We start from the raw sequence: 141,384 nt of genomic DNA, 5'->3' as shown, positions 1-141,384 counted from the left end.
ACTGATTTATTTTTATAATAATAATAATAATTATTATTATTATAAATCTGTGAACACCCCTAAAAGTATGTTTTGGCATCTTTAGAAAAAAATTAAACCTGAGCATGTGAACAAAAATAATAGAGGAACGTTACAAGCATAAATCAGCCTTCCTTTTTTTATTGTTGCTGCTATTTTCTGCCAATGCCTGGATGACAAGTCAGAGCTATTACAGGTTATGCTCTGCCGCACACCATTAATATGATTAAGTTTTCCTTTGATGCTTCAAGACCATTTCCTCTCAAAACAATCAATCGAATCTTTACCCTGAAAATCCATTAAAATCTCAATTGCATCACTCCAGGTGTATTTATGAGGCTTCTCAATTTAAGAGATCAATACTTGGACAGAGAAAGGATGACTAATCTTCCTCTTTCCACAAGGTTAAAAAGCATCTTCTGCAGAACAAACTAGTGAATGAGTAACTAAAAGTGACACACTTTTAGGCTTGGCGAGGGGTGTTTACCAGAGGGGTTACTTCAGGTCTGCCACCGTCTCTGTGAACCTAATGTGTCTATTAGACATTGTTTTTACAAAATTAAAAGCAAAATAAATTTAGCACATACATTATTTCCAGACATTGCAAAGAAATCGTTACTGATGATCTTCACAGCTCAAGAGGTCACGTATAAGGGGCACTTGAAACTTGAGTACACGTATAAGGCCCGTCCCCCAGGAAGCACTGCATGTTCCTGATAATGAGCAGGGAAAGCACACATGTGTTTATGTGATGAGAGATATGGCGCTTTACACAGCCAACGGTTGTATATGTATAAGCATATGCAATGTAAAACTATCATTTGTGACAAAAAATGACAACTTTAATACATATATATGTCGATGTCCTACAGTGTGTGTGTGTGTGTGTGTGTGTGTATATATATATATATATATTTTTTTTTTTTTTTTTTTTTTTCCTATGAAATATTTTATTTAAACTATATATTCTAGAATAGATCCCATTTTGCTAGCTTTTTTTGCAGCACATGTGCTATCAGTGTTTAGTCCTTATCGGTCATTATCACTTTGCACTGATAAGATGCTAAGTCAAACTGACTTCTGTAGACTCTTTACAGTAGTAAGTCTGATTACTGAAACTGATTACTGTGACTCGTATAGATCAGTTTAAATATGAAAACACCACAAGGCTGTACATTAAACAATCTTTTAATGCCCACAGAACGTAATTAAATTCAGTGTAACACTTGATCAATATTACATTTTGGAAAGCAAGGCATGACACTATACAGACACTTATAAGACAGATCTTAATAATGTATGTCAGTTGATGCTACTGAAGTGCCAGAATGAATGAATAAAAAATGATTAACTTGTGCACATGTATAAAAACCAAAACAACAACAATAACAACTCACTGTCTATACCTAGTATCAAAACCTTCCTTAAACTAAAACACGTTCATAATTGCAGCAGTCTATTTGATGATAAGAACCCACTGGAATATTAAAATGACCTTTATATGCAACTGGAGTCATACATCATAGACTTAAATATTCACATATTTATGAAATAAATGGCACAATGAGTGTATATCTTGATTCATTGAGAAATGATTTGCAAAAGTAATTGCAGAAAGCACCTCCAGTCTAGATGAACATGCTCAAGTCATTCATGGAGAACTGGAGGGAATGAAGTGCTTTTGTTCACAACGGAAATTGTAATGATCCCAGTGGGCTTTATTTTTAGATGTTCCCAAACAACAGCTTTGTGTATCCTAATAAAGATCTTCATATTCACACACACACAAAAAAAGGTTCTAAAGGTTGTGGATGGAGATTTATGACACATTTTGATTCACAATATCTCTAAAACAAATCTGTCTTTTTAAACAAAATGCTATATATTATTACTCAATACAAATATGTATATTACCCGTGCACAGAAGATCTTACATTTGTAAAGCAAACAGTGCCACTTTTGGCAATCTCTTATTCATGTGGCCAGAGTTATGGATCATGTAAGACTATGTAAACCACCAGTGTTATATTGAAATGATATTTTCAGCATCTCATAGTCAGTCTCTAATTCTTTCCCTTTCAAAACAGCTGTTTTATAGCTACATTGTCTATTGCACTTTGTGACAAATGACTAAAAATGAAAAATGGCACATCAGCAGTCCCTTTGCTTTTGAGAACGTGTAAACCACAGCACCCAATTTGCAATATCTAGGGAAATGAGATATAATAACCAGCTAATCAGTTCAAAGTGTTTACATTGAACAAGCAATAATAAGGACGAGTGCGGCATAGTGTTTAAGGAAGAAAACTACAATGATATACTAATATAGCATCAGATCTAGTGGCCATAGAGTAGAATCCATTGGAGACCAGTGAAATATGTTAATGTGAATAAAGTTGAGCAGTGGAATCATAAGGAAAGAGTACGGTCAGAGGGAGGAGTGTAGATACATGTGTGTAGGACTTATTTCATTCTGTTGATGTCTTACGGTGTCTGCAGCGGGCTGTCCTCCGTCTCCAGCTGGGCCAGCTGTCTCCGCAGACTGTTCACTTTGTTCTGCAGCTCCTTGTTGTACTCAATAATATGGACCATCTCCTGATAGGCCTCATCCAAACACTTTGTGGAGCGATTCCAGCGAAGGAATATCCCTATAAGGAAACCAGACCAAAGTAAATCTGTCACAATGTGCCTGAAATGTGATTATATATTCTTCGGTTGCTGATCAATGAACTTTTCTGGCATTTAAAAAAAAAAAAAGGTAGGTCTGATGCTGCATGAGAGATTTAATTCCCCACTGACTATAAAACCTGGCTGCCTATGCAGTGGATAGGCATGTTGCTGTCCAAGGGGAAAATGGAAAATCTGCGATGGAAAATCTGAAATACCTCCGTGTTTGTAATAACTAGTTACATTTATATAGCGCTTTTCTAGGTACTCAAAGTGCTTTACATGGAAGGGGGGAATCTCCTCAACCACCACCAATGTGCAGCATCCACCTGGATGATGCAACAGCAGCTATATTACGCCAGAACGCCCACCACACACCAGCTTAATGGTGGAGAGGAGACAGTGATGAAGCCAATCAGTATATGGGGATGATTAGGAGGCCATGATGGACAGAGGCCAAGGGGCAAATTTGGCCAGGATGCCGGAGTTACACCCCTACTCTTTTCGAAGGACATCCTGGGATTTTTAATGACCACAGAGAGTTAGGACCTCGGTTTAACGTCTCATCCGAAGGACGGTGCTCATTGACAGTATAGTGTCCCCATCACTACACTGGGGTGTTAGGACCTTTTATTCACGCTGCTAGGCAGCCTGGACACCATGGACCAGATTTTCCCCTCAAAAAGGGAACCAATCACAGAACGGGGAGGGAGCAGCAAGACGATGACGACGTCTATGCGACACTCCGAAGCAGTTTGTTTATATCTATGGATCCACCATGGCATCAGACGCGAAGTTACCTTTCAATGCAGCCTTAGATAGTGTTCTAAGTAGTTTAGAACACAAGTTTATTTCGTCTTCTTCCTCGTCGAATTTCTGTCGCTCTACATATTTCATCTGGTATAATTGAAACGATTGGCTATGAGCTAGGTACAGGCGCATTTGATAGACATTCGTAGCGCCCAATAAACGGCTCTGGGCATTCGTAAACTTCGCTTCAAATACGAGAAAATGAACATGTGGTTCCCAGACCACGTCTCAATGAGACGAGGTCTGACATTAGCCAGGCTAGTTAAACGGAGGGGAAAAACTGAAAGGAACTGCCATTCCGTCAGTTAAATTAAGGGACGGGGAGCGCAACACCATAGAAAGCTGCGTTATTTGACGTCAGATTCCGTTCCCCCCATGTTTCTTACACAATGAGTTTCTAATATTTATCAAACTACTGCCATAGTGTTCCATTTTTCCCATAATGCTGTTTATGTGAATTTCTCGGCCCAGGTAAAGAGTAAACATTTATTTGCAGTAGTGCTGCACGATTAATCATATCGCAATCGCGATGTCTAGCCTATGCGATTATATGATGCATACCGACACTGAGGAGAGAGAGCAGGGCTGCCAACTCTCACCCATTCAACGTGAGACTCACGCAATTGACACTTTTCACACGCTCTCATGCCACACATCCATTTTCTCACGCAGAGAAAAAACGAGAAGTAAAGAGGACACTGACACCGACAGAGCAGGTTACTTCTGATAGGAAACAAATTCTCAGCTCTCAGATTCTGTCAATTTTATTCAAATTCAAACAGCGTTTTGGCGCTTGTAAATGTGACGTGACAAATCGTGGTCGTGAACCGAACATCTCTTACTCTTTACTAGTTAATAGTAAATAAACACGAATGAAGTGTTTGTTGAAAGATACAGTACAACTTGCAGAAATGTTTATGCCTCATACATAATATCGATCAATCAGTGTTTTTCAACCGCAGAAAGAGGTCAATAAAACAGCTGGAGAACAATGTCACATAACGTTACATTTACCTCAGGAAAGCCATTTGATAGTTGGCAAGACAAATTATATAGAGGAGTATTTTGCTAAATATGTGCACTATTTCAAATATTTATTATATTTTTACTTATATCATTAAAATATTGTAACATTGTTATTATAGCCTAGTAAAAACCACATTATATTTAATTTGAGTTGTTATTTTTAAGCTTTAATAATAATACCAGCTGACAGGGCTCTCTGTATGTTTACATCATTAGTTGAGATTTTTTTTCTTGAGAAAAATTAACATACTATACCTTAAATTTTTATCCAAATTAATCAATATTGAATCAAGATCACAAGATTTGACTTGAAATCGTGAAATTTGTGTTAAGCAATAATAAAAACAGTAGCCTACCAGTCAATGTACTATGTAAACATTGTAACGTTGTCACCAAACTTAACAAACTTAAAAATAGTTACCAAATGTTTTTACAATCACAATAATCTTACACCAAAAATAATCCACTGACTGAGTTTATTTTTACAAAGCATATGTTACATCCTGCTTAAATGTCCCTGCTTGTCTGGACAGAATGTTCAAAATATCTTATTTTCATGAGCATTCAAAAGGTCTTATTTATGGTTCTATTTATTGTACTATTGAGACAATAACAAGTTTGCAGTAATGCAAAGATGTCATTATTTAATTTTGTAAAAAATATTATTTTAATTCGAAAACACTGTGCATTTAGTTGTTGTTGCTAGTTTGAGTTGAGAAATACACATTTCAGCATTACCACTAATCTGTGTGTAATTTCCTTGAGAACCAAGCAAGTTGACTCATGAAACCATTTGTTTATTATATCGCAATCCCATATTGCAATCGCAATATCGACCTCAATAATCGCAATATGACATTTTCTCCAAATCGTGCAGCCCTAATTAATACATATAATAACAACACAGTGAGGTTACATTTTAAATATAATGCTTTGGAAGAAATGCCAAAAGCTGAAAAAACATGTAAACTGGTCACATTAAGTTTCCAGGCACTAAGCATAATCAATTGCACCAAGTGTCTCAGCATATGTTTACGCGTGCATATGTAATTAAGCTACAGTGGGTTTTTTGAGTAGTTGAGCTACAGTCTTCATCTGTCTTCATCTGCATAATCAAATAAACATTGCACAATACACAAGAGCCTAACGCAGAGGTTAGATTAACATACATGCACATGCTGGATAAAGACAAGCTACAACCACATTTTATAGATCTGTTAGTCTGAATAAAAATTAGAACAATTTCAGTCAGACTAAAGCATTTATATGACATTTTATATAATTAAATAAAATGTATTATAGTTTAAATTCATATTAAATGCAATTAGCCAAATTTTAGAGTGCTTTTTTGACCCACCTAAGAAGGACTTTTAGTAAATCTGTATTTGTAATGTATACTTAAAAGTCAATTGTACTGATACTTGTATGTCATGTTTTGTGCGCACGGCTAAAGTAGCTCCTGGCAGGTCTTGCCCGCATTACAGTTCCGTATAACTTCACCAAATGATTTAAGTTATTTGAAAGGTCTTTACAGACTACAGAACCAAAACAATAGGATAAAAATGACACATTAAATGACACATTATTTCCATGTTTTTGCCACAAAATTACATCTTATGTACGGACAGCACATACTCTCTTTCTCTCTTCCTCTCAAACGCACACATACAGTACGGACACACACTCTCTGTGCTGCTCTAACGATTTTATCAGTAAACTGGTTTTGCGAATTAAAAGCTACATGACATTTCTCACTAGCGAGGCAATGACAGCGCTGTTCTTGGAGCAGATAAACTTACAGTTTCGCTATAAGTAGAGTCTCTATTGCCGAACACTGTTGAGAGACGCACAGACTCAGGTAATTCACACACGCTTCATCTCTCTCTCTCTATTTACTGCATTAGTCTGCTAGTGCTATCAGTGGCTGAAGCCTCCGTTACTAGCTCTAAAATTACGTTTTGGAATTAGCAATGGAGGGATGAGAAGAGATGTGTAAGAAATTAGTCCTACACACAAGAACGTTTTAAGGACAAAAACCTGACAAATGTTTTGGAATACATCATCTGAACAATGACTTGAGGTGTGGTTCCTGTAGTATAAGTGAAATAATTGACTCCTGGCATTTGAATTACTATAAAGTAATGCACACCGAGGTGTAAGGGTGTGCATTCTTTTCTAATTATTTAATGGGCCGTCTTCATTTATCCCTTACTTTGCAACTTCAGCATTACAAATGTGTAATTGCAAAACTTAAAATATATAAACTTTAAATGCATTATCAAATAACACTGCAGTTAAAATGATAATAAAATGCTTCATGTGTGCTTTAGTATGTTATCAAAATAAGTGTACATGGGATACAAATAAGTACACTTTTTAAATGAACTTTTAGTAAAGTCATGCCATACCTCAAGGTTTTACATAAGGAAACATACAGAATTACTGGAATCTTTGTCGCCACACCCATGTTTCTGAGCACACGTACAGCTGACAGTCTTTAATGATGTCAGCAGCAGAGCAAACTGGTCAATACCCACCCGACTGTGAAATTAACACTAGATTAGTTGTTCCTCAAAGGACCTTGAAGCTTAAATTCGTTGGGCACACTGTCCTCCCATTCTTTCACTTATTGCTCAATGCAAAGGCTTTTCAGATCCCATATTTTAATATCACCTACCTTTAAAATTAATAGTTTAAACTAACTCTTTTGGTGACTACATAATCGGTTAGTTTCATTTCATAGTTTAGATGAAATGTGGAAAATACTATTAATAAAGAACGAGTCGGTGTGTCCAAACGTTTGCCTGATAGTGTATATGAAAGGTCTAAACATATCTGTGAGTTGTTTGAGAACTGCTCATGTGACTGAAAGTGAACCCCATGGCACTAAACTCCGTGTCTGCTTGGCTGATTTTCCTGAAAGAGTCCCTTTCACTGCACCTTTGAAATAGAGGCATGACAGGTTCCAGAGGTGAGGACTAAAAAAAATGACAGGCACAGAGGTCATCGGGGTTGAATCATTGTCACACTTGTGAATTACACGTGACGTAATATGCATCCACTGAGAGGTTTAAAACAAGCATTACTGAAGCAGAAGGTGCTTCTTTAATATCTTAAACATGATATTTTTGAGGGGCGAGTTTTCCTGAAAGTAATTAAAATTTCATCAGATCTAAATGGATCATTAAATTCAAAATTAAATTAACTGGGAAGTTTAGCACATTTTATCTTTGTCTAATCTGTCAAGAAAACCACCATCTTTGCCTTAACACACGAAACACACACACATTTTTTTTTTTTTGCAGCAGACAACAGGTGTGTTCTTTACAATTTTATTTATTGTATTTAAATTATTTACATTTTTTAAATGCCATACAGTTTATAGTTTAAAATAACAAATAGCTTAGAAAGGATAGATGGCTTTCATTTTCATAACACCAGGAACATTATAATAATTCAGATGGAAAGTTTGTTAAACATGGTTTTGAAGTGTCACTAATTCACAAGATATCTATAGGTTCGTCTACATCATGGAAGAATGGTGACATACTGTTACGGTCATTTCCAAACACGCAAGGATCTCAAAATCCACACGTTGCACATCTAAAGTGCCAAGGCAGAAATATAGCTAAAGCACCAAACAACACGTGACTGCCACCTACAGGTTAACTGGGTAAACGCATAGTGTCATGATATAATATTTCCTGTCACTCACCCTCCCACAGCAGCAGGCTCTGAGGTGCCACAGACGGCCAGATGACCAGGTTATTGGGCTCATACAGTGGGTTGAGAAATCGCTCCAGCTCCTGAGGACGGTTCACCCATGACCACAGAGACACGGTTTTCTGAGACAGCTGCAGCTTCACCCTGAAACATTACACAGAAAGTACTAAGTTTACATTTACACCCAAAGTTTACAGTAAAGTTTATGTTATGAGGAGCCAGACACGTCCAGCCACTGCCATACGTTATCTCAAATAAGCAAACAAAAAGCCTTTCACCAATTCTACTCTTCAAGCTTAACCCTAACATTCATAAACATTTTGAGCTATTGAATAAAGAACCTTTCAGTGAAAAGCCCTTTTTTCTTTGTGTAAAGACTTTACAAATCTAAACAATCTGTATTCACTTGTGGAATAAAAAGGTTCTATGGATGTTAAATCTTCTTTGTGGAACTAAACCCAAACCGAACCAAAACGAAACCTGTCCTCTGGAGTCTAAAGGCCAGATTTACTGTATGTCATCACACACATTACACAATATTTATTGTCAGTAAATGACTGTACCAAATCTGGACATTTTGAAATGCGATACACATTTTAGCAATAAGTGGAAAAACATTGCACATCTACCAAAACATCCTGCTCAGAATAAGAAACAAACACAAAAGGGTCACGGCCAGCTACAAGCTGACCTCTGCTGACGTAGGAGTGTTGACAGAAGAGGTCATGACCTCTGCTCCTGAACATATCTTTCCATACGGATAGAATTACAACCTGCCAACCAAAATGTTTAACACACGAGTGTACTTGGAAACGTCAAGTGCAAAATACAGCCCTCTTCTGAATGCCAACCCTCCTCTGAATCCACACTTTGGAGATGCAATTGCCTCACAGGCTGTTGGGTTAACTTCAGAATAATGGGACAGGGTCTGTGTTGGCTAGTTAGAAATTAAGGGTGATGTATCTGGGATTGTAGAAACAAAGCTTTTACAAGAAGGTTGTATGTGATGTAATAGAGGAAATGAGAGAATCTGTAAATGAATGTGAGAATCTGTAAATGGAGGGGAACACTAACCTTTCGGCCACTCTGTTTCCAAGGAAAGTGCCAAACTGTGAGGCATAGGTGTGCTCGAAAAGCATGATCAGGAAATTCTCATTGAACTGGAAGGAGCAGGGGAACTGCCGCAGGATCTGCCACACACAGTCCAGGAAGAGCAGGAACACGGGCGCTTCACTTCGAGGCTTCCCGTTTGAGTATGCAGACTGCGCACAGCGCTGCTGGAACGGGTGACCGGCCTGGAGGTAAAGGATTTCATACATCACAGATAATAATCATTTTATAAAACAAAACCACAAAATTCCGCTCCCTAGTTCCCTATTGTTAATCGAATTCAGCAGTAGCAAAGGTGTTGATTCTCTTAACACTGACACTGATATGCCACTATATAAGACGTTGCATACAGTCACATTATGAAATACACACTTGTCCTACAATTTTTTATTAAGAAAACATAAATGTACATGCATATTAGCATTCAGACATGAAACAAATATAATAGAAAGTTTTTTTACTATCTCTTATATTCACCAAGGCTGCATTTCTCTGATAAAAAAATACAGTAAAATCAGTAATATTGTGAAATAATACTACTACAATTTAAAACAACTGTTTTCTATATTTTATTTCTAAAATGTAATTTATTCCTGTGATGGCGAGTTTTCAGCATCATTACTCCAGTCTCATCCATCAGAAATCATTCTAAAATGGTGATTTGCTGCTCAAGAAATATTTCTTATTATTCTTATTATCATTATATCAATGTTAAAAACGGTTGTGCTGCATTTTTTGTGGAAACCATGATATACTTTTTAAAGATTCTTTAAACAAAAATTTCAAAAGAACAAATTATTTAAAAATATAGATCTTCTGTAACATTATTATCGTATTTACTGTTCAATTTTCAAATAAATGCATCCTAGCTAAAATAAAAACCTTACGGACCTCAAATTTTGCACGATAAAATCCATAAATTAAAAAGTAAAAATTAAAAAGCTTTTTTTTTAAACATCTAAGAACTAAAATTCCTTTGTCACACACACACACACACACACATTACAAAGGCTACTTTTATGGAAAGAATATTGTTAAACAAAACTAAATTCTTAAAGCAACATGAGTTCTTTCAGCTTGATATTTATTTCCTGTATAATATTTTGCAGGATTTTTAATTTTTATCCCCCCCCAAAAAAATTTTTAACGACAGAATATACATTTACACTTGTGCTCATCCTGCTGTCCTATGACAATATTTCTAGTGTGTAAATATAGTGCGCAGCCAGTAGTCGACTGTATTTTTTTCACTGCGTTCTGGAAATTTCTAAGGAGTGAGCTGGAATGATTTTGACAGTGCCTTAGAAATGGCCGACCCCTAGGGAACTAGGGAGCAGAGTTGAAACAAATCAGGCATATATGAGTTAAAAGAGTTTTCCTTGTAACCTCCCTCACCTGTAACCACTCTCGCTCGATCAGTGCCTCAAAGCCACGGATGGTTCTGCATGCCGGATCGAGGATGATCTGGGCGAGAGACGTCACCTGCAGTGTCGAATCAGTGCCCTCCGTGCCATGAACCAGAACTGACGCCCCTTCCCTGCAAAACACCACAAATAACGCACATTACACATTATGAAAATGACTTAAGAGAGAAAAGAAAAACATTTTAGCTGTGATTTTTGGGATGTTAAGAACTTCCTCCGATCCCAGTTTGAAATTGCACTCAGTTTAAGATTATTTAGCACACACATAGTACTAAAAACCTGATAATGAACTGCATGCCAAAAAAGTGTTTAAAACAGCAGTACTGGTGGTATAAACATAATGATGATTACAGCATGACAATTGCAGTAATTAACACCACAACAAGCTTTGCAACAAATGTGCTGAGAAACAGGGCGGCAGCAGCTTTTGTAATTAACTTAGAATAGAGCTAAAACAGTAATTAACACAGTATGCGCAGTATGGCATAAGCAGATCTGTCTGTGGTGTAATGGGTCTGTGACAGGAACAGACAGACGTATCAACAGATGTACCTGTCAATGCACTGTGCAGCCAGGCAGGCCGTGGTGAGGATTTCTTTAACATGACTCTGCCAGTTGGAGGCTTCAAGTTTACTGAGCCAGCGGTCCATGCTGTGAGACTGATCATTGCACGCCTCCACCAGCTTTATCAGACTCTCCTGCAGAACATTAGACCTGTGGGAGAACAGCTGTCAGATTATAGTCCCAGTTACAGAACTCATTTGTGCAGCTGTGTTTGCCTGCTCACAAACGATATGCTTCAGCTCTGAATTGGCATTTTAGCTGCAATAGATGTGTATTTTCAGGCTTATGCCTAAAAGTTTTTAGCTAACAAGTCCCCTGATAAATGTACAGTCTCAGATGGTCCAAAGTTTGTTCATTGACTGTCTGACTCTGATGCATATTAGTCACATAATTGAGAAGTACTTTGGCAAGGTCTAATCTGACTTATGCAACTTTATCAGTACCTGGAAACCAAGCTGAGCGCTTATGAAATGGTCACTGGACTTGCCAAAGTTTGTCATCAAAGTTAAAATTGTGATGAAACAGGAGAGAAGATTGAGTTATGTTTTAGATTATGCATAATTTACAACGTCAATTCAAAACAAGAAGGATAGATCTTATTGTGGATGATTCATCCATGTACAACATACATTAACAAAATAGCTGTAGAAATTTTCATTTTGTGAGGACTTAAACAATTTGTGCCATCACATTTTTGAAAGATACTCAGTGTTTGTTTAAAGGGGTCATCTGATGCTATTTTAAAAGTTCATTATTTTAATTCTTTTATTCATTAAAAGTTCATTATTTTAACTTTTTTTTTCGCAAAAAAAAAAAAAAAAAAAAAAGACTTCATTTTTTTCTGTGTGGGCCTCTGAGTGAGTTGACGTAGTGTAACAGCGCAGCGCTTCTGGGTTGTACGTCAGAACGTAGGCTCACGTAGAAAATGAATAGTTGAATTAAAGGTATAGCGGGGGATCTTTCCGAATTTTTGAAAAGTTTGATTGATTCACCAGAATGATTGACAATTAGGAGGACCAATAGTATAGGTGATCCACCCGGAAGTAAAAAATCCTCCGCTATACCTTTAACTATTTTGAATAAACGTAATTCTTGTTTTTTTTTTGCGCACAAAAAGTATTCTCGTCACTTGATAAACTTAAGGTTGAGCCACTTTAGTCACTTGGACTATTTTAACAATGTCTTTACAAAATTTTCTGTGATGGCAAGATATCGCCTATGAAGGAGTGAGGCAGCTCTCAGATTTCATCAAAAATATCTTCATTTGTGTTCCGAAGATGAACGAAAGTCTTACGGGGTTGGGACAACATGAGGGTGAGTAATTACTGACAGAATTTTCATTTTTGGCTGAACTATCCCTTTAAAAACTTGATTTTTACCACAGGGGGTCTTTTAGCAAATCTCAAAATAAATATACATTTTTTATACTGTACATTATAATGTTGTGATGTCTAAATTTGCTTCTAACATTTTAAACTATGATTTTTTTTTTTTTTTTACATTTATTTGGATAAAATAGTATTACATTTTATCATAACATGAAAATGATTATCAGCCAGAATATTAATATTATGCATCTCTACTATGCAGTTAGGATGGCTCTGCAAGAATAATTGGATACACACCTCTCAATGGCTTTATGGATCCTCCTCCACTGCGGGTAGTTGGCTTCCTGTTCAAATCCTCCTCCGCGAGCTTTAGCCTGCTGCGCTATCGCTATAGTCCGTGTGTCGATGATATAACCACGCTTCCCAGCGCAAAGCGTGGCATTGATCAGTTTCTCGTCTTCTTTGCAGCGGCGCCCATTGGTTCCTGTTAGTGGCTGCGCTGCTCGCATCATCACCTGTGGACAGCGAGATCAGGGTCTGTATTAAATAGATCAATATTTGGAAACAACATTTTCAAAGTGCATTTCTAACCATGCCGTTTTTCTTGTGGTAGTAACTGAGCATAGGGAAACGGCCACCGTGGCGGAAGGAAGCAGCTTTGCAGAGACTTTCATCATCGATGTCTTTGGGCACGGTCAGTAGGGACGGGTACGAGGGGCACACGCTGAAGTCTTTATTGACCTCACTCAGTCTCCATTCATCTGTCTGAGAGAGGACCACAGAGCAGTTTTTAGACAGTTCCTTTTTAAATCCAAATAACACAAATCAAAAACAGAAAACCTAATTCTAACATTCTAATTGTAAACTAATAGGGGTTTAGAATAAGCTGACATACACTACTGTACCCTTCAATAGTTTAAACTCACTAAGATTCCGCAAGAATACATTTAATTGATCAAAAGTGACAAACTTATATAGTGTTACAATGATTTATATTTCAAATAAAGTTCTTTTGATAAAAGAATCCTTAAAACGATTTCAAAGTTTCCACTAAAATATTAAACAGAAGGGTCATGTGACACTGAAGACTGAGGTCATGATGCTGAAAATTCAGCTTTGCCATCACAGGAATATTACATTTTGCAATCTTTTAAAACAGATAATTTAAATTGTAATATTATTTCACAACGTTTGGAGCTGTATGAGTTTCTTTCTTCTGCTGAACACAAAAGAGGATATTTTGAAGAATGTTGTTATCAAACAGTTGACGTAGCCATTGACTTCCATAGTATGGAAAAAATATCATGGAAGTCAATGGATGCCGTCAACTGTTTGATTACAACATTCTTCAAAATATCTTCTTTTGTGTTCAGCAGAAGAAACTCATACAGGTTTGGAACAACTTGAGGGTGAGTAAATGATGACAGAACTTTCATTTTAGGGTGAACTATTCCTTTAATATTCAACAATATTATTGATTTGACTGCACTGCCACTATTTGATGCGAACTGAACTGAGCTGGACGACGCCATCAATGTTTTTCTCTATAGATGTAAATGAACTAATTTAATAACTGATGATCTTTACAGCGGATCTGAATCAACACTGAACTGACTACAGATGAACAATGACACTATTTTCTTTTAGAGCTGCTTTAGAGCCGAAATAAGCTGATCATTGAATCATTTTCCTGTTATCATTGTATAGCTGCTTTGAAACAATCTGCATTGTATTTCATATATAAATAAAGGTGACTTGAATTGACAATATTCCTGTTTCACTCTGTCTTGATAAATACAGCCATAAGAGTCTTCTTTCAAAAAAACTTACCGACCCCAAACTTTTGAACGGTAGTGTATGAAATACTAGCTCTAGCTATATTAAAATTGGATCTCAGAACATGTAATCATGAGCATTTGTTCCCTGGCTTCCCATAGAGAACAATCTGAAAAAACGAACAATGATACACTGAGAAAATGTATCACAATTTTTTTCTGATGACCTCAGTGTCAAGGCTTCCAGGGATAAAACAATACCATAGACTCCAGATCTTTGAAAGCCTCCTCTGGTATGAACAACTGCCATCCATCCTCAATGACCTCAAACAGAGGACGGTAGAAGAAGGGATACATCAGGGACACAGAGTCCAGCGTGGACAGAGCCTGAAAGATGAACCATCATAACCTGAACACTAACAGCATAAACTGATGAGTAGAAATTAGTAGATCCTCTTGTCTATTATTATTCTGCTGTGAGTGAGTACTAATGCAGTCTTACCTCAATTGAGCTGGCAATATTAAGACACTCCTCCATGCCAGGTATGTCCAGCTGAATCACCCGCAGGTCTTTACACTTTACAATAATAGTTCCCAAGGATCCAACAAACCTGCACACATTAGGTCAGTAAGATTTGCTCTAGAGTCTCTTATGCTCACCGTTGCTGCATTTATTTGATCAAAAATAGTGTAAAAACAGTAATATTGTGAAATAGGATTACAATTAAAGGGATGGTTCACCCAAAAAAAAAAAATTCTGTCATCATTTACTCACCCTTACATTGTTCCAAACCTGTATGAGTTTATATCTTCTGCTGAACTAAAAAGAATATATTTTTTGAAGAATGCTGGTAACCAGACAGTTGACTTCCATAATAGGAAAAAAATACTATGAAAGTCAATGGCTACCATTAACTGTCTGGTTATCAACATTGTTTAAAATATCTTCTTTTGTGTTCAACAGAAGAATACTGGTTTGGAACAACATGAGGGTGAGTAAATGAAGACAGAATTTTCATTTTTGGGTGAACTGTCCCTTTAAAATAGCCTTTCGGTATGTCAATGGTACCTTTTCTCAATAGAGTCAATGTTGGTATGAAGCAGCCAGAGCTCCTCGGTGTTATCCTGGCGAGAGGACAAAATGAGGTGATGTCCCGTCAGACACAGAGTTCCCTCCACAGTGGGCATGAAGGGTCGGTGGAGGACCACCCCATCCGCACGAGGGGTTTTGATCAGCTCAGCAAACTCCATGATGTTTTGAGAGGCACAAGAAACCTGGGAGAGTCAATGAGACATGAAACAGTTATGAATACTGTAATGCATTCGAAATATATTCAATATGTCTTAAGATTATTATTCTTTTTTTAATGTTTGTTATTGTGTGATTAGCATATATTTAGTTAGTTATATGTATATAGCATTCTTTTTTTATTTAGCTAAGAAATGTCTTTGTACTGTTGATAAGAGGTTTGTTATTATTAATGTATTGCAGATGTGGATTTTGTATCTGCTGTAGACTGCAAAACAAGACAAGCAAAGAGACAGCAGTAAGAAAAATACCACATTCGTCCATTTTACTTGAAGGAGCATAAATCAGACATATATGTTTCTTTATAAACAATTATTGTAACATATACAATGTGTCTGTGCAAATTTCTCTCGGCTCGCTGTGTCATCACACTGAAATTATGACAACACACGGGATTTGCAGCTTTGAGTCGCTCGTACTAAAAACTGTTCAAAGGCACTCGACAGAAAACCGTACATGCAATGTACCTTGTCAAGAACAAAATGTGCATTATTAACATGTACTTAGATTAGATGACAGCGGTAACAACAACATTCCTCTCACCAACACTTCCTTGTCTTCCACTCCTTTGTTGGATCTGACAACAGACCGCAAGCAAATATGAAGCAATATCGCCACTTACTGGTTTGGGTGAACGCGAGGGAGAATGAGAACATAAAAAAAAGATATGAGAGCTGAATAATCCTATTCTCACTAAAAGTGAAAGCCATTGAGTGATTATTTTAATAAATACAACTATTTTTAAGTAGTTATATAAAATACAAAATAATTATATAAATATAATTTTAGTGTTCTCTTCAGGTTTATATTGACTTCACCAGAAAGACATGATCACAAAACATTAGTGACGAACAACACCATGACAATTACAACATGCAAAAGTTTTGCTTGCAAATAGGTTCTTCTAAATTACTAGGCTTAATAAATAAATAAACAAATAAATAAATGAATGCCTAATTAATAGCAGGATCTATATCTGAATTTTGTAAATATGCTTGACAGGGATGCATTTATGTAGACTTCACAATCAGGACTGTTATTTTCATCAGTTGAACTGTGGACTAATTTGTGGAACTGAACAAACTGTTCTGGAATGTATTCCAGGGAATACACAGTACTTGCTTCTTGATGTTATCCATTCAACCTTACAGGTGTTACTGGCAGTGCTGAGAGTTTAGAACACTGCTGACGTGACCATTTTTGGCAATGAGTACAAAACAAACTAAAAATCATTAATTTCATGGCACAGGAATTTAAAAAACAGTGAAATTCTCCAGTGTACAAAGTCTTCTCAATTACTTTATTTTTTAATGAAAATATGTACTATAATTTCCACAAAATTAAATTAAATATAAAAAAATAAAAAATATATATTCTCATAATCTTCATGAACTGTTTTTCTTTCTGTGATTTCTTGGAACTGTATTATAAAATTGTACTATACTATAATTTCACAAAGGTTTAATGGGGTTATTCTAAAAAAAATAAAATCAAATAAAAAATATAAAATAACAATTAAATTAAATTAAATTAAAAATGTTTCTGCACGACTGCACGGGATAAGTGGTTTGGAGAATGGATGGATTGAAAAGTCTAATATCTTGGCTCCATTATTTTACTGCATAATAATATTTCAAGCATCTTTGACAGATTTGCAGCATTTACTGTTGACTTAGAGAATTCAGTGAAGTGTGTGTGTGTGTGTGTGTGTGTGTGTGTGTGTGTGTGTGTGTGTGTGCGCACGCATGTGTGTGTGTGTGTGTGTGTGTGTGTGTGTGCGCGTGTGTTGTACACCTGTATGAATCTACAACATATCCTGCTGTAGTCATAGCAGAATCCTGCTGGGAGCAGAGTGGCCTCCTGTTGAGGAGGAAGATGAGTGTTTCTTGAGCGCTGTGAGCGATTACAGTCACTGCATTATTTAGCTTGAGTTACATGTGTGCCATGAAGACCTACACTCCCCCCAAAAATATGCGGCTCCATTTGCTCTCATTAAAAATGCATGCTGTTTGTGTGTGTGAAAGAAAGAAAAAAACTCCCCTGACTGAGAGCTGATATTTTTGCAGATGTAACTTGAGCGTTGTATATGGAGCCAGTCACACATAAGCATACATTTTCATCTCATGTCAAATCAAACCTCAAACTAACAGCTGCATGGCAGCACAAGGGTTTTAAAAATAACTGTGAAGACCTGCTTATTGTCATATGGCATATGATATGGAATGATTGTCTGTTTGTTACCACTGCAAAAAATAGCGGGGGGGAAAAAAGTCTCAAATCCTGATTATACTGGTTCCAGTTCCACTATTGCTAAACTGCATTATAACATTTCAAGATATAGCATATCAATCCTTACACAGCTGCATGAAAACAGAAAGCTTTAAAAATGAAGACCTGCATTTGTCATTTGCCATATGATATGAAATAATTGTCTTTTGTGTGTGACACCAAAGGCCACGAAATGCAATGACAATCTAAAAGAGACGGTTTCTCTTTTCTTCAGGCCACTTTGATATAGTGCCTTCTTACATTTAGTAGCTGAGCTATGCAGCTTATGCCATCATCAAACACTTCTGTGAAGTTCCATCGGCTCTAAAACCCAGAGGAGACACTGACGCCGCTCTAATTTAAAGAACTTCACACCAGACCTGCAGCACTGTGCAAACTCAAAGTCAATGCATTTATGAATGATTTCCAAACATTTGGGTACAGGAATCATTTGTGCGTGAGGCAGCAGTGCACACACTGTCTGAACATTCAAATACTCACATCAAATGACCATTGCAGACTGAAACCAAATGGGTTGGCACAGGAATGTCATTCTCTTCCATGGATCGCTGTCATAAAAATGATGATTACTGTAATGCCGCCATGACAGTGCCTTAAGCCTGTTGGCAATAGTGTGAGATCATCTTATTAATGTAACAGTGACTCTCTGTGTTAATCCTGGTATGCTTCCCTGCTGCTTCCACAGGTGTTGAGGATTTACAAAGGCTTGTGGGAGGGTGAGATGTAGTGGTGGCATCGGGCAACAGTTGGGCGCTGCTTTGCTGGCAGACAAAGCACGCTTCGTTTTGTAATCAGAGCTCAAGTGCTATGCGGTAAGGTTTATTTCTTAGGATAACAGAAATGCTTTGGCAAAGTTTTGTTTCTCTATCGTTTGCTCCATCTCACTTGAGTTTGATTGATACCTGGAAGAAACGTGATGCAAGGCATTGAGAAATAGCCGATCTCAGCGTTCAGATCGGCTGCTGATGCCATGGGTTTTCAAAGAATAAAAGGCTGAAGTTAGGAGTCAAACAAATAGTATACATCCTGTGCGGTTTTCAGCTGTTGGGGAATACGAGACCAACGTGGAGAAAAGTCACAGTTGCAATAAATTGTAAAATACTGAAAAGCATCTTACAGTTTTTCTCAGTCGCTTTGGTGCATTTCTCACATCACTATTTACATTTGCACAACAGTTACTTCAAACTCCACAACATTTAGTCATTTGTGCGCATCATACTAGCAGTTTCTCATTCCTTTTGGACATGCATCAATTACTTTCATACAACTCTCTGCTGTTTTATAACATTATCATTTGCTTATGTCATGTCAGTCAAAATTAACTATACTTGTGAATGCTGAATAGTCATTCCATATAAAACTAATAATCCTCATTTCATTGCTTGAGTCATTACATACAAAAATGTTGAACTAGTTGTCAAAATCTGTCAAGCAAATTGCTATGATATTTGAAATATCATTATATTTTATGTAAAATTATATAAAAGCAATGATATTCACTGTGATGTAGATGAAATTATGTGGCCAGACAGAGAGGAACGTCTGGATGTGCATGAATGATTACAGTACTACATGTTGTATGTTCAGTTCCAGTATGTACTGCAATATTGTTTACAGTTGTGCACAGCTCTACCCAAAGGGAGTTGGGAGTTTATGTTTGTTGTAAATAAGGGTGTATTTTTTCTGTTGCACAATGCTGTGAACAAATTACAGTAGAATTGCAAAGAGCATATGCAGTAAAAATGTGAAACATACATATTCAGTGTCTTGTACTCAGTTCCCTGACTAAATACAGTAATGTGTAATTTTACTGTATTTTTCAAATGGCTGCAAATAGTATATAGTGCTGTCTTGATCATTTTCAGGTAGTGTCACCAAGATCTGACTTTTTTGCATTGGAAAACATTTACAGAGTAAACTGTCATAAAGAAAACATGACAAAGCCATTTGACTATCTTGTTCATAAACAATGGTGTTAGGACTTTTCATTTTGATGACACTGACACTTTCATTGACATGAATACTTGCTTTTGAGGAATGAACTATCCATTTTGAGCATGTGACACGCTTTTGCAGGTTGCAGTTTGTACTAATTTTTCTGAGAACTGCATTAACTGTTGTGCAAATGTAAATAGTGATGTGAGAAATGCACCAAAGCGACTGAGAAAAACTGTAAACCAGAAAATAGACCAAAAAAAATGTAGGGTGGAACTTGATCTTGTCCATCGGGAATTAATTAGATGTTGAATGGTTGTGGTTTGATAAAAGGTTGTCAATTTTGAATTCTTCTTGCTTTTTTCAGCAGCTTTGACAGTAGTCAAGTTTACAAGTGTGACTAATTGAAAACAATGAAACGCTAACACAAAATCAATTTTATATCAATAATAAAATATAAAAATAATATTTAGTTATCTTGTCAAGATTGCAGAGAGACAGAACATGAGAAAATGAGACAATCTGCAGAGTTGCCCATAATCATAAATATCGGAATATGAATGCCTCGACAGACCAATCAGAAGTAGCTGAATAATACAACAGGATAGATAGATAGATAGATAGATAGATAGATAGACAGACAGACAGACAGACAAATAGATAGATAGACAGACAGACAGACAGACAGACAGACAGACAGACAAATAGATAGATAGATAGACAGACAGACAGACAGACAGACAGACAGACAGACAGACAGACAGACAGACAGATAGATAGATAGATAGATAGACAGACATACAGACAAATAGATAGATAGATAGACAGACAGACAGACAGACAGACAGATAGATAGATAGATAGACAGACAGACAGACAGACAGACAGACAGACAGACAGACAGACAGACAAATAGACAGACAGACAGACAGACAGACATATAGATAGATAGATAGATAGATAGATAGATAGATAGATAGATAGATAGATATAGACAGACAGACAGACAGATAGATAGACATAGATAGACAGACAGACAGACAGACAGACAGACAGACAGACAGACAGACAGACAGACATATAGATAGATAGATAGACAGACAGACAGACAGACAGACAGACAGACAGACAGACAGACAGACAAATAGATAGATAGATAGATAGACAGACAGACAGACAGACAGACAGACAGACATATAGATAGATAGATAGACAGACAGACAGACAGACAGACAGACAGATAGATAGATAGACAGACAGACAGACAGACAGACAGACAGACAGACAGACAGACAGACAGACAGACAGACAGATAGATAGATAGATAGATAGATAGATAGATAGATAGATAGATAGATAGATAGATAGATAGATAGATAGATATAGACAGACAGACAGATAGATAGACATAGATAGACAGACAGACAGACAGACAGACAGACAAATAGATAGATAGACAGACAGACAGACAGACAGACAGACAGACAGACAGACAGACAGATAGATAGATAGATAGATAGATAGATAGATAGATAGATAGATAGATAGATAGATAGATAGATAGATAGATAGATAGATAGATAGATAGATAGATAGATAGATAGATAGATAGATAGATCTGCAGAGTTGCCCATAATCATAAATATCGGAATATGAATGCCTCGACAGACCAATCAGAAGTAGCTGAATAATACAACAGGATAGATAGATAGATAGATAGATAGATAGATAGATAGATAGACAGACAGACAGACAGACAGACAGACAGACAGACAGACAGACAAATAGATAGATAGACAGACAGACAGACAGACAGACAGACAGACAGACAGACAGACAGACAGACAGACAAATAGATAGATAGATAGACAGACAGACAGACAGACAGACAGACAGACAGACAGACAGACAGATAGATAGATAGATAGATAGACAGACATACAGACAAATAGATAGATAGATAGACAGACAGACAGACAGACAGACAGATAGATAGATAGATAGATAGACAGACAGACAGACAGACAGACAGACAGACAGACAGACAGACAGACAGACAGACAGACAAATAGACAGACAGACAGACAGACAGACAGACATATAGATAGATAGATAGATAGATAGATAGATAGATAGATAGATAGATAGATAGATAGATAGATAGATAGATAGATAGATAGATAGATAGATAGATAGATAGATAGATAGATATAGACAGACAGACAGACAGATAGATAGAAATAGATAGACAGACAGACAGACAGACAGACATATAGATAGATAGACAGACAGACAGACAGACAGACAGACAGACAGACAGACAGACAGACAGACAAATAGATAGATAGACAGACAGACAGACAGACAGACAGACAGACAGATAGATAGATAGATAGATAGATAGATAGATAGATAGATAGATAGATAGATAGATAGATAGATAGATAGATAGATAGATAGATAGATAGATAGATAGATAGATAGATAGATAGATAGATAGATAGAAGATAGATAGAGTATAAATGGAATCGTAAATCCTCCCCTTCACAATAGAGTCATAAAGGAATAAGGAAGAGGAGACCGCTGGGTATAGTACCGACTGCTTCAGCACGCGCGCGATCTCATAAGGACAGATTTCTTGTCACAACAGTATTTCTCGCGCTTCATTTTACAAATGAATGTACTCTACCTTTATTGCTACTTGAGGGAGAGGCTGTTACGTTTACACGTGTAGGCTACTAAGCTTTTCTTGTTTTCAGCGAAAAGGGATGTTTGTCACAAACAGGACAGCAGATGTGAGCGGGTATCTGCCTGCAGACACGTCGCCCTCTGCGCTTTCACCTAGGCCTATTTGAAGTTAAATTCATTTAGTGAGTGGATTAAAATGTGTTATGATGATCAAGCCAAAAAAAATGAAACATGGGTCTTGTAATTTTCATTAAAAAATTAAGGTGATAATTAAAAATAGTGTTTATATTTTATTAATAAAATGTCAGTGTTGTAGGAAGACAAGGCAAGTTTATTTAGCACATTTCATAAACTATGGCAATTCAAAGTGCTTTACACGGAAAGGAATTAAAAATAAAATAATCACAAATTAAAAGCAAGGAAAATTAAAACAGTAAAAGGAATTAAAAGAGATATGATACAGCTATAAAAGTTGTATAGAAAACATCAAGAACATTTTACTTATAAAACCAAGAGATAACTTTGTTATTGCCAGTGCAGCAAGTTCGTTTCTTGTGAGATAGCAGCATACAGTCTTTAAAATTGTACAACATAACTTAAAGTCAAATTCATTTCCATGCACTCTAAATCACACACTTTTGAGAGTTAACTTTAAATAAAAAAAAGCACATTTCACTAAAAATATTAAATTCATTGTGTCCTAGACTAAATAATTTATGAGATTTTACATATTCAGGTAGCCTAGATTATATCAAGAATCAAGCCTTAAAAACTATACTCAAAAATACAATGTGTAAAATTGTTAGTGCAAGTGCATAACAAATAAGCATGACGCTCATAGTCGGGAACAGGAACAATTGAACAAGAATTGTGAATATGACAAGCAAAATCATTGGAAAACCTCAGAGACAGACAGATATCAGACATAGTTGATGCATGGCCATTCACACGGTGAACATTTATAGAAACGTATAAAGAATGTTGTTTTTGGTGTAACTTTTTTTGCTTGGTCCTGTGCGCTAAATAAATATAAAAAATAATATGACTGATTATAAGCTATATAATATAGGCAGGTTATAGACTTATAATTGAGATAATATTTATATTTGTAATAATAAGTAGGCTATAATACTAAAGAAAATAATTTGAAATAGTTTTAGAATAGCACTTCACACCGGGCAATGACTTACCAAAATATTGAATGTCTCATACACAACACAGACCAAAAGGAAAGTCACACAAATGATCCATGCCCTATTTGATGATTTTTAAAAATGTAATCCTTCGGGAAGATTTAAAATTTCATTTATTCATTAATAAATATATATATATTTTATATTATCTTATCGATTGTATTTAGTTATTATTCAATGCGTATAGCCATCCTTTTAAAAAACAAAAAATTTAAATCAATATTTATTTCATTAGGGTTGAATCTTGATCATCTCGGAAGTCATGATGGCAGATAGGAGGAGGATGTGAATGGCAGCAAAGCCTATGTGATTGTGTTCTTCCAACTGATGATGAGGAGCAAATTTCCACATGAGCGTGGATCTCTTCTGATAGCCTTTTTGAAAGGGTTAAACAACATGAGCGGCGAGCTCACTACTGCATTACATCATTCAGCAACCTCAGTCCTGGACTGTTGAATCAAGCACTAGGTGGCATCCTCGATGAGTAAGCATCCGCGTCTCTCTCTCTCTCTCTCTCTCTCTCTCTCTCTCTCTCTCTCTCTCTCTCTCTCTCTCTCGCTCTCTCTCTTCAGTCCAGACATCCAGTCAGTGGCGTCGGGTGTCTCAGGGAAGAGTCCCTCGCTCGCTCGCTCCCTGCGCGGGGATGCTGCGAGCACAATGTGCAGGTGACAAGAACCCGATTCCTGGAGTTCGTCTCTGACCTGTGCCGGTTCGAGGACTAGTTCAGCGCTGACTTCACCGTCCGGAGCGCCGCAGGAGGAGGATGCTCTGCCTCTCTGGCGTCACCGTCACCCCACAACTCCATGGCTACCTCATTAGGGGTACTCTGGAGAAACAGGTGTCGGGGAAGTGACGTCAAGAGCCTCGGAAACCGGAGGTGTGCGCTTTGGAGAGCAAGATGGCAGCGAAATCCGACGGTCGGGGGGTCGTCACCGGTTTCGCCCAGCTGCACAACCTGGACGAGACGGTGGGAAGCTGCGAGGACGACCCGCGGCAGAACAGCTCCTTCCACATCTGCCACTGCTGCAACACCTCGTCGTGCTACTGGGGCTGCCGGAGCGCCTGTCTGCATTACCTCCTGGGCAAGGGGAGAGACGTCAGGCGGCCACCTCACGAGAAGGAGCGCCTGTGGTTGGACTGCCTGTGGATCGTTCTCGCGCTGCTCGTCTTCTTCTGGGACGTGGGCACTGACTTATGGCTCGCGCTCGACTACTACGCCAAGCAGGACTACCTCTGGTGCGGACTCACACTGTTCTTCGTGCTGGTGCCGTCGGTGCTGGTCCAGATCCTGAGCTTCAGGTGGTTCGTGCAGGATTACACGGGGGGCGGCTTGGGCTCCGTGGAGGGTCTCAGCAGCAGCCGAAGGGCCACGTCGGGCACGAGCGCAGGGGTGTACGGCAGGGCCAGATGCTGTCGCGTCTCCGTGTGGGTCTGGCAGACGCTCATACACATCCTTCAGATGGGACAAGTGTGGAGGTAAGCGTCCCGCGTTCACCTGGTATAACCCGCGCAGACAGAGTGGATCACTCGAAGCATGTGCTTTTCTGTGAATGAACATCATGCTCGGGTAAAATATGTGGCATTAGTATGTGCGAAAGTGCAGTGCGTTACTGAGGTGAGTCTCGGTGCATCTGAGGATGCATTCTCCCTCCCTGAGTGCTCAACTCTCTCAGACCACTTGGCGAGACGGCCATCGGGGTTTTACAGGTTCCCTCAGGAACGACATCCCTCCTTCCTACGCTCGATACCATCGACACAATTTGCGTTCCTTGATCCTTAATAGTGCATCTCACTGAATCATCATCATCATAGGTGCAGTGCATTATAATGCCAGTCAGTAGCCTACAGTGTGTGTGTGTCTCGAGTGAGGACTAGTTCTGGCGCGTGCGGGGAATATCGCCCGTGACATATTGTACTTAATGTCTGATCCACTATAAAATGATGCGACAGTTTTCCCGCAGCAGACAGACGCAGTGGCCGCACTCACGCGTATGTGGAGGCGTTCAGTTTAGCCAGGCGATTTAGCTTGATTTCGATGCCATTCATTATTCATGTTTGCTCGTGTTCGTGCTTTCTGCTCTTTACGACGTGATTATTGCTGAAAGACGAAGTCCTGTGATCAGTGTCTGACAATTGTCATGATGTCATCGCTTTAAAGGTGCTACAGCATCTCACGCGCGCTCTCTCTCCCTCTGCGTGTGTACAAAATAAATTCCTTCTCATCTTTCATATAGGCCTAGTCACATTTCTAAGGTAAATGTAGTTAAATCTTGATTGAAAGCCTTATGAAACGCTCATTTTGTACAGTACAAGTTCAAAAAAATACTCTGCTCCCAATGTAAGTTTTTATGTGGATTTATATTTTATATATAGCCTATGTTTATATATATGTTGTTTTATGCGATCATTCGTGTTACACTGGGATCTAGAACTGACCCCGTAGAATTCCGCCTGCTCACGTTGATTTTCTGAGGTTGCTATGCAACCAGATGTACATAATAGGCTACCAGAAAAGCGTTTTTCCTTTTCCTTCCTTTCTATAGTTTATATAGCCCTATTATTTATATAGATGTAGTGGGATATGTAAAAAACTGTATTTTAATAATGTCAGATGTTAGAATAGCCTACTCAGTGTCGAACAACACCGGAGTGATTTGCTGAGATTGTGAAGTATAGACCCTGAACTATCCCATAATGCCACAGGTGCAAGCGTCATTTTCATAAAGTTGAAAAATAAAAAAGGAAGAGAACAGTGAGCTGTGTAGTTCTTTTTTGAAGAGGTGCTAATGCAGTTGTCGAACAGATAGCATTAACTTGGATGCACTGATGTGAAAATTTTGACCGATAATACTTTATATTTAAAAGCCGATAACCGATATATTGGCCAATAAATCTAAATCCAATTTTTGATATAATTTGTGTGAGCCTGATTACAAAAACGAAAGTCTCTCCATTAAAAGCCATGTCCCAAAGCACACAATAATGTTCTCAATCTCATTATATTTTGACAGACTTGCACATGTTGCACTTAACTGCATTTTCCTTTTTTTATTTTTTTAGTGATTCTAATCATATTTCAAGCAATTCAAAACCATTATAGTGAACAGTGCACATCTTAAGTGTCTCAGCTGTCTCAGATGTTTTTAATAACATTAAAAATGAACATATATCAGCCGATACTGATATGGTGGCATCCCTAACTTTTAGGCCAAATGTGGAAGATAGCTGTCACATCTGGCCTGGATATGGCTTGGCTAAGCACACATGGGCCAACTTTTCACCATATATGTTTTGCTATGCTTAAGAATTAGAGGGAGTTTTCTTTTGGATCACCATTTGTATTTAGGTATATGGCCCAGATGACAGAACGCAACTGAGGATCATAAGTGGCTTGGCTGTTAACATATGGTTAACATATGGTTTATACTTGGAAAAAACGTATAACCTGCTAAAGTCATGTACATTTTTAGGTTTATGACAGTCCACACCTCAACCATTCAACAGCGCTTTTGGTTGCTTTGCGTCTTACATTGAAGTCCTATTGGTGGATTACAAATGTGACTTGCAGCTATTTAAATAAAGTTATTTCCGTTATTTCCTTTTCTGCTCTCTCTTCACATCAACAGCCTTTGCCCAAAACAATCTCTTATTAGCTTCAGGTAAGTGCTGTTTTTGGTGTTTTAAACGTATTTTTTATTATTATTAATATTAAGTAGATAGTATTAAGTAGCTATTATGTCTAAAAATAGCCAGTTACTAGAGTAGCCTTAGTTTTGAATGGTATGAAAGCAATTTATCTAATGTTTTCTTCATTAAAAATGGCTGCACAGCAGCACTCATGCTACTGTATAGTTGCGTCCCAATTCATATACTTATTTTATGACATTTTTACACCAAAAAATAACTTTCACTGTTGTTAGTTTAACTCAAATCATCCTTGTTCACATTACTTAAAAACTCATGTAACTACATGAACTTAATTTAACTGAGTTGTTTCTGCTAAAAATGAATATTGTCAGCTTTACTTGATAAGTGTTTGTTCAGTCAATTTAACATAGCAAATTAATGAAACAATATTGCACACGTAGCCGCCTACGCTGAAGTAGTGTGTTCACACTGAAAAGTCCACATAGAAAAAGTACATTTTAAATACCTGGATGATGCACTTAATTAACGGAAAAGTAAGTGTGGACTGTTGGACACTTCTTGCACTCAACTGTCACAGCTTTAATTACATAGTGGAGGGGGGAGGGGCATCAGACTCCAATGGTGAAAGACAAAATAACTATAAAATTCATGCACTACATGGATGAGCACATTGAAGTGCAGAGGGTATAGTGCATCATTTGGGACACAACTTATGTCTTGGGTGGTAGAAACACAGAATGTGTGTAGTGTTGATTTACAATGATTAGTAATAGGCCTCTGCTATGTGCTTGTTTTACAATTAAAAAAACTATATGTATGATAGAAATGATATGTTATACTAATGTAATTATTTTTTATCTTCCTTTTCCTGACAGATGGTGAGTGAGAAAGATTGGTGAAACATACTAAAAGAAGCAATTATTGTAAATGTATTCACACATTCGACACTTCCAACATTACTACCAACATTAGCACACTTCTGTTATGTTTAAGATGCTATATTTAATAAAAATAAAAATGTGTAAGTCAATTTTTGTGTTTAAGATTATTTGTTTTACTGTGGGTTTTAAATAAACAAAAAAAAGGTGTGGTAAATATGATTAAACAATGGCTTTTGGTCTGTCAGCCACATGTGGGCCACGTGAGGGCCGTCAGCCCTTTACAGAACCCAACCATATAAGAATGTCAGGTTCACAAAATTGGGCCACATTTGGTTTTATTATTTGGCTCACTGTGGGTGGAATTATGGCACTGTTTTGGTTTAGCTCTGGCTAAAAAAAAAGTGGACCAGATTTGGCTAGTAAACACAATCTAATCTGGGCCATACCGCAGCTTTATCAATGCCAAAGTATATTTGCTGACGGCTAAAGTGTACTTGTTTGGTTTATCATAGGTCAAAGTATGTAGTATGGAAGGTAGGCCTATTACACACCTGCATACCTCCTTCAATGGTGAAGAATTTAGATATTCATTGAATTCTGTACTAAAAGTATGAGAATTTGGATAGCCTACAGCTAAAGTAAGGAAATGTTTAGCTATGTCTTGCTAGCTACCTCAATGAAAGACTTGCTGTATCTTTTGGCTGTTCAAATATCTTTAGCCTGTTTTAAAGATGTGACTCAAGCACTCATGGTAATACAAAACAGTTACTGCTTCATTGTGCAATAAACGCAAAACCCAAATAAAGGCAGTCTGAGGTAGAATGCTCAGCGGTGTCAACATCAAAGAAGTGTCTTTTTCTCCTTTTAAGACTGTGAATAAGGTGTCCATATTTAGATTCATATAGAGACATATAAACCAAATAAGTAAGAAGATACTGCTTCTTGCTTCACTGTTCTTATGTTTGTCGATCTTGAACTGTGTTGTGTTTATGGAATTGCATTGCAACTGTGTGCATTTTCATATTTTCAATGCTCATATTATTGCTTTCAAAATATTTCAAATATTATTACTTTCAAATATATTGCAAATATTATTACTTTCTACCAATAAACTTCTGAGGCCACACTGTCATCACCTTTTTACTTTTAACAAACTGAACCGATAATGTTCTCAGGTCACAGCAAACATTAGCAAGCAAAAAAAAAAAAAAAAAAATCTATAAAGTGGAATTACACAAATCTGTCTTTGCTAAAGCCCCTGACTACTAGACAAATCTTTCTGCCAAAGACTTTAGAAAATGTGCATTTTAAGAAAGAGCATGAGAAAAAAATTCAATTGGATGTTTTTTTATTCATGCTTGGCATGACAGCCTGGCAATGTCTTTGTTAGCTTCGGTAACTAGTCTGATGCAGCAGCTCCGCTGCCAAGACCTCAAGCCTTTCCAAATCGTCTTGACTTGAGAGTCAGTCAGCGCAAGTGTCTTGAGAGATAAATGGGAAATAATGCTCAATTAAGCAGCCTGGGCACTGGTTGTATAATTTGTTAGCCCTTGGCATAAAAATTGCTGTATGTCTAGTTCAGGCAACTTTTTGAAAACGACTACAGCTCAGGATTCTCATACCCAGCATGTCTGATATGCCCTGTGTAACACTAATATATATATATACACTAATGTTCAAAAGTGTTGGGTCAGTTAAAAAAAAAACTGAAGAGAGGAACATTTAAATAAGTATATGCATGAGATTACATATTCATTATTTTTACTTAACCTGTTCATTATAATTTTACTTAATAATTTCTTCATTATTTAAATGAGGTTATTTTTAAATAGGCCTAAATCTGTCATGAAAATAAGTTAGGCTATTACTGTCGTTGTTTAAATTTCACCAACGAATTGTAGAAACATAATAACAATTCTGTTGGCTTAAGTGGCTTAAGTGTAATTTAAATGTTTATAAAACTCGGTATTATTTGAGTGTTAATTATTAAATACATTTGATGTATTAATTGATTATTAAATAAACTTTCATTTTCATTTCTGGTGTCGGTTTTCGGCCGTATGCATCCTGAATTCTCCTTTCGGTGAATCACTCCTACAATTGTATTTACACAGGAATTACAATCGCAGGAAACATTTTTTTTTTAGTTCATTCAACAATGTACGCACATTGTTGAATGAACAACAATGTGCGTACATTGTGTGCATAAAACTATTTTTATGAATGTAATTCAAAAATGTAATTCTATCTGCATATCAACTTGACAAATAAAAGAAATGAAAGGAGTATTGAAGAAGAAATAGATATTGAAATTAATGCAGATTATCACTTTTTCCAGTGTATGTTTTAGTGTGCCATCCTATAGGATTTTTACTGTCCCCCTTTTGCCACCCCATTAAAAATTCCTTGGAGGCACTGAGTGCAATGAATGCGGAATGATTTTGAGTATAATACTGTATGAGTTAAGATGAACATATATTGCTGGTTTGCTGTTGATGAAGGGGTAGTTCTTACTGATGGTGCTGTTGGAGTATCTAAGACAAAAATGGTTGGGAAGCACTTCTGTAATCCACACCTTCCCTACTGTTTTAAGGCTCTTCCTCTGCCTCATTCCTTTTCAGTGCTGTCTGGGTAAAATCATTGCTTTGCTGCTCTGTCCTCCCCATCCACTAGTTAAAGTCATAATATGCACTTTCCTCTTCTCTCCCTCGCTACCTGTTTTCCCTTTTACATAAATCTCCACTTGACCTCCATTCCTGTCGAGGAAACTGGAGCATCTGTCAGCCTTCCCATTATTAGAGACTTTTCCCCCATATGCGTGAAGTTTAGAGCACACTGTCCTGTTTGCCCTCTCGGTGTCACACCTCTCACAGGGGCTCAGCTATGGCTGTTTGAGAGTTATATAGTGTTTGTTTGAGAGCGAGTGCTTGGAATGGCAGTTTATATTGGGTAAAGTGCACATACAATTTGTATATGTACTCATGTCATAAACGCAAAAATGTCAGGGTGGTACAACTGTAAAAATACTTTGTATGTGGAAAAGAATATTTCAAAACGTTTAAAGATGTGTACATTTACATTTATTCAAAAATAGGTTGCACTTTATTTTACAGTACATGGATTTTCAATGTACAATGGGGGGTGGAGGAGAGAGAAGCATGAATAGGGAAGTTAGCTAGAGGAGAGATGTCCTAGACAACGACTAACGTTAAAAATTGACATTCTTGAGAATTTTGATATGGCCGACACACGACCAAAGAGACGACGTTCCGATGAACAAATAACAAAAAGAAGAGGGAAAAGGAGAAGGAACACGCTAAGTCCTGAATTTACATCGGAAAAGCGTTCAAAAGGCGGTGAGAACTCCGCCGGCAGAAGGGCTTCCAATCCGAAATTCAGGTGGCTCTGTTTTTGCTGGACAGGTGGGTAAATCCAGTGTGTTTTTCCTAAATGGTTCATGACTGTTTCAGGTAGCACGGAAGGCAGGGGGAGGGGACGGGATGAGGAGGAGGGAGGGTCGAACTAGCCTTTAAATATTTTCTAATTTCACTAAACATTTAATTAAGTTTCGTGAACATTTTTATAAAACATGGACCTTAAAAAGGCTTATTATGCCATTGTATGCTCATTTTGTAAATGTAAGCAACTAATTTAGACGTGCAAACTGGGTGCCGGTGTGATGAGACATACGTGCTCGGCTAGATTCGCCTTGAAGTCATTCATCTTTGGATACGCAGCCTAACCCTGTTACAAAATCTGCCATGCACACCAGCAAGCGAAATGGAGCCTTGCGCGAGATGGTCCTCACTGCAGAACACGAAATCCAGGGGGAGAACTCCTCCCACCTTACATATACCTAGACCTACCCATCTATAGAGCTGGTAAGTCCCATCCCTTCCGCTAACCCCACTGGACCTCTAGGTTGAAAAATCGTCAATGCAAGTGAATGGGAGAAAATAATTATTTTCTGGTCCCGTTTGAATTGTGCCATGAATGTGAACATATGTTGTCTGTGAATTTTTTATTTAATTTTTCATGTAAAGAATGCTACAATTTAGCGGTTAGAAGTTTGATACGGTTAGTGTATGGTTATACACTATACGGTTTGTGTGAGAGCACTTTGTGGACTACAACTCTTCGCTGCTTTCGACGCGTTTGAAACGTCACCACCACTAGCACACGGACACTAGCTCACGGATCCCGCTAAACATGGCTGTGTCTTTGGTGCACTTCACCGCCTTCTTTCAGGGAGAGGACAAAATCGTTGAGGTTGGCGAAAACCACGGGTAAGTCAACTTTATGGGGTGACGTCACATAGGCGACATGTAGTCTTTCTCGTTATGTCTTTATGACAACATATGTTCACATTCATGGCACAATTCAAACGGGACCAGAAAATAATTATTTTCTCTCATTCACTTGCATTGACGATTTTTCAACCTAGAGGTCCACTTTGGGTTTTACGGATGGGCGGGAGTTACCAGCTCTCTACCCCCTGATCCCTAAACCCACCCCTAAACCTACCCATCTCCACCCCCTGATCCCTAAACCCACCCCTAAACCTACCAATCTCCACCCCTTAGATCTGGATCCAACTCCGCCCCCTGGATCTCGTGTACTGCAGTGAGGTGCTACTACAACGTGCACGACCACCCACACTGCGATGACGTCATTTTTGCTGCGCACCTTCGCGCTCGTGCGGACGCGGCGAGTATAAACTACATGGGTTAAGTTAAGGTTTATGAATGTAACGTTAACACAAGACAATGAACTGAGGAGAGCCGAAAGCTTAAATACACTGGAGGAAGACAATAAATGAAACAGGGAACAGGTGAGAACTAACGAGAAACCATGACAACTAATGATTCAGTGTCAAGTCAAGTCAAGTCAAGTCAAGTTTATTTATATAGCGCTTTTCACAACACAGGTTGTATCAAAGCAGCTTCACAGTAATAAATTAGAACAATACATCAATGTTTGTTTCTAGTGGAACGTCTACGTTCGGTAATGCTGATCAATAGTATCGTTGATTGATTAATTTAATTAAATATCCCCAAATATCCCCAACTGAGCAAGCCAAAGGCAACAGTGGCAAGGAACCGAAAAACTCCATCAGGTGACCTAATGGAGAAAAAAAAAACCTTGGGAGAACCCGGGCTCAGTCGGGGGCCAGTTCTCCTCTGGCGTGTCCCAATGTGTCCCCCAGTGTCCCAATGTGTAGTGAGCCAGGGTCCTTTCTGTCCTTACCAGTGCCCAAATTCATGTACGATATACTGATTCACGACCTAGGAAGCTAGTGAACAGATTGAGACGAATCCATGAACTCGGACAAATGGTCACAATGAAAACTATGACTAGAAACTAAACACGACAGAGAAGCTAAACATGACCATGACAAATATTTTTTATTTTCTCTCTTTTTTTATCCTGGGCACTCACACTGTCGTTGACCCACAAATACTAAAACAGATACAAATAACTTGGGTCTCTAGAGCTTTTTAAGCACCTCTTAAGGTGCTACTTTATTGTTCATCTGCCTCCTCAAGAGTTTTATATGAGTAAACAGCCTTCCTTACAGTTTAGTAAGTACTGAAGACCCAGCAGTGAGTGGGCTAATCAATGCGTTACACTGCTGACATGTCCTCAGATGAGCTTACAGTAAATACTACTTGCCTGTTATTCACAGCGACCTTGCAAGCATTGTAGAACGGTCTCAGTGAGAGTCTGGGCCTCCTCAAAGACCAGCCACACTCCATGAATTCATTTACACACATAAAGGGTTTCAACACAGGCTTGCCAGAATAAACGATCACATCATAGAGATCTGCTGTGGAGAATGCATACATATGTGTGTAATATATGTTGTGTAAGCCATGTGAATATGATCAATTGTCACACCGTGTGTGCTAAAGGACATGGGGGGTGGAGAGATTGATGCAGACATGCTGAAATCAGACCAGCTGACAAAAGCCAAATGCACAATGTAATGTTATGACTAATTGGTGAGTGTTTTCGTTTGTTAGCGTGTTGGTGTGAAGACCAAACTGGGTAATTCATGTGTGCTTCTATCATCTTGGCAGTAAACTATACTGACTAATTTGTGAGTGTGTTTACAGATTGGACCACAGAGCGCTGTGAATAATCTAAATGTGTTTGATCAAACCAGCTGGGTTTACAAATACGATTATGACCGTATGTAGAATGGAGTAGCCTATTTATATGTGTGTTTCTTTAAAAATGTACATCACTGTCCCTCAGGTTTATTAACCAGTGCTTTGTCTTGTTGTGTTTAGCTCGTTTTAGGTAAGCTACAGTAAATATACTGCTGATTTCTTCTAGGACTGGTAAAGACCCCTCAAAGTAGTACGTGCATAGGCTAAGTTTCTGTGTTAAATTAGAATGTATTTTATATTACGTGATAAATAAGATGAATATTGCAGGGATGCACGATATATTGGGGTAGAGACTGGTTTAATGGTATGGTTATGGGTGGGTTGGGCAGTAATCTGTAGGCTCAAACCTCACGTTTGACGTGCGAAAAAGAGTTAATGGGAGATGGAAACACATTTGCCGAATAAATTCTGACGTAGCAAACATTAAACCCTCAGACTAATCGGCTGTTTCCGCTGATGGTGTTTTATGTACTGTTGGTTACTAGGTTACCAATACCACCGTCATCCGATCGAATAACTTGATGGAAACGCACCTAATTCGCATTTGTTTTTTTATTTTGAACTTTGAAAAGATTCGCTTCACGTTTGGATGGAAACCCAGCTATTGGTAGCTTGTCTCTCTTATCTTATCACTCAGTGCATGTGATGACAGACGAATGAGTCCCCTGAGGCCCGAGAGAGAGACAACCATCAGCTTGCACACCCACTAGTCAGCCATTAACCATTAGACATCACACCATGACCCAGAGTTGCCCCTTCTCTCTCTCTCTCTCTCTCTCTCACACACACACACACACACACACACACACACACACACACACACACACACACACACACACACACACACACACACACACAGACAGGTGTACATGTACAGGTATGTAGACAGATTTGTTCACTGTACCATTTTTTCAGGAATCCGTAATCCAGGAATAAAACCTCAAGGTTCCAACAGCAGAGATCATCAGAGATTCTATTTCTTCAACGCAGCCCTCATGCCCTTACATAAATTATTTGCCCCATGTCTGTAAGAATCAGTGGGACAGATGACATCCTCGTGGAGCTAAAAGAGAATCCCTCCATCTCTATCCTCAGCTTATAAACATAAATCGCTTGTTTGCTATGAGACTGTTAAAATTAGAACAAAAAAAACAAGATTTGAACTGTGAGGGGCTTACAGAATATTAAATCTTATACAGGCGGCTGAGAGTGAGCAGTTTTACGTGTCTAATATGAGCATCTGGCATTGAATCATAAAGGAAAAATATTACATATTTTTATAGCAATCCTGTTATTCAGAGAATCATATCAATGACTGCTGGACTTTCTTTATGCAAAGAACAAAGAAAAGACCTCACTCTCTTTGTGACCTGACTGAGATGAGGATCTGTTTGTAAAATGCACTTGATGAAGTGTGTTAAAAATCTGATTTGTTTAGCCATGATGAAAGTGTGCTATTTATACAGTCATGACAAAAGAATCTCTGATTATAATTCAGAGGATAAGAAGTTGGCTGCAGGCTGTCAGGATAAAGCGAGCATCTCTATTGCTGTGGTGTTAATGCAGGCTTTGTAACACTGTTCTGTTTTGGTCTGGAACTTAAATAGACATGGTGAAGAACTAAATAATGAACAGCTGTGATGATTAAATAAATATCCATTGTGACTGTTTGGAAAAGGAGAACAAATGAACACAGGAAAACAGGCAACTAAACAGACTGATAGAAAACGAAATCAAAACTGAGCACAACTTTGACAGCCAAGTAGTGGCGTTTCATTCCTAATCTGAATCTGAATCTTTTATCAGATGTGCCTTTCGTTTAGACGGCTCGTCTAAACGCAGAATAAAAAGTGATCACTTTTGCGTTTTCTCTTCAGATCGTTTCCGTGTAAACATAGCCTTATCCATGCTCAATAATTTATCCATATATATATATATATATTAGGGGTGGAACGGTACACAGAAGTCACGGTTCGGTTCATACCTCGGTTCAGACATCACGGTTCGGTACGAGTTCGGTACAATGGAGGGAAAAGCAAAACAAAAATGCAGAAGGCTTGTGCATGTCTCAGGCTGTACCACCAAAGGAAAATAAATTACTTAAGCCTTGTATTTTTTAAATAAGTTTTATTAATAAAGTAAAGGCATAGAACCAGTTTATTTGTAGTGCACTGACAATAGTTTTATATAATTAGTTTATTAATTAAATTAATAAAAAGACAAAAAGACCTTGAGATATGTTTGGTAATTGAATGAATTGAAAATTAATTTGCTACATTTCAGATTAATATATTTGTTTTCCTTAAAATTTTAATTAACAGTAACTTAAACACTTTGCAGTTTGAATGATGTTTTTATGTTTCCACTGTTCAATCACGCCCGCGCCTCACACACACAGGCACACAAATATAAGTAAACACTTTGCGACTCTCTCTCTCTCTCTCTCTCTCTCTCTCTCTATATATATATGTATTTATTTATTATTCATGTGCACTCACAATCTTTAAATCAAAAACATTAACCTCCCCTCCCCCTCCAAATGATGTCTGTTCTCTCACGTGTCTCGGCAGAGGGCTAAATATACACCAAAACTGACTGCAAACTGGCATTTAGATCTGCCTCCATTTACTTAGCAATGCTCAACAATCAATTCCGGATGGACAAAATTCAGTCCTGCCCTACATTTTTCTTTTATTCCACAAAACTTTTCACTTGGACATGCGTCACAATAAGGACGTTAAAGTTAGCATGAAATGAAAATTCACATTATTTTCTAAACGCATGTTACCGATCTTATTGTAAACGATTCATCCATGTGTATTTTTCATTTTTTTTTAGTGTTTTGAAAAATGTTAAAGGGGGGGGGGTGTAATGCTATTTCATGCATACTGAGTTTTCTACACTGTTAAAGAGTTGGATTCCCATGCTAAACATGGACAAAGTTTCAAAAATTAAATTGTACGTATTTCTGTGCCAAAAATTCTCCTTCCGGTTTGTCACAAGTTTCGGAAAGTTTTTTTCGAGTATGGGCCTGTGTGACGTCAGATGGGGCGGAATTTCCTTATATGGGTCCTAAGGGCACTTCTCCCGGAAGGGCGCGGGCGCGCGCGCAACCATAGACCAGAGCAAGAGAGCGAAAGCAGTACGCCCATCAAAGCGCTGTGCTCGGCTTTAGGGAAGTCAATGTCACCAAAGAAGTGGGTTTTTAGTTGCCAGGGCAAGACAACCCTGCACAGATTCCCAAAGAACCCGGCGTTAAGAGACCAGTGGATGGAGTTTGTTTTTTTGCGAGTTGTGCAAGACTGTTTGTTCCCTGCATTTCGACGATGATTGTTTTATAAACAAAGCCCAGTTCGAAGCTGGATTTGCAGATCGTCTAATGCTTAAGGATTATCACAACGATAAAGGTTCACGGTCGTGCGTTGGAACCGCAGGCGGTGAGTAAAACTGCTTCAAATGTCTGAGTGTTGTTAGCTATCCGCGCATAAGCACAGCTTTAGCACCGCCCGCACGGCACGCCTCCAGCCGCTCGTTTTTTTCCGGAAAGACTCGGTACAGCCTATCTTTCTTTTATAAATATAATAAAACTAAAGACTTTTTGGAGATATGAAGGATGCAGTACTACTCTATATGTACTCAAGATTAACATGAGATTGACTGAAACTGAGTGTTTCACCCCCCCTTTAAATTTTTTAACAAAATGTCAACTGTATCTTCCAGGGAAATGGCAGACTTCTCTCTGGTGACATATGCTGGACTTCTCCAATCATTTAATCATTTAAACCCCATCCCTTTGTTCAGATCCGCTACCATCCAATATACAATTGATGGACAAAACCAATTCCCACATTATATATATATATAATCTGTTTCTCTCGGATGTACGTCACAATATGGAAGAAAATATCTGTTAGAATACTCATTTATAATAAACGCTGCAATATTCCAAAATAAATAAATAAATAATTATTCATTTTGATTTCATGGTGACTTTAAGAGAAATGACTTCTGTGTGGCCTCATCTATGTTCGAAACACTTTCCTTCCCTCTGCAATGGGGAAGAGGACAAACCCTTTTTCGATAGCGCATTAAGTCTGGACGGATCGCCTCACAAGCAATGCCCCAATGCTAAAACTGACCTAGTTTTAATGGAGAGCATTGCAGTGACTATTCAAGCTGATAGTGCTTAAATGTAATGCCCTACAACCATACTCACTGCTCTCCACTCATGTGTGTTAACTCATGCCAGGAGCATCCACTTCCTCTCTTTCTTTTCTTGCCCAGCTCTCACTGGATCACACTTTCTTTTTCGATGCATCTCTTTTGCGGCTTCTTTTTCCGTCTCTCTCTTCCACTCTGTGAAAGTGTTGACTCTGTTGAGGGACTCAAGGCTTTCCCACAGTTTTTTTATTTATTTATTTGAAGTTGAATGTAATCCCATGCATCCCCAGATGTTGAGACAATGCTGACTCTTGCAGTCAAGGCTGCAGGAGGAAAGACTTCCTCACATACCAATGTGTCAGGGTTTGGTTCCATGCTAAATCCGTATGCACTGTAAAGCTTTAAAGGGATAGTTTACCCAAAATGACAGTTCTGTTATCATTTACTTTATCTCATGTTTTTCCAAACCTGTATGACCTTTTATCTCCTGTGAAACAAAAAAGTAGAAGATTTGCAGAATGAATGAGCTTAATTTTCCTTAAAATGCAAGTGGATGGGGTTCTCATGCTTCAAAAAGGACAAAAAACAAACAAACATAAAGGCATTATCTTCCAAGTCTTATGAAGCTGTTATTCATTTGTTTGACAGCTGACAAAAAGCAGCTTGAAAATCTACTATGAATAATTTGTTTTTGTTCCAGTGAAGAAAGAAAATCATTTAGTAACAAACTTACAAAAACTTACAAATAAATTAAAGCTAAAGAGAATAAACTACAACTAAATAATAAATAAAAACTAATAAAAATTACCAAAGCACATAACAAAACTACTAAAACTTAAAATATAAAAAATAAAAGCTAATTAAAAATATGAATAAATACTTGAATAATATCTAAATAATACAAAAATAACATTGTAGAGGTTTCAAAAGGCTAAATATTGACAGAATGTTTTTTTTTTGTGTGTGCGTGTGTGCGTGTGTGTGTGTGTGGGGGGGGGGGGGGTAAATTGTACCGTTAAGTAATTCTCTTCATAAAATCTCATTTATACTCCACTTTTCACACACACTGTAAAAAATGATTTTTTGGTTAAGTAAATACTACTGAAAAAAACCAATGTAATTTACATGAAAAAGTTAGTCCAGGCAATAATTAAAAAAACTAAGTAAATTCCATATCAGTACTTAATTCAAGCGAGTAGAAATGAAAGCGTACATATCTACTCAATAAAATTAAGTAAAAATTACTCAACTTTTCTGATACTGGGGTTCCCATCATGCACTGGACCTTGAATAATTAATGAGGTTCATTTTTCACTGTTTTCCAGCTGTATTTACACTGTTTTATCATTGCTTTTGTTTTCAGGATTAGTAATTTGCCATTTTGTGACATTTCAAGTAAATTTTCTGCTCAAAATGACACATTCAAACACAAAAATGATCCATCAAATGTTACCGTCATTGTGTATTGTCTACCAAGTATTGAGGTACTGTATTTGCATTTACATGAGACTTAACATCTGACATGATGTAGTATAAATTACTTAGATAATCTAAGTAAAGCACATACTATAAATGATTGGTATAATTCAATATTATTGTTTGAGTGAAATGTAATGCAAAGGAAATTTCAACTGAATTGATGTTAATCGACCTTTTACTAGCCAAGTTAAATGACTTATTATCTTTGTTACTTTCACTTAACTAGGTTAAGTAAAGTTTACTTAATTACATATTCCAAGTAAATTTAACTTAAAGATTTCTAATTAAAGCTACTGATAAATATGTTTAGGTTTTACTTGGCAAACGTTGTAAATTTACTAGCATTTTCTGAGTGAAAAAAATTAGCAAGCTTTTTTCAAGTAATTCCTACTCCAAATTTTTTACAGTGCAGTACAGATTAGAAACAACCTATGAGAACCAAGATTACCATTAGAAGACTACTTAACCTTAATGCTTGCTGCTATGGCACCTCTTCCACTTGTCTTTCTTTCTTTCTTTCTCCTTTTTTCATTTCCCGTCAGAGGAACATGTAGACGCTTACACATACAAACTCTCATCGCGTGCTTTATCCCTCACTGCCTTCACTTTCTCTCTCTCTATCTCTCCCCCCTCCCTGTGCTTGTTTCTAGTGGGTGCTGTGAGCCGATGACAGTTGTATTAGCAGTCGATTGCGAGGTCACTCTCGCTCAGCTCCTCTGAGACAAAGCAGTACAGCAGAGGAGCAAAGCAGAAACAAGAGCAACAAATAGAAAGAATGAGATATCCAGTCACAGATAGCTGAATTTTCTCATTGAATTTTAAACATCTCTAACATTGTTTTTCCTTTACACGTGATATGAGGGAACGTTACTTCTTGATGACCAATCCAAGTAAGATTTAGTTAGACAATTGGGTCAGTGACAACAATTATTATTTTTTTATCCCAGTGATTAATTTATTTAAAAATAAAATGAAAATGAAAATCACACATGCAATGCCTGGAATATACTTATTCCATGATTAGTATTACATTTTTGAATAAAAAATAATTTGGTTATTTTTTGGAGTGAAGTAAAGTCAAAAGTGTCTGGCTGTTCTGATATCATAATGATATCATAATGAATAAAAAAAAAAACATCATTAAATGAATAAAATTCTTGGCATAATCTTCTTTTATTATTTCCTATGGGGAAAAATATTCAAAAAAACATAAAACAGGAAATTATGTCATAGAGGGGACCCCCTCAGACCCTCATGACTGTGTGCGATTGTCAGTAAATCTCTTAAAATATCAGGGAAATTTGACCTCTTTATGACAAATCAAGGTTAGTTTAGGTTGTAAAATGTCATGTGGTACAACTCCACAACAAAACGTTTATGAATTAATAATTCATGATATTTGTAAGAAAAAACAAAACAACAACAACAACAACAACATGATATTGATATTGATTGACTTGAATACATGATATTTGCAAATAAATTATTATTAACATATTTTTGGTAAAACTGGTTAAGATAATGTGTAAACACACATGTGTTAAAGGAAAATATGCGATTACTTTTTACTTTATGGTTATGTCACATGACATTTTTCATTAAACTTAAACTTTTTATTAAAAAGTTTTTCAAAGCCATAAACTAACATAAATGCAATGTGCATTTACAGTACAAAAGAGTACATTTCTAAAACTTGACGTGTTTTAAACAACATTTTCCTAATTCCTTTTAAAGGATTTTTTCTTATTTGCTTACATCATTGGCTCAACTTTATTCTCACATCTGCTGCTATCTGACCTGCTGCTATTTGTAGGTCAGTGGATAGATCAGGAATACTGAACCTAAGATGTTTGTGTAGTGGAGAGATTTTGTTGGTTCGAAGTACAACTTTTATTTTAATAAACTAAACTGCAGATGGAGATGCACAGTATAAAATTCCCTTGCTGCAAGCTATTTCATAAAATGATGGGGACAAAATCAGATGTGAGGAAGTCCCTACCATACAGTAAATGACAGTTATGGCAGCTGAACATCTGGGAGGTCTCTTGCCATATATTTTGGGAATCCTGTATCTTTGGCTGAAGAAACGACATGTTATATGGCATTTTAAGAAGACTGACCTATCTGTGATGGCCCATATAAGGAAAGCCATGTTAGGGATTCCCCTCATCACTAATGCAGATCTCTGTTCAATGTGACTCGCATCGAGGTGCCAATCACGGCATCAGAGACAGCGAGGCACCCAGAGCTGGCTGTGCGTCTCCCGGCAGAGAAGGACACAGTCTGTTACTCCTACACTATGAATAGACTGATGAGAAGCCTCCTTTGGGAACGCTGGATTCTTTGGGGAAAAAATATGAGCCTGAGTTTATGGGCTGTTGAATGTTTGCTATACAGATTCGACAGATGGTGCAGTTGGGTTGACAGTGGGGCACCTCGTCCTAGTTGAAAATTTAAAATCCCTCAAGAACGGTAAAAACTGCTGTTCTAATTCACAATGGCTCTTTTACGGGTGTATTCACATCCTTATTACCTTTATACTATGTTTTCCTCCTTGACAGGACATTATTTATGCACACATGTATTCTACGAGAGGCAGGGCATCATACAGCAGTTGTACTGAGGCAAATCTGGATTACTTGGTGCTCCAGTTTAGATAAGACACGACTAAAGGGGAAAAAGTATTTTAAACTCATTTTTTAACTCATTATAAATAATCTTTTAATGTATAAGATTAGTTAGTTAGTCTAGTGTTAAAGTTTTTGTTTACATGCAAGGCAACCTGGCTCATGTCCTGACAATAATTAAATTTAAATATAATTTTAATTAAATGTAATTAAAATATAGATATTATATTACATAATACATTTTTTCCTGTGAACACTGGTGCAATGAATACAATTGTGCTTGGTTCGTTAAAATGTGCTGTGAACTATGTGTATATGGAATATATATCTGCAACTCCTTCGGCACCTGTGGAAGTGTCTGAGGGTGATCTGGCGCAGGGGAAGAGTTGCCAAGCAGTTGAGATAAGCAGAAGGTGTATGGATCCCTAAGGAAGAGAATTCAAAGAACATCAGTCAGTTCAGAGTCATCTCACTGCTAAGTGTCGAAAGCAAGATATTCTTCATTATCCGACAACTAACTGAGTTAGGACAACTAACTCCTGTCCTGAAGAACAACTATATTGACACCTCTGATCAGAAGGGTGGAATCCCGGGAGTTCCATACCTCACAATCTCATTGTGCTTTCCCTCCAGCGACATCATGCTCCCAGCAAAATCACAAACCTTATCCTGGACTATTACAGCAAGTTTAGACAAAGAGCCACCATTGGGTCAAGTAATCAGACTGGTATCGGCTAGAGAAAGGCATAATTACAGATTGCACCATCTCAGTCCTTCTCTTCGCCCTTGCCATAAACATGATTGCGAAGTTGGCAGAGGTAGAGTGCAGAGGCCCTTTGATGAGATCTGGAGTGCAATAGCCCCCAACAAGTTCATGGGAATTACCTGACTGTCACAACCACATTCGTCCCACGCAGCAGGTGGATTCTCCAATGGCTAGATCAACTGGGCAACTGGGCAAGGATGAGCTTTAAACCAGCAAAATCAAGGTCACTAGTGCTCAAGAGGGGAAAAGTAGTGGACAGGTTCAAATTTTCACTGGATGGGGTCATCATTCTGTCCATTACTGTACAGCCAGTCAAGAGCCTCTGTAATGTCTTTGACTGCAGTCTCAACGATTCTGCCTCCATCCAGAAAACCAGCAAGACCTTGAGTTGTGGCTTAGCAAGGTAGACAAATCAGGTATTCTTGGGAAATGTAAGGCCTGGATTTATCAGCATTCTATACCGCCCTGAATCTTGTGGTCCCTGCTGGTGTACAAAGTGCCCATAACAACTGTCCAGGCCCTGGAGAGAAAGATCAGCAGCTATCTGCGAAGATGGCTTGGTTTACCTCGCAGTCTGAGCAGTGCTGCTTTGTGCGGCACCAACAATGACATGCAACTCCCAATCAGCAGCCTTGCTGATGAGTTTATGGTGTCAATAACACGGGAAGCATGGTAGTATAGAGAATCCAGGGATCCAAAGGTGGCCGCAGCGGGCATAATTACAAACAGGCAAGAAAGGGAGTGCAGAAAATATTGTTGGAGGTGGCTAAGTCACGGCTGAGGTACAGGGCGCTGGTGGGGCCCATAGCAACAGGGCGTGCAGGCTTTGGCTACTTCCTGGTAACTAGAGTTGACAATGTTCACGTTAAAGAGCAACAACATCGTGTTCAGGAGGAAGTGCAGGCAAGCGTGGTGGAAGTAAGAGCTAGCAGGATGGTGGGAATGGGTCAGCAATTAGGTTTCCATGAGTTTTCAGCCAACATGGCCACCACACCAGAGTCCACACCTGCCCATAAGCCCACTCCAGAGTCCACTCCTGCCCATGAACCCACTCCAGCTCCAGAGTTCAGTCATGAGCTCCAGCAACCTGCAGGAACATGCTCCAGCGGAATGTGTTTCCCTGGTTTTGTGTGAACTTGTGTTATTTCCTGTTTTGCACCATGTTTTGTAGTCCATTGCAGTTTTTCTTGTTGATTAGTTCCTGATTGTTCCCAGGTGTGTCTTGTTTGCCTATCACCCCTTGTGTATAAATACCTCATTGTTTCTCATGTTCTTTGCCTGGTGTTGTCAAGTCACGTCACGTCACGTCACGTCACGTCACCTCACGTCACGTCACGTCACGTCACCTTACCTTCATTTATATAGTGCTTTTAACAATATGGATTGTTTCAAAGCAGCTTTACAGAGATAATAGGAAATTACCGTAACAGATTGTTTAGGCTTTACCACAGCTCTAGGACAATGTTATTGTCCAGCTAAAGTTAGTTTTGATTCACTTTCGTTGTGAAGATCATTAGTTATTAACTTAGGGGCCGCTAACACAACACCGTTCTAACAGGAAAATCCTTAAAGGGGTCATGATATGAGAAACCAAATTTGCCTTGATCTTTTGTCATATAAGAGGTCTTTGTACCATTAAAACGTCCTGCAAGTTTCATAGCTTAAGACGTCCTCCCCATTATAAACGAATCATTTATTTAATCAAGCTCTAAATACAGCTCGTTCTGGATCCATGGTATGAAGTGACGTCACGGTACGAAGTGACGTAGCAGTCGTTTGCATATGACCGCTTCCAGCGTAGACAACTACGCTTCAAGTGCAAGATAACTAGCCTCATTTCATCATCGCATCTGTCACTCGCTTCACATGTGTTCAGTCGACGTGCAGCGAGTGGGTCTATTTACAAGAAGATTGCAATGTCACGACACGCAGATGTGCTGTTCCTGGCTGTGGACAAACAACATGTTTGAATAATATACGCTGCTGAAAGATCCCGACGTCAGGGGAAGATGGATGCAATTTATTTTTCGCGGACGTCCTAGTCACGGCAGTGTTAATTTAAGCGTGTGTTCTCCACATTTCAAGCATGAGTGACAGTTGAGAACAATCGCAGTTTGATGCTGGCTTTGCCAGAAAACTTTTGTACAAGATAAGGCCGTGTTCACTATTCTGGGCTACACAACGATGACGCAAACTGTAAGTAATGTAGGCTATTTAAAACTTAAAACTTTTTTAAAACGTTGATTGCAGTTTAATTCATTATGAATAATCACCGTGTTTTTTAGCCTACTTATTGTTTTATAACCGTCATGTTCATGCCCCGTAGGCTATTAAAAGATGTAGGCTGTTGAACTGACAAAATAGTTTCACACTTTCTATGTGGACGGGCAGATGCATTCTTAGTTGTGTTGATGGTTCATTTCCTCTGATTCCGACTCAAACATCAATGCAATCGCCATCGCCTCGCACGCATCACCCGTTACTGTGGTAACGGTAAACACAGCTCCGCAAAATCCGCACGTTTTGAAAAGGGGGCGTTAACAATTGATGCATAGGCACTGACGTTATCCAATCATAACAGTGGGTGTTAACACTGAACTCTTAAAGGGGAAACACCCCCAAAACAGACTGTTTGAATCAGAGCATGAGAAACAGGGTGGGAAAAGGTCATAAATCAATACATTTTAAACGTTTTTTGTCCATAAAAACTATAGTAATACTATAATTGCACCTAAGGGAACACAATAAAAGAAAAGAAAAAACCATGTCATGACCCCTTTAACGCACTCCGGCCACTCGGCCGCCCGGCCGCCCATTCGCACAAAACAGTGCCTAGTGTCTCGATAACGCACTCCCTGAAATAGGTTTGAAGGTGCAAACGTGGAAGTTATGTACCCTCTGTTTATTTCTGTTAATCTCGTGGTTGGAATCTTCTGTTTGTTGCCCGTATTTACTTTTGTTGTTTTGTTTTAATAAAAAAGTCACTGCATTTGGATCCTACTCTCTGTCATTTCTTAACTGCCTCATAACGGGTATAAATGTTTTTTTTGTGTTTTTTTTTTAATCAAATGTTATTTTTGTATTTTGTGTTTTCACTTCAGTTTTAGTTAAAAATAATAATCCATATTACCTATCAGACATACAGTACAAATCATTGCATTGTATCTGTCGATAATATTACAAAAATATTATAGAAATAAAATCTCTACTAAAAATTTGACTTATAGGACTGACCAAATTTAGACAATTGACAACTCTCAGGAGACACATGCGTTGTAAATGCTCCACCTCTGCACTGAGAAGAGAGAAAAAGGCATGAAATCAGCATCTCCCAGTGGGAATACTCTGGAACTGTGCTCATCATGGTTACTATACTTTGACACCAGGCCCCGTGAGGCTGTCGCAGGCTGTTTGTATGGCCCCAGGCTGTGCAGGGAGCTGCTATATCTCTAAAAACATCACACTCTGCTCTCTGATGTAGACATACAGGGAGACAGAGAGGGAGAGGGAGAGAATCGGGGAGTCTACTGTAATGGAATTGAATTAAATTGAGGGCAATACCAAATTAAATTGAGATACAATAAACTCAATCAAGGCATAAACATGCACAAACATGAAAGAAACCAAAAAAAAAGAAGAAACTGCTTGTTTTCCTCTCTGATTCATCTTTTGTTGAATGTTCTTTTTTGCTGTTATTCTGTCATCAAATGTTTGTTCAAAAGTTACTCACCAGTTTATTACAAATCTACATGATGTATAATATGCTAAATCACTCATTATAAAGCTGAATAAAATCAGTGCAACAGCATGCCATCTGCTCAAACAAACAGACTAACCAACCTTAGTCATCTGTCAAAACTGTCTTGTAATTAATAAAAAGGTTTAACAATTTTCCAGTTCAATTATATATTCATTTATTTATTATGACCGCCGCTAGCGTAGCTAGCGAAAGCGGTCATATAGGGATTGTCAAAGTTTTTTTTTTTTTTTTCCCGTCACCTTACTGAATTTTTCGTCAACGATACCAGGGACACCGAAGCACCGGGGAACATAAAAATTTGGTGGGCATGTAGCCCCACTAGACTTCTAAGGAAAAATTTCGTTTGGTCCCCGGGGGCCACTCCCCCCCCGCGCTGGGCCCCCCCAAACCCCAAAAAATGCAGTTTTTCCTAAATAACTACCTGAACCGTGGCACCGAGGATGAAGACATTTTTATGGTATGTTGGTCTACTAGACTTTTACGGAAAAATTTCGTTTGGTCCCCGGGGGCCACTTCCCCCCCCGCGCTGGGGCCCCCTTAAATTTTTCGTCAACGATACCAGGGACACCGAAACACCGGGGAACATGAAATTTGGTGGGCATGTAGCCCCACTAGACTTCTAAGGAAAAATTTTGTTTGGTCCCCGGGGGCCACTTCCCCCCCCGCGCTGGGGCCCCCGTAAATTTTTCGTCAACGATACCAGGGACACCGAAGCACCGGGGAACATGAAATTTGGTGGGCATGTAGCCCCACTAGACTTCTAAGGAAAAATTTCGTTTGGTCCCCGGGGGCCACTCCCCCCCCGCGCTGGGCCCCCCCAAACCCCAAAAAATGCAGTTTTTCCTAAATAACTACCTGAACCGTGGCACCGAGGATGAAGACATTTTTATGGTATGTTGGTCTACTAGACTTTTACGGAAAAATTTCGTTTGGTCCCCGGGGGCCACTTCCCCCCCCGCGCTGGGGCCCCCTTAAATTTTTCGTCAACGATACCAGGGACACCGAAACACCGGGGAACATGAAATTTGGTGGGCATGTAGCCCCACTAGACTTCTAAGGAAAAATTTCGTTTGGTCCCCGGGGGCCACTCCCCCCCCGCGCTGGGCCCCCCCAAACCCCAAAAAATGCAGTTTTTCCTAAATAACTACCTGAACCGTGGCACCGAGGATGAAGACATTTTTATGGTATGTTGGTCTACTAGACTTTTACGGAAAAATTTCGTTTGGTCCCCGGGGGCCACTTCCCCCCCCGCGCTGGGGCCCCCTTAAATTTTTCGTCAACGATACCAGGGACACCGAAACACCGGGGAACATGAAATTTGGTGGGCATGTAGCCCCACTAGACTTCTAAGGAAAAATTTTGTTTGGTCCCCGGGGGCCACTTCCCCCCCCGCGCTGGGGCCCCCGTAAATTTTTCGTCAACGATACCAGGGACACCGAAGCACCGGGGAACATGAAATTTGGTGGGCATGTAGCCCCACTAGACTTCTAAGGAAAAATTTCGTTTGGTCCCCGGGGGCCACTCCCCCCCCCGCGCTGGGCCCCCCCAAACCCCAAAAAATGCAGTTTTTCCTAAATAACTACCTGAACCGTGGCACCGAGGATGAAGACATTTTTATGGTATGTTGGTCTACTAGACTTTTACGGAAAAAATTCGTTTGGTCCCCGGGGGCCACTTCCCCCCCCGCGCTGGGGCCCCCTTAAATTTTTCGTCAACGATACCAGGGACACCGAAACACCGGGGAACATGAAATTTGGTGGGCATGTAGCCCCACTAGACTTCTAAGGAAAAATTTCGTTTGGTCTCCGGGGGCCACTCCCCCCCCCGCGCTGGGCCTCCCCAAACCCCAAAAAAAGCAGTTTTTCCTAAATAACTACCTGAACCGTGGCACCAAGGATGAAGAAATTTTTATGGTATGTTGGTCTACTAGACTTTTACGGAAAAATTTCGTTTGGTCCCCGGGGGCCACTTCCCCCCCCGCGCTGGGGCCCCCGTAAATTTTTTGTCAACGATACCAGGGACACCGAAACACCGGGGAACATGAAATTTGGTGGGCATGTAGCCCCACTAGACTTCTAAGGAAAAATTTCGTTTGGTCCCCGGGGGCCACTCCCCCCCCGCGCTGGGCCCCCCCAAACCCAAAAAAATGCAGTTTTTCCTAAATAACTACCTGAACCGTGGCACCGAGGATGAAGAAATTTTTATGGTATGTTGGTCTACTAGACTTTTACGGAAAAATTTTGTTTGGTCCCCGGGGGCCACTTCTCCCCCCGCGCTGGGGCCCCCGTAAATTTTTCGTCAACGATACCAGGGACACCGAAACACCGGGGAACATGAAATTTGGTTGGCATGTAGCCCCACTAGACTTCTAAGGAAAAATTTCGTTTGGTCCCCGGGGGCCACTCCCCCCCCGCGCTGGGCCCCCCCAAACCCCAAAAAATGCAGTTTTTCCTAAATAACTACCTGAACCGTGGCACCGAGGATGAAGACATTTTTATGGTATGTTGGTCTACTAGACTTTTACGGAAAAATTTCGTTTGGTCCCCGGGGGCCACTTCCCCCCCCCCGCGCTGGGGCCCCCTTAAATTTTTCGTCAACGATACCAGGGACACCGAAACACCGGGGAACATGAAATTTGGTGGGCATGTAGCCCCACTAGACTTCTAAGGAAAAATTTCGTTTGGTCCCCGGGGGCCACTCCCCCCCCGCGCTGGGCCCCCCCAAACCCCAAAAAATGCAGTTTTTCCTAAATAACTACCTGAACCGTGGCACCGAGGATGAAGACATTTTTATGGTATGTTGGTCTACTAGACTTTTACGGAAAAATTTCGTTTGGTCCCCGGGGGCCACTTCCCCCCCCGCGCTGGGGCCCCCTTAAATTTTTCGTCAACGATACCAGGGACACCGAAACACCGGGGAACATGAAATTTGGTGGGCATGTAGCCCCACTAGACTTCTAAGGAAAAATTTCGTTTGGTCCCCGGGGGCCACTCCCCCCCCGCGCTGGGCCCCCCCAAACCCAAAAAAATGCAGTTTTTCCTAAATAACTACCTGAACCGTGGCACCGAGGATGAAGACATTTTTATGGTATGTTGATCTACTAGACTTTTACGGAAAAATTTCGTTTGGTCCCCGGGGGCCACTTCCCCCCCCCCGCGCTGGGGCCCCCGCAAATTTTTCGTCAACGATACCAGGGACACCGAAACACCGGGGAACATGAAATTTGGTGGGCATGTAGCCCCACTAGACTTCTACGGAAAAATTTCTTTGGCCCCCGGGGGCCACTTCCCCCCCGTCCCCCCCCCCCCCCGCGCTGGGCCCCCCCAAACCCGAAAAAATGCAGTTTTTCCTAAATAACTACCTGAACCGTGGCACCGAGGATGAAGACATTTTTATGGTATGTTGCTCTTAAGGGCCCACATCAACCTAGCCCATAATCACTCATTTGTGATTTGCGCCCCTCCCATAAAAAATGAAAATGCAATATTATTCTGCTTTAATCGCCCCTATCTTCAGTGGAGATGTTCAGAACTGCACCATATTTCATGTGTATGATTAACTTGACATCCTCTGGGGGTATCCTCTGCTAAGTTTTGTAGAATTTCATCCATGGGGGGGGTATAAAATAAATTCATTTATGTGCACATTTAGTGACTGTACACTCATCGGCCTGTAGATGGTGCTGTTGAGCGAAGGGTTGCTGGTTTAGGATGATACTGTCACACACACACATGCAGGAATACAAACAAACGCAAGCATGCACACACACTGACATCCACACGCACAGACACACACCCATACACACACATACAAATCCACATGCACAGACACACAAACACACACGCGCACCCATGTACGCACAGACACACACCGTCACACACAGACACACACATACACAAACACACACACATACACACACACACACACACAGACAGGCATGCACATACTATTACTTTTTTTAGGTATATACATAAACACGCAATACAGCCAAATTACTCCACGTCATTTATTTTTGTGGAAAGCCAGTGCAGGCCTGAGCGGCGGTCATATTTTGTACCGCGATGCGGTACATCTAGTTTACTTACTTATCATATTGGTTAATATTGTAAATGTAAGTGTGCATGCTCATTGTCTTTATTTTTACATTTAAATTGTCTTTAACTAATCTCAAAATGAATATACATTTTTTATACTGTAAAATGTTGTGATGAATACACTTGTAGCATTTAAAATGAGTTTTAAAAGTTTTTTGTGTTTTCGTTTATTTTGATTAAATAGTGTATAATTTTAATATTGACCATTTATCAGCCATAATGTGAAAATTATTGTTGGCTTATTGTATTGGGCGGAATTTTAAAATCAGTGCATCCCTAATCTAGTTCCATGAGTGTTGCATTTTTAAGACAGCTTGTCACGTTACAAAGAGTCCGTTCTGTTTTTGCCATTTTCTAGCCATTCTTTCGTACTTAGGCTTAATAGTTGAGCAAGCATACTTGTGTCCATCTGTTTCACAGCTAACAATGTAATACTGAGCATTGTCAGTTTCTGCAAGCATCTGTGATGAAGATCTCTCTCTCTCTCTCTCTCTCTCTCTCTCTCTCTCTCCCATTGTTTTTTCTCTCTCTCCTCATCTTGAATGGTTTGTGAATCTTATACTGATTGAGATGGAGGGCTTCAGTTCACATAGAGGGTCACTGCACAACATCTCAGGCCTTCTGCTAATGACTTATTGACTGTGCATGCTTCATGGATGTGTTGTGATGCTTTCATCAGTGAAGGGAAAATGGGCACTTTAAAACCCTGCACATCATATGGGAACATGTGCATGCAAATTCACTGACATACACACCATATACAGAATGGGAACAGAAAAACTAGTGAGACTGAAGGTACGTTTACACGACAACGATATGCTTAAAACTGAAAGGTTTTTCCTTCGAGTTTTCCGTGTACAGACAACACCATTGTCAAAACGATCCCCATTCACACGGATCCGCGAAAACAAATAGAAATGCTATTCTGCTGCCAGGCCATTAGATAGCGATGTAACGCTATAGACTGAACACATAATACGCATGTGCATGAAGTCATCGTCTTCAGAGATTCACGTTTTTGTTGTTTATACGGAGACACTTTGAAACCTGTTTTCAAAAGTTTGCGTTTTCCGCCAGCCAAAACACTGTTTAAAAGTTAAGGAATCTCACACATGGTTCAAACTATAGGCTACTGTATTGTATATGTTTGATTTATGTTGAAGTGTTTGTGACAATGTTCTGCTGTGTGTTTGTGTAATGGCGAGCCTTTTGTTTATGTATACAGGCTATCAAAAAGTATATCAAAATTTAGATTTATCGGCCAATATATCGCTTATCGGCCTTCACATGTCTTTATAAAGAATTATCGGTTATCGGTATCAGCCAAAATATTCATATCGGTGCATCCCTAATATAAATATTATATAATAATTACATATAGATAATCATAAATATATTCATTTCTTTCTGCTTAGGCCTTGTCCACACGGACACGGGTATTTTTATAACCATGACTTTTTTTACGCTTCTGATTCAGGCTTCTGATTGGCCAACGTGGCTTTACGATTAGGGTTATATTGCTGCCTGCTGGTGTGGCATGCTCTTGACAGTGCTTGATAGCGTTTTTGCATTTCATGTAGATGGAGATTTCTTTTAAACCGAGCATGTGTGGACGGGATTTTTTTTAAATGCAGGAGGAAAACCTCCGGTTATAAAAATACCCGTGTCCGTGTGGACTAGGCCTTAGTGTAAGACTTTTGGACTGTACATTCCCACAGTTTGGAGGATTTCATGGTTTGCGATCATGACTGACCATGTCCTTCTATGTTTTAAACGGTGAGATAAAATCATCTATGATGATAGCTAAGCAGCTATTTTTGATAATTTACAGTAAGCAGACTTATTAAAGCAGTTGTTTCCTGTAGCTTACAGCGTTCAAGAAATGTGGAATGTTTTATCCACGTTCTGTGTTCTGTGCATTTCATTCACCCCGCCAGCTGCCTGCTGTGGAGGTGACACTTAAACTTTGATCAGGGAAAAATTTCTGTTTCTCACATGCACTGCAAGCTATGGAACTTCGAGTTCTTTCCCCCTCTCCCCTGCCCCAGAAAGGTCTCAATCCAGGTGTCCAGCAGAGATACCCCTCAGAAAGTGTTTGAGGGTGATTGTCAGGGATGAGTGCTTAAGCCTGTGTGGAGGGGTGGAAGAGAAAAGCGTGAACTGTATTTTCTGCCCACTGTTGGCGTCAGCGACTTTGTCCTGCTCAAAGCTGAGGCGCTGATTTTCCAGGACTTGTCTTCTTCAATTTGTTCTCAATGTGTCACTCTGACATGTTTTTTTTTTCTCCTTTTTTCTGAAGTAGAATGCGTCAGGGGCTCGCCTGTTTGCCGGAATGTGGAGTGCTTGAAGCCGGTTAAGAACGATAGCAGTCTAAAGCTTCCATCGAGGATATCTTTGTTTGAGAAAAGGGAGGAAATCTTCCAGTGAAGACTGTGACTCATTCAGTGTTCCTGGAGTGATAACACCTCCCGATTTAATTAAAAAAACACGGATAATTGTATTTTCTGATCAATCTAGGCTTTCCGGAAGAGGATCTGTGTGTGAGAGGCAGTTTGCCTGATTTGATTGACATTTGAGGTTTTAGTATTGAGTTTTGTACTTTTCCACAGATATCTGTCCTAGTTTCCCTCTTTGTTTATCTCTTCCACCATTCTCTTCTCCATTCCAGTGTCGTCTCTATAAAAATTAGGGCTGTCAATCGATTGAAGATTGTAATCGAATTAATTATGTGAAATGCCAATTAATTAGTCAAATGAATCACACATAGGAATATTTGCAGAGAAAAGCTCTCAAATGAAGATAAAGACGTTTCATTATTGTTAATAGACAAAAAGTAGCTCAATATCTAAAAAAAATGTCTATATCATTGAACATATGTTTATCACTGGCCTACAGCGTACATAATTTTAGTCAATGTGTCTGATTTTGACTTCATGCATCTGTCGACTTCACTCTTTCATTATTGGACATGTTTTATTCAATCTAATGTTTTTCAGTGTCTCATGCCATGAGGGCATTGTTTTTTATTAAGGCTATGTGTCAAGTTTAATGCTGGTTAAACTTTTACAAATGTTTTGTAAGACCCAATCTTCTGTTGCATTCTGTCCAGCTGTTTTTGAACATAAGAACACGTCCAGTGTAAATACGTCCAGTGTGAACACATCCAGTGTGAACAAGTCCAGTGTAAATACGTCCAGTGTGAACACATCCAGTGTGAACAAGTCCAGTGTAAATACGTCCAGTGTGAACACATCCAGTGTGAACAAGTCCAGTGTAAATACGTCCAGTGTGAATACGTCCAGTGTAAATACGTCAAGTGTGAACACGTCCAGTGTAAATACGTCAAGTGTGAACACGTCCAGTGTAAATACGTCAAGTGTGAACACGTCCAGTGTAAATACGTCCAGGGTGAACACGTCCAGTTTAAATACGTCCAGTGTAAATACGTCCAGTGTGAACACATCCAGTGTAAACACGTCCAGTGTAAATACGTCCAGTGTGAACACGTCCAGTGTAAACACGTCCAGTGTAAATACGTCCAGTGTGAACACGTCCAGTGTAAATACGTCCAGGGTGAACACATCCAGTGTAAATGCGTCCAGTGTAAATACGTCCAGTGTGAACACATCCCGTGTAAATACGTCCAGTGTAAATACGTCCAGTGTGAACACGTCCAGTGTAAATACGGCCAGTGTGAACACATCCAGTGTAAATACGTCCAGTGTGAACACGTCCAGTGTAAATACGGCCAGTGTGAACACATCCATAGTAAATGCGTCCAGTGTAAATACGTCCAGTGTGAACACGTCCAGTGTAAATAAGTCCAGGGTGAACACGTCCAGTGTAAATACGTCCAGGGTGAACACGTCCAGTGTAAATACGTCCAGTGTGAACACATCCAGTGTAAATGCGTCCAGTGTGAACAAGTCCAGTGTAAATACGTCCAGTGTGAACACGTCCAGTGTAAATACGGCCAGTGTGAACACATCCAGTGTAAATGCGTCCAGTGTAAATACGTCCAGTGTGAACACATCCAGTGTAAATACGTCCAGTATGAACACATCTAGTGTAAATACGTCTAGTGTGAACACGTCCAGTGTAAATACGTCCAGGGTGAACACATCCAGTGTAAATATGTCCAGTGTGAACACGTCCAGTGTAAATACGTCCAGGGTGAACACATCCAGTGTAAATACGTCCAGGGTGAACACGTCCAGTGTAAATACGTCCAGTGTGAACACATCCAGTGTAAATGCGTCCAGTGTGAACAAGTCCAGTGTAAATACGTCCAGTGTGAACACGTCCAGTGTAAATACGGCCAGTGTGAACACATCCAGTGTAAATGCGTCCAGTGTAAATACGTCCAGTGTGAACACATCCAGTGTAAATACGTCCAGTATGAACACATCTAGTGTAAATACGTCTAGTGTGAACACGTCCAGTGTAAATACGTCCAGGGTGAACACATCCAGTGTAAATATGTCCAGTGTGAACACGTCCAGTGTAAATACGTCCAGGGTGAACACATCCAGTGTAAATACGTCCAGGGTGAACACGTCCAGTGTAAATACGTTCAGTGTGAACACGTCCAGTGTAAATACGTCTAGTGTGAACACGTCCAGTGTAAATACGTCCAAGGTGAACACGTCCAGTGTAAATAAGTCTAGTGTGAACACGTCCAGTGTAAATACGTCCAGTGTGAACACGTCCAGGGTAAATACGTCCAGTGTAAATACGTCCAGTGTGAACACGTCCAGTGTAAATACGGCCAGTGTGAACACATCCAGTGTAAATACGTCCAGTGTGAACACGTCCAGTGTAAATACGGCCAGTGTGAACACATCCATAGTAAATGCGTCCAGTGTAAATACGTCCAGTGTGAACACGTCCAGTGTAAATAAGTCCAGGGTGAACACGTCCAGTGTAAATACGTCCAGGGTGAACACGTCCAGTGTAAATACGTCCAGTGTGAACACATCCAGTGTAAATGCGTCCAGTGTGAACACGTCCAGTGTAAATACGGCCAGTGTGAACACATCCAGTGTAAATGCGTCCAGTGTAAATACGTCCAGTGTGAACACATCCAGTGTAAATACGTCCAGTATGAACACATCTAGTGTAAATACGTCTAGTGTGAACACGTCCAGTGTAAATACGTCCAGGGTGAACACATCCAGTGTAAATATGTCCACTGTGAACACGTCCAGTGTAAATACGTCCAGGGTGAACACATCCAGTGTAAATACGTCCAGGGTGAACACGTCCAGTGTAAATACGTCCAGTGTGAACACATCCAGTGTAAATGCGTCCAGTGTGAACAAGTCCAGTGTAAATACGTCCAGTGTGAACACGTCCAGTGTAAATACGGCCAGTGTGAACACATCCAGTGTAAATGCGTCCAGTGTAAATACGTCCAGTGTGAACACATCCAGTGTAAATACGTCCAGTATGAACACATCTAGTGTAAATACGTCTAGTGTGAACACGTCCAGTGTAAATACGTCCAGGGTGAACACATCCAGTGTAAATATGTCCAGTGTGAACACGTCCAGTGTAAATACGTCCAGGGTGAACACATCCAGTGTAAATACGTCCAGGGTGAACACGTCCAGTGTAAATACGTTCAGTGTGAACACGTCCAGTGTAAATACGTCTAGTGTGAACACGTCCAGTGTAAATACGTCCAAGGTGAACACGTCCAGTGTAAATAAGTCTAGTGTGAACACGTCCAGTGTAAATACGTCCAGTGTGAACACGTCCAGGGTAAATACGTCCAGTGTAAATACGTCCAGTGTGAACACGTCCAGTGTAAATACGGCCAGTGTGAACACATCCAGTGTAAATACGTCCAGTGTGAACACGTCCAGTGTAAATACGGCCAGTGTGAACACATCCATAGTAAATGCGTCCAGTGTAAATACGTCCAGTGTGAACACGTCCAGTGTAAATAAGTCCAGGGTGAACACGTCCAGTGTAAATACGTCCAGGGTGAACACGTCCAGTGTAAATACGTCCAGTGTGAACACATCCAGTGTAAATGCGTCCAGTGTGAACAAGTCCAGTGTAAATACGTCCAGTGTGAACACGTCCAGTGTAAATACGGCCAGTGTGAACACATCCAGTGTAAATGCGTCCAGTGTAAATACGTCCAGTGTGAACACATCCAGTGTAAATACGTCCAGTATGAACACATCTAGTGTAAATACGTCTAGTGTGAACACGTCCAGTGTAAATACGTCCAGGGTGAACACATCCAGTGTAAATATGTCCAGTGTGAACACGTCCAGTGTAAATACGTCCAGGGTGAACACATCCAGTGTAAATACGTCCAGGGTGAACACGTCCAGTGTAAATACGTCCAGTGTGAACACATCCAGTGTAAATGCGTCCAGTGTGAACAAGTCCAGTGTAAATACGTCCAGTGTGAACACGTCCAGTGTAAATACGGCCAGTGTGAACACATCCAGTGTAAATGCGTCCAGTGTAAATACGTCCAGTGTGAACACATCCAGTGTAAATACGTCCAGTATGAACACATCTAGTGTAAATACGTCTAGTGTGAACACGTCCAGTGTAAATACGTCCAGGGTGAACACATCCAGTGTAAATATGTCCAGTGTGAACACGTCCAGTGTAAATACGTCCAGGGTGAACACATCCAGTGTAAATACGTCCAGGGTGAACACGTCCAGTGTAAATACGTTCAGTGTGAACACGTCCAGTGTAAATACGTCTAGTGTGAACACGTCCAGTGTAAATACGTCCAAGGTGAACACGTCCAGTGTAAATAAGTCTAGTGTGAACACGTCCAGTGTAAATACGTCCAGTGTGAACACGTCCAGGGTAAATACGTCCAGGGTGAACACGTCTAGTGTGAACACATCCAGTGTGAACACGTCCAGGGTAAATACGTCCAGGGTGAACACGTCCAGTGTAAATACGTTCAGTGTGAACACGTCCAGTGTAAATACGTCCAGGGTGAACACGTCCAGTGTAAATACGTCCAGGGTGAACACGTCCAGTATAAATACGTCTAGTGTGAACACGTCCAGGGTAAATACGTCTAGTGTGAACACGTCCAGTGTAAATACGTCCAGTGTGAACACGTCCAGGGTAAATACGTCCAGGGTGAACACGTCTAGTGTGAACACATCCAGTGTGAACACGTCCAGGGTGAACACGTCCAGTGTAAATACGTTCAGTGTGAACACGTCCAGTGTAAATACGTCCAGGGTGAACACGTCCAGTGTAAATACGTCCAGGGTGAACACGTCCAGTGTAAATACGTCTACTGTGAACACGTCCAGGGTAAATACGTCCAGGGTGAACATGTCCAGTGTAAATACGTCCAGGGTGAACACGTCCAGTGTAAATATGTCCAGGGTGAACACGTCCAGTGTAAATACGTCCAGGGTGAACACGTCCAGTGTAAATACGTCCAGGGTGAACACGTCCAGTGTAAATACGTCCAGGGTGAACACGTCCAGTGTAAATACGTCTAGTGTGAACACGTCCAGGGTAAATACGTCCAGTGTGAACACGTCCAGTGTAAATACATCCAGTGTGAACACGTCCAGGGTGAACACATCCAGTGTAAATACGTCCAGTGTGAACACGTCCAGGGTGAACACGTCCAGGGTGAACACATTCAGTGTAAATACGTCCAGGGTGAACACATCCAGTGTAAATACGTCCAGTGTGAACACATCCAGTGTAAATACGTCCAGTGTGAACACGTCCAGTGTAAATACGTCCAGGGTGAACACGTCCAGTGTAAATACGTCCAGTGTGAACATGTCTCGACTCTCGACACAATGCGAACCAGCATTGTGAACCTTACAGCTGTGCCGCTGCTTTGCTTCCATGCTGCTTATGTGTGTGGTGTGAAACGGGGCTTATTGAGCATTTAGTGCCTCGCTGTAGCAGAAGGAAAGAAAAGAATAATGTGTTTCATACCTTGTGCCTGTCTTTCCATCTTCGGCGTTGATTCTATTAGTCCTCACGGATGGCTCGCGTAAGGCAGCGGTCTGCAGATTGAGGAGTTAATCATCTAAATATTCGCTCTTTAAGTGACGGTGTCACAGGCGTGTGCAGACAGGAAGACGAAGACAGGTAAATATAGTTAAAAAATAAATAAAAAATAACCCCGACTTAGACCCCTTTGACGTGTAGTTTTTGCCCCATTTTGAAATTGCCTTTTATATTTAAGATGCTGTAAAAAATTGTGTATGCACAGCTATAATTATAATGAGGAATACAATTTTAGATAAATTCCAATCAGGTTTTAGAGTGTGCCATAGTACAGAGTCTGCTCTTCTGAAGGTCTCTAATGACATGCTATGAGGCATTGATTCTGGAAGCTGTTATTCTACTTTTATTAGATCTTACCATGGCATTTGATACAGTTGATCATAATATTCTCATTGATCGTCTTAGGGATCACGTTGGTATTCAGGGCTTAGCCCTGAAATGGTTCTCTTCCTATTTGAAAGATAGGACTTTTTCAGTCAGTTTAGGGTATTATTTTCTACTGTTGCCCCTCTTGTGTGTGGGGTTCCACAGGGTTCTATCCTGGGACCAATTTTATTTCTCGTTAGATCTCGTTTAAAAATGTAAAGGTGATCGGGCATTCTCTGTTGCAGCTCCTAGGCTCTGGAATGACCTTTCTCTGTCTGTTAACACTGTCCTTAGCATTTAAAAATGCTTTGTAAGCTGTGTATGTCTCATGTTTGCATTGTTTAATTTTCTCAAATATCTTAGATTATATAGATTATCTTTTTCTGTCCAGCACTTTGGTTCCACTTGTGGAGTTGAAAGTGCTCTATAGATCAAGTAGAGTTGAGTTGATAGTTCTTATGAACATATGCCAATATTTATATATTATACCCACTTGAGTTAGTCTGACCCCAGCATGAGAAAACTTATTTCCAAACCACACACACAATGGTGTAAACACCAGGCTGATCAACAGATAAACTGTGTTAAACGGAGTTAACGTACTCGGACAGATATGTATTTGTTTGTGTAGTGAGCTGAAATTGGCTATCAGTACATGTTCAGATAGGCACACGCACACACACCGACGCAAAGCTGCTGATGTGACTCACTGTGAATCATAGGCCACCATGTAGGTGGATGAGCCAGCAGGAAATTATAATGTAATCCACCTTAAAATACTGGGAGGTGGCCCACAACCTGCAGTATATATGATGTGATGACCTGTTATAGACCTTCATGCTGCCATTGCTATCCTTTCTCTAGGGAAAACTCGAAAATCCTCTGCAAATCTTTGTATGAACACCTGGTCTGTGTTCCAGTATTAGTAAGTGTAGCTGATATAATACATATGTCTGCGTGACTCACAGTAAACACTTAGATGGCAAGTCTGTGAGAGTGGCATCATAATGTTTTGACAGGGGGCATGTTTGGCGCACGCTTGCTTATTTTATCCGGGAACAGAACGTGGTTGACTAACGCAATTGGACGTGGGTGATTGATGATCCAGCAGGCTTTGTCACCGGTATTCACTTGACCTTTTCCTCCTTCTCTCTTTACTACTTTACTTTATTTTCTCTTTCTTCTCCTATCTGCATTTATGTTCATTAAACTGTGTTTTCTAGTCACTAGCCCTTCAGCCTATGACCTCTCTTTTTTCGTTTTATGTCTTCTTCCTCCCTCTCATTATTTATTCCTTTCTGCCTGTCTCACTTGCTTTATCTTTGTAGTGACTCCAGAGCCTGTTTATAGCTGTGTTAAAGGTAACATGAAATCAAAACTGTTTTGATTTTGTGGCATTCAGCTGCATGTGTGTTAGCTTTAAGCTCAATGCCAATCTACTCCTAAAAGTTGTCATCCAATATACCAATTAAGTTACTGACCGAAATTATTGATAGCTCATCCTTAAACAACCTAGGTTTTAAACAACCAAGGCTCATTGGAAAAACATGCCTATGGTGACATTTCCACAAAATTATATTATAGTACGTTGCTTCGATCTTGCACGTTTTGTGACACTTTCAAAGTAAATATCCAGTGAGTGATGCTAAAAGCGTGTTCAGTTTTATCGAAGCAGATGAACGTGAATCTGGCAATGTTTTATTGCGGTATTTGTTTTCCGAAGTTTTTTTTTTTTTGCTGAAGTTGAAGAAACATATGAAGTTTATTACATCAGAAAAGCCATACATATGTGGTGGTTATGTGATGCAAACATCAAAATGTGTTAGTTTACAAATCATACATCATGGCAAAAGTGTTATTGTGATAAAATACATCTTGATTAATTGTAATCTTCCCCTGTAGTTGTTGGTGTTTTACTGGCACTAGTGCTCATTTTAGCTGACAACTGCAGTGAATAGTATGTATGTTTTTGCAAAAATGCAGATAAAGGCACTTTTCTTTTTCAATATTTTCATTTTAAAATCGGCTCATTAAAAAGTCCAGGCACATACAATACACACACTTCGTGTAAGTATTTGCATTTCTGACATAAAGATAAAAACACTTATTTTATTTTTCCTAACCTTTATAAATATTCAGTATTATGAATATATTGATTTTAAAACCGGGTGTAAACAGGACCTAAAAGAACAACAAAAGATCAGGTTAGTGCTGGCAGAAGTAGAGTAAAAGGGAATCCAATTTATTCATGTCTATTTCTTTAAGTATCTATTTCTGTCTGTCTCTGTAAGTATCTATAAATATCTATTATAAGTATCTCGGTCTGCATGAGTGTTGAAGGACTAAGATCTTTTTTTTTGTGAATGAAATGAAAACTCTGAGGCACATTCATTCTAAAGTCCTTGAATCACAGTCATTCAGATGTGTGTGTGAGAGAGAGCTTGTATGTGTGAATGTGTCACATTTACAGTGAGATGTTGTCAGATTATTTGTTTTTCGCGGGATGCAACATTGCAGGGGGTTTGTTTTACTTTCCAAATGGCTCAAAACACTATGTAGCCCCATCCACTGTGAATCAAATTTTCATTTGGCCAGAGATGTGTAGCCGAACAACAGTTTATGAGTTTAGCTAATGAATAAGCTAGATGCCAACTCTTACATGTAAACGCAAATGAAACATCCAGCTTAGACTGTTTGGTGTATTTTAGCCTACAACATGCTATATGGTTTATAACTGGTCCAAAACACAGCTACCAGCTAAATAGTTTTATTGTTTGTGTATGTGTTTGCATAGATCTACATTCTTAAAACTCATTATTACCTCACTTTTAGGTTCATATAAACTAAACAGCTGCTAAAGTCTGCTAAATTGGAACAACTAATTTTGTACACAAAAATGCAAAATGCACTTTAGTTATCCAGAAATTGTGCTGAGATCCAACTAAAGATATACTTAAGTATATTTGATTGTGCCAAAGTGGAACTATTGAGTATACTTTAGGTACACTTTAACACTTTTTATCTTGCATTTAAAGACTGATATTATACAGAGATCATACTATCCTTACTAATAGTGGTATTAAAACACATTTTAAGCATAATATTAAGATGCCTTTTACTTTCTGAACCTTAACTTTACACCTCTGGTAAAAATGTTAATTGTTTTGTAGTGTACTTAGTATGAAATAAATATATTTTAAATACATTTGGTATACGTTATTTTCACTAGGGACAGCAAACACACTTTTATACAACTCAGGCATATAGAGTGCTGCAGTGATGAGGTATTTTTGTAGGCCAAACCGGAAGTTAGCATCACTCTGCTTCTCTCAACAAAAATCCAATATTTTCCCACATATTTTATGAATAATTGAAGATAATAAGCTCAAACAGAGGTTAACGATTCTTACACGTTTTGTTCATCATGATTATCTTCACAAATGAACACAACTCTTATGAATTTATCATTTATGTGTTAACCTTGACTATAAATACAACGTCTGTTAAAGCAGACTAACGATATGAGTTTTCTGTGTTTTCGACAAACTCTATAGTCCCATTTAACCACTTGTTAGCAATCACCTTTTTCAAGACACATAAAAGCTTTAAAAATTCATGAGTGGGCATTGTGATGTATCTTGAGCTTGTGTTACAGACCTTATTTCAGGCATTTAACCAAAAACCCATTCAAAAAACCCATTGACTTGTAGTACAAGTACAAGTACAAAACTTGTTTATGGGTTTATTATGCAGCACTCTATTATATTCCCATACTAATTTCAACTGACTACATTATTTGAGATCCTAAGCTTTGATACTTGAATAATACGCAAATTATGAAGCAAGCTTTTTATTCTTAGTACAGCTCTGAAAATGGCGTGACACAAGGTCCTGGTATCCAGCAGCACTGCAAGCTGATGAGTTGTCTGTCACCGTCTGTCGTCATGATAAGACTGACTCATAAGACATACGCTCAGTGTCAGGAGACACCTTGCGGTGGGTCAGCCACCTCTGAGTTTGCGGTGTGACAGCACTAACCCAACCAAGTAAAAGCATCTACCCCGCACCCAACAACAGGGCCAGGAAAGTGTGTATTTTGATAGATGATTTGAGACGTGGTGATGGCGGGAAACCCCTCTCAAAGGCTCAGGAAATCAAACATTCACACGAACAACTGCAGCGTCTTTATTTGCAAGCAATATTTTGGTGAGGCGTAACTGATTCATGCTTCCCCAGGCGTCCTCCCCATGGGAAGCAATTCAAAACAGCACATTTGTTCCCCTTATTATCTCCCAGCTAAGCATTTCGGAATTGGGACACGAGGCATTTCCATCCTGATTTGTGTGTTTTTGACAGAATAAACCTTTGAACGTTTGCATGAAAGCACTGTAGATGTTCTTGACGCAAACATCTGTCATCATCATAAAGGCAGCGCTAAGCTGTGAGGTGTCGGGGGAGAGAGGAACATGATCAACGCGCCCTCAAACGCTACAGATGCACTATCAAACACTCTTTACGCACTCCCTCCTGAGAGACCTGCGCAGAGCAAAGCAGCTGCCGTTCTTTTTTTGCGCAATGCCTTTTTTGCTGCTTAAACAAAGTCTACAATTATCCCCATAGCACACAAATCTTCTTGTGTTCCTCCCAGCATCCTGTTCTCCTTCTGATTTACCTCTCCCATTTCTCCACTCCCAAACTCCCCTATGCGGGAAGGCGGAGTGGATGTGTCCCGGGGTTTGTCAGGGGGAGAGGGTGGTTGTGAAATGGTATAGTCTGATAGATGGAGTGGGCATGAGACTGCGTGTGTGAGCGGAATAGTAAAGGAGCCCTGGAGACGGGGAGGATGGAGGCACAGAGCCAGAAAATTGCATTGCATATTTGGTGATTAGTTTACCTCATGGGTTTCTTTCTTCCCATCGCTCTCTTTAGTCTTCCTCGTCTTCTTTTTCCTCATATGCATCCTGGTCATTAGTCTATTGTGTATACTGTATCATCCATGTTGCTCACATTGCCTGTATCACAAGCAATTTCTGTATTGCCCATATCACCTTTTTCCATGACTTTTCTAAGACCTGTTTGTGATGTACTGGCTAAGGATTAAAAAAATCATCCACATTCAGTTGTTAAAATCATGAGAATTCAGGCTGATTTTGATAATCATTTGGACACATTTTGTGAACTCTCTTAAGAACAATTATCTATATTTGATGAATCTCTATCTTCTAAATTTCATGTAAATCAATTAAGGACTAAACTCAAGATAGGGTTTTATTTTAGAAACAAAGCCTGTTTGTCATTTGAGGCAAAAGAGAGATAGTTTCTGTCACCTTCATGCCAGTTCTTTTGATTGATATGTAGATGTTTTGTTGAGATGTTCCTTAGACACTCTTTATCACGCTCTGAAAACAAATTGTAATTTCAGAACTCATCATTCTGAGCTATATATGTTGGTCTCACTATCAATACGCAGACTTAAAGGAACACTCCGACTGTAACGGGGTTCAGATGTTACGGGAAGAAGGAGGCGGGAACCGGCGGACATTCAAACATATTTAATAAATAAATGCACAAATACAAAAATGAAAGTAAAAGCCAGCAGCCCCTCACGGACGACTGCTGGCAACACAAACCAAAAACAAAACATCAACTAAAACACAGGCCTGTCCTCTCTCGCTCTTCACTGTCGTCGCTCCTCCTTTATGCCTCCGCTCCTCCGTGAGAGATGCGAGACCGGTGCGTCTCACAGGTGTAGCTCATCATAATTACGCCACCGGCCTCGCGCCGTCCTCCCACGGCCCTCGGCCTCGTCCTGCTCGCCACATACCCCCATCGCCCCTCGCAGGCCGGGGGGTACCACCGAGGCTGCGCCTACTCCCCCCCCCCCCTCCCCGGGGGGGACCGATCACGGCGGCTGCGGTACCTGGGGGTATGGACAGACGAGGCGAGAGTACAGGAGACGGAAGCATGAGGAGCGACAGAGACGAGAGAGGGGAGAGAGAAAAAAAAAAAAAAAAAAACCTTGATCCGGTTCCCACAACGCGCTGCCATCCGGCCCGCCACCCGCTGGGCGATCTTCTCCGCGGTGCCTGGCGGTGACGCTGGATAGACCTCGGTGGACGGCACGACACTCCTCCGCCGCCTGGTGGACGGCGACGGCTCCTCCAGGTTCGGGCAGTCGGCAGGAGTCCCCCGTTCCCTGCTCCTCCCCGTCATGGCGGATGGCAGCAGGCTCCGGCCCACGGCGAACGGCGACGACTCCTCCGCTCCCTACCGGACGGCAGCCGCCCCTCCAGCACCCAGGCGGCCAGCAGCGAGCTCGTCCGTCCCCCCGGCAACTCACTCCAGCGCACCGCCTCGAGCGTCCATGGCGACGGAAACTGCCCGCCATGCTCGATGGCACCGCGGATTCCCAACAGCGGCAAGGGCTCTTTGACAGCGCGTTCCTCCTCCTTCCCGGGTTTCGGCACCAATGTAACGGGGTTCAGATGTTACGGGAAGAAGGAGGCGGGAACCGGCGGACATTCAAACATATTTAATAAATAAATACACAAATACAAAAATGAAAGTAAAAGCCAGCAGCCCCTCACGGACGACTGCTGGCAACACAAACCAAAAACAAAACATCAACTAAAACACAGGCCTGTCCTCTCTCGCTCTTCACTGTCGTCGCTCCTCCTTTATGCCTCCGCTCCTCCGTGAGAGATGCGAGACCGGTGCGTCTCACAGGTGTAGCTCATCATAATTACGCCACCGGCCTCGCGCCGTCCTCCCACGGCCCTCGGCCTCGTCCTGCTCGCCACACCGACTTTTTGGTACTTTAGCTTATTCACAGTATCCCCCAGAGTCAGATAAGTCCATACATACCTTTTTCATTTCTGTGCGTTCTGTAAGTGTTATTTGACGCACCCACGCTAGCCTAGCTTAGCACAAAGACTGGATGTAATGGATAAGGTAGCATACTAATCCCAATAAGTGACAAAATAATGCAAACATTTTCCTATTTACATGTTGTGATCTGTATAGTCACAGTGTGTACAAATAACAAGGCTATATGAGACAGAGACCATTTTTAATCGTATACTGGGAACTAGGGCTGTGAAACGATTAATCGCGATTAATCGCATCCAAAATAAAAGTTTGTGTTTACATAATATATGTGTGTGTACTGTGCATAATTATTTTGTATATATAAATACACACACGTGCATGTATATATTTAAAGGGGGGGTACAATGGTGTTTCATGTATTCAGAGTTGTTTACACTGTTAAAGAGATGGATTCTCATGCTAAACATGGGCAAAGTTTAAAAAAAATATTTTGGACGAATAACGGAGAATTTCTGTGCCGAAAATCTTACTTCCGGGTTGGTGCAAGTTTCGGCTGGGTTTTTTTCGATCGTGGATCTAATGACGTAGATCAGAGTGGAACTCCTTATATGAGCATTTTTCTCGGAATAGCACGCCCGCGCACACGTCGACTAGAGGAGAGCGAGACCGCGCACATCAACGCGCTTCAACAGGAAATCATCGGCGCCAGCGCTGCATAGGATTTGTTCAAGAATGTCTCCAAAAAAGTGTGTATTTGGATGTGAGGGAAAGCTTACCGTGTTCAGCTTTCCAAAGAACCCAGTGTTACAGGAACAGTGGATGCAGTTTGTTTTTCCGGGGCAGCAAAGGAGTGTGTGCGGTTGTGTGTTCTGGTCATTTCAGTGACTAATGTTTTATTAACAAGGCCCAGGTCGACGCTGGATTTGCAAATCGTTTGCTATTAAAACGTGGAGCGGTCCCAGTGATAAAAGACCCTAGTCATGTAAGTACAACTGGATCAGATTTCTGTCTTTTGCTGGAAATCAAGCACTACCGCTTGACTCTATAGCTCCGCCTCCAGGACCTCGGCTTTTCCCGGAGAGAATCGGAAAGCTGTTTTTTCTTTTAAAATTATAATAAAACTAAACACTTTTTGGAGATATTAAGGATGCACTACTACTCTATAGGTACTCAAGATTAACATGAGATTAGGTGAAACTGTGCATGTTATGTACCCTTTAAGAAAAAATTGTTATTTATATAAAAAATATTTATATTCATTTATAATACAAATTATATATATATATATATATATATATATATATATATATATATATATATATATATATATATAAGCATCTATTTCTTAAATATATGCATGTGTGTATACTTATATATACAAAATAATTATGCACAGTACACACACATATATTATGTAAATACAAACTTTTATTTAATCGTTTCACAGCCCTACTGGGAACTATATTCTCACTATAGGCGTAGGAGCACAGCTACTTGGGCGGAGTGGCTACTTGGGCGGAGTGATTAGCGCAGCACACGAGACGCCCTGTTGATGGTTCCGTAAACAAAGTAGCCACTCCGTCCAAGTAGCTGTGCTCCTACGCCTAGTGAGAATATAGTTCCCAGTATTTATACGATTAAAAATGGTCTCTGTCTCATATAGCCTTGTTATTTGTACACGCTGTGACTATACAAATAAACCCACCCTACGGTGGCCGAGAGAGCTCAACGCGCTGCAACTGAAGAAAACACATGCGAATAGAAAAACACCCGCAAATTAAGAAAACATCTTCATCAGTTTTGCAACACATGTGTGCTCCAAATACTCACAACCAAATACAGAAACGCGCTGCAAATAGCACAGAACACAACGGAAATGTTTCCAGGGGACCCCAATAAGTGACAAACCCGGCTGGGACGTGCTTATAGATCAAAGTCAACTTTTTTTTTTTTTGCAAAACACACAGAGATGACATGTTTATGACATATAACTTTGTATAGCCTACAATATGTCATCAGAATACAAATGAGAAAAGAAGAGTTAACAATGAGCTGAAAAAAAAAAGAACAGAGAAAAAGAACATGAAGGTAAGATTTTAATCTATAGCCTACATCAGTTACACAAATTTTGTCATGTTATGTTTAAATAAGTTTCATAAGAAATGTTAGGTAATGCAGGGTCCAAAGATGAGAGGATCAGTTTTAAAGTTGATACACTGATATATAACGCATATTTTTTATTGTATATTTATTTGCAACAGTTATGTTAACAGTAATAATGCGAAATTTCTGTCGTAAAAACAGCTATTCAGCTGATGGACACCGTGCTGCGTTTTCATGGGAACATGAAAACGGAAATTACGTTGTCTTTCGTTGCTCCCTTCACCACATGCGTTCCAAGCGGCTACATAATGGCACACAAGTGCCCTGCTCACTCCAAAGTCCCCACTTCAAGGGCTCTAACCTTCGAAGGGAGTATATTAGGGATGCTCACGAGCAGGGACGTGCACAGGAATTTTGAGGGGCAGTTGCTCTGACCTGAAAAAAGCCCCCCCCCCCCCCCATGGGCTATATGAAGGACTGAGAATAACAGGGTCTTTATTAAAATATATATACACAAAGAAGTAAAACACTGAAATACAGCACTCAATCACCTTAACTACTACTAATAATAACACAGATTTTATCAATAATAATGCCACTGACGATTCTGATTATCGATCCGATTCTTTAACGGTTCTTCTTGATAGCACTGTGTGGAAAAAATGTAGTATGCTTTTCAAAAAAACAAGTGGTTTTATTTATTTTAAAGCTTAAGCTTGAGTAAGCAAACTGTACTTTTTATGTAATTTATGTAATAAATAGAACCTTATTGTAAAGTGTTACTGATTAGTTATACACCGATTCAGACGTCTCCTGAGTTCACTGTTGGAAAGATCAGTTGTTTTAGCCATTCATTAAAATGAATCGGTTCAAATGAGTCATTAGTTCGCGAATTGGACGTGTCATGCGCCTTGTGTGATTATCCCAGCAGTTAGGACATGGACATCCAAGATTTCTGTCAACACAGAAAACATTTCATCACTGGATAGTTTTTTTCGTTTAATTAAAGTGTTGTTTTATGTCAGCTGAATGTCCGGAACACTTTTCAGAGAAGTTAAGGAAACTTATTTAGCACAATTCACACCCAGCGGTAATTCAGGAAAACAAATCTCCGAATGCTCCACATGAAACTTTTGGTCTTCCGACCTTTTACCACCGTATCGATTAATTTTGATTAATATGTGTGAGGGAGAGAGAGCAAGACAGCGCTTAGTTTGGAGACGGTGAAGTCTTGTTTACACTTTCGCCTGGCTCCGAAGAGAGAGAGTGCGCGCGCGCAATCGGGTCTCTCTCTCTGCTTGTTCTTTCAGTTAAACATGCGCCGTCACAGGCGCAGCAGTTCATCTACATTACTCACCGATCAAATAAGACTTTGGCGGGACAAAAATTCACTTTGGCGGGCGCTAAAACAAGTTCAATGCAGGAAAATTCTTGCGTGAATTTAACTGAGTAGTACATGACCATGCACTCGCACAAATGTGACCACATAAAACTCGCACATTCTCAAAAAATGGTCGCAGTCTGGAACCCTGATGATGATCGTTCGTTTGTTATACATCACAAACTCACCTTTTCCGACAACGTTGAGTCGTCTCACCCGACAACCGCGACAATCTCCTTCTAGGGCCGCTCATGCAGGCTCAGCTCAGGTGCCGGTCGCGTGCAGCGCTGCAGCCACGTAAACAGAGTTTGCCCTTCCCCTAGTGACTTTCACTTTCGGTGCCCGAATGGAATTGAATGAGGCTTTGCGATTTTTTTTAATCTAGGCCTACGTGAAATTCTGCATCCATTGTACTTTTTATTTATTTTTTTCCCCCTCGGAAGGGCAACGTGAGTCAAGAAGGGCATATGGGCAGTTGCCCGGGCAACCTGAGCAACCCCCCTGTGCACGTCCCTGCTCACGAGCAATAATCGTGCCCCAGCCGGGTTCGTCACTTATTAGGGTCTATTATTATTTATAAATTATAAATATATATATTAATTATCTTATATTTTTGACAGTTTTTTGTTTTTACCCGTATTTTTTTTTTTTAATTCAGCTTATAATTTTGTCTTGATGTATAAGAATATTCTGTTTTGTGGATTATAAGTAAACTTATTAGTTACTTAGTTATTAGTTACTTATTATTATAAGTAATCTGTTATGTAAAATATCTTATTTAGGGCAGTACTACATTTTTACTCTTATTTTCTAATAATATTTAGAAGATTCTGCAAGGTGTTTATAAAAATTACCACAACTATATATAGATAATTTATTATAGGAAGCACCTTGTTCACTGCTCTTTTAACAAACATATGAGTTCTTACCACAGTCCTCAAAACTCTTTTAAAGATAAGTATAGGCAAATTTCAGTATTCCCACTGCTGTGAACAAATTTCAGTACACAGCTCCCAAGTCAGCAATTCTTTGAGGGAAAAATGTCCTTTTTGAGACTTTTTTTGCTCAGCCTTTGTGCAAAACAACACACTGAGACCATACTATTAAGAATGACAAATTGCCTGCTTATAAATGCAGACACTAGCAAATGCGTGTAAGTTAGTGTGCTCAGCTAGTGTGCTTCCACAGACTGCAAACTAGTAGGCAGAAATCTAAGACCTTCAGGAAATTATATTGATAATTGATTTATATTGCTTTGCTGTCGCGAGGGTTCTCCGAAACGGTAAGCCACTTGCCGTAATTACAGTCTCAAACAGGATAAACCTGCACGACGTGCTTTTCAATGACCGAAAGGGAAAGACAGGCAGCCGCAGCGTTCTCATAAAAAGCAAGTAGGTCAAGCGCTTTCTTTTAATCCTGGCTTAGTCAGGGCCCATGTCTGGTTGATGGGAGCTCTCAAAGCTCCAAAGAAGGCAGAGAAAATCCCATTCTCTTCTATACTGCCAAAAATGTTCCATATTCCCTTTGTTTAGATTCAAAGGATGCTCAGCTGTCAGTAACTCCTGCATTCTCTTTGGACTCGGATCTCTTTGAAACTCAGATGTTGTTTTTGTTGTATTTGCACACGCCTGATGTTTGTTTAGTTATGAAACTACACAGGAAAGCATCAGAGATGAAATCGATGAAAGTCTCAGCATGAAATCATTTACAGCTTACATAAGGCCTAATAATCATCCAATAAGCCAGCCAACAAAAATTAACTAAAAACTGCTCTGATTAGCTCACCGTTATTGCTTATTCGCAGCGATGGAGATGCATCGCCGTGGGCAGGAAAATACATTTATATTCGAGTGAAGAATCAGAACATCCCTGGCAAAGCCACGGTGGCCTCTGATTGGCTGGGAAGCCGACTCAAAAGGCCACACTTTCTACACATTTAGCTGCTCTCTGGGGCTCCAGAGCAGAAACAAGCAACGCGTGTATACTCTGACTGACATGACGGACCAGTATGCACTTTTGTAACAGGATTTCTGCTGTGAAAGTGGAACACAGTGGCACAGTGTGCATAGACAAGAGGCATGAGATGTGTAAAACAGCAGCGGTGGATAAAGGTCTGGTCTGTTAACATGCACATGCACTTTCTGGATTATAATTAAAAATACTGTATGTGCTTTCAATTTGTGAAAATGCATAATTGACATGAAATCAGATCTCATTTAGGATCTTCTTTGCGTGCTGCTTGTTTTTTACACTGCCATCATTTTCGCCTTCGCTTCGTTTTCCAATGAAAATATCTAAACAAATAAATAAACATACATTTACTCGAGAAGCAAAATTGTGTAACATACTAAGCTTTGTTTTCAGAGATAATATGTGACCCTGGATCACAAAACCAGTCACATGTAGCACGGGTATATTTGTGGCAATAGCCAACAAAACATTGTATGGGTCAAAATTATTATTTTGTGCCAAAAATCATTAGGATATTAAGTAAATATCATTTTCCATCATGATATTTTGTAAATTTCCTACCGTAAATATATAACACATTTAGTTTTGTGAGTGAATGCAGCACAATCGCGAACTTAAATGGACAACTTTAAAGGCGATTCTCTCAATGTTTAGATTTTTTTGCACCCTCAGATTCCAGATTTTCAGTTAGTTGTATCTCGCCCAAATCCTATCCTAACAAACCATACATCAATGGAAAGCTTTTTTTATTCAGCTTTCATATGATGTATAAATCTCAATTTCGAAAAATTGACCTGGTTTGTTGGTCCAGGGTCACATATTTACAATATATACACACTCTGCCATTCAAAGTCTGACTTTCTAACCATTAGGCCATGAGTGCCCCCAGTCGGACTTCCTTCAAAAACATTAAAAAATCGTACCAATCCCAAACTTTTGAATGGTATATATATTGAACTGTGTATAAAAAAAATAATTGATTGGATAATTGAATAGTTGATTTGAATATTTATCAACATTCTGTTGTAGCCTGCATATAAGCTCACTCATTGATTTCTGCCCGCTTCCGATTTCATCATGATCCCCAGACACTGTACGTAAATATCACAAATTGACTATTTACCACAGACAGTAGATGATGATTTCCTCAGCCCCTCGTTTTGACAGACTGAGGTACGAATCTCTTTTTGCAGTGACCACATCCTCTTCCTCCTCCCTCTCCTCAACATGGACTCATGTGATCCAGACTCTCGCTGTGATATGAGCAGGCAGTTGCTAATAGTGACAAAAGAGCGTGAAGAGAATCAGAGCGTGAGGGACTCACAGCTCCATTGACTATGAGCCGTGAGGCAGTGGGAGACAAACACACATAAACACACTAAACAAATAAAAAAAATGTTCTTTTTTTTGCTCTCTCTAAAGGTAGTTTCTATTCATGAATGCTACTGAAGTTGTAATTTAGTGCCAAATGATTAGAACTGACAGCCAAATCAGCAGTGAAATTATTTTCGTTGTGACACTGAAGACTGGAGTAATAGCTGCTGAAAATTCAGCTTTGCCATCAAAGGAATAAAAAAAATAAAAAAAAAATTAAACAGAAAGCAGTTATTTTCATAAATTTCTGTTTTAATCAAATAATTGCAGATAAATAAATAAAGACGACAATACAACAAGACGAAGGTACACGACATTAAAAAGGTACAAAAGTAAAAGTAAAAACATTTAAGGTGCAGTGTGTAATTTTGACAGCAAGTGGTTGAAATGGGTACTGCAGTCCGATTTCAAAATGTTCAATATTATATTCCTGCAATACGGAGGGTAGAGTTTCAGTGGACGGGATCACACAGACCAAAACAAAAACAGACATTCTGACATGTAACACACACATTTAAAACAAAAAACTGTCTGTATTGTTTTTAGAGAAACAAGTATGTAAACTTAGCCTAAAAATTTCCTAAAAATCAGCAAACATATAGTATTTTAAGCTTTAGTACAGTCAAAAAATGACATACACCACCATGAAATAGTAGTTTAAACCTGTAATATTGAATTATTGTATATAAAAACACAAAGTAACACATTCTCACCTGTGAAAGGATATCTCATTTCTCAGGGATAAATCTTAGCGATTTCAAAACCAAAAGCTGCCCAGTGTTGTGGCCTAACCCTTTCTGTGTGTTACAACACGCTGACCGTTCCAATATGGCGGGACGACATGTCTGGAGTGGTCGAATGCAGAATGCTAATCAGACATTGGCTTTTGCAGTCTTTTTGGACTTATAGTGACACCTAGTGGCATGGATGCAGCATTACTCAAATGTTTTCCATTACTGACCTTGCATCCTCCTGGTGTGCATACCATCCATCCTTAATAATATGTGATATTAGAATAAGCATGTCCCAAAGCATAGTCTGTTGAAAAGTCAAAAAAAAAGTCACATGAAAGCACGGCAATAGCAAACCACACCAAACCAATCAATTTTCGATTGACTAAATCAAGTCCCGCCCTACATTTTTTCCTGTTTCAGAAGCTATTTCACTCAGATATACATCAAAATAGGGAAGAAAAGACAACTTCCGTTTCATGCCAACTTAAAGCCTTCTCTGGGTCTGTGATATACTTTGTCTTAAAAGTGTTGTGTACTACTTTGATAAATGGAAATGTTTCTGTACCCACTGGGAAGCATTTATGCCCTCACTGTTGCCATCATAGTGATGTAATGGAAGGTACTTTCTTGCTTTTCTCCAGAGACAACCAGTCAGCTCTAAATCTGGCCCTGTCACACTTTCATAAAAGCCAAATTTAATTTGTAGCCATTTGTGTGTTTCTCCCTCACAGTGAACAGGACTGTGGCTATAAATACCTGAGTTGCACATGGGGACAGAGATGCTGCGCATAATCAAACAGAACCTCAGCAGAGACAAATAATCAGGAGAGAGGGAGAGCAAAAGAGCGAGCGGAGAGCGGTAAATAATGATTAGAACCAGGAATAGAGGGAAAATGGAAGCATACATAAATAGGGAACAGATAGTAAAGGGAAGAAAGGGATGCTGGGAAACTGGAGGAGCGTTCAGCAAGGTGATATGGAGGACCTGAAGAAAGTGTTTCCTCTCTCACCTCAGCTCAATGACTCATTTAGTGAGTCATCGCTGTCCTGTCACACACACATCTGCTGCCCACACACACCTCTGCAACCAATTAGGCGTATGTACTTCAATAGACTACAGAAATATGCAAAACAGCCAAAATGGTGGCCATCTTAGCACAGAGTAAAATTTAAAAGTAACGACAGTGCTTTGTTAATACTTGAAAGGCATGAAATGGGTCATTTCCAAGGACGTCTATAATAGTGAGGTGTGACGTGCAAGGCAGCAGGCAAGGAAAATATAAGCTTTATGCTTCTCCAACAAATTGGTCACTTCTACTATATTGAAATATTTGCTACTTTAGGGTGTTTCTCCAAGTTTTAGCTCGGTGGTTCTCAACCTTTTTGACTTCATGGACCCCATTTGTCCAAGACAATATTCAACGGCCCTCCTATCTAACTACCTCTACTTCTGTTGTAAAAAAATAAACTAAAATGCCACTTTAATGATGTACATTTTTATTTTAGGGTTTTGGCATTTTAATTATGTTAATATGACTAAATTGAAATCATTTTAAGACTTCCCCCGGGAAGTTTGGTTGAGAACCACGAGATTAATATTAATAGATTTAGTTTATTTTTGTTATGTGAAGGTCACATTAAAATATGGTAATGTCTGGGAAACTTTTTTACTATGCCTTTTATGTATACATTTAATTGTTTTGCCCTTGCCCCAGACCCATACATGTGATGTATGGTGAAAACTAAGAGAAATCAATGTAAATATGACATCTTTTCCCCCCCAAAATATCAGAATATTTCATTGTGCATAATTTCCAATTAATCTGTAATTTTGTCAAATTATGTAAACATGTAAAAAATAGTGATGTATAAATATAGTGTATAATATAGGCCTACATATAATGTTAACAATTAAATTATTCAAGACATTAAATAATTTTAAAGCCATTTTATTAAAAACATGTTAGATGTGTAATTTCCACTGTCATTCCTATCACAGAATGTTATTAAATGGCCAGTTCATTTCTTCAAAATATCTTGTGTTTAACAGAAGAAATAAAGTCATACAAGTTTGCCTGATTTGTCATTTATGGTAGAATTATTCCTTAAACAATTTATTTCAGATTTGGTAAAATGACACTGGTGGAAATGTTCATGACTTAAAAAATTACATAAAAAAAGAAAGACAGAAATTAGAAAAAAAATGTAAATGTTCACTTTTGGATATTGTTAGTACAAAGAGCTAAGTGTAGTTGTCTCTACATTTGAACTACATGAGTAGGCTATAGATTGTTTGGTGGAGACAAGCCTGCATCCCCTGAAAACTCTTTGTTTCTATCAAAATAATATGTGCTCATGTCTGTTTCTAGGTTGGTCTTCAGTCTGTTAAAGGGATAGTTCACTTTGAAATTAAATTTTGGTGTGTTTTAGCTTACCTGAAGGGCATCCAAGATGTAGGTGTCTTTTTTTCCGCAGTAGTTTCAATTTTGATATTTTTAGGTCAAACCGTTCTTGTCTGTCAGTCATATAATGCAGGTCTATGGTCACTGTCTCAAAGAGCATGCACAGAGTCCAAATTAAAACAATTCCCCATCGTCCAAATTAAACAATTCCCCATCGTAAGTACACACTGATGGCCTAAGACACGAAACGAACGGTTTGTGTGAGAAAAAACGAACAGTATTTATATCGTTTTTACCTCTTATACACAGCCACGTCCAAGTGATCTGAGGGCGCGCGCGCTTCCTGCTGTGTGACGTGTGCGCAGACTGGTGCATAGATACACTAGATGTCGCCTTGTCTACGGCAGTTCATTGGAACGAATGTCTTTAAGGTGACATCTAGTGTATATATCTATGCACCAGTCTGCGTACACGTCACACACCAGGATGCACGCGCGCCCTCAGATCACTTGGACGTGGCTGTGCGTGCTCTTTGAGACAGTGACCATAGACCTGCATTATATGACTGACAGACAAGAACGGTTTGACCTAAAAATATCAAAATTGAAACTACTGCGGAAACAAAGACACCTACATCTTGGATGCCCTTGAGGTAAGCTAAAACATACCAAAATTTTATTTCAAAGTGAACTATCCCTTTAATTGGTTCAGTTCTCTCCCTGTTTATCACTATGGTTTCTAATTGATTGTTAGTTCTGTTCAGGTGTTTCTTCTTAATTAGCTCCTCCGTTGCTGTCTATTTAAGCCCTGTGTTTGCATCAGTTCTTTTCTTTGTCAGTTCTATGTCATTTTAGGTTGGTTGTTCTGTCTATTCCTGTTCTTGAGTGTGATTTGAGTTTGTTTCTGAATAAAGACTGCTGCACCTAGATCCTGCTTCCTCTCTGCTGCAACCAACCGTGACAATATAAGATAAATAAAATGCAACACGTGTGCAGCAGGAAATGGTCTGTATCTTTGGTGTGGATGAACAGATGGCTTGGACATGACCTGGAACAGGAGGCCAAGTGCAGGCTAACTAACGAGGCGTGAGCAAGCTCAATGATCTCAGGCCGAATAATTCAAAGGGAGCCAGGTTTCAGATAACAGGTCTAAAAGGTCTCAGCGTGAGGGGCTTCAAATGCAGCATATGCTGAAATTGTGTAAAAGGAAAAGACTATGATTGAAGAGGATTTCTGTGTGAATGAAAGTCAAAGTGTATGTAAACTCTTAAATAAGTCAGTTGAAAAGTGCAGCTTTCTTTTATATATAAAGGGCCCTTTGATGTGTCCCACCCCAGCTTCCCGTTTCAATAAGAAATACTTCAACTCAGGAAAGAAAGCTGCACTTTTCAAGTGATTAATTTGAGTTTACGTAAACCTTTGCTTGACTTTAACTCACACAGAAATCCTCTTCAGTCGTAGTCTTTTCCTTTTGCACAATTTCAGCATATGCTGCATTTCATTGGACAATAGTTTTATGAGTGCAAACGATATTAAGACTTACATAAAGTTGGTTCATTCTTTCAGACGAGAAAGAATATACGTTTTAAACGTATCTGCTAGATGAATTCATAAAATTTGGGAGTACATTCAGGGTGGATTTTTGTTGTCACACCTGGCAATGGGAGTGAAATGAGAAAAATCATGTATATTTCTCTCCAGCACGAGACCGTATTTTGAATAATTATTATAGAAATTGTTTTTTGATATTGTCAATTTGGATGCTTACTGTGAAGAGGAAGTTTGAAGACTGTTGTTCTTACAGGTTGACTTGAACTATAGCTGATTTTGGAAGCACATAGTAGCATTCTACTCGGTGTGTCAGAAATCGCATACTGTCTGAGTAGGTACTACATTTGAATTTACTTCAGGACCATTAAAAAATGAATGTTCTATCTATATAGTATGAATGTGTGTAGTATGAATAAATTTCGGACGTATACATCCACCATGTTGTTAGTCATGTGACCTACCAGCGTCAGTTACGTCACCTTACTGCCATTCATCAATTCTCTCCCGTGGCCTTATGGGACAGTAAAGTGTGCATCATATATATATATATATATATATATATATATATATATATATATATATATATATATATATATATATATATATATATATATATATATATATATATATATATATATGCTCATCAAGCCTGCAGTAAAAAAAAAAAAACAACAACAAAAAAAACCCAGTAATATTATGAAATATTATTACAATTTAAAATAATGGTTCTCTTTTTTAATATACTTTAAAATGTAATTTATTTTTGTGATGCAAAGCTGAATTTTCATCAGCAAGTACTCCAGTCTTTGGTGTCTTATGATCCTTCAGAAATCATTCTAATTTGATGATTTATGATCAATGTTGGAAACAGTTGTGCTGCTTAATATTTTTTTTATAACCTGAGATACTTTTTTCAGGATTATTTGATGAATAAAAAGTTAAAAAGAACTGTATTTATTTAGAATATAAATCTTTTGTAACAATATACACTACCGTTCAAAAGTTAGGGAACAATAACTCTTTTTTTTTTAAGAAATTAGTACTTTAATTCAACAAGGATGCATTAAATTGATAAAAGGTGATGGTAACGATTTATATTGTTAAATGTTTTTATTTTGAATAAATGCTGTTTTTATGAATAAATGCTGTTAACGTTTTACTCATCAATGAATCCTGAAAAAAAGTATTCCAAAAAAATATTAAACAGCACAACTGTTTCCATCATTGATAATAACTGAGTATCAAATCATCATATTAGAATGATTTCTGAAGGATCATAAGACACCAAAGACTGGAGTACTTGCTGATGAAAATTCAGCTTTGCATCACAAAAATAAATTACATTTTAAAATATATTAAAAAAGAGAGCCATTATTTTAAATTGTAATAATATTTCATATTACAGTTTTTTTTTTTTTTTTAACTGCAGGCTTGACGAGCACAAGAGACTTCTTTCAAAAACATTAAAAATAGTAATGTTTCCAAACTTTTGACTGGTACTGTATATATATATATATATATATATATATATATATATATATATATATATATACACATTGTGTCTCATGTTCAAAGAATAATGTACAAGTTAGAACGCATTTGCCACCAATCTGACAAAACATTAAATAGTTATGAATTGTCATGTTAGCACACACTCAATAATACAATTTTGTTCTTTTTTATCCACAAAAATAGTGCGATCTTAATTTTGTATTAACTTTAAACTTATAGCTAATTTTGATTTCCATGGGGTCATTAGAAGCATTTTAATACAGGGTTACACGTTTTTTTCTTACACTGAACTCTTCATTTGCTCCGCCCATTGGAGTCAGGAATCAGGATATGGAGCGCAGTCCAACAGCACACGAGTGGACTGGTTCTGGATCACACTGCTCCAACATTTGAGGAGCATGTGAGTGTGGGGGGCAAAGAACATTCTGGTGGGTTTGTTTGTTAGCACCCCCTGACATTTACCAGACTTACAGAAAATGTCAGTGAATGCCAGATGTTAGCTCTGGTTATGATGCAGCTCTTGAAAAGCCTGAGCTATTGATCCATAGCCTCCCTCCCCTCACCCAATTCACGTCTCCTCTCACCCTGCCCCTTCACTTGTCTTTTCTCTCTCTCCTCCTCTCCCTCTCTTCTCCTGCCCTGTGCGGAGCAACCGACACCTGTCAAAGCTCAGAAGTCAAAGGTGTGAATAATGGATTCTGGCTGAAACTGTCAACATTTACATTTATTCCTGTGTTGCATATAGCCATGTTCATGCTTGAGAAGAACAGCCCTGTCTTACATGAGTGGGCTATTGAATGTTCAAGATGAATTATGTATGTTAAGGACAAATGTTTTGTCCTTTTTTTTTAGCCCCACCTGAATCAGACAAGCCTCTGATGGAAAATTGGAGCTGACCTTCCCAGCTTTGACACACCATCTCACATTTCTTCACCCCCAGAGGGAAGTTTTATAGCTCAGAGGTTGCTCTTTCGTAGCTTAGGAGACTTAATGGACTTGTGTTGTCTTTGCCTCTAGCAAATTCCTATTTTTAATTGAAATCTGATGTGATTGCTGACCCTTGTGGATCAGTGATGCGACAATACATTTTAAATACATTAAAAATGCTATTCATACCTACAATGACGAATAATTCATGATATTTATAAACTTTAAAAACCTTTAAATAATTAAGATGTGTACATTCATATGTATACAAATTGTAAGGAAAATGTTAAATATATTATTTTGCTTGATGGCTACACATGACAATTTTAGAGTTATTAAACTTTTTTTTTTTTAAACCAACAGGAAATAAAAAATAAAAAAAGATTTTTATTTTGTATTTATCATTTATATGTCACATATTCTGGTTTCTAGACAAATCTGAGCATGATTTGAGACATTGACTTTAAAGCGGACAAGTGAAATTAGTAGGTCTTTTTATCAGGAGAATCAGGAGAAAAGTCTCCATTTGCTCTTGATGTTATCTATAAACTGCAGAAACAATTGAGATCTCATTTGTGATTTTTCTTTCCTGCGGACAGGCTCCTTCCCTGGAACATTTTGTGTCACCTTCAGTCAGCTGACTATATGATTGAGCGGTGAAATGGAGCTGAAGCACTAGCTGCACGGTTTGAGATCCTCTCCTTGTTGAGGAAAAACCTGGCAAGTTACCTCGTTCATTCTGTTGGCATTGTGACAGGTGAAACTCCAGTTCACGTTGCATTTTTCAGATGCATGTGCTGTTTTGCCATTTGTCCTCAGAAATCTGATTCATGCAGTGAAGTGGTAAATGGGCTCCATGCATGATGCATTTAGAGTGACAGTTTCATTTCTTAACATGTAGTTATAATATATTACATTTATTTCTTAACGTAGTCATTTGTAGGTTTGTCTTTTTTTGTTTTGCTATTTCACTGTGTCTTGTTCATTGGATCCTCATCTTAGACACAACTGGTTTTATTTACTCATTGGTTACTGTTGGTGGTGGTCAGGCTGTTTTAGTAATGGATTGCTGTTGATTAGTCTTATTTACTCATTGGTTGTTCTTGGTCAGTCTTTTTTTTAATGGATTGTTGTTGAGTTTTATTTAGTCTTGTATAGTCATTGGTTGTTCTTGGTCAGTCTTGCTTAGTCAGATTGTTGTTGGTTAGTCTTTATTTACTCGTTGGTTGTTGTTGTTGTTTAGCTTTATTTACTCATTGGTTGTTCGTGGTCAGTCTCGTTTATTCAGATTGTTGTTGGTTAGTTATATTTACTTATTGTTTTTTTGTTGGTCAGACTTTTTTTTGTAACGGATTATTGTTGATTATTCTTGTATCTTTGGTGGTTGTTCTTTACTCATTTGTTGTTGTTGGTCAGTTTTGTTTAGTCATTAGTCATTGATTAGTTTTGTGTAGTCATTGGTTGTTGTTTATTAGTCTTGTTTAGTCATTGGTTACTAGTCTTGTTATACAGTATTTTTGACCCCTACGTATGTACGTTACCCCTCATGTTACCTTTGTCCCTTGTATATTAAATGTTCTTTTGGTTCTTTCTGACTGGGTTTTTGTCATGTCTGGTTTATGTTTAGAGCCCTTTCTCAAGCCTCATCTATCTGGTCAAGTCCTGCTTTATTATAGTTTTTGTCTGCTACTTTCCTATAATACTGGGTCTTCAGTTTCATCATAATGTCAGTTTGTTACACAAACACTGATGTTTGAACATATAGCTTAAAGGGGCTTTAGAGACATCAAATCCTCAGATAACATTAAATAAAATAGAGTGAATAACTTGCTTCTGTAACATTGTATGCAGAGATGTGTTATAGTCCAGGCTGTTGTGGAGAATTAACTCTCACAAAGAAACATGATGTGCTTTGCCGGTGTGCACAATAATGTCTTTTTGTTGCTGTTGTTAGTGATGTTTGCCACCAAATGTTCCTCCTACTTTTACATAATTACCGGCTCTTGTTAAAGCCATTAAGCTTTGCAACGAATGCAAAGATGATTATAGTTGTAACTAGCTTCATGAGAGCAGTGAGCGGCAGAAAGAGATTACGCTTCATCCAAAACACATTCTGGTGAACGATTCTAAAGGCACACTCACTTCAAAAAAGTGTGAATCCCAAGAGTCACTGAGACAAGCTGCCCTTTTCTGAAAGACCTGCAAATGTGTAAGAAACATTAGATACAGTATGCAGTCCTCATAAAACAATTAGGCTATTGGGGAAAGCTTGATGGACAGTCTCGACAGGATGTTGAAGTCAAAGAAAAATGTTTTTTTAATTGTTTTTTTTTTATTAAATGTTCACAGTACGACTTATATACAGTATATATATATATATATATATATATATATATATATATATATATATATATATATATATATATATATATATATATATATATATATATATATATCGAAAATGACGTTTGTTTAAAAAAAAAATGTTTTGTCTTCACAATCTTTCATCAGAATGTAAAAACTATTTTTTTTTTCCTCTGAAAGAACCGTCCTTTTCCACATACATCACAAATGGGCAACTTCATAATGTTTACCAACAGCCAAATATCTATTGTGGCTGTAGTTTAGAATGTTCACCAACAGCTATTTAGGCTACTTCGTAATGTTTACCAATGCCAAATAGCTATTGAGGCTAGTTTATAATCTTCTTTAATAGATCGGCTAGTATTCAGGCTACTTTGTAATGTTTACAATTGCCCAAATAGCTATTTTAGCTAGTTTAAAATGTTCACCAATAATCAAATAGCTATAATGGATCATTTAGGGTAGGTAGGATTTTTGTAAAAAACATTTTTTTCAAATTTGTTTAAACTATCTTTATATACCAATACATAATTAAAATGTAAGTGCTCTGAAAAAGAGAGTATAAAAATCGAGTGACTGTAGACCTTTTAATCTGCAATAAACACAGCTCATTATTTCCATTCGGGACGAAACAATTGATTGGTTTGGGCGACTGTCACTCACTCTCGCAACCATGGCAACCACCCCTGTTGCTAGATCTGCCCATATGCGCGCGCATCCGTTTGATTTGAGGAGTGCAAGAGAGGCGCTGGACCTACGAAGAGTAAAATTATGGCAGAGAAAGAGCATTCAAAATTCAAAGCACCTGCATATGCAGTCAGCGAAGGCAAACAAGGCAAAAACTACTTCCTCGGACCCTGGTTGCCCGCACTCTTGAACGACCTCCTCTGCTTCGCCCTCGACCCCGGACCTGTTCTCGAACCGACGATGCGGTACTTGTCACCGGAGTGTAACGTTAGTCCTCATTAGAGTCAACAATGTTTTCATCATGGAAACTCTTACATGCAAAACAGCGTATATGTTATGAATCTTACACAAAATTCACCTTCATCACAGTTTAACTGATGGTAATGGAAAAACGTGTATCAATGCAACCTGTTTTTAGCTTTGCCTTATAAATATAGCTCGTTACCTATAGCCTAAATATAGCTCGTTACCGAATCAAACAAAATATATTTTAAACTTTACCAGTATCGATATGCTAGCTTGATAGTGAGTACTAAAAGCCATCATATTTGTTTATATTCATAGTGATAAAGTTAGGTATTTTATTACATGTGATTCTGACATGATGTCACTGCATGCACTGCGCTCCTTCCTCTCCACTCGTCTCAGGTAAATAAATGTGTCTTCCAGCTGAGCCTGAGCGTTTGGCGTCGCGCGTTCATGTGTTTTGGGGGCGTGGCTTTGGAAGCAGCCCAGAAGGGAGGGGGTGGAGTGAATGGAAATAATTAGCTGTGTTTACAACAGTCGTGAGAGGTCTACAGACACTCGATTTTTATACTCTCTTTTTCAGAGTACTTACATTTTAATTATGTATTGGTATATAAAGACAGTTTAAACAAATTTGGAATGTTTTTTTTTTAGAAAAATCCTACCTACCCTGCCTTTAATAGCTTAACCTACTTTGTAATGTTTACAATTAGCCAAATAGCTATTGTCGCTAGTTCATAATGTTCACTAATAGCCAATTAGCAATACAGTTTATATTGTTGACCAATAGCTATATATGGGCTACTAAATAAGGTTTACCGATTAGCCAAACTGCTAATGTGTCTTGTTTTGTTCATCAATAGCAAAATAGCTATTTAGGCATTGTTATTTAGTAAACTTTAAGCTCTGTCTAACCTAAGCTCTATGTAATTCTAAACTCTTCTCTTGTTGACTATTCTGTCTACTCGGAAATGCATTAAACGAAATAAAACGTGTTGCAAACAGCAATTCACATTGACTTCCAATATTTCAAATACTACCTGAAACCATTGATGTACCACGGCATAATAACAGTATTTTTGTTTTTTGTATTTTGTATTTTATTATTTTGTTTAGGTTTTCGGGAACAGACATAATCTGTGGAGTTATTGTGTGTGTGACTGTATAGCAGCTGTAGCGAGGTTCTGTACTTAATGTGTACATTAAATGCGAGAGCAGATGTAGCGGTGTTCACTAGGTGTGTAAACAGAGTGGGTGAGCCGCTCTCAGTGTAAAAGTAGCTCAGAGCAGATGGCACGGTTATGGCAGCCAGAGAAGTGAAGTCACAGCAACTTCAAGCAGCAGCTGCCCCTTTCATGCTGAAATATGACCTGCTGCTAAGTTTTTACATTCAGAATCCATGCCTGATGCAGTAAAAATTAGACTTCATAGATTTCAGTGTAATGAACAGGGCATTCAAAGCTTGGTGGTCCAAAGAGAAGTGGAGAAGAGGGAGCGGGGTGCACTTACAGACGGTGTGGATGAGTAAACCATATTGTATGAACAGAATGGCAAACGCAGACATGAAAGAAACATAGAGCTGAGATAGCTGGAGATTATGCTCGTCAACATTGTTGTGGACCGGAGCCAAGGAGGTGGGGTGGCATCTGTGACTAACTTTGAAGTTCGTGTATAAATATGTGTGTGTTTCCCACCAGTTCCTTTGATGTACTGTGTATTACACTGTTTTCTGTGTAACAAAGGGCGTTTCCTCCGAAGTGGCAAGAGAGGCAGTGCCTCCTCAAAAAGACTAGATGAGAAAATAATCCACAGTAAAAATAAAACAATGCAGATATTACAAAATATTACAAAATTTGAGCATAAATCACTATTTTTCTAAAGTGAGACTGTCCAACAGCGACACCAGTATTAAAAAGAGTAGCCGAACATTAGTTAACAAATTAAATATATTTGTTACTATTTGTTATTATTTTAGAATAAATGTAAACATATATTGATAATGATAACTATACGTTGTTTTAATAAATAGATCAATAATTACGTTGTAAATGTAAAAATGCGTCCAGATTAAGTGTAACTGTACATTAATCTACTTGAGCAAAACTGTGATGACTTTGCCTCCATATTTCAGAACACCACTGTGCGCCACTGGCTTATAATGAGATATGATGGCTGGATTAGGTGGTGAATTTTGTAAATAAATAGATAATTGTCTTTATTTCTTGCAACTGCAAATTTACTTCTTGTGATTGTGACATTTATTTTGCCGTTATTGTTTCTTTATTTCCCATCTCAATTCTAGTTGCTCATTTTGAATGAATTGATATGATTTAATACAAAAATGCACACACATTATTTCTTTAGCTGTTTACATAGACTAGAACCATCACTGAGGCAGGTGTGATTTGTCAGGGAAGCTATGATATCTTTCAGGTAATAGGGACATTTTATGTGTAGAATTCAGAAAAATTGCTTCAAGCACCTTTAAGTAACAGAATTATGCTGTTTTTACAGATTATGTTGGGCAAAGCCTGTTTTACACAACAGTAACGTGTACCCTCTAGTGGTGTAGTCGTATCATTACACTCTTTTTGGAGGCAGTTTCATTTTCTCAGATACTGGACCTGTGAGTCCCATTTACCTCCTGTTGACCTCATAGCATCAGTCCTGTTATTATGGCTGTATGTAATCTGCTCCTCTCAGTAACATTTTTATGTTCTTTATGTATCTTAGCTTCTCTCATTAAACACATCATAATTGAGCTTCAGTTAAGAAATGAGATTGTGCCTCCCGATGTTTAAATATTGTGTGGCTACATGGTGTTGAGCTCTAGAAGATCATCTAAGCTCAATAATCAATCTCTGACAGTCGCTGACACTGAACACCCTGTCTCCATCCCTGCCTAGACAGGCGCCCGTCAGCCACTGTCCTCACTGGTATAGTGGTGTCTTTTAACACAGGATGAGAAAAGATATAGGCAAGATGTTTGCTGGAATAATTATCTGCCTCCAGTTATTGTACACTACTGATTTCCCCTGACTCTCAACTGAACCACATCAAATATCACAGTCTTTTTAAAGACTGAAAAATAAGCCCTAATGAATATGTTATTTAATATTAGTTTTTATGTGGAATAATAAATTTGTCCTATACATAAATGTGAAATAATGCTATTTGTCCTGTATTTTACATACACATAATTGAATAAACACATTAGGACGTTGTAATGTCATTGTCATTGAAAGCATCTAACTTAATTTGTATATTTAAGTAATATTCACAAGACCACAATTCACAACTTTCAACGACAATGCAAATGTACTGGTGTGTGTGTATTACTGGACTGCTTGATATTAGCACCCCAATGGTAGAAGTCAAAGCAAAGCTTATGGCTTGATGCTTCTACACTACTTTTAGTACCTCCTCAACACAACACTACACTGGTTTGAAGAATACAAATAATGCCCAAGGTCATAATTGCACAGAGAATGTACATATATCCAAAATGGATACAAGATATCAGTCTGGTCAACTGATCCCTTCCCCTATTTTCTCTTTCTCTGTCCCCCCCCCCCCCCCCTGTTTACTGTCATTTTCTACATCTGAAATATACTCTATATAATTTCAACTCTGTATATTCCAGTTTCATACTATCTCTGCTTTCTTTTGTTTCTGCATCTGCCCCTCTGCAGGTACATCAGAACAATGTATCTCGGCATCCAGAGCCGCAGACAAAAGGAGAACCAGCGACGCTTCTACTGGGCCATGATGTACGAGTATGCTGATGTCAACATGCTCCGTCTACTGGAGACATTTCTGGAAAGCGCTCCACAGCTGGTTCTCCAGCTCTGCATCATGATCCAGAAGAACCGGGCAGAAACACTGCAGTGTAAGGAGTGCCTCAAGGCTCTGTACTGAGACTTCTGACATTTCGTACAGTATTGCTTTTATACATCAGTAGTGAATGTTCTTTGCGTGTGTACATTTTGCTGGGATCATTTTTAAATCTTGACAAGAAGATAATGACATAATTTATACTTCAAATTGACTTAATTTGCTTTGCAGTAGTGTTGGACATTTTTCACATGCATTGCACGCTCAATCAACATTTCTTGATTAGAAATGTTGCTGGAAATGCATCTTTAATTTTTTACGAGTGCAACTCAAGACTCTGTAACAACATGATGCATGGCTAAAATTCGCAGTTAGGTTTGTGACAACAAAATATGAATCTCACAGCTTTGTGTTATATTAATACATCAAGTCCAGCAACCATCTAGAATGGGTAGCAACCATCTTAAACTTTCAGAAAACCAAGCAAATCATGACAAATCTATACAGTGCACCAGGAAAAAAGGCTGACTTGTGGACGAATCTGACAATCTGAGCCCTCCCTGGCTAAGCCCTTTTAAATGATCAATTGTGTTTGTGGGAAACATGTTTTTTTTTTCCTGCTATGCAGCTGATAATGTGAGATGTAAGACCATTTCTTACGCGTGAGGTGACAGCGCTGCCAGCAGTGTAGATGATTTTATGAACATGAAGTCTGAGCTCAGCAGGATGAATGGTAAACATCTTAGAAAAAAGATACATAGAATAAGCAAGAGGTATGTTTTGGAGAATATAGCTCCATAAATGGTAGGCAGGTGTTTTAGAAATGATAAGACAATGAATGATGCTGTTGTGCTGTTTGTGTTAGGGTGCTTTTCATTAGCATTCCTGGATACAGATAAAGTCATTTATCACAGTACGCACACATTGGGTTTGATTTTGTTCTTTTTCCCCACAATTGACCAAGATTGTAGAATGCGTGAATAACAGACCGATTAATGTAGATTATTTGTAACTTGGGAAATTTGGAAACTGGAATTCAGAGCACGCTTTCATGCAGTTATATTGTGGTTCTGTTTCTCTATTTATCATGTAAAAATACATATGTACATTACCATTCAAAGGTTTGGGGTTGGTAATGTTTTTAAAAGAAGTTTCTTATGCTCACCAAGGCTGAATTTATTTGATTGTTCTATTGTTTCTAATTTAACATTTATAATTATTGTGTTTTTTTTTTATTTAATAATGATTAATACTATTTTTTTTATACAATTATAATAATTACAAATATTAATAAGCAGTGATAGTATAGGAACAGCAATGGTATAGCAATGATACTTTGTATATCTTATAATAATAATAATAATAAAAATTGTATTTCTCTCTGTTGTCAAGGTGTGTCAGCGATCGCGTCTCTTCTCTCGCTTTCCTGGGTTCTGGCCTCATACCACAAGCTTCTGCGTGATTCCCGCGACGACCAAAAGAGTATGAGCTACCGGGGAGCGTTGGTGCATCTTCTGTGGCGTTTCTTCACCATTTCTTCTCGGGCGCTATCTTTTGCCCTTTTTGCCTCGGTTTTCCACCTATACTTTGGCATTTTTGTGGTGCTTCACTGGTGTGCCATGGCCTTCTGGGTAATCCACGGAGGCACCGACTTCTGTATGTCCAAGTGGGAGGAGGTGCTATTCAACATGGTGGTCGGCGTAGTCTACGTCTTCTGCTGGTTTAATGTCAAGGAGGGAAGGACCCGATACCGCATGGTGGTTTATTATTCACTGGTGCTGGTGGAAAATACCATCCTTACCGCTCTGTGGTACACCTACAGAGACCCGGTTGCTACCGACTCCTACGCTGCATCTGCCCTTTGCGGCGTCTTCCTGTGCTTTGCCTCCGGAGTGGCCTGCATGGTCTTCTACTACGGGGTCCTGCATCCCATGGGACCCGGGCTGAGGGTGCTGGCCAGTTCCTGCTGTGCTGAGCTGCTCTGGGGTCTCCCGTTACCACCTGAGGCCGAGCCCATGGCTCCCACTCCGGGGCCTCGGGGCTCCCAAGCCACCCCGACCAGGGCTATGGCTTCAGGGGACTACAGCGAGCCGGAGGAGGCTGCCACAGACACATGCCTGCCGGTGTTCCAGGTGAGATCCACAGAGCCCACCGATGCGGCGGGCCGGCCCATTCAACCCGAGGGGCCCCTAATCAAGATTGACATGCCCAGGAAGCGCTACCCGGCTTGGGATGCTCACTTTGTGGACCGACGTTTGCGGCGGACCATAAACATCCTCCAGTACATCAGCCCCAATGCAGTGGGCATCAGGTACAGGGATGGACCCCTCCTCTACGAGCTGCTCCAGTATGAGTCCTCCCTATAAAGGCGCACAATGCCGCTTCTACTCTACTCTCATGCCCTCTCTGGTTCTCCACTTCCCTTGGTGCTTTTTTCTTCAGAGTTTTTATTTAGTTGTACTCTTGAGCTATCAGAGTGCATCTAAGGTCTAAAAGAGTCTAAACAGAGAATATTCAACATATATTTTGACTAACACAGTGTAGAGTTGCAGAACAAAGAGTCCGAAATACAACATTCCCTTGTTGGGGTTACTATGGTGTGAATGTTCGACTAATGTGTTTGTTTGATGGTGTTTGTGGCCCTGTCACCTCTGACATGTGCATGATGGGAATGATGGAGGAACATAGTCTTTAGCATCCTCATTCTGATTTTGGCTTTTACCATTTTGTGCCTAGGTTTTATCCAAACAGTTGTGATGACAACTGATCTTAAAAGACGGCAAACGAGTTAATATCTAATATCTAGACTCTGAGAAAGCACATTTGATTGTCAGAAAAAGCACACAATGCCCCATTCCATTTCTCTTGATTAAGGGGGAAGAGACTTGATTGTTGTCAAATTGCTTTAAAAAAATGAACAATTGCTTTTTCAAGTAAAATGCAATGATGTCATGTAAATTTTTTGGTGTTGGCCTACCATATAGCACTGCCACTGCTATTTTGATCTTCAAGGGCCTTAATATTTATCTTAACATGTCTTTTCCTATCGAAACTCACTAGTGATGTGATATACAACTTTGTAATCAAATGAAGTTGAATATATTATTATTATTATTTACATATGGCCCACTGTTATATTTTTCAACCCATCTATATTACACGTGAGTGCTCTTTATGAAAGCTAGATTTAATAAATGGGACATATTTCTTTGTATTTATGTACACTATCGTTTAGAAGTTTAGGGCCAGTAAGATGTAAAGAGGTTTAAATTGTCACAAAAGATGTTTCATGGTTTTCCCAAAAATATTAAGCAGCACAACTAACTGTTTTCAACTCTGATAATAATGATACATGTTTCTTAAGCACCAAATCAGCATATTTGAATGTTTTCTGAAGGATCTTGTGACACTGAAGACTGGCGTAATGATGCTGAAAAAATATATATTACAATATAGCCTACAACAGATATTTTCAATTGCAAGAATATTTCACAATATTACTGTTTTAATGTATATGTATTTTTGTATTAAATATCAAATAAATGCAGCTTTGGTGCGCAAATAAGAGAATCTTACCGACCACAAACTTTTGAACGGTAGCACATTTTTTTCTTTTTACATACGGCCCACTGTTAGATTTTTTTAAACCCATATATAGTACATGAGAGTGCACTTGTTGAAAGCTAAAAAGAAATAGACATATTCCCTTATATAAGTCCTTCCATACATAAATATACAGATATAAAGACAAAATAATAAGACTCTGTTAAACATTTTGTTATATAACTTAATTAAAAAAGGAGTGATTTAACATGCAATGTACCTGTAAATTAATTGGTTTTGTGCAATGAAAAAATATCAATTAATATGACAAAACTAACCTCAAAGAAATTATTTTTGAGGGTTAGATCATGTAAAAACTGACATTTAAGGTAACAATTGCAGGTTACTATTTTTACAGTGTTTTAATGAAATGTTTGCAGTGTGTGGTGCTTAATGCTAACTTTTAGTACTCCTCCATCATTCCCTGTACAAAATTGCATTTGTCTGTCCACTTAAACCTTTTCCTCAGAAAAAGGCTAATGGTTTCTTAAAGGGTCAAGAACCTTGACACATTGACATGTGTAAATGGTATACCATTGGCATTCAAAATGTACTATACTCATTTTTTTTCAATAGAAATCCTTTATTTGAAGTGTGCAATATTTCTGAAGATGTACTATGAAATGATTGGAGAAAAAGGTTGCTTTTGCTTGAATTAAGTTTATACGCCACCATCGAATGCATGCCGAGGTTGCACATATTGAGGATTGACTGGGTTGCCAGGTGCTAACCAATGAATGAGGCTTTCTACAGTGCAAGATAATTAAATTAAACGTTCCATTTTTTTATGTTTTTTTTTTCATTATCCTATATACGGTGCACTCAGAACAAACCTGAGGGTTACCTCTAGAAAAAGCCACTTTTTTACCTCCAATCCTGAGGTAATTTCCCCCCAGATTTCATTGATTCAATTGAGAATGAATGAATTGCTCTGAGGGGGCTGAGGTAATTTTTGTTGTTCCGACACTTAGCATCCAGGCAAGATAAGTGCAGGCATTAACATGGGATGCCAAGTTTCACCGCATGAGCCGCTACAAACCTCATTTGTGCCTGCTGAAATTTTCCCAGCAGACTTCAGATCGGTTGTAACGGACGAGGTGGAGGTTTTTTATTTATTTTTAATTTTTTTTTTGCCAGGGATGGAAAAGAACATGAGGATAGACAATAGCTATCAGTGAGAATGTGCATTCATGTGTATGTGTGTGTGTGGTTTGTAGGTCTTACCTCTTCAGCTCCATCCTTGGTTGCTGCTCAGACTCCTCCATCCCTCTCATGCGAGTGTTATCTGGGATACTCGAATGCAAAAATTAGGGAAAGATCGCTTTCAAGATAACAACTTAGATTTATAACCTGGCTAAAGGGAATCAGGGATGGGCAGGCGATTTCATGCAAGGAATTCTAATTCCTAAACATCAAAATTCAGTAATCCTCGCAATATCAGGTTTTCAGTTGAAACTATACAAAGCGTTTCCGTTCCCTGTTCCCTTACAGTGCCTGTAACAGTCACCGATATTCCAATCCTGTAGGTGCTTGGCACATTGATGCACTGTTGTTTGCTGGGATATCACCAACCCTGTTATGTTATGATGTGCACGGCTACTTTAACTTGTTTTTACGGTTGTGTAACTCGGCTGCCTGGCATCCCATGATACGTTCATAGTCCAATTACAGAATCGGTTTCTACTAACGCACTTAAGGTAAGACAGACCAGGTGATATTTTCAGCTACACTGTGATATTTCCTTCTATTATTCCACTTGCGCATTAGCATGATGTGTAGTGACCAACATTGCCACGTTTGAGCAGACATAAAGGGAGGGATTTGAAACAAATCCAACCCCCGTACAGCACACGTATAATTCCGAATTGGTTCGTTTTAGATTACCGCCTTACTAGTCAAAGAAGTTACACATCAGATTAGTCGATGTTAAAGTCATGCCTCCACTTGTACATGTCTAGTGTGGGGTGGGTGAGTGGGACCAGTCTCTAATATCTAATTCTTTGTGGTGCCTTGTCTTTTTGGGTGCTTCTGTATAGCCATGGCAGCCAGTGCAGCAAACAACAATGCCAGTGTCTCTATCTCCATTCAAATTTCACTCAGTACTGTAATGAGACAGTCAATTTTGTCCCATACATGCGCAGGAAGTGCTGTCTGGGTAAATCTTTGCTAAACGAAATGATCTGCATATTAGGCTATGTCTGAAAGGCAATACTTAACATCTACTAATGTTGAGTTTTACACTTTTCCTGAAAAAGAGCGGTTCCATTCAATCATTTCCAAGGGTTTTATGAGCAGATGCGAAAAAGGAATGAGGTTTGTTTGGGTACTCAATGACAGTTATGATGAAGTTAGCAATTTCTTTAATGATTGTTAATGTACTTCTGTCTATGCCTTCCTCTGTCTTGCAAAACGAATGAGCTGTAGTGCCAACAAGTTAATCTTTTCTCTCTGTCGTTTGTCTTGTGAACAAAAATGTCTAGCCAAATGGATTTATGCCTGCAAAAAAAAAAAAAAAAAGAAAAAAGAAGTAAAAAAAGAACAAAATGTGTGTAGACCAATAAGAATAGAAAAAGTGGGGTACGTAAATATGGTGCTCACTGGATCGAATATTTCAACTTAAATCTGAGAAGGCATTGGACACATTTTTAAAGGCCTCTAGTGGTGAACCATCTTCAGACTGCTTCTACATCCTTTGGATTTTTAGCATGTCCACAAAATGCATCCTATGGTGACCCCTCCAACACACTTGCATGTTTTCTTCAATGCAACGTCCCTCCGATCGCTCCAGGGTTCTCAAAGAGCATCTATGGTCATCAAATCCAGTTCTGTACAGTGGTTCTGCAATGATTGGTATCGAAAAAGAGCCAAATGTTCTGATGACAAAACGACCACAAAACGGTGCATTTTTGTTTCTTGACCTGGTGCTTATCAACATATTCTTAAGGTGCTACCACACATGTGGACTGCAGGACCCCTGTTGTGGCTCACTAAGCAAGGCCACCGTCCGATAGACCTGCCTCTTTAAGCTCACGGACACTTTCCTCTCTGGAAGAACAAGCACCTCAACACAGTTTACAGCCAAACATCTCTCTTTGAAATATGGTGCCATGTATTATGTTTCAACCTGCACAAAGAAGCATTGGTGCAGCAAATATCTTAATTTTTTACTTCTTCCCCAAATTTCTGTTCATTTTTATGTATATTTGTTTTCAAAAATGTTTAGGTGTTTAAAATATGCACTAGGATTTCTCGTAAGTGAAAAAAAGATGAAAATGCATCATTTTGACATTCATCCAGGCCTAAAAGTACTTCTGATAAAAAGGGATCGCTAAACATATAAGGTGATTGCCGTGCTGTATATTCCTGTCATCTCTATGTCCTAAACCTATGTGTATTTCTTCTGTTATTGTAGAGTTGGCTGTATATTTTGTTGGAAAATAATCTTATGATTGATTATGGTTGTCAGATGAATTGCTGCTGATTTTTAGAGTTGTTATCCATGCTGTTGGAGACGGGTAAATCACCTGCCAAACAGATTGTGTTAGATCGTCATTGTATTTCTCACATGGGGTATTAAAGAAATAAGGCACAACATTATAAGCAAATTCTTTGCTACTATCTGTAACGTTTCTTTTTTCTTAACTGACTGTACTCATTACTTATGTTGGGAAAAAAAAAGATTTATTTGATGTTGTCAAATACAAATGAAAGTAAATTGTTTTGTTTGATTGCCATTATTTGAGAACAAAAACTGATGTCTAGTAATGCGTTAGACCTTATTTTTGGGGAACATATTACTAATACTGACAACATGGTGCTATGGTTGTTTTTGTAAACCTTAGTTTTTAGGTGAAAAAGGGAATATATTGGGAAAAAAGAATATGTTGAGCCTTACTGTAGATCTATATATGAGACTGTTCATCACTGAAGACTGGAAACATAATTATAGTATTTGAAAGTTAGTACATATATACAAAATTGTATGCTTTACGTTCATGCACAATTTGCCCAATGACGGATAAAAGTGGTAATATACTAATGTATATGTTCAGATGTGTATGTGAATGTATACTGATATGATAGAGATAGATTTCCCAGATTAACAAATTGTTGTTTAATAAAGATATTACGTTATTATAATTCGTTTTTATCATCAAATTGCTTCAACTGAATTACGGTGAAGAAAATTTACTGAGTTATAAAGCCCTGTAATTTATTCGGAATACTCTTATTCATAACTTATTCATATATCCAAGCATGTAACCACATGTTCAGGACTATGGGATGCGATTTAACAATAATAACAATAAAGTAATGTTATTTTGGAGGTGGTTATAATAGATAGAATATCATTAGACTAAAATAATTTGCTGTGGAGAATTTTGCATACATCTATCAATAAAAACATGCCACTTTATATATATTTTATATTATTTAAGTAATGTTGTGGCCCTTTAAGAAGTTTGCTGAGGCCCCCTAGTGGACCCCATTCCTCTCTGGCCCCAGAGCTACTGGACTAGATACAGAGTTACTATTAGGTTGCAGTTGTAGTTAAAGATAAAGCACCACCTAAAACGCCATAAAGTGGCCTAAACTATTTATTTTTTAGGGTTAATGAATAATACCATAGGCATTTAGTTTGTAGTTTAATGTGTTGATGGGGTTTTCTGTTTGTCTCGCAAAGCACTGTGGGTAGACGCCCTACGCCCAAAATGGCGGCAGGATTGAAAAGTTTGCTGCTGTTTTTGTTTTATTTTATAATATTTGGTCGGTCTCTGTCCCCTTTTGAATAAATGCCTATTTTTACCAGGCTAAAGAAGGTTAGTCGTTTATTTCCGATCCCCGAGCACGTGATTTGGATCGTTGGTTTGTTTAGTTTAGATCGGTAGCAAAAGCGCCGCCGTTGACGTGTATGAGGCAGATGGCACTGAACTTGTGGACATCACTGCATCTAATACAGTTAAAATGAAGAGCATTTGTACATAGAGATGGAGGATGATGTAAAGAAAGTGAAAAAGGTAAGTTAACATTGTAATGTTACGAGAGTTTACACGTGTATGATCAGCAAAACTGGACTAGTAACTTAGCTGAAAAGTGTTGACCTAACCACGGTTAAACAGCTGCAATAAAGCTCTTCAGCCTCTTAAAAACACTCGGCATTTTTTTTAAATACCTCTTCTGATATTAAGAAGTGTCTCTACCAGTTCTCTCGTGACCGGACTGGATTTGTAACTTATGTAAATTGCTGGCGGTTTAGGTTATTCGTGGTACAAACACGCGCAAACCAAGATAAACACTGAGATTGCGATTTCACTGCATTTGTGACAAAAATCTGTCATTCTTCTGAGTTTCTTCATGGCTTTCAGTATCGCACTCTTACCTCTGTCTGAGATTTACAGAGCCCCCCTATGGCCACGTAGAAAAATATTTGAGATGTGATTATCTGGTCCGTCATTTTCTAATCTGTAACGTTAACGTAAATTACTCGGTTTATAAAATTTCTTTGTAATCTGTTGCTACTCACGAGTTCATAAACTGCACCCACAGATTTACAGCATGGTCATGTTGTTTAGAAACGGTTTCTACTGATTTCTTTAAGGCATATGATCCTAAAATAATATAGTTTTGCCTTGTAATATATAAAATAAACAAACTCCTCAGCTTTCAGTACATATGTCATCAAAAACTACAAACAAGACACTAAAGTTCGACAAAAAAATATTCTTAGATCTTTGGCAAAAAATATAGATCTTGAGCCTAATATTGTAAATCTAGTATTACAAGAATATATATATATATATATATATATATATATATATATATATATATATATATAGCCTATATGTGTGTGTATATATATATATGTGTGTGCTGTGTCTGTGTATATATATATATACACACACAGATATATAAATATGATAATTTAATTTACACGCATACTATGTAAACTTTTGTTTTGTTGCGATTAATCGATTTGACAGCACTATTACTAATATGTTTGTGTTTGCATGTGTGTATGTATATATATATATATATATATATGTGTATATGTATGTATAAGTAACAAGTAACGTTCTATTATTGTTTGCAGAATGATTAAAAAGTAACAAGTAACGTTCTATTAATGTTTGCAGAATGATTAAAAAGTAACAAGTAACGTTCTATTTATGTTAGCAGAATGATAAAAAGTAACAAGTAACGTTCTATTAATGATTGCAGACTGATTAAAAAGTAACGTTCTATTAATGTTTGCAGAATGATTAAAAAGTAACAAGTAACGTTCTATTAATGTTTGCAGAATGATTAAAAAGTATATATTTCATATATATATGTATGTGTGTGTATATATATATATATATATATATATATATATATATATATAATATAATTTTTTTTTTTTTTACAAAATAATTTTTTATATTATGTATATATATATATATATATATATATATATATATTTTTTTTTATTAATTTTAACATCTGGCCTAGTCTTAATAAAATATTTTCTTGTTTTATAATCCCATATTAATTAGCCCTATTTAGTGAGCAGTTTTCTAAATTAAGGGATTGACTCTACAAATCTGTTTGTCAATCTCTGAGTACAAATCACTAAATCGAAGGTACAGTTTTTACAAATTTGAAAATGAGGAAACCATTTATAAACTGGGAGCACAGATTATTGGACCTGAAAAAATCTCTGGCTCTATTGGATCTCATCTATCCGATGATTAATTGAATAAGCCTACAGTAACGACGTTATCTGATGTGAGGAATGGCAGGATCACAGACAGGGTTTTTTTCATGATGTGACCTTTCCTATCCTATCAGCGTTGTATGGTAGGGGAGGTGTTTCCATGCCGAGCTCAGACTTTCCTCCTCATACGCAGGGGAGAATGGAGGGCTGGGCTCTCCAAAGATTCAGACAGGATGCGACGCCCCCTGTGTCTGCCTCTTAATCACCACTGTTTCTTCCCCTCAGTCAGAGAGGCCACACAACATCCAAATAAAGCAAATCATATGACATCCACTAGAGTTACAGTCCGTTTTGGGATAGGATGGGATGTGATGTTCTGTGATCTTTCAGAGGTTTGGATTTTAGTACCTTATATTGAATGTTTTGGTTGTCTGATTGACCTGAGAGGATAAGTTCCCCCAAGTGGCCACAAGCTGGAGCCATTGAGGCATTTACCGTCAAAGTCAGTGTAAAAGAAAAACTATAGATAGGTGTGTTTGGCCAGTTTGTTTTCATTAATAGCCATTTAAAAACCTACTGCAGATCCACAATTAGAGTATGTAATAGTTGTATAATTGAAATGTTGGTTTGTAAACCAAGAAACATGCATTTTATGATAGGCCTAAGTATTCATTTTTTTGTTACCAATTCCTAATGTAAACACCAGCAAGACACAAGTACTGATACAAACCGTTTTTGTAAAACCTAAAATAGACAAACATCAAACTTCTATAGTATCATTCATGTTTGCATATGCACTTACTGTTCAAATGTTTGGAGTCTGTAAGATTATTTTAATGTTTTTCAAAAAAGTATAATGCTAACCAAGGCTGCATTTTATTTGATCAAAAATAGAGTATGAAGTATTATTACAATTTAAAAGAGCTATTTTTCAATTTTAATCTATTTTAAAATATAGGCTAATGTAATCCTGGTATGGCAAAGCTGAATTTCCAGTAGCCATAACTCTTCAGTGTCACATGATCCTCAAACATTTCTTACTAGCTTTGTTGTTTGCCTTATCGATGTTGAAATCAGTTGCTGCTTAATTTTTTTGTGGAAACCATGAACCAGGAATTTTTGTTGAATTGAAAGTTTAAAAAAAAAAGCATTTATTTGAAATAGAAAACTTATGTAGCATTATAAATGTATTAGCCTACTCTTTAACTGTAACTTTGGATCATTTAGTCATGACAAAAAATCTTACTGACGCAAACTTTTGAGCAGCAGACAGTGTATGTCTTTTTAATCCAGGTGAGGATCACCTGTGCACCTTGTTTCCTGAAATTTCATCAGGACACAGACTCATGAAATGTTGATGTTCCTGTAGTGTCTCATTCCTTGGCTGTTCAATAATTTAGAGAATTAGGCTTGTCTCAAACAGAATATGTCTTGGATTTATTGATGAAAACAGACATGAGAATATTCCTGTCTGCATGGAATGTTTTTGAATACCTTATATATAAGGGCTCCTCCACCTTGTTCAGGCCAAAGACCCCTTGGTGGATATTAAAATGGAGCCAGGGCCCCTGTTAAATACTGTATTTGCCTTGCCTGATTAAAAATTCTTATGACCATATTATGTATTTAAGACATTAAATCTTTATTTAGTGTCAAGACCCATATATTATTATTTTACAAAATTCATCTTAATGTGAAATTTGGCTTTACCTTTAATAGACTTTTAGACTGTATTATTAGACTCTGAATTGCATAATTATTTTTGGCAGTTCCTCTTCATTACTTCCTACCCAGCCTAGTGTTTTGCACCTAAATAATTAAATTCCACATCCATGTTAATATCCATTTATGCCATAATTGGAGATCAACTTATTGCAGGGACGACAGTTTCGCGTACCTTTTTAAAGTTTGTTTGAGTGTATCATCACAGGAAATGGCGGTTTCTGCTCTTCCTGATTGCATGAACTATAGCTTAAGTCAGAACGTGAGCGTTTGTGTGTGGGGACACGTGTGTGTCGTGGGGTGTGGTTTCTCTCGCTTCTTTGAGGGAGTTGGCCCCGATCTCATTTGTCACTAGCCACATGCGACCTGTTTCGAGAGCAGCATACAACAGTAGTCACCTGTTGTAGAAGACAGCTGTCGCACGTCGCCCGTTTCCATTGTGTCGTCGTAGTGGCTGGTCATGGAGACAGAGGTAGGGCTCGCAGAAATCATGTTACTTTTCTGAAACGTAATTTCAATGTGCAGTTTACCATTACAAATCCTCAGACTTTGAAAAACAATGTGGTTGCTTAAACATTCGGTCCGCCTCCAGTTTTCAGCCTTAACTACTTTCAAGAGACTTTTCTGTTGGATAGCAAGAAGCTGACATTTAGTGGTTGGGTTTACCACAGATTAAATAGCAGTCTTTTTCCATGGATGTCGATGTCATTATGCTTTGCAAAGGTGTATGGTTTCATAAAAGCCCTCAAGCCAATGTAGTGCCGAGACTAGTTGGTTATGTTATTGATTTTTTTTTTTTTTTTAAGCCAATAGTGTATTTGATTTGGAAGGACAGCATGTCAATGCATATATTTCACTGATTATACTGAATCTTTTAATGTATAAGATACTTGTTGAGTCAGCGCAACTGACACTTCCATGTAGTTTGATGTACTGGCAGGCTTGGGATGGTTTTAGTAACAGTTGCCCCATCAGTCCAGATCACAGAATTCAAAGATGTTGTGGAAATCCAGTATATAAATGTGAAGTGTATACAACACATTAGCTAAAATCATTTTGGCATAGCAAGCCACTGACCAAACGCATAAAATTATGGTCACACTGAAAAAAGCTTGTGTTTTTGACTTCCTCTGGTCGTGGTGTGATTTCCTCTTTCTCTCTTTCTGCAGCCAGGTATTGTGTCTCCATTCAAGCGAGTGTTTCTGAAAGGAGAGAAGGGGAGAGATAAGAAGGCTCTAGAGAAGTCCACTGAGCGCAGGGCCCTCCACACCTTCTCCCTCTCTCTCCCGGACCACCGTATCGACCCAGACATTCTGCTCAATGACTACATTGAGAAGGAAGTTAAGGTATTACTCGCCTTCTAATTATTTAAGTTCTTCTGTTATGTGCTTATATTTTATTGTTTTGATTGTTCAAGTTAGAGAATAACAACTCCTGAAGCTGTACTGGTAAGATTGCAGACAGCTAGAAAATGGGAAATGCAAATAAATGCTGCTTAACAAATAGTCATGCATAGTTAACATATCAAATTGAAAAGGCGGAGAATACACCTGTCATATCTTTTGTTGCTGATTTCAAATGTGATTCGTCCAATCAAAATCAAGAGCATGAAAATGAACTAATCCCTCGATTACCCTTAATATTCTTCTCCTGAATTCAAGCGCTTCATTTGACAGTAACTGCCACAATAGAGGGTATGCGCGTGACCGTCTTATATTCTGCATGGATGTTTTTAAATAAACACTGAAAAAACGATACTATAAGTTTTAGGGCTGGACGAAATTATGATATATATAACACTGATATGGGTGATCACCCAGATATTGTATTTATATAAAGCGCTCACATGCAAATTTGCTTTATGTATTTCCCTGGCGTCGAAATCAGGGACATATAAATGTCAGACTCAGGAAACATGATTCCTGGATGCATGTCAATCTTTGGTAAGTTGTGAGGAACACTATTTCGAGTCCAACCTTTAGTTTAAACTGATAATCGTTTGTTTTACTCGCGTTTTCGCAGTTTCCCCTATTAAATCCAGTAACGCAGCAGCTCTTTTGCCACTCTAGTCCGGCTGAGGGGGTGTGTTCCGGCGGGAAAGTGACGTCAATGCATATACTTCTATATACTTCCTACCTGCCTATCCTAAGTAATTGATATCACAACTCTGGATCACATCCTGCAGCATTTTGTTAGTCTCCCAGGGTTGTATTCTCGGCCCGCTTCTATTTGTAAAGTGATCTTGTGTTCTAGAAAGGCTCTATACCATTATTGTTGTTATTACTGTTGTAGTATCTGGGACAGCTGACCTCAGTTCCTGGATATCTGAATCCCTCCAGTCGCACAGAGGTTCTGCAGCTTATTGACAATGCCAGGGTAAGTGTGACAGGCAGAGTCTGTGCCTTATTTTGCAACGTAAAGAGATAAATTCCCATATTGCTTCTCTTATGTCTTTTGCAGAAGTCTCATCAGTTGGCAGGGCAGCTGACATCAGAGCAGGATGCTGTTGTAAGTCTGTCAGCATACAACGTGAAGCTCGTGTGGCGTGACGGAGAGGACATCATTCTTCGGGTACCCATCCACGACATTGCGGCTGTGTCATACATCAGAGACGACTCACTCCACCTCGTGGTGCTAAAAACAGGTACACGGTCTTAAAAAAATCAGAACACAGAAATTATGACTATTGTTGGGCTGTTAAGGATAATGTGTGAAAAATAAGCTTGTTTTTTTCCTTACTGTTTTGTTTGCAGCTCAGGAGCCCGGTGGGTCCCCATGTCATAGTACAGAGATGTCAAAGTCTCCTACTCTAAGCTCTCTGTCAGAGAGCGGGGCTGTGCTTGTGGAGGTGTGCTGTCTGCTTGTCCTGGCTGTTGACAACAAGGTTGGTTTTAGTCATTCAAAGCTACAATATGTCATTTTTTTCACCACTAGGGGTCACTAACCTCTTACAGTAACAAAGGCGTAGGTTGATGACGCATAAGCGGAATTATGGAACTTGTCGTCATGTTGATGGATCTAATAATGTTTATGGATGAGTGAATACGTTGATGTTTTTAACATGAATGTGGTATGAAGCATGGCCATTGCTAATTAGAGACAGATATCAGCGCCACACGCGAGTCCCGCGATATAAAGGAATAAGAACATTTCATTCTACCGAACTACCCGCAAGTGCTGAATAATACTCACACAGGTCAGTTTATTTGACGAATGAAGCTTGTGAGGTAACGCAGCGCTGTTTCACTTGGTCTACACTATCACACTAAACTGCATTTGAGTGTGATGAAAGTTGTAATGTTATTCTATGTGTTAGTTTATAAAGACTATAAAGACTAACATACTGATCATATTCTAAAATTTCATCATGTTGAGCTATATAACATTGATTAGTTTTATGTACATTTGCTCACCTTTCTAATAAAGTACACGCAAGAGCGGAGTCTCTGTCAAGTGGAAGTTAGTCGCGGACGTGGAGCTCTCGGCATCTCGAAAACGCCACGCTGATATTGATCCTCGTTTTAGTTCTCCTTTTGTCCCAAAGTCTGCTTGCTGTGGTACATAATGTTTGAACGCAACAACAACAGCGTGAGCGTACCGCTAGAAGTAACGCAGTTGTCCACATCTGTGGCAGTACTTGCGGAAACCAGGGATAACGCGGATATTACGTCATTGACAGGCGACAATAACCAGGGATGAGCCATTATTTAAAATTGGAATTACTCTGAAATTAAAAATCTTTGGGAACTTTTGGGATATTGTAATTACACAACTGCAGGATATACATCACACTGTGCAAGTAATTTTTTATATTTTATTACAAAAATCTTACATATTGTACCTTTAAAGGACACCTAATATGCACCTATTGTTTTTTTACCTTACCTTTAGTGTGTAATATAGCTGTTTGTGCATGTAAATGGGCTGCAAAGTTACAAAGCACAAAGTCCATGCCAAAAGGGATTGAATCACTCCAATAGAAAGCACTTATCTGAAACACTCATTTTTAGTCCTGCCATTATTTTTGTGACTTAGCTACGTCACCATGTTACACAGTTGTGCAATGTCCGCCTACTGGCTGCTTTGCCCCACCCTCAAATGATTCTGCTATCTTGAGGCGATGCTGTTTTTATTTTCAGCTGCTTATGAAGCCTCAGCTTAAGCTGAAACCCGATTATGGTAAGGGACATTACCATTTCCAACACACACTCTAAGCAGTAGACTAATCACAACAGACTGGGCCAGATGACCAATCAAAGCAGACTGGGCTTTTTGGAAAGGCCATTTTAAAGAGATCAGAACTAAAACAAAGTGTTTCAGGCAGAGGGTGAAAAGAGGTGCTGCAGCAATGTACAGTATGAATTCTGCAGACTAAATTATTCTAAATTATTAACATTTAAATGAGCATAATATGTGTACTTTAAAATGGCCTTATTTAGTATTGAGAACAAAGTGCTTAAAGGGATGGTTCACCCAAAAATGAAAATTCTGTCATCTTTTTCTCCCTTTGTTCCAAACCTGTATGTGTTTCTTTCTTCTGCTGAACACAAAAGAAGATATTTTGAAGAGTGTGGGTAACCAAATAGTTGATGGATCCCAATTTTCTTCCATAGCATGGAATAAAATACTGTGGAAAGTCAGTGGGTCCCTGCAATTGTTTGGTTACTGGAATTCTTCAAAATATCTTCTTTTCTTCATGAGGAAAATAATTTTATGACAGAATTTTCAGTTTTGGGTGAACTATCGCTTTAACATTTGGTTTAACTTGCATACAGAATTTAGTTTTTGATTAAACAGTATCTTTCAAGGCTGTTTATCGCAAAAACTACAGATTTTCTGAAGGTTGTTTTCTATATGTTACCTCAAATCAATAAAAACAGCAGTGGTCTGATTATCCCGAGCTCTTGTTTTGCAGGCTGCAGCAGAGGAGCTCTGTCTTCTACTCAGTCAAGTCTTCCAGATCGTCTACACAGAGTCTACCATTGACTTCCTGGACAGGGCCATCTTTGATGGAGCCACAACACCCACCAGGCATCTCTCAATCTACAGCGGTGAGTGAGCAACAGCTTCATCATTTTGGGATTTTCCAGTAAATTTGTTCTTGCCCAAAACCACAGACCACAGTCAGTTTCACATCACTATTATTTCATCTGGGCCATATTTATGTTTCCTGGAGCTTAGTGTGTGAAATATTGACCTTGTAGCAAAATGAAATAAATCTAAATATTTCCTATGTTTTGTCCAATAAAAGAGGACTCCTCGAGCAAAGTAGATGTCAAAGAAGTGTTTGAGACAGAGGCAAGCACATTGTGAGTATTGCTTCAACTGTTCTCTGCGGTAATGTGCTACTTTTTCTGCTGAATTGAGCAATCATGTTTTTGTCCAATCTCAGTTCGTTCCAGAGTTCTCTAGAGGCGGGGCACTCCTCTAGCCCCTCCCCCTCCTCCACCCCGGCCTCACCACAAACCAAAACAGCCAGTGAGAGTGAACTGAGCACAACAGCTGCTGAACTGCTACAAGACTACATGACCACAGTGAGTGTATAAAAGAACACCTGGATGTCTGTTGTTAGTTTCTCTATCTTCAGAGTTCTCGCATATTAAATGTTTAGTTTTTACACTGTTGTTTTCCTGTCATCCTCTGCAACAGTTGAGGACGAAGCTGTCGTCTCAGGAGATCCAGCAGTTTGCCACACTGTTACACGAGTACAGAAACGGATCCTCCATCCATGAGTTCTGTATCAACCTGCGTCAGCTTTATGGAGACAGCAGGAAGTTCCTCCTCCTTGGTTAGTTGCATGCTGGGCTGTTCAATTGGTCTTTTAGTGTTTTTTTATTTGTTTTTAAATGAAAATTAGAAGTGTTGCTTTGGCAGTAAATTTAAGTTTAAAGCTATGTTGAAAAATACAAATAAATTAACTTAATAAAACGTTCAAATTAAAATAACTGAAAATATGAATCAGAAGCTTAATTCAAAATAATAAATTAATAAATGCTATAATCAAACTGAAAAAATACTATATTTAGTATATATATAATCCTAAAATAACACTGGTTAAAAGGACTTTTGCTGCTTCCTCGTAGTAGGTATAGACGACTAGCGTTTTATTTAAAGTGAAATCAAAGAAGTCAATTCATATTATTCATCTTTAAAAAAAATTCTCTGAGGTTCGCTTATAAGAATATATTTTTTAATTGTATTTAAAAAAAAAAGTAATATAAAATGTCACGATTTGGATTTTCCACCCTCTCGCTGACACTTTCACTGTCTACGCGGCGTGCGATAAAAGTTATCTTTTCCATGTTAACCAGAGTTTTTGTCCTAACCAGCCACGACGGCGACAACAAACACAAAGTGTGGCAATTATAATCTCAGGTACTGTTTATGTGCTTTATTTATTGTTAAAAGCGTGTAATGTGACTTTGAATATCATTTAGTGCTCCAGCTTTGTAGCTGTAAAAGCAACAATGGATAATTCACCTCAGATCTTGAAATTAGTAGTAATTTAGTAACTCAGATAGTCTATGTATTTGAATAATTTTTAAATGGTGTAATATTTGTGAATCTGATTATGTAGCCTACTTATCCATTTTCTTGTGATGCCATCAAGATTACTCTGGTGATGTGCACTTGACGCGAGAGCCCGCCCACATGCTGTTCTGATTGGCTGTGGGTTTTGATTGATTTTTACGCATCTCGCAGTCGCGTCGCTTCTAGCGTGGACAGACAAATTATTTGTCGCGTGAATCTTATCGCATCGCATCTGGTTAGGACACGGTATTAGAATTAAATATTTTTTTGCTGCTGTATCTTTAAGACTTGTATGTGAGCGTTAAATTTATATATAAAATGAATAACAACCAATAGTTTGTGAGTTTGCTGTCATGTCCAATTTTGTTGCCGCTTCTCCATCCTTCAATAACAGCTTCTTTCAGGTTCAAATGATTCATGTTGAAATTTACATCACAAATTAAAGTCAGACTGTCATTGTCAGGGATTTACTTCCCAGAAAATAAACAGCTTCTTGTACAGTTTTGAAACTGAAATAGTACAAGCTCCCATTAAGACTTACATTTGTTCTTACGCACCAGTTCTTTTCTTTACTCCAGGATTGCGGCCTTTCATTCCTGAGAAGGACAGCCAGCACTTTGAGAACTTTTTGGAAACCATCGGCGTGAAGGACGGCCGCGGCATCATAACGGACAGCTTTGGCCGCTACAAACGCACAACGAGCTCTGCGTCAGACTCCACCACCAATGGAAACGGAGCTGCAGGCGGTTCAGATGAGGGAACGGCAACCTCTGAGGGCGACGAATGGGACCGTATGATTTCAGACATAAGCAATGACATTGAAGCGCTAGGAAGCAGCATGGACCAGGACGGTGTGTCGTCTTGATGTCACGGCACTCGGTCAGTGTGCTTTAGCCAATCACCACTTGAGATAATCACATGGGCCGTTGGTCCGTATTGCTGTCCATCAAATCTGACAATGCTTGAGTTTGGATACTGTATGGATACTACTTCCTGGCTATCATTCTTATTTTTATATGTTGTGCCATATTAACACAATTGTGATTTTCAAGACCTGTGATAGAAGGATCGTCTTTTGCTGTGGACAGCAGTTTCGTTCCTCTGGGATGTTTATTGGCAGTATCTGCTACCACTAATGAGAAACCTTGTTGCTGGTAGATTTTGCTCTTTCACACTGATCTGAGACCAGTTTGTTAGCTTCTCATTTAATAGTAAGGTGACTTCTGATCAGTGTGAAGAGGTTCATTCTACCTGGAGTGTGGAGCATTGCCTAGTGGCCTTCCTAAACCGTGTTCTGGATTGCCTTATGTGTGTCGTAACCTGATGGAAGTGAAGTGCAGTATATTTCCTCCTGCACTGAAGTGCTAATCAAAACTTGACCCTTTTACACCTTTATATTATCTGGTCGATGTTTGTTTTTCCTCTAACATATATTTTTCACTTCTTTTATATTTTCTTTCAGCCAGGATTGGTTTTAATTACCCAGTTATTATCATGTGGGTTTCTTCAGGTAGGAAATGTAGCACTATATATGTTTGGTTTTGATTGAAAACCTGGAAAAATTTGGTTATTAGACAAAGCCAGTTTTCTGGCTGATTGCAATATTCAGTACCCTGCATTACATTCACGTCCCGTCATTCATTGTATCCTCCTCAGTTTTCGGTAATCTAACATTGTGCCTTGCAGGATCACTGATTGTATCATCCAACAGGGATGCAAGTACTATTCTGTAATCTGTACAGAATGTGACTGAAGTATGAATTTATTAAAAAGTGCAACACTTGCATAATCATTTATTGCTTTTTGTCTCATTTGAGCAACTACCAGAGGGGTTATTTTACTCCAGGATTGCGGACTTTCATTCCTGAGAAGGACAGCCAGCACTTTGAGAACTTTTTGGAAACCATCGGCGTGAAGGACGGCCGCGGCATCATAACGGACAGCTTTGGAAGTGGTATTTCACACAAACGAATGGATTTACCTGCTTACCATTACATTTTACAGTTTTTGTTGGGCTTCTTTTGGATCCTATACTGTATACTGTGCATTCTCGATTAGGCTTCTTTTAATCTGTTTTTTAACTATTGGTTGAGCACCTTCACTGATTTTAAATCTTAAAAAACGGATTTGTTATTATGAAGTGTTGCTTTAGAACAGCTCCTTTTTTGTTTAATGTGGAGTAGGAAATAATTTCCACTAAATCAAGAGTTTTGATTGCTGGTGGCTGTGTAACATTGTTGCCAGAAGGGGGCACTCAACATACAGTAGAAATCCAGATTGCCCCTCATTAGCCTTCTGCAAAATTAATAATTTGTTATAAATATCTATTGTACATATAGATAGCTTAAAGTACTTACATTTCAAACTAATGACCAATGAAAACCTTGACAGAAATAGACATTTAAGTAGAATCCCTGACATAAGCATAAGCCTGCTCGATTTATCCAAGTGTGTAGTTATCACGCAACGATAAGGAGGATTAAAAGTGCAACAGTGTACACTCTCTCTCATTAGTGCACTTTTACCTCTGAAACAAGAGGCCATTGCCCTGTAATGACTTTTTTGAGGTTACCTAGAGGATTAAATTTGAATGGGCTGAACGTGCTATAAATCTGCCATTTTAATTATTTTGTGCTGGAGTCCTTGCCATCAAAGCAAGAACTGTGTACTCAAAGACACCAACTGGCATTATCACATGGCTCCAGATCAAGCTTTGACACCCGGTCATAAAATCATATTATTGTTCCTCCCATCTCTCATTGGTGGTCCTTAAAACGACTGTACCAAAAGTTTATTCGAGCAGAAAACGTTAGCTTTATTTATAATATGCCTCTTGAATATGAACATGGCTGTTTTTAACATAACTTTGCCCACACAGCACATACTCGTAATTCCAGGGTGCAGGCATCCGTAAGACCCTCATTCCTCGCTGTAGCCAAAAAGAGCTGCTGTAGGGGCACACAAAAGGGTGTCAAAGGTCAGCATCCTGATCCGGAGATAACAAGGAGCTGGGAGCATATGTCATGTTAGATGTCATTACAGCAAGATCGCTGCATTGGAGACAATAGCACAGAGAGACTCGATCTCTCATTTGGGCTAACATTGTTTGGCGAATGGTGGAAGAGAATAGCTCTAAAACGGCAGATGTCTTGTTAGTTTATGAAGGCTGAACAGAGAGAAACTCTACTTTTTCATCGGCCTTGTTTCCGAAAGTATTTTTCGAAAAGGATTTTTTAAAAGTCTTTGATGAACATTTATACATCATGAAGCAAAACAAACAGCTGCAAGTTGAACCACAAATTTGATACAAACAGAAAATCAGACAAAAAGACAAGACTTAATTAAAAACTTCTACATTTTTACATTTAAAGTGATTATATTTAATTACATTTTTATTTAATTTTATTATACTTGTGCTTTATTGGAGTGGATGGGCGCTAAAGAGTGTTTGATTCTCGGATTGGTGGAAATTGTTTCTGCAGAATTATGGGTAATGTAGTTTCGCTCTTAAACATGATTAATTAAAAAAATAAGTTGAAATAGTGCGAGTTGATGGCTTTTAAAAAAGCATTTACCATCGTTATTCTAAATAAATTCCCCTGTGGAGAAAATGAATTAAATTTTTACTTCCGCAACTCGACTGTTTGCACAAAAGATGCAATTTTCCAGTACAAACAGTGAAAAGTCTCTGTGGTATTTGAATTTGAATGGTCTTTAGCTACTAACTTTTGTTATAATAATATTTAGCTATAATACTGGCAGTATTGCAACTTCTAATTGTGAAACAACATGTTGAATGTACTGTACTGAACTGTACGTTACTGTACTACTGTCCTATATTGGACGTGGGGCTGAATTTCAACTATCCAGAATGCTTAGAGAGTTTATCACTAATCAAGGCTTGTTTTGCCGTACACAAAAGCCAGTCATTGAGTAGGGATGTGAAACACTACCTTCCTGAAAGAGGAGGTTGGCTTGAAACACACCCTTTCAGCTTTTGTTCAGAGCAGGTTTCACTCCATCTTTTGAAGAAACGTGAATAAGAAGGCCAAGACATTTTCTCTGAGGTAGACTTATTGTTCCCGCTGAGAGCAGCACAATATTCACATTCATAAAAAAAGTACTGTAAATGTTCAAGATTAACAAGAAAATCTATTGAACCAAACTATCGCAGTGTTTAAACAAACAGGAAACACCTAAACATCCATGAAAAAGATCAATGAGCCTTGTAATGGCACTTATTATCATGACCTTTGAACATATGCTGGAGTTTTTGTTTATGAAAACATGCCATTTGAATGATGGAGATCTACTGAGACGCTCTTCCCAAATCGGGCAAAACAGAACCACTTAAGAGTAATTGCTACATACCGTACTTAGAGATAGGCATCAGCTCAATGAACTGAAAGCGGTACAGTGGTGACCCTTCTTGCTTATTTTTATGCTGACATACTAACTCAGCAACAATGTACTGTAAAACATTTATTCCTGTATTATATGGATGAATTATTAGAAAATTTCTGTGAAAAAAAACTTGCATGCTTCCCCAAATATGCTCTATAGACTGGGATAGTATTACACTGTACATAGCAAACTATATCTTTACTGTACATTTCAAGTATAATAATATACCAGGTAAGCTTTATTGTATTTAACCACAACCAAGCCATGTTTATAAGATATGGGTGAATTTTGCCATATAAAATCTTATAGAGAGCAGATTGATGTAAATGCTTGAGGCATTTTTGTAATATATATATATAAGCAAAACTGAATTAAGGCAGTAGCTCTGTTCCAAAACGTGATCTGCCTCATTACGGCCTAGATCGCAATCATCATGAAACCTCATATACACTGTAAAAAGTGAACAGTTGGATCAACTTTAAAAAATTACTTCAATTGGTAACACCTAAAGAAATTAAGTTTTCTCAACTTAAATTATCACATTTTTCACGATAAAACGTGATAATTTAAGTTGAGAACTTAATTTCTTTAGGTGTTACCAATTGAAGTAATTTTTTTAAGTTGATCCAACTGTTCACTTTTTACAGTGTAAGTGAACGCTTTGGAGTGCTCTACATAGGCAGCAAGTCTGTGTGCTTTCCACATGGGAGACTCGATTCATTTTAAGTGCAACAGTCGAGTTCCTGAAATAAAAATAGCACTCGTTTTCCCCACAGGGGAACTGATTTTTAAAAGTAACTTGTAACACATTAGTACAGGGCTGTTGAATGCTTGAAACTGATTGGTTTACGAACGTTCTAAGGTGTGCAATTATTTTCAGGGAAAAGCATGGCTAAAGTAGTTCCAGGCAGGTCTTTCTTGACCGCATTACAGTTCACTTCGTGCGATAAGTGATTTCAGTTATTCCACAGGTCCTTACCGTCTACAAGAGCAAAAGAACCAAAACCCACAACGGCACTGACCAAGCAATATAGTAAACAATAGGATAAAAACGACAAATTATTTCCATGTTTTTTTGCCACTTTTGTCTCTCTTCCACTCAAACGCACACACGTACAGTACGGACACACACTCGCACAGAAACGTGTTGTCAGGCTGCTCTGAAGATTTGATTAGTAAAATAGTTTAACAACTTAAAAGCTATGACATTTCTCACTAGCGAGGTAATAATAACAGTGCCATTCTTGGAGCAGATAAACTGTAGTTTCGCTATTAGTAGACGCAGCTGCCTAAAACGGTTGAGAACCGCACACAGACTCAGGTAATTCACACACGCTTAGTCTCTCTCTCTAATAACTGCATTAATCTCTGTGGCTCAAACCTCCATTACTAGCTCTAAAATTATGTTTTGGAATTAGCAAGGGAGGTTTGGGATTATTGACTCTGGGTCATTGAATTATTGAAAAATAATGCATTAAAATTCTAATAATTCAACGGCCCGTCGTCAAATATTCCTTATTTAAAGACAACGAGTCTGTTTTATCAATAAAATGTTCCCAAATGAACCAAGAAATTATGTGGAATCATTTTTATCATGTATCAAAATGAATTTTTATCATTTTGAGATCTACTGTGATCTCAAAATTCTGGCCAGTTGACAATACCAAGAATATCAAAATCAACTGCTGGCGGTAGATCCTTCTCCTGTTTAGCACCTAGGCTACACTTTGGAAAAGTCTCCCTAACATTGTCCGGGAAACAGACACACTCTTGTCAGTTTAAATCTAGACTAAAAACGCATCTCTTTTACCTGCCATTCATGCAGAACATTACATTTCTATTATTCAAATCAGTTAAATGATTATTAGGCTGCATAGATTAGGTCAGCTGGAACCGGGGACACTTGCATCTCGTTACATCATAAGAAGAATGGCATCTACGCTAATGTTAGTCTTTCTGTTTATTACGAGGTTTACTGAAGTCAGCCGGATCCGGGACGTATCCAGATCAGACGGTGGACCTGCACCTGGACCCATCCATGACGCATCCCTGAAGTGCCAGCCTCATCAGCCCTGTGAAGGCCTCATCGACACGACAGCCATCGGCACTGATCCTCACTAACTCGTCTCCATACTGGCGTGATGACTCTCACTTCCAGCCAGATGGAACTGGATAATATTCTGAATGTTCTGATCCAATCTGACTTCTGACCTGGAATGCTGCCTAAATCATAATCATACACTGTTCGTCCATTGGCCAGAGGAGAACTGCCCCCCCCCCCCCCCCCCGACTGAGCCTGGGTTCTCCCAAGGTCTTTTTCTCCATTCTGTCAGCTTGATGGAGTTTTGGTTCCTTGCCACTGTTGCCTTGGCTTTTGGCTTGCTGAGTTGGGGACATTTAATATTCAACAATATTATTGATCTGCCTTACTTAAGGTGGACGATGATGCAATTTTCTTCTAGAAATAAACTTTGTTGTATTATTTTCATGTTATCACTGTGAAGCTGCTTTGATACAATCTGTATTATAAAAAGTGCTATATAAAGGTGACTTGACTTGACATGTACCATCAAAATATGTGCAGTAGAGGGTTAAATACCACATTTAAATTACATTAATCAATACTTTTCACTGCTGATTCATAGTTTATTCATAATCAACGCCCCATCCACAATCTTGTATGTATTGCTTTACTAAGTTTATCGCATTGCATTATGGGGTTGCTTTCACCATGAATACTGCCTTAGAATTGGGCTAAAACAAGGTATCTTAAAGGCACTAGATTTATAGTACCTCCTGTTTTGGAACAGCCTTTCATGTCAAAGGGTGCACAAACGATTTGGAACAGAGCATGTGTGTGGTACAGAAACAGTTGTTGATATCTCATGACCACAACAAGAATTGTATGCAAGGCATAGAGCTATGGCTAACAGGTCCAACATTTTTTTAGAAGTCATTGTCCATTGTTCATTCGATTAATTCAAATGATTTCACGGTACTATACGGTTATCTGGACTACATGTGATGACCCCAACCCCGCCCCTAAACCTACCCGTCACTGGGGTTACGACTAACCAAGAGCGGTTGTGGTCAGGGGTGGTCCGGATAACCGTATAGTACCGATTTCACTGGCACAAGTACATAGACCAAGAGGCACAGGATGTTCTGTGACAACAGTTCTCATGGGTTTCAAAACAGTTGTCGAAGATGATTCATTTCACTTTTTGAGTCGCTTGTTCTCTTTATTGCTCTATGGTCACTCAGAAAATTTCTAGCAAAGAGAGAAGCGTCTGGAGTTGATGTTCATCTTTGTGACACCAATGAGGCGCAGTGGTGAAGAGAGGCCAAACCCCGGAGTGACGGGTCCATCACACAAAAGATCCGACAGCTCGTCACGCTCCTCCAGGCCAAAGGTGGCGTCATTGAGCATTCGGCGATGCAGGTGACATGTCTGCTCCACTTTGAGTTTATTGATGTCACCGCGTAGTCGCATGAGCTGGCGTGCCAATTGCTGGTCCTGGATGCGCATCTCCATCTATGAATAAATAAAATTTAGGAGAAACTCATTAAGGTTTATTATGAGAACTATCTGACTTACGCCTACTCAAATTTCAAAGTAAATTTTTTATTTTTTTTTTACAATTCATGTTCCCTCATAATCCTTAATCAAAATAACTCCGCCTCCCTCTTGCAAGGACATCTCTTCTCTTCTCTGATGTGTTTACTGGTGCGAGAGCAAGACAACCTGTCAAAATAAAAGTCCCGCCCTACATTTTTCTCTTGTTTGTGAAGCCGTTTAACTTGGATATACTTCACAATAGGGAAAAGAAGACTATCGCAATTAACTTCTGTTTCATGCCGACTTTAACTAATGTTGCGGTTCATTGTTTTGCTATTGCTTTGGCAAATTTGTGTTTGTTGCCCCTTAAAGTTTTTGTCATATTAACTCTCAGTGTCACTGTCATAGTGGCGTTTATGTACCAAATCAAAATGTGTCAGACTTAAGGTATGTTTACACGACAACAATGTACGGAAAACAGAAACGTTTTTCAGTACAGACAACAACGTTGGTTAAATGATCCCTGTTCACACGGATCCATGAAAACGATTAAAAAATGCTGTATTATTCATGCCAGGCCAGTAGTTGGCGATGTGACTTTATAAAGGAAAAATCACACGCCTATAGACTGAACATGTAATATGCATGCTCATGATGCATTTCTCTAGTTTACAGGGGTACAAGAAGACGATAATGCTATATTTTTCAAAAGTTTGTGTTTTCAGGCCCCCAAAATGCCGTTGTCGTGTGAATGAACAGCCAAATCACATAAAAAGTTTCCAGTTTTTAATCGAAAACGGTGTTGTGTAAACGGCGCCTCATTGCTCTATTATCGATAGCCAACAAATATGACATAAATTAGCTGATTTTTCATTTCTACATGTTGTCATTACTTGAGAAATATTCACTTTAAAAGTTTAAGGGACAAAATCATAAAAATATCTGAATTGTGCTGCTTAATATTGTAGCGGAAACCTTGATATTGTTTTTCAGGATTCTTTTTTAATGAATAGAAAGTTCAAATAAACAGTATTCATTTGAAATAGAAATATTTTGTAACATTATAAATGTCTTTACTGTCTTTCAGAATCATGGCAAAATGCCTGGTGTGAACCTACTGTTCCTTAATTGCTTAATCGCTTCTAACCATTTAAATAAACATGGACATGTAGATCCATCTTTGTTAGCAAATATGCTTTTGTCCATTTCACATAACAAGGGGCTCAAAATTGGGAGAGGTGTATGATCGTCAGAAGTCCCCTTGTACCTCAACTGGCTCTGTTTATTTGTTTTTGTGTCCAATTTCCTTTGCGCAAATGTTTATGGACACACACGGGGCAAAGGCAGTAGAAGAAAGGCTTCTGATGTGGTGAAGAGCCTCATTGCGTGCAGCGGCTATAATAGACTCACTGTGCATACAAGTATGCCATGAACCACATGGCTCAGTGGAAGAGAAGTGATTACACTTACAGGAAGAGAGAGCGAGGAAACAGACCGATCGCCTCTCATGCTCATCTGCTTACCATCCTTTCCACTCACTTTAACATGAATGGCAATCTTACGCAGTGAAGAGGTCATGGAGGCCTGCGCATTCACTCCATTGTTTCATGCAAATTAGCTAACTAATGGGGATGCTTTTTGTTTTCTTCCCTTACAAAAACATGATTGCAAAGAAGCAGCAATTATTTTGAAAAATCTGATTTATTTGTGAGAACCTGATAATGACAAATAAGAGTGTGTAGAATAAAGATAAATTGTTTAAAAATCTTTTTTTCGTTTTTACCATTTTCAAGAAAGAAAACAAAATATATTTTCCATACACCTTGAAAGAACGAGTGTTCACAAAATATATTTTTCCAGGTAATTTTTTATTATTCATTATCATGCATAAATATCTCATATATATACACACTCATATCTCATATATATACACACTCACCTAAAGGATTATTAGGAACACCTGTTCAATTTCTCATTAATGCAATTATCTAATCAACCAATCACATGGCAGTTGCTTCAATGCATTTAGGGGTGTGGTCCTGGTCAAGACAATCTCCTGAACTCCAAACTGAATGTCAGAATGGGAAAGAAAGGTGATTTAAGCAATTTTGAGCGTGGCATGGTTGTTGGTGCCAGACGGGCCGGTCTGAGTATTTCACAATCTGCTCAGTTACTGGGATTTTCATGCACAACCATTTCTAGGGTTTACAAAGAATGGTGTGAAAAGGGAAAAACATCCAGTATGCGGCAGTCCTGTGGGCGAAAATGCCTTGTTGATGCTAGAGGTCAGAGGAGAATGGGCCGACTGATTCAAGCTGATAGAAGAGCAACTTTGACTGAAATAACCACTCATTACAACCGAGGTATGCAGCAAAGCATTTGTGAGTAGCACCACTTGACATTTTACCTGAAACTGAATTAACATTTATAATAAAAGTTTTTTTTCTGATATTTTATGAGACTTGACCTTGACATAAAGTCATGAGGATTTTCAGGGGTCCCGTATAATTTCCTATTGTTTTATTTGTTTGTTTTTGCATGTTGGTTACACTATATGACTATTTGATGGACAAAATAAATCCTCTTATGAAGTCCTCTTATGGACTTTTGCTGCTTTCACACATATTATCGGAAATTTCCTACTTCCCACTTCTAAAGTTGTGATTATGAGCTCATCACATTCAAGTGCTTTGTTGTCGGAAGAACAGGAATAACGGAGGACACCAGGTTTAATCCAGCCTATTTATTTGGAAAATCTTATTAAAGCCAAAATGATATTTAGCGTCCTTTTCATTGACAACCATAAACATTCACAGCGCTATATAGATAGTCAGCTTGCTGAAGACTCTGGAATTTCGGTCAAATACAGGCTATTGTCGCTGTGTATAAAACAAACAATATGCTTCAAATTATTATATTTAAATATGCACTACGACAAGGCGATGTAGCTGTTGTAATAAAAACAAATAAAGAAAACCAGTCAGCAGTCGTTCTCCCCTCCGCCATGTTTAAAGTTTATGGCATGCCCAACTCTACTACTTAGGTCTCAAATAGTCCATGTGAAGCATGTGAAGGCAGCATCAATATTCATAATATATGCATGTTTGAGCTGTTTTAACTGAAAGCAACTTGCACTAACATATCTTAAAATATGTCAGTGCCACTGTTTTGTCTCAAGATGCACACCAGTAATGTTTTTATCTAAGGCACATTTATAAAAGCTACTTAAATGCACTAATTGAACTAAAGCCTTATCCTGGCTTAATCTAAGCCCTGTCTGTAAATCCAGGCCTATACTATGCCGATCTAATTAAGATTTTCTTTCAAGGATTTAATACATTACAATATCAAGTTTTATCACCCAAATGTTTTATACTTTATGCTGTTGAAAAAAGATTAACATTAATTATATGTAATTTTTAATTCAGAAATAATGCCACTTACCTATTAACTTAAAGGTATACTATGTAACTTTTTTTGCTCAAAATTGACAAAAGATATATAATGAGCGAGTGTATCATAAATTCATCTTCCAAACCTTGTTGTTTTCTTATCCTGAATCACTACGGCCTGTAATAAGTGTTTATATTCGGACTATTTTAGACAGAGCGGGACACCGACCTGTGTGGAGTAGCCCATACCTGTGTGACTCGTCATAGAAAAGAGAGAAGTATAGCTCCGGCTACAATGTTCTTCCGCAAGACGGATAGTTCTGTTTATTAACCGCCAGAACGCCACAAAAGTCGGACATCAAGTCCTAATTAGAATACAAACTGGTTTTGAAACATTTTGACTTACCAGTTCTTTTCTAAGCCAAACCAGAGCTTCGTCAATATTATCGAACCCTCTAAGGCTTTTAGAAATCAGGCCGTTTCCTGCAGTCACTTGGGAATTCTCGATGTTCCTCTGAGGTGTTGCACTGGGCTTCAGTCCAGCACCTTTCTCCAGGTCTGATGAGCTCTCTGGCATGGCTAAGCTTTTGAAGCTCTGAGCTTCCACTCGTTCCTTCCACTCAAGATAGGACGGCCTTCTGGTTTCAAGTCTCAGCTTCTCAGTCAGTGCTTTCAAGTTTCTCAAGTGATCATCTGGGACAACCTCAACCTCAAGGCCATCATAGTCCTCTATATTAATCTGAGGTATAGAGCTTGCATCCATGGCCTTTGAGGAAGTGGTTAGTGTCGCCAAAAATAAAAAAAATCAATTTAAGTGTCAGATGATCTCATCGCCTTGTTTGCTCAATACAAATACAGACCTTTGGATTTGCTTGTAGTTAGCAGGATGGTTAGTCTGCGGGGCTATAAAATAAATCAGCAATGGAGATATTGACCTTCCATTTCTCCAGCGGTATCATCCCAGTTGTGTAGTCATCCAAACATATCTTGCTTCTTGATCCTTTCCTTCAATCGAAAAACAAACTTGTTTACCTTTTTATCATTTAAATGTTTAGGCCTAATATTAAATATTTATATGAATCAATTACATATAAATTCACCATCCTTTTCAATTTGACATTGATAATGACTGCTACAGTAGACATGTAGTTACAAAGTTAGTAGAACGTCTAAAGTGGACTATCAAAATAAAGTGTTATCAATGAAACTAGTAAGAATAAGATTTATTTCAAAGTACTAATAAACTGAATGTGTTTTAAAATACACAATAACTCATATATTTATCATCGAATCCATTTTATTAAATCAGTCTTTTAACTAATTACTCAAACTGAAACTAAATCTCGCTTGTTCTACAGTTAGTCCTATAAACCATGTGGTAAGTCGTTCAATTTAAAGGCATAGATCACCCAAAATTTTTAATTCTGTCATAATTTAATTACCCTCAGGTTGTTCCAAACCTGACTGAGTTTCTTTCTTCTGTTGAACACAAAAGAAGATATATTGAAGAATGTTAATAGTAATCAAACCATTGGCCCATTGGTTCCATAGTACTATGGAAGTCAATGGCTATACCGTCAACGGTTTGATTACTAACATTCTTCTAAATATCTTCTTTTGTGTTCAACAGAATAAAGAAACTCATACAGGTTTGGAACAACTTGAGGGTTAAATTATGACAAAATTTTCATTTTTGGGTGAACTATCCCTTAAATTGATTTTATATGATTATAAGTAATTTAAATGAATACACATTGAATATATCATTATTTAAATTAAATCAAATACATGCAAATATCTAATACCAAATTATGCCTTTTTTGGAGTGAAAGTAGAAGGGAAAGAGAAATTTGATTCTTTTATTTGGTTTTAATTCTGTAAAATCTAAGTTATTCTACCTCCTAATCTAGATCCTCTGGAGTAAATCATGGGTTAAACGGGCAGATCACATGGACACTTTCCATCCATGCCTTATATCACAGGCTCAATCTTACAAAGCTGGTGGTTTCCATAGCAACTAAACCCAGCCTATGAGTCAGCAGCACTGAAGACTGTCTGCTCTAAAGAACTAAATGTCACTACCAGCCAGACATGCATGTGACAATGAGCAAAGAATATAATGCTGCTCAATTACAGTCTTTCATTACTCTAATACAGATAAGCAAAACTACTACTGGACAGACATAATAGTATGAAGTAACTGGCAATAAATGGGCATTGTGCTTATAATGTAATTGGTCACAGGACCACCCACATTTTTAATGCTTTCCCACAAAGCTGTCTGTCTAATGTACGTGTGATATAGTGTTTGGCATTTTGCCTTGATGTATTTCATCATCACAGCTGCTCTAGGAATGTGTCCTTCCCATAGGAGTGGATGTTGGAGTATGTTGGTTCTTAATTGGCTTCACTTTAACCTCCACACGGCTCCAGGACTAATCAAACTCGGCTCATTTAGCGCTTTGCTCTGTGTGTGGCAGCAGTGGCGTCACTCATCTCACAGGGAGATCCATTCATCCCAGACCACTCTCACTTTAGACTGAAAATATGTGATTCTTAAAAGCCTTAGTGACTTTAAAACTAAAGTTAATTCATGGTCAAAAAAGTGCAGAGTCTCTACAAAGAGAATGAAAATACTGTATGGAACGTGAGAAACAAATGACAACATGTCTAGGTTCTGATAATTATATTCACATTCTGTTTACATAAGCATGAATATGTAAATGCCTGTAGTGTGATATTTATCAACAGACTAAATGAGCTCTGAAAGTTATATCATTTGAAAGTTAACAATATAATATAATATAATTAGTGCTGTCAAATCGATTAATCGCGATTAATCGCATCTAATAAAAGTTTGTATATATATATATATATATATATATATATATAGCCTAGATGTTATTAATCACGACTAATCGATTTGACAGCACTAAATAGAATAGAATAAAGTAGAATATATTTTTTCTTAAAAAAAAAAACTCTTTTCGTGAGTCATAATAATGGTTTTGAGTGCTGTGTCTTTCCACACACTCTAAAGTTTTATGTTTAGAATGCAGATCTCAAGGGGAAAATTCTCCTTTTTTCCAGACATATTAAATGTTCTCGGTCCAAACAGACAGTTTAGAACACTAGTCATGACTGAATTTATCCATGTCTAATTAGATGTGGTGAACATAACTGTCATATCGCTGCAGTGCAAATATGTTTTTCTCAGCATAAAATGATTGTCCTATTTGAAGTGGATATGGACTGTTCCAGCCAGAGTTGCGTTTCATGACCAATATGACCATAAATAATGTATTTTCCTAAATGGCTAATCATTTTCCGTTTTAGCTGTTCAGTTGTCTTTTACATCTCGTGTCATAACAACATTTCTTTGATTATTACCAAATAGTTTATTTATTACACGTCACATAGCAATGATTAACTCAGCCTAACTGATACAAACTAAACACAAACTTGTCAGGGTGTTGAATAACCTATGTCTAGACAGATCAGGAACATTAAATTTGTATTATAATGTCATAAATTAGACTATATTATTTTAAAATGCACCGCAGCTCGCCTTATCATAGTCAGTGAACGCAGCTGATTAAAATGTAAAGTTCATTTAAGATTATCCCCAGTAACCTAAGTGAAGATCCTGCATAAAAATCTGATTGAAAGTCAATTAAAAAAAAAAAAAAAAACTTCCAGAGCACCAGCGCAGTAGTAGCCTACGTGACTCTTAATGAAGATTTAAATACTTTTATTTTCAAAAAAAAAAAAAAAAAAAAAAATTCCAGTTCATATGGGGTTTAGAGAGTCATGAACTCTACCTTCGTACGGATAGTATTAAAGAAAAGATGAGTCTTACCTTCATAGCCAAGTAGTTTATCAGGTACTTGAAGACAGTCTTCGCGTCCCGCTCTACTGGAGAGCTCAACAACACTGCTTTTACTCCACACTTGTGTCTTGAATGAGATGAGAGGCTTGAATGGAGGAGGGGCGTAAGTTGCGTCAGGTTGTGGTCGTCGTGGAGACGGTAAAGAATCTGCTCAAAGCCGCGAGTCCAGCAGCATCCCCGGATCTCACAGCAAGGAGAGGCCAGCATTAGTAGACTTCTCTAAAACCGTTGTCCACTTGTGCATCCATCCATCCATCCATCAGTAATACACAATAGGAATCCTGTGAAAATATCAGAGTAAGCTATCAAACATTTTAAAAGCCCAATTTTACATCTAATTCAGCATTTTAATCATAAATATTTGTATAGAATTTCAGAGTTGGCCTATGTGGGAATGCGCGTTGTTTTATGTAGCTATTTCAGTTCTTAAAAAAGATAGAAAAACAGAAAAGTAGACCATTATTATCCAAGACGACCATGAATGCATTATATGGTAGGCAATTGGGTTAGTACCTATTGATGACTATTTATTATGTTTGTGTGACCTCTGGTGGAGAATGTTGATATAGTAGGCCTATTCGTTTTTACATAGCTAACGTTATAGCCTATGTAGCCTGACTATGTAGGCTACTTTTACAGCCTATCGTTAAACACATTAGCCAGAATGTGATGATAAACCCTCGCGAACAGAAATTGTTCTTAGGAGGAGCTAACCATGATTTATAACGTCTACTCTAGCGCTTTTGTTCACATTTGACAAAACATAAATACTTTATTAATATTATATATCACAAACAGGTGGGCTAGCTTAGCTCTGCGGCGACTGCAAGGCCGGGACGTTAAAGAAAATTCGCCTAAAAATTCGTATTTTAAACTTAATCCCCCCTGAAGAAGTCCTGGTTAAAAATAGTACCTGCACACCAAAAAGCAATTCGGAATAACAGCAGATGTTTTATTATTGGCATTTACGTCTGCCATTTAGGGTTGCCATATGTAGCCTAAATATACATACTACTTGTAAATGAAAATAAAATGAATAGTGTTGTTAGAGTGTATTGCTAATGATTTTTCCGTAACATCGTCTCTAATGAGATGGAGAGCGAAAAATAGGCGGAGCTTCCTGTGATCGACCCTGTGACTCAGTGACTGTGTTTATTTTTTTGCAGTGCCAAATATTCCCCACACACACGGTAAGCTGAACGGTTGCTTGTATTACCTCAGGTTATATATATGCGTTTAATTTTAAATTTACTGGTTGTAACTGTGAAGATGCATGATATCGGAGATGTAACGTAATGACATAAAGAGTTGTCATAGAGCATGCACTGCGCTAACTTGAGCTACGGTCTCCCGTTCGTTAACAGCAGCTGCCGTTTAATGGAGGAGCACACTGGTCAGTTAAGGTTGATGTGAAAGAACCCAACAAGGATTGTTTTGTAGATTTTTATTTAAAGGATGAGAGTGAATCGAGCGAGCAGCATTAACGTTACAGGCGGCTGAAATGCGCTGCATTGTGTATGATGTCATGATGTTCCATTTCTAGTGACGCACTATACAATTGAATTATTTCGGTAGGCTATATTTGACATCCGTTTTGACCTGTTAGAGCGTTTATATCCCGAAATGTTTCCATTTAGTTGTTACATTATGTATAAGAGAAATGCACCTGTTAACTGAGCAGGCGCTCTGAAAGTAGGCTGCACTTTCATGACCGAATATGACATGCATAACCGTACATACATGCAGTGGCATTCATGACACCGTGCGCGACCGATTGCATTGTTTTGAAGACAGTCATCTAAAGGGATTTTTTTACATTTCAACAATGTGTCAGTCGTTGATTGGTTATATATATATATATATAATTTGTTTTCTCTTAGTACCGATATTTTAAGATTTCCATTATGATCTTTCACAAAGCTGCATTCCCCTTTTACAGCTCTCTCTCTCTCTCTCTCTCTCTCTCTCTCTCTCTCTCTCTCTCTCTCTCTCTCTCTATATATATATATATATATATATAAACATAATCAGATTACGATTAAGTCAATATTCTGGTTAGTAAACATCCTGTTCAGAATATCCACCATAATCTAACATTAATTCATATATTTGCATGTCCAAACAAAGATAGTTCTGGGGGATATTAGATACTGACATTTCTGAAAAGTCAAGATGTTGGAAAAAACAAACATTTTTGTATGTTGTATACTAATATTTTATAAACATTGAAATGTTATAGCCAACATGTAAAATATCTGGCTCTTGTAAGTTATTGTTAAGGACATCAATTTGATTATTTAAATTGATTATGTTGTTCTTCTATGTTCTATGTTATTCTTTTAGCATAGTAAATGGCAAGAGCATCTTCAGTATTTCCATAAATTAATGCACGTCTTATTAGCAATGTGCTGATGTATGTTGTATGCAATAGGAATTCCAATAACTGATACATGTTTAACCAGAATATTGACCTTTATCAGAATGATCATTTGAATGTTGTTAATGGTCCAAACTTTCTTTCATTCCCCATTCATGTCTATACAATGTATTTGTTTTTCTAGGTCTCCCTTTCATAGAAAAACTTGCATCATGCCATACCAGAGCTGCTTCCTTAGTTGCTTATTAGTACTGCTATTTACATCAAGCTCCCAGCAAGAAGAGCAAAGCCAGCTGCTACTGGTGTCCTTTGATGGCTTCCGCTGGGACTATGTGAACCGAGTACCCACGCCCAATTTTCGTGCCCTGATGGATGAGGGTGTGCAGGTGGAGAAAGTGGAGAACACCTACATCACCAAGACCTACCCGAACCACTACACCTTAGTGACAGGATTACACGCCGAATCCCACGGCATCATTGCTAACGAAATGTACGACCCCATTCACAACCAGTCGTTTTCCATGGAGGGACCTTCAGTGTACGATGCATGGTGGTGGGAGGAGGCCGTGCCGTTGTGGGTGACCAATCAAAAGGCTGGCAGGAAGAGCGGAGCTGCCATGTGGCCTGGATCAGATGTAGCAATTGGTGGAACGTACCCAACACATTACTTGAGTTATAATGCGTCGGTACCCTTTGAGACCAGAGTCGAGAAACTCATTGATTGGTTCTCAGGGCCGAAGGCCATCAATTTTGGTGTCTTATACTGGGAGGAGCCAGACGAGAGCGGGCATAACTTGGGGCCGGAGAGTTCACAAATGGATGCAGTCATAGCAGACATCGATGAGAAGTTGGGATTCCTCAGGGACAAGCTCAAAGCCGCTGACCTTTATGATAAAGTCAATCTCATTGTTACAAGTGATCATGGAATGACTCAGTTATCACATGATAAGATTATTGAGCTGGACACCTACGTTCGCCGAGATCTTTACACGTGGATAGACAAGAGTCCTGTAGTTGGCATTTTGCCGAAAGAAGGTAAGAGTGAAAACAAAGCATTTGTTATTGTTTATTGCACTATTAATGCAATCAGGTGTTTCTTCCACTTTAGGCTCTTTCTTTGTCTACGGTTTGTATTCAAACTAATAGATTTCATTTTTTTTTCCTTTTGTAATATGAAGACCACATCCTGGTCAAAAGCAGGACAAATATAATTTGTGAGCAAAATATTTTTTTACAGTTTCCAATAAGAATGAACTTCAGGCGAGGCAAAAATGCAAATAGTATTATTGTGTATTTAGGATACATCAACCTAACTATGAAATTAACCGTGGCATGACAAAACAGACGGTTATTTTATGTTCATTTCCATCACCGTCCTTTTCACCAAAGAATCCTGTTAATCACAACACGTCGTTTGAGATTTGGTGGAAAAGTTCATGACTTTCAGAAACAAGACAATTACCTCATGATTTATACACTATAAGATAAGTGTTTTAAGATATGTTATTTGTAAATTGTCAAAAGTGCCTGTAGTCTAAGAAAATCATCAATGAAATAATATGTTGCTATATTATTGGTATATTGGTGACACATTCACACAAAACGTGTTTTTGCTGTTAAAAATGCGAGACGGAGGTCAGAGGAGTGAAAAGAAATCTGGAAAAACACTAAACTTGTTTTAACTTTAGCACCATATTTTTAGAAAAGCGCGTCATGCACGAGATGCTGCAAAAGACGCGAGCGCAACGGTTAAAGGGGTGGTATAATGCCCTTTTCACAAGATGTAAAATATATCTCTGATGTCCCCAGAGTGTGTGTGTGAAGTTTTAGCACAAAATACCCCACAGATATTTTTATATAGCATGTTAAAGTTGTCACTTTTTCAGGGTTTGTAAAAACGCACCGTTTTGTGCCTGGCCCTTTAAATGCAAATGAGCTGCTGCAGAGGTTTCAAGAGCTCGTGTGTGTTAGCAGCTGCGATTACCTGACGCAGACACACTAAAATGATAGAAACTGTTCTACCTTTAATGTTAAAACGGAGCCAGACAAAGATGGAGAGACTCAAGAAGAAATGACAACATGTAGAATGCAACAGGACGTCTCTGAATGGTTAGTTGATGAATTTATGTTGCTGATGTGTAGTTAACTATCTTCAATCATATTCTGTCATGATAATCTATAAATCGCTTGTATAGGAACTGTTGTGAGATGCACACAGAGTGACTTTCTATTGCATGTGAAAAGATGGATGCTAAAGTTTGAGCTGACTCACAAATGTACTCTTATACAACAACTTTTCCTCTTCTCAACAGACTGCGTGTTCTCGGGGGAGGGGTTTATGTAAATTTTAGGGTTAGTGATGTCACTAACCCTGGAGGAATGTTGTGTAGTCCCTTCCAGCCGTTTGTTTTAGTCCTTTTCTTTAAAAGTAAATATCTTCCTTTGCTTTGAACTTTGAGCGTTGCAACTTTGCAGATGTTGTTTATGCTCAAACAGCAACATTACACACTAACTAAAGTTAGAAAAGTGAAATCATTATCAACCACCCCTTTAAACACGTCTGTCTAGCTCGCAATGAAAAACGCATTCTGTGTGAACAGTATTTGAGTTTTATCCTCCTCTTAACCCAGGCAAACTTGAAGAGGTCTACAGCTCGTTGAAGAACGCCAACCCTAACATGGCTGTGTATAAAAAGGAGGAGATTCCAGATCATTACCACTACAGACACAATGCCAGGATCATGCCTCTGATCATAGAGGTCAAAGAGGGATGGACGGTCATGCAGAACAGAAATGGATCTCTTATGTGTGCGTATTGTTATTTACACATAATTAAAGCACAACGAACACATGCGATAATGTGCTTGATTATCAATACCTTCAGATACCTTTGCAGTCATTTAATGATCATGTGTTTGATTTGCAGTGGGAAACCATGGTTACAACAACAGCCTTCCCAGCATGCAACCTGTGTTCGTCGCCCGCGGACCCGCTTTCCGCCAAGACTACACCAAGGCGTCCATGTGCTCCGTCGACCTCTATCCTCTCATGTGCAGCATTCTTGGTCTCAAGCCCTTGCCCAACAATGGCTCTTTGTCAAGCGTGCAGGATCTCTTAGTGGAGACGTCAACCCCAAAACCAGTGGTGCCGCTCGTGCCCAGAGAGACTTCCTACGCCTGGGCTGTGGGATCCATCTTCGGCACCGCACTCGTGATCGGGTTTCTCTTTATCTTTGTGCAGCAGGTGACACAAAGGCAGCTACCGCCACTGCATCTGTCCAATAGTGAGATAACGCAACCCTTACTGTAGGCTCAAACACGTCACTTTTCTCATGTGAGCTTCTTAAAGTATGCAGCACTGAATTTTTCATCCAGTGCCACAGATCTCATTTCAGTCTAAAATAATTCTGATTCAACTTTTTAAGCAGTCAGCGTGGTCGCTCGAATTCAAAAGCGATCAACATTCACGGTACCATGCCAAAGCCAAATATACCAAAAGCAATATGGGGAACGATGCTACGGTGGAAAAAGGTGGTGACAAAAATGATAAAAATCATAGCTGACCAAGCCAATAGTGCCCTCTTCTGGTGAAGCTGTCAGTGATACCTTTAATCGTGTCATTAAAATGTAGTATATGAAGAAAAATGGCTAGCATCCCCATGCTTTTCCTTTCAATTTGAAGCTGATATTTATTTAATAAGAGAGAGATTTGCCCTATTCTCTTGAATTTGCATTAAATGTATATTCCGGGTTCAGTGTGGGTTTAAATCGATAGCATTTGTGGCATAATGTTGATTATTACAGAAATTAATTTCAAATTGTTCCTCCTTTTCTTAAAAATAAAATAAAAAAGGCAATCTGGGACACAGTGAGGTACTTAGAATGGAAGTAAACCAATCTGTAAACATTAAAATACTCACTATTTCAATAGTATAGAAAATTAAAATTACTGTTAAAAACATTTAAACAGCTTCACAGCTCAAATAATATGCACATTTTATTAGAAGACTAATTTTAAGTGATTTTATCAACTATAATGCTTTTAAATCCTCCAAAAATTCTTTGATGAATAGAAAGTTCAAAAGAACTACATTTATTTGAATTACAAATGCTTTGTAGCAGTCTTTACTGCCACTTTTGAACTCAAATAATACACATATTTTAAAATAACATTTATTTTAAAGCACCCCTATTATGCTATTTTAAAGGTTTGGAGGTCTTCTACAAAAGGTTTACATGCATCCAAGGTTTTCTCATAATAACATTGCAGCATCTCCTCAATTTTTAAAGTCTAAAAACGGTCTCAACAGTCTCAAATAAGCCCTCCTTTCCATGAGCCTTCTCTGCACTGATTGGTCAGGTGGCCGAGTCTGTTGTGATTGGTCTACGGCTTACAGTGCGTTTCGGAAACGAAGCGGCCATTACCATATTTGAAATTCAGCTCCTGAAAGCGCTTGATACACAGTGAAATGTACAGTATCGATGCCGTTGTTTTTTTTCCGTAACAATTCCAGCTTGATTCCTTGGAAGTGCATGCAAAGTGGATTTTTGGATTTCACAGCGCTGAAAACAGCATCTTCCCGACATGTCGACAGCACAAACCAAACTCTTCCATGCCTCAGCTACTACTACTGTGTTTGAGGGTCAAAGTAGACTTTGTTCACGGGGAGCCAATGGAGCTGTAGCCTGTAACCATAGCCTGCCATTGTGCAAATTTGTTACAAACCTATTGGAATTGCTGAAAGCTCGTTTCGGTAGTTCAGAATTTCTTTTTTTCCTTTTCTTTAGAAGAGAACTTTATTTGTCATGCACTTTGATCTATAAAACTTTGCAGACTTTTTACATTCACAAACAGCTATATTAGACACACATGAAAACAAGTTCAACATTTACCTGTTAATCAACATTATGCCACAAATGCTGTCGTTTGAGTTTAACTTGTATTGAACATGGAATATTCCTTTAACGGAATGTTATGGATAGTTAAGATTTTGAAGAAAAAAATTAAGGGACATTAGTAGCAGTTGCTTTTTGAATTTTTTGTTTATTCTCACACACCCATTGTAGTTTTGTTAGTTAATTTGTTAAATGCAGTTGTTTAATTTGGCAGATTAATGTTAATGTGTTAATGAAAAGAAGCCGGTAGTTGTCAAACTACCTCCGTGTTGCACTAAGATCAATGTAAGCTAATCAGGATAGAGAGATGAAATATTAGACTAGTGGAAAGTTTTAGCTTATCTGCGTTTTGCACAATGTAATACCATCCAAAATTTATATAAAAAGGGGTAGGGGTTTCGGTGCCAAAATCCTTTTGATTGACATAGTAATTATATAGTTCCTGCGTTAATGTATTTTGTACTTTTTGAAAATAGCATTTAACAGAAAGCCCTGTGTGGGGCAAAACACTGTGATTGTCTTCTACTGGTGTAAAGATTAAAGGGGAAATTAAGTATTTATGCTCTTTGAAATATATGTTGCTGAAATAGTCGTAGTTAGCTGCTTGCAGAATGTTAGGATTGTTTCTATTGAGGAAATTATGACTTTCTATATGGATGTGTGCAGAAACTTGTGTTTTGTGTTAAGCATTTCTATGATTTCCTGGATTTGTCTTTTATGGCCTACTGTCTGATTTGATTTGGACCCGTCAAAAAAGTCCCATAACTAAAACATGACTTTAAATGTGCAACAATAAAGGTAAATTAATGCCTAATTTGGAAACTGCTGAGTTCTTATTAGCAGTCTCAACCCATTTCCCCCACAGTGATTCTCTTTATAACTTTTTCACATTGTGAAAGACCAGTGTGCACCAAAGTGATGGCTCAATTGTGGTTTAATGTTATTCAGTGACCTATTTTTATCTAAGCCAGTAGCTTCTGGCCAGAAAAGGCTGCAGTAGACTCTACCGATGATCAAAAATTGAGCTCTTTAAGACTGTCACCTTAAATTCAGAAACATACCCAGCCAGATGTGTTTAAAAAAAAAAAAAGCATTTTATGCTGCTCAGTGCTCACAAAGACCGCATTTATTTGATCAAAAATACAATATTAGTTTAAAATAACCTTAATATTGTTTAAAATGTATAAGTTATTTCAGTAATGACAAAGCTGAATTTTCAGCATCATTACTCCACTTTTAAGTGTCTCATGATCCTTCAGAATCACTCTAATATGCCGATTTAATGCTCACTCATTTATTTTTGTGGAAACAAATGGAAAGTTCAAAAGAACAGCCTTTATTTGAAATAGAAATGTCCTTGCAGCATAATTATTTTTTGTGACTTGATCTAAACTTTTGAATGGAATATATAATTATGAATTTAAAAATATGAAAATTAGTAGTGTCAAAAACAACTAGAAACATGGTGGAATTCACAGGCAAATCTTTAATAGTTGCAAAAATACAAGGGGAACTTGTGTGCATTTTATGCTCTAGAATCTAAGAAACTCATGCATACAAACAAAAGCAACAATTCATCAGTAGAGCTGGTGAGAAGATTAAAATAAGTGGCTTTCAGCAGATCGCTAACCTAGGCCTGGAGCTGAAGAAAAGGCCAAAGGAGGTGAAAAGGCATGCGTCTGACAAAAAGAAGCTGAGCAATATGGAAGAGGCAAATAAAGCTTTTTGGTTATTTCTTTAAATGGCATCAATATCAATGTCCTCCTCCTCATGTTCTGACTTCTCAGGTTTTTTAGTCTCCATTTTTAGCTCTCGGGCAGAGGAGGAATACACCACCTAGGGAAAAGGCAAATTTGAGCAAATTCTGTGCTATCCAACAATGTTAAGCGAGTAACTGACAAGCATCACATTTTGCATAAAAATCTTACAAAAAAAAAAATCTGAAAATCCTGGTTATGAAAGTTGGTGTGATAATGTGGCTTTTTTTTACCTCAACATTGTCCTCATCATCATCTTCCTCTTCCTCACTGCCCTCACTCTCCTCCTCTGCCTCTTTGAGCCATTTAACGAAGGGCTCTGCCTTGGCATGAATCTCTTTAGCCAACTCTTTAGAGACATACTTCTTAGACACCTACAGCAAAACATCACAAACAGGTTTAAACTCATGAATACTGGTAGGTAGGGTTGGGTACCGAAACCCGGTACCAATATGGAACCAGACCGAATCAAAACGCAGATGTTGGTTCAAATATTTGCCCTCTGGTTCTCCAAAACGGACACAAGAAGCATCATCACCACCAGGGGCGCGGGTAGATATTTTAGGTTGGGGGTGCTGTTTTTTTTCACCACTTTTGAATAAGAAACAATATCAAGTCTATAAAACTCATCAAAACTCTGCGAATCACAAGCGCATCGGTGAGAACACTCATTTATACAGAATACACACACGCGAACTTGACTGCACATCACATTTTTGACATTATTGATGCTGCTTTCAATCGTAATGCAACGGACAAGCCTACAGAACATAAACTAGTTAACCCTTTGACGTGTACGATCATTCACACTGGTGTGACTAGAACGTTCAGATCGCGTGATCATCAACTTCTAAATTCAAATCTGCGTTCGCGTGTTGGCTGTCGCTGAGCCAGATGCGCTCAGCGCTGTCATATAACAACTATTCAGTGTTTAACAACATACGTTTTTTTTTAGGTTTCAGACATTTAAATACACAAGTACTAGCAAAACAATACATTTATACTTTGTAAAATACACACTGATGTCTATGAAGTGGCAATAATTATTTCGATTATATTGATGACGTGTTAGATACACATTGTGTAGGTAACTATAAAATGTACTCACACCTCACCAGTCACTTGCTGGAAGTGGATAAATTGACTTGTAAACCTGACAGATAATTTTCTGAACTGCGGTGCGTACTAACATGAATCAATCATTATAAAGGTTTCTTAAGTGACAAAACACTCACTTACATGTATTGAATAAAAAATATCAGCCTATCACTGACTAACATATAACGCGGAACAAACCGATTTGTTGCGTTACATTTAGTAACAGACCGGCATACATCTAATAAATTATTAATTGAAGAACGTTGTGCAAGTTTACTGCAACAATAGAGCCGCGAATTTCACATACTTTTAAAAATCCAGCATTCAGTTGATCCTGATGAGCGCTCATTGTAAGTTGTAAGTAGGGGTGCACGATATTGACAAAAAGTGATATTGCGATATCGATAATGAATATTGCGATATCGATATTAATTTCGATATTTTTAAACATATGTAAAACTACAAAAGTTATGGGAAAACGCATCAAAATAGATTCATAACAAATAAAACAAGTTTTCTTACAACATAAGGTTTATTGAGCGCATTCGAGACGGATTTGAATCTGATCGCTGAAACCACATCAGGAGGAGATCTGGGCCGCATTCCAGACGAAACTGGACGAAGTGTAAATGCATCTGTGTTGAAACCACATATGTAAAATGTACTCCTCCCAAAAACACTAAAAAATAAACGTGTGAGAACGTGTTATAGGCTACATGTCATGTTATGGCCAGATATGACGACGCTACGTCTGCAACACGCATCACCGCATGAGCAGCTGAGCATCTACCGGTCAAGCCAACGCGCAAACTATCGCAAATCAAAGTGAAAGTAAGTTGCAGACGCTTTACACACAATTATCTTCATTAAAAGTAAAGAAGTGAAATTATCTTACCAGGGCTGTTGCCGTTCTCTATTATTGCGGTATTTGATTTTGACATTTTAGCTGATGATCTATAAAATGCAGCTCATAACTGTGTTCGGTGACGTGAACTCCATTAAATCTGCATATAGCGCGGGAATTGAAGATCGGATTTATATCCGTTTTGCAAAAAACACATTTATGTGAACAGTTGTAAAAGGAATCGTTTTGATAAATTAGATAGCTATCCGATCTGTGATAACGCATAAAGTGGCCAGGTGGCCTGATGTTTATACTTGCGCGCTGGTGTGTGCGTCGAGCCGGCAAGTGTGTGTTGTGGGGACTGTGTGGAAGAGCGGGGAGAAGTGAAACAAAGTGTCTCCCCTGTTCTTTCTGACCACTGTTGGAAATCTGTAGCATGAAAAGTTAACCCTCTCCTTGATTTCATGTTTATGGAGAAGTAGAACCAGGAAATCAGTCGGGGGAAATACAACGGTGCGTGTCGGACGGGACGCATCAAACAAAATATTGCATAAATATCGCAAGACTTTCGATATGATATCGAGCAACGTGATATCGCGATAACGATATTGATTCGATATATCGTGCACCCCTAGTTGTAAGTAAATAATATCGAAAAAACCCCAAACGATACCAAACCCTACTGGTAGGGGTGCTCCGATAGATCACAATTGGTGATCTCTCAATTTGCTGATCTCATACTGACCAATCTAAAAGACGTGCTCCTGACATAAGAGGTATGCAGCAACGCAGTCTCCATCTCTGTCGGCGTGGGTAAAATAATTATGCTGAAGGTGAGGTACAATTCATATTTCTCAAACAGCGTGAGTGAATCACCACACACTCTCCCTTTCACTGTTAAAATGCGCAAATGGCTTCAAGTCACCATATCTGCACGCTGCAGTTGACAGGAATTGTCATGCAGTGGCAATTGAGGCAGTGTCGCGTCCTCACTGAAGTATTATCTGTATTTAATTTATTCAGGGAAGACCATCCAGTATTATTTTTCATTTTATTCATTATTTAATTTCTACTGCTGTTAGACCTACTTGAATAAAAACCATAAAGCACTGTTGATTTCCTTTGTGTCTTTATTCCATTTAATTTATTTGTGATATTGCTTGTAAATAGTTCAGTTCTTATTTTTTAACAAACTGTTTACTTGTCTATTTTGTGAATTCAACTCGTGAAATCAGGCTCGTGCTGTGTGCAAGTTATTGTGCAACAAAATTGCCCCATTGTAAAATCAAATGCACTGCATGATCAAACATTTAGGTGAGAATTCTTTTTTTTTTTTGAAAAATGCTTCTTGTGATCGACAATCGGCTTCAAAAATCCAATGCATGTAAACAACTGAGATCAATGTTTGGCATCTGATCATGACAGATTCTAGAATGTCAAGTATTTTGATGGCAGGTAGGGCTGGGGAAAAAATCGATTTGATTTAAAAATCGAGTTGGTAGGTCAAATCGATTCATATTTTCAAAAAATCGATTTTGTAGATTTTTTTTCTCCCCCTCTTCTATATAGCGTACAATACATAGCCTACATTTTGCATTCGCCAAATCTTCCTTCAGGGTTTCCGTAGAACGCTCCCTGCGGTGCAGCCCTCGATGCTTCACGACATCACGACAAAAAGACTAGCATGTTTAATTTTTTAACGGTCCTCCACGACGACGGCGCGCGAGTGAGTGAGTGAGGGAGAGTGTGTGTTCGCGAGTGAGTGAGTGTGACTGTGTGTGCGCGAGAGTGAGTGAGTGAGTGAGTGTGTGTGTGTGTGTGTGTGTGTGTGTGTGTGTGTGAGAGAGAGATAGGGAGTGCATGTATGTGAGTGAGTGTGTATGTGCGAGTGAGTGTGTGTGTGTGTGTGTGACTATCGTAACAGACAAACAAAATTTTGTTTATGTTGATGCACTTTAATTAAATACAATAAATATATATTTTTATTTTTATTTTTACAGTTCGCAGTTATTTTGTTTTAAATGGGGGAAAAAAAATCGAATCGAATCGTAAATCGAGTTTTCTATAAAAAAAAAAAAAAAAAAAAAAATCGCAGATTTTTTTAGGGGAAAAAAAAAAAAATCGCCCAGCTCTAATGGCAGGTTACCTTTTCAGCCCATGCAAGTATGACATCTTCCTCCAGCAGGTCTGCATCATACAGATCTTTGAGTATAATGGGGACTCTGGGCAAGAGCTGAGTCTGATGCAGCTTCACAAGGCACTCAAACCCACCCAGCAGATACTTCTGAGCTTTCTTATTGTTGTGGCAGAACTGTGGGTAGAAATGTAAACTTACTTAAATGTAATTTACTATAGTTCATCAACAAGTCAGTATGACTGTTATTTGCAAAAGCAGCAATAATGCATTTTAACAAAAGAAATATGGAAAGACTTGATGTGCAACTAATAGCATTTGAGAGATTAAGAAAATAAAAATCCAGATAATTCACTCCTTTTTTTTAATTACAACAACCAGGGTTTTCCATTATCTTGGACTACATGGATATATTAGGCAGCCAATTTTAAAATTATGCACGTTCATGCAGGCAACAAATGTACACTTCAGATGAAGCTGTTCACTGCTGGATTTGACAAAGTCAGTATGGTTTGTGAAAAGCAATGTTTATTAGATGGTCAAAGATTTCCGAACGCTGACGGTAAATGACAACGTATTATATAGGGTTTGTTTTTATTTTACTAATAATATAAAAGCAAATGCTATACCATTTACTTTGTTTAATATTTCTATCTAATAACATATTAGACAGAACTGTTAAACAGAGATCGTAAACTAATGATGACAAAGAATGGGAGCGGTGTGTGGTGCTCTTAGCACCGTCAATATAAAAGTCCCGCTTCTGACACATTGGACAAACAGAAAAACGTATCGGTCGATGCAGATATTTAAAAAAATGCAAAGGCCGATATATCGGCCGAACACAAATTTTATTAAATTGAGTGCCTTTTTTTTTAAACACGTAAATTAATTGGTTAAAAGTGTGACCCCTGGAACTTAATTTACAGTGTTGGGTTTTCAAATATTGTGGACAATGAGGGGCCTTAGAATCAATTTGAGAACCATTGTTCTAAATGTTAAAAATGCTAATAGATGTCAGGACGTACCCTGAGGAAGTGACGCTTGTACTTCTTGATCTGGTCACGGATGTTCTCATCAAAGAGCAGCTCGCTCAGAATCAGAGGACCCATGGCCTTTACATCAAGCCTTTCAGCCTCAGCCAAGACCTCTTTATCTGCAGTGTCAATCGCTCCACTGTCCTTCTTTTCCTGAAGAGCAGAAGAGCTGAATAAGACAGTGTCTATATATAAATAGTATCTTTCTTTAAAAAATTTCAATAAGATCTTAAGACAAACACCTTTACAAAGTTGTAAAATATGTTGACCCTCTCCTCCAGGGATTTTTCCAAGTCTTCAGTGAGCGTGAGACCCTTGGCGTGCTCGCTGATCTCCTCCATCCTGCGGCGCTGGGCCTCCTCTGTGGTCTCCTCAGCCCAGTCTTCATCATCATCATCCCCATCCTGCCATTATCAAAATCACATTCAACACCAGCATTTCTCATTTCCTCCACTGGTTAGGCTTAAAGTGGTTTCTCAAAGCAGCATTTACCACAGCATCAGGGGCATCTATGTCATTATGGTTCCCAGCCTCTCCACCACTTGAGCCATTCTCTTTGTCTTTCTTCCGGTTTTTCTTTTCCTTCTCTTTTTTCACAGATCCACTGTCATTCTCTGCCACAAGACCAGAGAGAGGAAACAAGAGAGTTCAGTTTAAGCACAGAATCAACATGCAATGGGTCTGAATTTTCTGACCACCATTACAGCAGATACTAAGACTGAAACACATCAGGTTAACCCAAATACTCAGAAACTGAAAAGGCCTTCTTTTGGTTTCATGTGAAAATGAAAGGTTTATGGAAGAAAAAGAAAGCAAGAATAATTTAAAGGTGAAGATAATCAACACATTTACCACTGGGGATTCAAAACCTCAATTCACCATCTCTTTATAAGCTGTATTTACCAGGTGGATTCTTGAGAATGAAGGTGCAGAGCTTGTGTCTAGTGTCCAACATGCCTCGGTACCCACAAGCCTTGCAGGAGTTTCCAATGGTCTGCTTCTTGGGATTAATGTGCTACAATGACAAGAACATTTGAAGCAACTTTAAGCACTGATAAACAATCTCTACAACAATGAATCCAGCGAGAAATCTCTGGGGCAAATAACTCACAACTTTTAAACAAAGCTTCATGTACTTGAAACCTACAAAGATTGCTTTGTTGCCATAAATGATGCTTTTCCCTGTATACAGGTGTGTATATCGATATAGGGATTTATCCTGTGTTGTCTCTTATGACCTTACAGAGAGTTTATAAGGCAGACTGCCGCATGAAACAGAAACCAGGCCAGCTGAGACTATGCAAAATCTCAGGAAGTCAAACAGTACTGCACTGCAGAGGAAAATCAGTAGAGCAAAGTAGAAGTATTTTGTTCTCAACTGAATATTTCATCCAGTAATCAAACTTGTCATTTGCTCAGTCTTATGTCACTCCAAACCCATAAGACTTTTTTAAAACAAAAATGAAGAATTAAATAAACAAGAATTTCTGTCCCTCCATACAAAGTCCTTGCAACCTAAACGTTGACGCTTCAAAAAGGTCATTGACATTGTATAACTAATGAGGAACAGATTTAATTTAGGCTTTTATTCATAAATATACACTGATCAACACACATACATGTAGCACATTGAATATGGGAAACGGAAGCTCAACTGTACTTGATGTGCAAAAACAAACCTCATTGGTTCGTGCAGAAAATTAAATGTGCTTGTAACAAAAAAAAAAACCCAAAAAACCAACATCATGGTGGCTCAAGCAAGCTTACGTTTACCATATTTGATGTGCACTATGTAAGCATGAGCGGTACATGGACTTTGTAAAGGTATATTGATATGTGGGATAAGATTATATACTGATATACATTAGTTTGATGTTGTGAGCAAAAAAACAAATTATGAGGACACAGTGAGCTGCTGCAGGGAAATGGCACAATCCAAGTGGTCCTAAACATGAAACATGCACTTCACATTAAACATTAGGCACTTCAAACTAACAAATAAGCATATAATTTACTGCAACTTGCCCTGTCAGATGTGCTTGACAGATCTGTGCACTAACAGATTGCGCATTCTTTGAACAAAAGTCTTATGGGTTGGAACAGCATGAGGGTCGAGTAAATTTCAGAACTAACCCTTTAAGACAAAACCCCTGCTGGCAATGGCTGATAGTAGGGCTTTCCAATTAATTTGAATTGAATGTTTTGCCACAATTTTATTATTTTTTAAAAATAAATAATCGTGGTTTTGAATAAAATTTTTGGCAAACGTTACAATTAGACATGTTGACAATTCAGCAATGATAACAGTTAAGTGAAAAAAAAATTATCCAACCACATGGAGCATCTGTTTAACCGCTCACGTTGTTTTGCATTTACACTATGTTGATCACTTCAGGTGTGGTGCACTTGGAATATAACTTTAACTAGATGGTTAATAAAGATAATGTTACTTGCATTATATATTAGTTAGCCTACATTTTTAAGTTGACTAATTAAACAAATAAAATTGTGAATCGGGATTTTATTTTTTTGCCATATCACCCAGCCCTAGCTGGTAAGTTTTGGCAATTGAAAACAAGAGACTGAATAAACGTAACAATGAGAGACTGAAGTTAGCCTGTATACAGCTAATGACACAGCTACTTTCCTCTGTACACCTGCAACACAATCTCAACACATAAAAGCCAGATGTGTGACCCCATAGACCCTACATACTCAGCAACATCCATACAAACATAAAGGGCATCCAGTTCAACTGGGCATCAAGGGCACACATTTTTGTCTAGAATGCACCTGTTCATCAATAGTCTCACTGACCATGACTCATCTATGCATCTTTATTACCTATAAAAGTCTAAATGTACATGGCAAAATGGAGAATGTATTTACCAAATCAGTTTCAGGATTGTCGCATTCAGGACACAGCACAAACTTGCGAATGAATCCATCTAGCATGTCTTGCAGTTTGTTTGCCTCATGAGATCCATTGACGATGTAGCGGTCATTCTTGGAATCGAACTGGGTTTGGGCTCCCAACTCACAACCAAAGAATTTGGTGGGATCTAAACAGAGGTTACAATTTAATGTTATATGAAAAAAACTACTTTTATAAAAATTTAAGTAAAACAGCTTTTAAATTCAATGCTCACATGTCGGAGGCCTATTCAGAGCTTTGGCAACATCAACCATGTTGACGATGACTGTTTTAATTCCATTCCCCTTGCCTTCCACCTGTGAGAAATAGAAACAGTTTAGAGGAGATATAGGTCTATCTATCTATCTATCTATCTATCTATCTATCTATCTATCTATCTATCTATCTATCTATCTATCTATCTAATCCTTTTACACCCACCTTTGCAATGATACGGGGCATTTTATAGCGGTAGAACTGGTCCGACACGCTGCGGTTGACATTGATGGACATTTTGGCTTCCCGTATGGTTTATCAGCAAGACGAGAAGATCTTGAATTGGCAATTATTAGTATCTTCTGTTTGGAGAGGAGGGGATGACATAAACGACTGCAAGAGTACTTTGTCTCTGACATGAAAAGGGTACGGCCACTGAGGCTCCAGGCTTGGAGCTCGTTGACTAAGTTCCCCCCAAACAGGTTCCGTCAGCTGCACTATAGCACTGCGAAAGGGAAATAAAACCGAGAATAAGGATTAAGAGCAGAAAACACCAAGCGTCACACAAGTTTAGCAACATTACCCCCCTGGTATCAAACACAGCAGACATATGAATCGAGGTGTGCCCAATCTCTATAAGACTGACTAGTTATCTACTAGGACCACCTGTCAAAGTAATATTGGGGTATGTATGTCCTGTGTAACTATTTAGAAACAACTCTAGGCTGAAATAAGTTGCTATTTAGTATAGTAAACAGTGGCAGTGTGAGGCCAAGTACAGAGCCTGACATTCTAGAGAAATTCGGTGCAGCATTTGGTTTCTGATGGGATAAAACAGCAAACAGGCCTCTGCTGAGCAAACCCATGCTGCAGAGTGCGTCACACCATAGAAGGACGCCATTTTATTCGGTGCAGTATGCAACACATTAACTGATGCGCACACATAGATCTGATTAAACAAACCAACTATCGCGAGAGTGTTCGCGTAAGTTACACATGAGAGGAAAAAACACTAGAAATAACGAAAATCCACGTACCTTTCCCATCCGTAGCTCCTGTCGTCCAGGTACTCACCGTTTTCGCAAAACAAAGACATAAACACACCGCTGGTCGCCCTGAAAAGAGGTGAACTACTGGTTTGAGTTTGTCAGTTTAGTTGGAAACGCTAGTTAGTGGTCGGCACGGCGGTGCCTGACTGGGTTACACCTTGCGAAGCAGAGTGATAAACCCTGGAGAGAAATCTCACGACGCCCTCAATACAGGGGATCTGAAATAAAACAGCACTCATGAGCAAAATTATACAACCAACAACGCAATAATGCCGTTACGTACTAAAATGATTGACGTTACGTATAAGAGCTAGTCAGCTAACATATGGCAGCATAACCTGAAACCTAACACGCAGTAGCTCCTCAAGTCAGAGTCCGAATATATGTATAAAATGTGGCAAATATCAGAACAATTTCTTATAGAAAAAATAATTCCTTGTTGAAAAGACCAATATGTTTTCGTGAAGTTCAACTCACCTCTCGCACGCTTTCGCCCGTATGCTAAACCACAATGAGCACATAAACCCTCGTGACTCGTGACTTAACTCGGCCAAAAACTAGCCCCGCCCCATCACATAAACGGCTGTTTTGATTGGCTTGTGCCTCACTGGATTCTATTTGATTTGTCAAATTTTGCTATCAATCATTTTGTGCAGTTACTTGCTGATTGGGGAAGATCTCTTTTGTGGTAGGCCACATAACTTTTTGTTTATACATAAATGCAGCTTAATGGTATTTACAGATGCCTGTTTTTTTATAGTAATGGTACAAAAAACCTTGCTAATTGGGCAATTCCTGTTATGCAACATTATTATGCCCCCATCGCATATGTCTGGATATAGCCTACTGGATAAAATCATTTTTTTAAAGATGGAAATCATATTAGTTTGTTTTTTGTTATTACAGTAAAGGGGAATGATGGAATTTTTGCCATGCTATTTCTAACATGAAATAGATTTATTTTTTAACAAAATGAGTTTATATATTATTTCTTTCCAAGAATTATGAAGAATTATATATATTTTTAATGGTTTGCCTCTCCTTCTACATATTCTGCTTTCAGAAGCAACACAAATTATATCCTGGGACAGTGGATGACACACAGAGTGAATTCTCTGGATGTGTTTACAAACTACTGGAACAAAAGATTCCTGGCTGAGCACATCATGATGTAGGCCAATGGAGAGGAATGCAGAGGACAAACAGCCAGTGTGGGTCCACAGGATTACCTGTGGCATTTTCAGGGTTCAAAGGGTTTACTGTTGTAAGGGACAGTGACAAAGGCTTTAATCTTTCTTGCACAAAGGAAAATATCCTATATTTCTATCAAAAACATTTCTCAGCCTTCATTAGATAAGTCTTATGTCTGGTTTTAGCACTAATTATGACCTAAAAGGTCATAATGTTGTTATGTTTTTTTACAGCAACAAAAAGGCAAACATAGCCCACTAAGAGTAGGCTATAGCAAATCAATTTGGCTTTTTTTTAAGTGAAAACATAGATGGGATTTCT

General features: G+C 38.5%; 6 protein-coding genes across 9 annotated transcripts; 3 read left to right on the top strand and 3 right to left on the bottom strand.

Annotated features, from left to right (window-relative positions):
* Positions 1-1,189: 1,189 nt before the first annotated feature.
* mtmr9 (myotubularin related protein 9) lies at positions 1,190-16,339 on the bottom strand. Of its 2 annotated transcripts, none has more exons than XM_081378072.1 (12): positions 16,298-16,339; positions 15,515-15,720; positions 14,948-15,056; positions 14,707-14,832; positions 13,262-13,435; positions 12,968-13,185; positions 11,331-11,492; positions 10,750-10,891; positions 9,319-9,539; positions 8,237-8,388; positions 2,507-2,666; positions 1,190-2,225 (listed from the first exon to the last, which is right to left on the bottom strand). In XM_081378072.1, exons 2-12 carry the CDS (start codon positions 15,694-15,696, stop codon positions 2,126-2,128), a joined length of 1,746 nt encoding a protein of 581 aa, XP_081234198.1. In that variant the 5' UTR covers positions 15,697-15,720; positions 16,298-16,339; the 3' UTR covers positions 1,190-2,125. The 2 variants fall into 2 exon arrangements, with proteins under 2 accessions (XP_081234198.1, XP_081234199.1); XM_081378073.1 differs by having other exon boundaries at positions 16,222-16,298.
* An 8,418-nt stretch (positions 16,340-24,757) lies between these two features.
* Positions 24,758-90,124, top strand: xkr6b (XK, Kell blood group complex subunit-related family, member 6b; the record flags this gene model as incomplete). Its single annotated transcript, XM_081378196.1, has 3 exons — positions 24,758-25,335; positions 87,617-87,813; positions 89,151-90,124. 3 exons carry the CDS (start codon positions 24,758-24,760, stop codon positions 90,122-90,124), a joined length of 1,749 nt encoding a protein of 582 aa, XP_081234322.1.
* Positions 90,125-95,865: 5,741 nt separating this feature from the next.
* ccm2 (CCM2 scaffold protein) lies at positions 95,866-108,103 on the top strand. 2 transcript variants are annotated; one of them, XM_081378338.1, is made up of 10 exons: positions 95,866-96,379; positions 100,947-101,123; positions 102,070-102,153; positions 102,238-102,421; positions 102,531-102,661; positions 104,693-104,828; positions 105,029-105,086; positions 105,170-105,311; positions 105,427-105,565; positions 106,887-108,103. In XM_081378338.1, exons 1-10 carry the CDS (start codon positions 96,350-96,352, stop codon positions 107,171-107,173), a joined length of 1,368 nt encoding a protein of 455 aa, XP_081234464.1. In that variant the 5' UTR covers positions 95,866-96,349; the 3' UTR covers positions 107,174-108,103. The 2 variants fall into 2 exon arrangements, with proteins under 2 accessions (XP_081234464.1, XP_081234465.1); XM_081378339.1 differs by lacking the exon at positions 95,866-96,379 and adding an exon at positions 100,082-100,249.
* A 5,242-nt stretch (positions 108,104-113,345) lies between these two features.
* Positions 113,346-121,611, bottom strand: fam167ab (family with sequence similarity 167 member Ab). Its single transcript, XM_081379598.1, has 4 exons — positions 121,523-121,611; positions 118,524-118,668; positions 118,070-118,429; positions 113,346-114,247 (listed from the first exon to the last, which is right to left on the bottom strand). Exons 3-4 carry the CDS (start codon positions 118,424-118,426, stop codon positions 113,984-113,986), a joined length of 621 nt encoding a protein of 206 aa, XP_081235724.1. The 5' UTR covers positions 118,427-118,429; positions 118,524-118,668; positions 121,523-121,611; the 3' UTR covers positions 113,346-113,983.
* Positions 121,612-122,660: 1,049 nt separating this feature from the next.
* On the top strand, positions 122,661-129,637 carry enpp5 (ectonucleotide pyrophosphatase/phosphodiesterase 5). 2 transcript variants are annotated; one of them, XM_081379595.1, is made up of 4 exons: positions 122,661-122,742; positions 124,114-124,964; positions 126,560-126,736; positions 126,855-129,637. In XM_081379595.1, exons 2-4 carry the CDS (start codon positions 124,142-124,144, stop codon positions 127,235-127,237), a joined length of 1,383 nt encoding a protein of 460 aa, XP_081235721.1. In that variant the 5' UTR covers positions 122,661-122,742; positions 124,114-124,141; the 3' UTR covers positions 127,238-129,637. The 2 variants fall into 2 exon arrangements, with proteins under 2 accessions (XP_081235721.1, XP_081235722.1); XM_081379596.1 differs by having other exon boundaries at positions 122,736-122,945.
* A 652-nt stretch (positions 129,638-130,289) lies between these two features.
* Positions 130,290-140,436, bottom strand: eif5 (eukaryotic translation initiation factor 5). Its single transcript, XM_081379597.1, has 12 exons — positions 140,350-140,436; positions 139,861-140,090; positions 139,049-139,328; positions 138,843-138,924; positions 138,583-138,755; positions 136,597-136,708; positions 136,186-136,307; positions 135,936-136,097; positions 135,685-135,846; positions 134,669-134,833; positions 130,814-130,954; positions 130,290-130,659 (listed from the first exon to the last, which is right to left on the bottom strand). The coding sequence occupies exons 3-12, from the start codon at positions 139,118-139,120 to the stop codon at positions 130,561-130,563; spliced, it is 1,290 nt and encodes a 429-aa protein (XP_081235723.1). The 5' UTR covers positions 139,121-139,328; positions 139,861-140,090; positions 140,350-140,436; the 3' UTR covers positions 130,290-130,560.
* Positions 140,437-141,384: the final 948 nt, after the last annotated feature.

Source organism: Scardinius erythrophthalmus, assembly GCF_964197995.2.
Source record: "Scardinius erythrophthalmus genome assembly, chromosome: 11".
NCBI classification, from domain to species: Eukaryota; Metazoa; Chordata; class Actinopteri; order Cypriniformes; family Leuciscidae; genus Scardinius; species Scardinius erythrophthalmus.
Note: the sequence above shows the minus strand (reverse complement) of the source record. Positions and strands in the feature narration are given on the sequence as shown.

Bases quoted from the DNA above. Each gene is read 5' to 3' on its own strand.
- fam167ab (XM_081379598.1), bottom strand. From the start codon at position 118,426: ATGGATGCAAGCTCTATACCTCAGATTAATATAGAGGACTATGATGGC. The intron at 114,248-118,069 runs GTAAGTCAAAAT...ATTTATTCATAG, and splicing joins TTTGGCTTAGAAAAGAACTG to ATGGAGATGCGCATCCAGGA.
- enpp5 (XM_081379595.1), top strand. From the start codon at position 124,142: ATGCCATACCAGAGCTGCTTCCTTAGTTGCTTATTAGTACTGCTATTT. The intron at 124,965-126,559 runs GTAAGAGTGAAA...CTCTTAACCCAG, and splicing joins TGGCATTTTGCCGAAAGAAG to GCAAACTTGAAGAGGTCTAC. The intron at 126,737-126,854 runs GTGCGTATTGTT...TTTGATTTGCAG, and splicing joins CAGAAATGGATCTCTTATGT to TGGGAAACCATGGTTACAAC.
- eif5 (XM_081379597.1), bottom strand. From the start codon at position 139,120: ATGTCCATCAATGTCAACCGCAGCGTGTCGGACCAGTTCTACCGCTAT. The intron at 136,098-136,185 runs GTAAATGCTGCT...TGATAATGGCAG, and splicing joins TAGATGCCCCTGATGCTGTG to GATGGGGATGATGATGATGA. The intron at 130,955-134,668 runs GTAACCTGCCAT...GTTTTGCTGTAG, and splicing joins TACTTGCATGGGCTGAAAAG to GTGTCTAAGAAGTATGTCTC.
- ccm2 (XM_081378338.1), top strand. From the start codon at position 96,350: ATGGAGGATGATGTAAAGAAAGTGAAAAAG. The intron at 102,662-104,692 runs GTTGGTTTTAGT...CTTGTTTTGCAG, and splicing joins TCCTGGCTGTTGACAACAAG to GCTGCAGCAGAGGAGCTCTG. The intron at 104,829-105,028 runs GTGAGTGAGCAA...GTCCAATAAAAG, and splicing joins GCATCTCTCAATCTACAGCG to AGGACTCCTCGAGCAAAGTA.
- mtmr9 (XM_081378072.1), bottom strand. From the start codon at position 15,696: ATGGAGTTTGCTGAGCTGATCAAAACCCCTCGTGCGGATGGGGTGGTC. The intron at 8,389-9,318 runs GTTAGTGTTCCC...GTAATGTTTCAG, and splicing joins GGAAACAGAGTGGCCGAAAG to GGTGAAGCTGCAGCTGTCTC. The intron at 2,667-8,236 runs GTGAGTGACAGG...GTTTCCTTATAG, and splicing joins GAGCCTGCTGCTGTGGGAGG to GGATATTCCTTCGCTGGAAT.